Raw genomic sequence first — 142,003 nt, 5'->3', positions numbered from 1 at the left:
CAATTTCACCTTCCTGTCCCCACTATTGGTTGGCCGCTGTGTTCGACAGGAGGCTGGACTAGAAAGAACCTCACTGGTCTGATCCAGCAGGGCTCTTCTGAGGTTCTTATGAAGGCCTTGGGCTCTCTGCCCTGTTGTTGGCCCTCCATAGGAACTGGTTGGCCCCTGTGTGAGACAGGAGGCTGGACTAGATGGACCCTCCCTGGTCTGATCCAGCAGGGCTCTTCTGATGTTCTTATAAAGGCCTCAGCCTCTCTGCCCCATTGTTGGCCCTCCAGAGGAACTGGTTGAGGCCACTGTGTGAGACAGGAGGCTGGACTAGATAGACCCTCCCTGGTCTGATCCAGCAGGGCTCTTCTGATGTTCTTAGGAAGGCCTCGGCCTCTGCCTTGTTGCTGGCCCTCCAGAGGAACTGGTTAGCCACTGTGTGAGACAGGAGGCTGGACTAGATGGACCCTCACTGGTCTGATCCAGCAGGGCTCTTCTGATGTTCTTATGAAGGCCTCAGCCTCTCTGCCTTGTTGTTGGCCCTCCAGAGGAACTGGTTAGCCACTGTGTGAGACAGGAGGCTGGACTAGATGGACCCTCCCTGGTCTGATCCAGCAGGGCTCCTCTGATGTTCTTATGAAGGCCTCAGCCTCTCTGCCCTGTTGTTGGCCCTCCAGAGAAACTGGTTAGCCACTGTGTGAGACAGGAGGCTGGACTAGATGGACCCTCCCTGGTCTGATCCAGCAGGGCTCTTCTGAGGTCTTGTGAAGGTCTCGGCCTGTCTGCCCTGTTCCAGAGGAACTGGTTGGCTACTGTGTGAGACAGGAGGCTGGACTAGATGGACCCTCACTGGTCTGATCCAGCAGGGCTCTTCTGATGTTCTTATTAAGGCCTCAGCCTCTGCCCTGTTGTTGGCCCTTCAGAGGAACTGGTTAGCCACTGTGTGAGACAGGAGGCTGGACTAGATGGACCCTCCCTGGTCTGATCCAGCAGGGCTCCTCTGATGTTCTTATGAAGGCCTCAGCCTCTCTGCCCTGTTGTTGGCCCTCCAGAGGAACTGGTTAGCCACTGTGTGAGACAGGAGGCTGGACTAGATGGACCCTCACTGGTCTGATCCAGCAGGGCTCTTCTGAGGTTCTTATGAAGGCCTCAGCCTCTCTGCCCTGTTGTTGGCCCTCCAGAGGAACTGGCTGGCCCCTGTGTGAGACAGGAGGCTGGACTAGATGGACCCTCTCTGGTCTGACCCAGCAGGGCTCTTCTGAGGTTCTTATGAAGGCCTCAGCCTCTCTGCCCTGTTGTTGGCCCTCCAGAGGAACTGGCTGGCCTCTGTGTGAGACAGGAGGCTGGACTAGATGGACCCTCCCTGGTCTGATCCAGCAGGGCTCTTCTGATGTTCTTAGGAAGGCCTCAGCCTCTCTGCCCTGTTGTTGGCCCTCCAGAGGAACTGGTTGGCCACTGTGTGAGGCAGGAAGCTGGACTAGATGGACCCTCACTGGTCTGATCCAGCAGGGCTCCTCTGATGTTCTTATGAAGGCCTCAGCCTCTCTGCCCTGTTGTTGGCCCTCCAGAGAAACTGGTTAGCCACTGTGTGAGACAGGAGGCTGGACTAGATGGACCCTCCCTGGTCTGATCCAGCAGGGCTCTTCTGAGGTCTTGTGAAGGTCTCGGCCTCTGTGCCCTGTTCCAGAGGAACTGGTTGGCTACTGTGTGAGACAGGAGGCTGGACTAGATGGACCCTCCCTGGTCTGATCCAGCAGGGCTCTTCTGATGTTCTTATTAAGGCCTCAGCCTCTCTGCCCTGTTGTTGGCCCTCCAGAGGAACTGGTTAGCCACTGTGTGAGACAGGAGGCTGGACTAGATGGACCCTCCCTGGTCTGATCCAGCAGGGCTCTTCTGATGTTCTTATTAAGGCCTCAGCCTCTCTGCCCTGTTGTTGGCCCTCCAGAGGAACTGGCTGGCCACTGTGTGAGGCAGGAGGCTGGACTAGATGGACCCTCCCTGGTCTGACCCAGCAGGGCTCTTCTGATGTTCTTACAAAGGCCTCAGCCTCTCTGCCCTGTTGTTGGCCCTCCAGAGGAACTGGCTGGCCACTGTGTGAGGCAGGAGGCTGGACTAGATGGACCCTCCCTGGTCTGACCCAGCAGGGCTCTTCTGAGGTTTTTATGAAGGCCTCAGTTTCTCTGTCATGCCTTTGCTCTTTTTCTTACCTTTTTTCCCCCCCAAAACAATTTTTATTTTAAATGTAATGTTTGTATACAGAGAATAACACTGATACAGTAATGCCTTAATTTTCATTACACATACATACTGTTATATAAAATAGAGTTGTACAGCTATAGAGCGATCACGAGAAAAGAATACTCTTGTGGATATCCCGTTGGTTAAGTGAAGAAGAAAGTGTGGTGTCAACCTCTATCTTATCAAGAATTGGATACCACTTTGCATAGAAATCATTAGCTGCCTTTATCGGGTCTATGGTGTCAATATCGGCTGTGATTTTCTCCATCGTGATGAAGTTCCAAATTTTGAGGATCCAATTATCTATGGACAAATTGTGCTTAGATTTCCAATTCAGGGCTATTATATTCTTGGCTGCTGTTATAAGCGAGATAATAAGGGATAGTTTAGATCTTGTAGCCTTTGCAGAATGCCAATCATTTAGAATAATGATCTCTACTTGTCTTGGGATAGTAGTTCCGGATATGTTTTCTACATGGGTTATAATCTTTTGCCAAAAGAGTTGACGATCGGGCAGTCCCACCAACAGTGTAGTGATGAAGCCTTCATGCCACAATTTCGCCAACAAAGTGGGGAATAGCTAGTATCGATGTTGGCGAAGTGAGAGGGAGTGCGGTACCATCTTGACATAATTTTGTAGTTCTGTTGAAAAATTGCTATTGGTTTGGTCTTGCAGACTTCTGATTCCCATATGGCTTCCCATTGTGTGTTAGCAAGTGTGAGTTTGCATTAGAAAAGAACCCTTTTTTGTTGTCTTTAGCATCTTTGGCCAGCCTAAGCTCATACTGAGCTTTAGCTTTCCTAACTCTTTCTCTGCAAGCATTGGTGATTTGTGTGTATTCCTCCCTGGTTACAAGGTCCTCTTTCCATTTCCTACAGGAGTCTTTTTTATTTCTCAAGTCTTTAGAGAGCTGTCCATGGAGCCGCCTCGGCTTCTTTCGGCTCCTCTCCTTTGTGTCCCCACGGGGGTACAAATGACTTAGATCAATTCAATTTTAAAAGGTACTTCTCTTTTTTTGTTTGCAGAAGCGGCCATGGCTTGCCTCGCTGTCGACCCGGCCATCCTGCTCATCGTGGTGGGCGTTCTGATATTCTTCATCACCTTCTGTGGCTGCATCGGCTCTCTGCGCGAGAACATTTGCCTGCTACAGACGGTAAGGGGTCCTGGGGTCTCCTAGAGGGACAGCAGGTGGGAGGCATGGAGGGCCCTTCCAGAGAAGAAGGAGAAGAAGACTGTAGATTTATACCCCGCCCTTCTCTCTGAATCTCAGAGCGGCGCACAATCTCCTTTTATCTTCTTCTCCCCCCACAACAGACACCCTGTGAGGTGGGTGGGCTGAGAGAGCTCTGACAGAAGCTGCCCTTTCAAGGACAACTCTGTGAGAGCTATGGCTGACCCGAGGAGGAGTAAGGAGAAGAAGAAGAAATTGAATTTATACCCCACCTTTCACTGAATTTCAGAGTTTCTGAGCGGCTCACTATCTCCTATATCTTCTCCCCCCCACAACAGACATCTTGTGAGGTCCGTGGGACTGAGAGAGCTCTGATAGAAGCTGTCCTTTCAAGGGCAGCTCTGCAAGAGCTGTGGCTGACCCAAGGAGGAGGAGAAAGAAGAAGAAATTGGATTTATATCCCACCCTTCACTGAATTTCAAAGTGGCTCACAATCTCCTTTATATTCTCCCCCCACAACAGATACCCAGTGAGGTGGGTGAGGCTGAGAGAGCTCTCACAATCTCCTTTCCCTTCCTCCCCCACAACAGACACCCTCTGTGAGGTGGGTGGGTCTGACAGAGCTCTGACAGAAGCTGCCCTTTCAAGGACAGCTCTGCAAGAGCTATGGCTGACCCAAGGCCCTTCCAGCAGGTGCAAGTGGAGGAGTGGGGAATCAAACGTGGGTCTCCCAGATAAGAGTCCCCACACTTAACCGCTACACCAAACTGACTCTGAAAGACATTTTTGTCTTAGCTCAGGAAGGAGGGCCCCAGAGCACACTAATTTATGCAGTAGCTCACAAAGCAGAATTTTAGAACAGATAAAAGGAAGTCCTTCTTCACCCAAAGGGTGATTAACAAGTGGAATTCACTACCACAGGAGGTGGTGACGGCTGCAAGCATAGACAGCTTCCAGAGGGGACGGAATCAACATCTGGAGCAGAGGTCCATCAGTGGCTATTAGCCACAGCCTATTGTTGGAACTCTCTGTCTGGGGCAGTGATGCTCTGTATTCTTGGTGTTTGGGGGGGGGGGGAACAGTGGAAGGGCTTCTAACCCCACTGGTGGACTTCCTGATGGCACTTGGATTTTTTTGGCGTCTGTGTGACACAGAGTGTTGGACTAGATGGGCCATTGGCCTGATCCAACATGGCTTCTCTTCTATTCTTATGTGACACAGAGTGTTGGACTGGATGGGCCATTGGCCTGATCCAACATGGCTTCTCTTCTTTTCTTATGTGACACAGAGTGTTGGACTGGATGAGCCATTGGCCTGATCCAGCATGGCTTCTCTTATGTTCTTTTGCTCGCCAGGCTCTGCAGCTTAGAAGGAACATTGGTCGCGTCATTTGAAGGGATGGGTTCTTCCCTTTGTACCATGCGGCTCTTTGGGTTCTGCCCAGAAGTGCGATAGACCAAAAAGGAACCCCCTCGCTCTTGTGTTGTCTTGACCACACTGTTTGCAGAGAAGACTTTTTCCTCTTTGCTGCCTGGCTGCTCGCCTTTCTGCCAACTGAACGAATGCAGTCAAAGCGTGCACTGTGGCAAATACCTTAATCTTTTCCAAATATGTTTTTTATTTTAACCAGCATTATAATTATTGCTATAACATTAACAGTAGCCCTTCAAGAGTAAAAAGGTCATAAGAACATAAGAGAAGCCATGTTGGATCAGGCCAATGGCCCATCCAGTCCAACACTCTGTGTCACACAGTGGCAAAAAATTTTATACACACACTGGCTAATAGCCACTGATGGACCTCTGCTCCATATTTTTATCTAAACCCCTCTTGAAGGTGGCCATGCTTGTGGCCCCCACCACCTCCTGTGGCAGTGAATTCCACATGTTAATCACCCTTTGGGTGAAGAAGGACTTCCTTTTATCCGTTTTAACCTGTCTGCTCAGCAATTTCATCAAATGCCCACGAGTTCTTGTATTGTGAGAAAGGGAGAAAAGAACCTCTTTCTCTACTTTCTCAATCCCATGCATTATCTTGTAAACCTCTATCATGTCACCCCGCAGTCGACGTTTCTACAAGCTAAAGAGTCCCAAGCGTTTCAATCTTTCTTCATAGGAAAAGTGTTCCAGCCCTTTAATCATTCTATTTGCCCTTTTCTGGACTTCTCCAATGCTATAATATCCTTTTTGAGGTGCGGCGACCAGAACTGCACAGAGTACTTCAAATGAGACCACACCATCGATTTATACAGGTCAAGGTAGTGCCCTGTGCAAGCACCAGTCGTTTCCGACTCTGAGGTGACGTTGCTTTCACAACGTTTTCATGGCAGACTTTTTAACGGGATGGTTTGCCCTTGCCTTCCCCAGTCATCTACACTTTCCCCCCAGCAAGCTGGGTACTCATTTTACCGACCTCGGAAGGATGGAAGGCTGAGTCGACCTGGAGCCAACGACCTGAACCAGCTTCTGCTGGGATCGAACTAAGGTCGTGAGCGGAGGGCTCCGACTGCAGGACTGCAGCTTTACCACTCTGCCCCACGGGGCTCTCTATACCTTCAAGAGTACAGAAATACAAAAATCCAATAAAGTGAACTAAACAGGGGAAAAAAACAATTGAGAGTACTTGCAGAATTTGCAATTGCTGAGGCTTTTCCGAACAAAAACAAGCTCCTATAAGTGTCAGTAAGCAACATCAGTGAATATAGCAATTGATATGCTAAAGAGAATATCAATCCAAGGTAATATAATAACATATACTTACAGCTTTGTTGAGGTACTATAATGCTTTCCTTTTTAGGGGAGGAACGGTGGCTCAGTGGTAGAGCATCTGCTTGGGAAGCAGAAGGTCCCAGGTTCAATCCCTGGCATCTCCAACTGAAAAGGGTACAGGCAAATTGGTGTGAAAAATCTCAGCTTGAGACCCTGGAGAGCCACTGCCGGTCAGGGGAGGGACGATGGCTCAGTGGTAGAGCATCTGCTTGGTAAACAGAAGGTCCCAGGTTCAATCCCTGGCATCTCCAAAAAAGCGTCCAAGCAAATAGGCGGGAAAAGCCTCAGCTTGAGACCCTGGAGAGCCGCTGCCAGTCTGAGAAGACAATACTGACTTCGATGGACCAAGGGTCTGATTCAGTATAAGGCAGCTTCATATGTCCATATGTCCTTATCCAACATAATAGCCAGCATTTCTTGGTCTAGCTACAAAATACATACTTAGAAAGTTTGGTTAGTATTTGAGCATAACAAAAACGACAATATTAACGGTTACCAATTCAGATAACTTACGATCCGTATTTACCAGAGTTGCATATCTGTTACCGTTTTAGGAATCTAAACATGTTAATCTTTAAGGTGTGACCAGCTGTTGTCTGTCGACCCACAATCCCCACCTGGCTGGCACTGTGCCAAAACAAACGAGGCCAAGAGCCATGGAACAGTTCGGAGGTACCTTTTGCAGGCGTTGTCTGTTTCGGTGCTGGGAATCAACCTTCGGCCCTCGTTGCCGCCTCTCTCTGCTCTGTGGCTAATTCTCTCTCTCTCTCTGTCACCATCTCCCCTGCAGTTCTCGGTCTGCCTGACGGTCATCTTCCTGCTCCAGTTGGTGGCCGGAGTCCTGGGCTTCATCTTCTCGGACAAGGTGTGTGGCACGAAAGCTGCCTTGGAGGGAGGGAGTGTAAAGTGAAGCACACAGGGACCACAAACCCCAACTTCAGGTATAAGCTAATGGAGTCGGAGACTGAGAGGGGAAAAGACCTTGAGGTCATAGTGGGAAACTCAGTGTCATGGCAGCTGTGAAAAAAAGGCAAACCCTTCGTTAGGGGTTCTTGGGAAAGGGACTGAGAATAAAACGGCGAATGCTGGAATGCCCCCGTGTAGATCTTTAGCAGGGGTGGCCAAATTTGCTTTACATAAGAGCCACATAAAATAAATGTCAGATGTTTGAGAGCAACAAGACATGGATGTCAGATGTTTGAGGGAGGGAGGGAGGAAGGAAGAAAGGAAGGAAGGAAGGAAGGAAGGAAGGAAGGAAGGAAGGAAGGAAGGAAGGAAGGAAGGAAGGAAGGAAGGAAGGAAGGAAATGATGCTGATATTGGATTCATACCCCACCCTCAACTCCAAATCTCAGAGCGGCTCAAAATCTCCTTTATCTTTTTCCCGCACAAGAGACACCCTGTAAGGTGGGTGGGGCTGAGAGGCTCTCACAGCAGCTGTCCTTTCAATGACAACCTCTGCCAGAGCTATGGCTGACCCAAGGCCATCCCAACAGCTGTAAGTGGAGGAGTGGGGAATCAAACCCAGTTCTCCCAGATAAGAGAACTCTGGCTGACCCAAGGCCATTCCAGCAGGTGCAAGTGGAGGAGTGGGGAATCAAACCCGGTTCTCCCAGATAAGAGAGCTCTGGCTGACCCAAGGCCATTCCTGCAGCTGCAAGTGGAGGAGTGGGGAAACACACCCGGTTCTCCCAGATAAGAGAGCTCTGGCTGACCCAAGGCCATTCCAGCAGCTGCAAGTGGAGGAGTGGGGAATCAAACCCGGTTCTCCCAGATAAGAGAGCTCTGGCTGACCCAAGGCCATTCCTACAGCTGCAAGTGGAGGAGTAGGGAATCACACCCGGTTATCCCAGATAAGAGAGCTCTGGCTGACCCAAGGCCATCCTAGCAGCTGCAAGTGGAGGAGTGGGGAATCAAACCTGGTTCTCCCAGATAAGAGAGCTATGGGTGACCCAAGGCCATCCCAGCAGCTGCAAGTGGAGGAGTGGGGAATCAAACCCGGTTCTCCCAGATAAGAGAGCTCTGGCTGACCCAAGGCCATTCCAGCAGCTGCAATTGGAGGAGTGGGGAATCAAACCCGGTTCTCCCAGATAAGAGAGCTCTGGCTGACCCAAGGCTATTCTAGCAGGTGCTAGTGGAGGAGTGGGGAATCAAACCCGGTTCTCCCAGATAAGAGAACCATGGCTGACACAAGGCCATTCCAGCAGTTGTAAGTGGAGGAGTGGGGAATCAAACCCGGTTTTCCCAGATAAGAGAGCTATGGCTGACCCAAGGCCATGCCAGCAGCTGCAAGTGTAGGAGGGGGGAATCAAACCTGGTTGTCCTAGATAAGAGAGCTCTGGCTGACCCAAGGCCATTCCAGCCGGTGCAAGTGGAGGAGTGGGGAATCAAGCCCGGTTCTCCCAGATAAGAGCGCTCTGGCTGACCCAAGGCCGTTCCAGCAGGTGCAAGTGGAGGAGTGGGGAATCAAACCCGGTGCTCCCAGATAAGAGAGCCATGGCTGACCAAAGGCCATTCCAGCAGCTGTAAGTGGAGGAGTGGGGAATCAAACCCGGTTGTCCCAGATAAGAGAACTCTGGCTTACCCAAAGCCATTCCAGCAGGTGCAAGTGGAGGAGTGGGGAATCAAACCCAGTTCTCCCAGATAAGAGAGCTCTGGCTGACCCAAGGCCATTCCAGCAGCTGCAAGGGGAGGAGTGGGGAATCCAAACCGGTTCTCCCAGATAAGAGAGCTCTGGCTGACCCAAGGCCATTCCAGCAGGTGCAAGTGGAGGAGTGGGGAATCAAACCCGGTTCTCCCAGATAAGAGCTCTGGCTGACCCAAGGCCATTCCAGCAGGTGCAAGGGGAGGAGTGGGGAATCAAACCCAGTTCTCCCAGATAAGAGAGCTCTGGCTGACCCAAGGCCATTCCAGCAGCTGCAAGGGGAGGAGTGGGGAATCCAAACCGGTTCTCCCAGATAAGAGAGCTCTGGCTGACCCAAGGCCATTCCAGCAGGTGCAAGTGGAGGAGTGGGGAATCAAACCCGGTTCTCCCAGATAAGAGCTCTGGCTGACCCAAGGCCATTCCAGCAGGTGCAAGTGGAGGAGTGGGAAATCAACCCCAGTTCTCCGAGATAAGAGCTCTGGCTGACCCAAGGCCATTCCAGCAGGTGCAAGTGGAGGAGTGGGGAATGAAACCCGGTTCTCCCAGATAAGAGCTCTGGCTGACCCAAGGCCATTCCAGCAGGTGCAAGGGGAGGAGTGGGGAATCAAACCCAGTTCTCCCAGATAAGAGAGCTCTGGCTGACCCAAGGCCATTCCAGCAGCTGCAAGGGGAGGAGTGGGGAATCCAAACCGGTTCTCCCAGATAAGAGAGCTCTGGCTGACCCAAGGCCATTCCAGCAGGTGCAAGTGGAGGAGTGGGGAATCAAACCCGGTTCTCCCAGATAAGAGCTCTGGCTGACCCAAGGCCATTCCAGCAGGTGCAAGTGGAGGAGTGGGAAATCAACCCCAGTTCTCCGAGATAAGAGCTATGGCTGACCCAAGGCCATTCCAGCAGCGGCCTGTGGAGAAGTGGGGAATCAAACCCGGTTCTCCCAGATAAGAGAGCTCTGGCTGACCCAAGGCCATTCCAGCAGCGGCCTGTGGAGAAGTGGGGAATCAAACCCGGTTCTCCCAGATAAGAGAGCTCTGGCTGACCCAAGGCCATTCCAGCAGGGGCAAGTGGAGGAGTGGGGAATCAAACCCGGTTCTCCCAGATAAGAGTCCGCGCACTTAACCACTACTCCAAACTGGCTCTCCCAGGAAGGAAGGAAAATAAGTATATGGTGAGGGAGAAGTGGAAAGAAAGCAACTTTAAATGCATTCTCCAGGCTAGCTCTCAAACATCTGATATTTATTCTGTGTGGCTCTCATGTTAAATAATTTTGGCCACTCCTGACTCAGAAAGTGATCGAGTCAAGGAGAAAGGAAGTTTTTTTTCCCAGCTCAACCATTCTCCAGTTCTGCTAGCTCTCTAGAGCTGGGAAGTTGGGGGCTGCTTCTCACCTTTCTCACACGCTCTTCTCCACAAGACCTGCACAAGGAGAATTTTCGGCAAAACTTCCTCCCAACCCCGGCCCGTTTTTATCCTGCAGGCCCGCGGGAAAGTGAGCGAGATTGTCAGCAACGCCATCGTGCATTACCGGGATGACCTGGACCTCCAGAACCTGATCGACTTCGGCCAGAAGGAGGTTTGTTGTGTGCTCGGTTCGTCCAGGCATTCGCCTTCTCCCTGCTTCTCCCAGCATCCCATAATTGGGACATTGATGCTGTGTTCTTGGTGCTTGAGGGGGACACAGTGAGAGGGCTTCGGGAGCTCTGGCTCTGCTGGTGGACCTCCTGATGGCTCCTGCATTTTGGCCACTGTGTGACACAGAGAGTTGGACTGGAGGGGCCACTGGCCTGATCCAACATGGCTCTTCTTATGTGACACAGAGAGTTGGACTGGATGGGCCACTGGCCTGATCCAACATGGCTTCTCTTGTGTTCTTATGTGACACAGAGTGTTGGACTGGAGGGGCCACTGGCCTGATCCAACATGGCTTCTCTTCTGTTCTTATGTGACCCAGAGTGTTGGACTGGATGGGCCACTGGCCTGATCCAACATGGCTTCTCTTGTGTTCTTATGTGACACAGAGTGTTGGACTGGAGGGGCCACTGGCCTGATCCAACATGGCTTCTCTTGTGTTCTTATGTGACACAGAGTGTTGGACTGGATGGGCCACTGGCCTGATCCAACATGGCTTCTCTTGTGTTCTTATGTGACACAGAGTGTTGGACTGGATGGGCCATTGGCCTGATCCAACATGGCTTCTCTATTGTTCTTATGTGACACAGAATGTTGGACTGGGTGGGCCTTAGGCCTGATCCAACATGGCTTCTCTATTGTTCTTATGTGACACAGAGTGTTGGACTGGGTGGGCCTTAGGCCTGATCCAACATGGCTTCTCTTATGTTTTTATGTGACACAGAGTGTTGGACTGGAGGGGCCATTGGCCTGATCCAACATGGCTCTTCTTATGTGACACAGAGAGTTGGACTGGATGGGCCACTGGCCTGATCCAACATGGCTTCTCTTGTGTTCTTATGTGACGCAGAGTGTTGGACTGGATGGGCCACTGGCCTGATCCAACATGGCTCCTCTTATGTGACACAGAGTGTTGGACTGGATGGGCCACTGGCCCGATCCAACATGGCTTCTCTTGTGTTCTTATGTGACACAGAGTGTTGGACTGGAGGGGCCACTGGCCTGATCCAACATGGCTTCTCTTATGTTCTTCTGTGACACAGAGTGTTGGACTGGATGGGCCACGGGCCTGATCCAACATGGCTTCTCTTATGTTCTTATGTGACACAGAGTGTTGGACTGGATGGGCCACTGGCCTGATCCAACATGGCTTCTCTTGTGTTCTTATGTGACACAGAGTGTTGGACTGGAGGGGCCATTGGCCTGATCCAACATGGCTTCTCTTATGTGACACAGAGTGTTGGACTGGATGGGCCACGGGCCTGATCCAACAAGCCTTCTCTTATGTTCTTATGTGACACAGAGTGTTGGACTGGATGGGCCATTGGCCTGATCCAACATGGCTTCTCTTGTGTTCTTATGTGACACAGAGTGTTGGACTGGATGGGCCATTGGCCTGATCCAACATGACTTCTCTTATGTTCTTATGTGACACAGAGTGATGGACTGGATGGGCCACTGGCCTGATCCAACATGGCTTCTCTTCTGTTCTTATGTGACACAGAGTGTTGGACTGGATGGACCACTGGCCTGATCCAACATGGCTTCTCTTATGTTCTTATGTGACACAGAGTGTTGGACTGGATGGGCCATTGGCCTGATCCAACATGGCTTCTCTTGTGTTCTTATGTGACACAGAGTGTTGGACTGGATGGGCCATTGGCCTGATCCAACATGGTTCCTCTTGTGTTCTTATGTGTCACAGAGTGTTGGACTGGATAGGCCATTGGCCTGATCCAACAAGGCTTCTCTTCTGTGACACAGAGTGTTGGACTGGATGGGCCATTGGCCTGATCCAACATGGCTCCTCTTATTTATTTTATTTTATCCTTGTAGGCTTATATTCCACCTTTTCCCATAGTTCTTTCCTATGGGGTCATCATAAAACCAGTTTGCTATCTTGTTGAGAGACATGGCTGTTTTAGCAACACTCTCACAAAAATTTCAAAGGGAGATTCCAGTGTGAGGTGGCTAAACTTCGGTTGGTGACTATGTGAGACAAGATGCTGGACTATTGGACTGATCCAGCAGGACTCTTCTGATGTTATTTTTTTTAATTAGAACTTAAAATTACATTCCAAAAACCAGATACATAGTTAAATTTGGAGCAGGCAAATTAAGATCTATCACTATTTCTAATATAAAAATTTTCCATAATTTCATGGTGTAGTGTTGAAGTCTGTGGACTCTTATCTGGGAGAACCGGGTTTGATTCCGCACTCCCGCACTTGCAGCTGCTGGAATGGCCTTGGGTCAAGCATAGCTCTTGCAAAGCTGTCCTTGAAAGGGCAGCTGTTGTGAGAGCTCTCTCAGCCCTATCTACCTCACAGGGTGTCTGTTGTGGGGGAGAAATATAAAGGAGATTGTGAGCCACTCTGAGATTCAGAGTGGAGGGTGGGGTATAAATCCAATATCTTCTTATCAGGGTAAGGCCTGGAGCTCGGTGTCCGTTGTTCTTATGAAGGCCTCGGCCTCTCTGCCCTGTTGTTGGCCCTTCAGAGGAACTGGTTGGCCACCGTGTGAGACAGGAGGCTGGACTAGATGGACCCTCCCTGGCCTGATCCAGCAGGGCTCTTCTGATGTTCTTATGTTACTTTCTTAGTTGTCTTAAGGAGAGAGAGAGAGAGAGAGACAAACAGGTTTTCACCTTGAAGATCTTGGGGTGAAATTGATCATGATCTAAAAGTGCTCACGGCTCGTCCCTCCAGTACAGAGAGAGTGCAAATTTCTCCCAGCTTTGTGTCTGAAATTCCAACTTTAATACCAATAACTTGGAAGGGCGATTCTACCCTTTGCTGTATAGGAAGCCCATCTGACTTGTTCAGAAAATAATTTTTAAAGTCAATATGTCTGTCAATTTTTGGATGAATAAGGAAATACTTTAAAAGTGCAAGATTGCTCTGGGAATTGAGAAGGGAAACGTTTCGTGGTGACAGCGTGGGCGCTCGCCAATCAGTGCTGTGCACAAGGGGCTGCTGTAGCATACAAGCTGTGTGCTTCCTCTAAGCCTGATCCTGAGCATGAAGAAATACTTCTGGATAGAGCCTGAAACTTCAGAATCAACTCTGCTGCTCTAAGTTGCCCTTTGCCATGTTCCCTTGTCTCCCTGGGGTGTGAAACTCATTTGTTATGAGGGCTATGCAGAGCCATGTATGTACCTATTTAAGATTAGGTAGCAGAGAAATAAACTTTATAAAGGACACAGACAAACACAAATATATATATTTTTAAAAACTTAAAATATGCTTAAAATGTTAGCACTCATTGGTCTTAAAGGTGCTTTCTTTGTATCTCTCCCATGGAATCCAGGGAACTGGACAAAGGAAGCTGTGGCTCTTTCCTTCCTTCCCCAGCGGACTGGGGGGGGGGAGAGCCTCAGCCAATACAAGTAAGAGAGGCTTGGTTCAGCAGCTCTGCTGTGTGATTGAGAGAGCCTGGCAAAGCAAGCCATCCCTCCCACCTTTCCTCCCCAAGGGAGGAGCCTCAGCCAGTGGAGAAAATAGAGGCTTTGCTCTGTAGCTCCTGTGCAATTGAGCAAGCAGGAAGCAAGAGAGAGGGATAAGGAAGCAGATGACAGCCAGTTGCTTGGGAGCCTGATAGGAGCCCTCGGAGGGTGGGGGCTGATACAGCCCCCAGGCCGCATGTTTGACACATGACCCTTTCTCTTCCCTCTCAGTTCAGCTGCTGTGGAGGCGTCTCTTACAAAGACTGGTCCCAAAACATGTACTTCAACTGCACGGCCCACAATCCCAGCCGGGAACGCTGCTCTGTGCCTTACTCCTGCTGCCTGCAAGCCGAAGACCAGGTAGGAAAAGCAAGAGGGGATCGGGGGGGGGGGGGTGTCAAAGCCCCTTGTGTAAGGAGTTCTCAGTGGTTCTCGGTCCTTTCTGGGTGCCAGATCCTCAGCATAGTAAGAACTGTCTCTCTCTGTCAAGAACACTCTCTCTGAGGCAGTGATGCTCTGTCTTCTTGGTGCTTTGGGGGCAACAATGGGAGAGCTACTGGAGTTTTGCCCCTGCAGGCGGACCTCCTGATGGCACCAGAGGTTTGGCCACTGTGTGACACAGAATGTTGGACTGGATGGGCCATTGGCCTGATCCAACATGGCTTCTCTTATGTTCTTTTGTGACACAGAGTGTTGGACTGGATGGGCCATTGGCCTGATCCAACATGGCTTCTCTTATGTTCTTTTGTGACACAGAGTGTTGGACTGGATGGGCCACTGGCCTGATCCAACATGGCTTCTCTTATGTTCTTATGAGGCAGAGAGTGTTGGACTGCATGGGCCACTGGCCTGATCCAACATGGCTTCTCTTATGTTCTTATGTGACACAGAGTGTTGGACTGGAGGGGCCACTGGCCTGATCCAACATGGCTTCTCTTATGTTCTTATGTGACACAGAGTGTTGGACTGCATGGGCCACTGGCCTGACCCAACATGGCTTCTTTTATGTTCTTATGTGACACAGAGTGTTGGACTGGAGGGGCCACTGGCCTGATCCAACATGGCTTCTCTTATGTTCTTATGAGGCACAGAGTGTTGGACTGGATGGGCCACTGGCCTGATCCAACATGGCTTCTCTTATGTTCTTATGTGACACAGAGTGTTGGACTGCATGGGCCACTGGCCTGATCCAACATGGCTTCTCTTATGTTCTTATGAGGCACAGAGTGTTGGACTGGATGGGCCACTGGCCTGATCCAACATGGCTTCTCTTATGTTCTTATGAGGCACAGAGTGTTGGACTGGATGGGCCACTGGCCTGATCCAACATGGCTTCTCTTATGTTCTTATGTGACACAGAGTGTTGGACTGCATGGGCCACTGGCCTGATCCAACATGGCTTCTCTTATGTGACACAGAGTGTTGGACTGGAGGGGCCACTGGGTTGTTCACTTGGCATGTTCTCTGTTTTTCTCTTGCCTTTCCTGCAGTCGGTCATCAACACCCTGTGTGGCCAGGGCATGCAGGCCCTCGACTACCTGGAGGCGGGTGAGTTCATCTACACCAACGGTTGCATCGACAAGCTGGTGAACTGGATCCACAGCAACCTCTTCCTGCTGGGCGGGGTGGCCCTGGGCATGGCCATTCCGCAGGTAAATCTCTCCCCCGCCCCAAGCCACCGCATGCTCTGCCGCTTGGCTTTCTGGGAATTGGGGTTGCCTGCATGAATCACAAGGAGAAGCCTGCGTGGCTGTCCCATAAATCAAAGAAGCTCGGTTGTTGGGGGCAGAAAGGAGGGCCTTTTCGGTGGCGGCCCCACCTTTATGGAACAGCTTTCCCAGGGAGCAAGTACTTCTTCACCCCTAGAGTAATTACCGAGGCAACAAGCACCTTTATTGGCATAACAGCATGGATGTGTACAATCGGCAAGGGAGAAAACATATATTCCCCCAACATTTGAAACATTCCTCTCCTCTTAGAAGATGAAGAAGATATTGGATTTATATCCCGCCCTCCACTCTAAAGAGTCTCAGAGCGGCTCACAATCTCCTTTCCCTTCCTCCCCTACAACAGACACCCTGTGAGGTAGATGAAGATATTGGATTTATATCCCGCCCTCCACTCCGAAGAGTCTCAGAGCGGCTCACAATCTCCTTTCCCTTCCTCCCCCACAACAGACACCCTGTGAGGTAGATGAAGATATTGGATTTATATCCCACCCTCCACTCCGAAGAGTCTCAGAGCGGCTCACAATCTCCTTTCCCTTCCTCCCCCACAACAGACACCCTGTGAGGTAGATGAAGATATTGGATTTATATCCCACCCTCCACTCCGAAGAGTCTCAGAGCGGCTCACAATCTCCTTTCCCTTCCTCCCCCACAACAGACACCCTGTGAGGTAGATGAAGATATTGGATTTATATCCCACCCTCCACTCTGAAGAGTCTCAGAGCGGCTCACAATCTCCTTTCCCTTCCTCCCCCACAACAGACACCCTGTGAGGTGGGTGGGGCTGAGAGGGCTCTCACAGCAGCTGCCCTTTCAAGGACAACCTCTGCCAGAGATCTGGCTGACCCAAGGCCATGCTAGCAGCTGCAAGGGGAGGAGTGGGGAATCAAACCCGGTTCTCCCAGATAAGAGTCCGCACACTTAACCACTACACCAAACTGGCTCAGCACAGGTATTTCGCCACAGTCTCAACAATCTCAGAGCTATGAGAGGACAATAGGAAGAGAGTCTTCCCACCGTCAGATTGTCCCCTCATGATTTCGAAAGAGAGGATCTAAATAAATGGCACGGATATCACAGTAAAATATATCATGCAGGTGAACATGTTCAGTACTTTCGATATCCCTAGACTCGCAACCACCAAACCTGTTGGAATATGGGATTTTCTTGAACCTCCCACACAGCACAGCAGAAGGGAGGACATTAAAGCGAGCGAACATGGAAGCTCTACGAAGGTTACGGGAAGGCAAGCCAAGGTTCCGCTAGAAGAGATTCCCCCCACCTCAAAGGGGGACATCTGTTAGAGTCAATTATCAAGGCTTATTTTGTCAGAAAAGCCCAGCAGGGACTCATTTGCATATTAGGCCACGCCCCCTGATGCCAAGCCAGCTGGAACAGCATTCCTCTGTGGAAAAAAAAGCCCTGGTAATTATCGATTGGTATTCCCTGCCACAGGAAGTGCTAGTGGCTACCGGCATAGAGAGCTGCAAGAGGGGATATTGGATGCACATATAGAGCAGAGGTCCATCAGCGGCTGTTAGCCACAAGGTATAGAAGGCATAGCAGCCCCGTGGCGCAGAGTGTTAAAGCTGCAGTACTGCAGTCCTAAGCTCTGCTCACGACCTGAGTTTGATCCTGATGGAAGCTGGGTTTTCAGGTAGCCGGCTCGAGGTTGACTCAGCCTTCCCTCCTTCCGAGGTCGGTGAAACGAGTCCCCAGCTTGCTGGGGGGAAAGCGTAGATGACTGGGGAAGGCAAGGGCAAAACCACCCCGTAAAAAGTCTGCCGTGAAAATGTCATGATGCGACGTCACCCCAGAGTCGGAAACGACTGTTACTTGCACAGGGGTCTACCTTACCTTACCTATATAGATGGAACACTCTGTCTGGGGCAGTAATGCCTGCTATTCTTGGTGCTTGGGGGGAACAGTGGGAGGGCTTCTGGAGTTCTGGCCCTGCTGGTAGACCTCCTGATGGCACTTGGGTTTTTTGGCCACTGTATGACACAGAGTGTTGGACTGGATGGGCCATTGGTCTAATCCAACATGGCTCCTCTTATGTTCTTATGTGACACAGAGTGTTGGACTAGAGGGGCCATTGGCCTGATCCAAAAGGGCTTCTCTTATGTTCTTATGTGACACAGAGTGTTGGACTGGATGGACCATTGGCCTGATCCAACAGGACTTCTCTTATGTTCTTATGTGACACAGAGTGTTGGACTGCAAGGGCCATTGGCCTGATCCAACAGGGCTTCTCTTATGTTCTTATGTGACCCAGAGTGTTGGACTGGATGGGCCACTGGCCTGATCCAACAGGGCTTCTCTTATGTTCTTATGTGACACAGAGTGATGGACTGGAGGGGCCACTGGCCTGATCCAACATGGCTTCTCTTATGTTCTTATGTGACACAGAGTGATGGACTGGATGGGCCATTGGCCTGATCCAACATGGCTTCTCTTATGTTCTTATGTGACACAGAGTGATGGACTGGAGGGGCCACTGGCCTGATCCAACAGGGCTTCTCTTATGTTCTTATGTGACACAGAGTGTTGGACTGGATGGGCCACTGGCCTGATCCAACATGGCTTCTCTTCTGTTCTTATGTGACACAGAGTGTTGGACTGGATGGGCCACTGGCCTGATCCAACAGGGCTTCTCTTATGTTCTTATGTGACACAGAGTGTTGGACTGGATGGGCCACTGGCCTGATCCAACCTGGCTTCTCTTATGTTCTTATGTGACACAGAATGTTGGACTGGATGGGCCACTGGCCTGATCCAACCTGGCTTCTCTTATGTTCTTATGTGACACAGAGTGTTGGACTGGATGGGCCATTGGCCTGATCCAGCAGGGCTTCTCTTATGTTCTTATGTGACACAGAGTGTTGGACTGGATGGGCCATTGGCCTGATCCAACATGGCTCCTCTTATGCAGTGTGCCTGGAGAAATCATAACTGCACACTTCTTTCCCACCAGAGCAAGGAGCTAGTGTTAGTGAAACAAAAATATCAGGGTGGTGTGGGGTAGTGCTTAGAGCAGGGATGTCAAACATGTGGCCCAGGGGCCAAATCAGGCCCCCAGAGGGCTCCTATCAGGCCCCCAAACAACTGGCTGTCATCTGCTTCCTTCTCCCTCTCTCTCGCTTCCTTCTCCATCACAGCTTGCTTTGCCAGGCTTTCTCAATCGCACATGAGCTACAGAGCAAAGTCTCTATTTTCTCCATTGGCTGAGGCTCCTCCCTTGGTTAGGGAGAAGGGAAGGAGAGCTTGCTTTGCCAGGCTCTCTCAATCTCTCTCCGCAGAGCTACTGAGCCAAGCCTGTCTTCCTTCTGTTCGCTGAGGCTTCACTGCCCCAAATTGCCTGGGGAAGGAAGGAAAGCGCCAGAGCTTCCTTTGCCCAGTTCCCTGGATCCCAGGGGAGAGATACAAAGAGAGCACCTTTAACACCGAGTGCTAACGTTTTAAGCATGTTTTAAGTTTTTAATATATATATATATTTGTCTGTGTTCTTTATAAAATTTGTATGTCTGCTACCTAATCTTAAATAGGTACTCACCTGGCCCAGCCGAACATGGCCCGGCCCGACAAGGTCTCATTTATGTCAGATCCGGCCCTCAGAACAAATGAGTTCGATACCCCTGGCTTAGAGCTGAGTTCAAATCCCTGCCCCTTCGCCAAGCTCACACTAAGCCCCCAAAGCTTTAAAAACAGCCGGCCACGAAGCCAAGGGCTTGAGGGTGGGCTTTCTCGCTTTGCTTGTGTCTTGACTGGGGTTTCTTCTTCTCCTCCATGCTCTGCCTTTCCCCTCCCCCCCCCCGCAGCTGATAGGAATCCTGCTCTCCCAGGTCCTCGTCAACCAGATCCGAGACCAGATCAAGCTCCAGTTGTACAATCAGCAGCACCGCGCAGATCCCTGGTACTGACCGGACTTCTTCGCTCAGAGGCTGTCTGGAGGACGCAGGCGTTCCGGAATGCTCCGTTCCGTTCGCGGGAGGCTGTTCTCGATCTCACTGAAGCAGCAGAGAAAACAGACATGCACCCTGTCTTCCTCCGGAACTTATACCTGGGGGGGACAACAGTGGGGAGCTCACCTGCTGGTCTAATGACATACTACTTGTGTTTGCCATCTGTGGGTGAAAAAATGCCGGGATTCGAATGCAGGGCTGCCTGGGTTACCCACACTGCGGAGGACTCGCTGCTTCCTGGTTACTTTCTGATGTTGGAAGGGACAGCTTCCTGTTTGCTCCCTCCCTGGATGCAGCCCGTCCCACCAGACTGGTGCCACTCTGACTGTGGTTTTGGGGACTGTGTTTTGCTTTCCCTTGATCTTAAAGGAGCCAAAATGGCTGGAGAGATGAACGATTGGGGAGCAGAGGCTCAGCCCCAACCCGGCTTCAAGGCGCAAGCCGTCTTCTTGCCTGGAACCTCTTCTTGTAATTCTGGGACTTGGGGGTCCCCCTAAAACGGGTAGGCAGTCAAGGCGGACAAAACCCAGTCTTGTATCACCCAACAGGTGGCAGACCTGTGGAACTCCCTGCCACCGGATGTCAGGACAGCCAGTGGCTTACATGGATTGTAAAGAAGACTGCAGATTTATACCCCGCCCTTCTCTCTAAATCAGAGACTCAAAGCAGCTGACAATCTCCTATATCTTCTCCCCCCACAACAGACACCTGGTGAGGTGGGTGGGACTGAGAGGGCTCTCACAGCAGCTACTCTTTCGAGGACAGCTCTGCAAGAGCTATGGCTGACCCAAGGCCATTCCAGCAGCTGCAAGTGGAGGAGTGGGGAATCCAACCCACTTCTCCCAGATAAGAGAGCTCTGGCTGACTCAAGGCCATTCCTGCAGCTGCAAGTGCAGGAGTGGGGAATCAAACCCGGTTCTCCCAGATAAGAGAGCTCTGGCTGACCCAAGGCCATTCCGGCAGCTGCAAGTGGAGGAGTGGGGAATCAAACCCGGTTCTCCTAGATAACAGAGCTATGGCTGACCCAAGGCCATTCCGGTAGCTGCAAGTGGAGGAGTGGGGAATCAAACCTGGTTCTCCCAGATAACAGAGCTCTGGCTGACCCAAGGCCATTCCGGCAGCTGCAAGTGGAGGAGTGGGGAATCAAACCCGGTTCTCCCAGATAACAGAGCTCTGGCTGACCCAAGGCCATTCTGGCAGCTGCAAGTGGAGGAGTGGGGAATCAAGCCCGGTTCTCCCAGATAAGAGAGCTATGGCTGACCCAAGGCCATTCCAGCAGCTGCAAGTGGAGGAGGGGGGAATCAAACCCAGTTCTCCCAGATAAGAGAGCTATGGCTGAACCAAGGCCATTCCGGCAGCTGCAAGTGGAGGAGTGGGGAATCAAACCCGGTTCTCCCAGATAAGAGCTCTGGCTGACCCAAGGCCATTCCAGCAGGTGCCAGTGGAGGAGTGGGGAATCAAACCCAGTTCTCCCAGATGAGAGAGCTCTTGCTGACCCAAAGCCATTCCAGCAGGTGCAAGTGGAGAAGTGGGGAATCAAACCCGGTTCTCCCAGATAACAGAGCTCTGGCTGACCCAAGGCCATTCTGGCAGCTGCAAGTGGAGGAGTGGGGAATCAAACCCGGTTCTCCCAGATAAGAGAGCTCTGGCTGACCCAAGGCCATTCCGGCAGCTGCAAGTGGAGGAGTGGGGAATCAAACCCGGTTCTCCTAGATAACAGAGCTATGGCTGACCCAAGGCCATTCTGGCAGCTGCAAGTGGAGGAGTGGGGAATCAAACCTGGTTCTCCCAGATAACAGAGCTCTGGCTGACCCAAGGCCATTCCGGCAGCTGCAAGTGGAGGAGTGGGGAATCAAACCCGGTTCTCCCAGATAACAGAGCTCTGGCTGACCCAAGGCCATTCCGGCAGCTGCAAGTGGAGGAGTGGGGAATCAAACCCGGTTCTCCCAGATAAGAGAGCTATGGCTGACCCAAGGCCATTCCAGCAGCTGCAAGTGGAGGAGGGGGGAATCAAACCCAGTTCTCCCAGATGAGAGAGCTCTTGCTGACCCAAAGCCATTCCAGCAGGTGCAAATGGAGAAGTGGGGAATCAAACCCGGTTCTCCCAGATAAGAGAGCTCTGGCTGACCCAAGGCCATTCCGGCAGCTGCAAGTGAAGGAGTGGGGAATCAAACCCGGTTCTCCCAGATAAGAGAGCTCTGGCTGACCCAAGGCCATTCCAGCAGGTGCAAGTGGAGGAGTGGGGAATCAAACCCGGTTCTCCCACATAAGAGAGCTCTGGCTGACCCAAGGCCATTCCAGCAGGTGCAAGTGGAGGAGTGGGGAATCAAACCCGGTTCTCCCAGATAAGAGAGCTCTGGCTGACTCAAAGCCATTCCTGCAGCTGCAAGTGGAGGAGTGGGGAATCAAACCCGGTTCTCCCAGATAAGAGAGCTCTGGCTGACCCAAGGCCATTCCGGCAGCTGCAAGTGGAGGAGTGGGGAATCAAACCCGGGTCTCCCAGATAAGAGAGCTATGGCTGACCCAAGGCCATGCTAGTAGGTGCAAGTGGAGGAGTGGGGAATGAAACCTGGGTCTCCCAGATAAGAATCGGCGCACTTCACCACCACACCAAACTGGCTCTCTCAAGCCTGTCTTGTTTCACCCGATGGGTGGTGGACCTGTGGAACTCCCTGCCACTGGATGTCAGGACAACCGGCGGCTTACATGGATCGTACAGGGGTCTGGGTGCAGTTAAATGAGGAGAGGGCTGCTGGTTACGAGCCATGAGATTTCTGGGTTCGCAGGAAGAATGCCTGGGAGTATAAACTGCTGGGGGCTGGGGGTTGTGTTGTTGCTCACAGGTCCTGCCTGCCATCTGACTGGTAAAAGCAGCACAGCAGGCCGAACCAACAGGGGTATTCCAAGCCCAGCGTCTGGTGCCAAAACCTCACACCTGATTTCATTTGACTTTCACTAGTGCGTATCTAAGTAGGGAAAGGGGGGAAGGCCCCGGGGGTTTCCGTAGCGACTTGCCAGTAAGCCACGGGAAGAAGTTCTGCCATCTTTTTCGCCAAGTGGAGGATCTGCCACTGAGCCACAACCTCTCCCTGTCTGTCTCCCGGTGGGGACTCTGCCTGAGGTGGGGAACCCGCCTTCCGCTCCCTTTCTCTTCAGCTTGGAGGGGGAGGGGCGTGTCTCTGTCTGAGTCCATGTTCCAGGCCACTGAGTGGAGCCAGCCTAACCTAAGGAAGGAGTCCAGGTGCACGGTGATCCAGAGGACAGCCCTCAGGCAGAAATGGCGCATGGCATTCCCACAGCCGCAAAACTGGGGCCCGGGCAATGGCTGACCACATCACAGAGAACTTTCTGGACTTCATAGGCTGGCTGGGTCAGGGTAATGAGTTCCCACGCCCAGTGGGCAGGAAAGACTATGTAACATATTGGCTGCTATTAAAATATGTTTTCATTTCAATACCAGAGAATCTATCTTGTTTCGAGGGTTGGGGGTGAATAGTATTTGTATGGAGGCTTAGTAAGGGCAGTTCACCAGGCAGGGAAGCACAGTTTCAGGTACTGATTGGCCATGTGTCTGCAGCTGGACATGGTGGATCCTATTCTGCTGTCCAACGCTGCAGGTGGGTTAGAGAAATCCGGAGACTGGATGGCAACTGCTACTCTGTTGCTCCACTAAAAGCAAGGGTGTCAAACTCATTTGTTATGAGGGCCGAATCTGACATAAATGAGGCTGGGCTGGGCCATGTGCGTACCTATCTAAGATTAGGTAGCAGAGATATAAACTCTATAAAAGACACAGATAAACAAATATTTTTTTAAAAAAACACCAAAACATGCTTAAGACATTAGCACTCAGTCTTAAAGGTGCTTTCTTTGTATCTCTCCCCTGGGATCCAGGGAACTGGGCAAAGGAAGCTCTGGCTCTTTCCTTCCTTTCCCAGGGGACCAAGATGGGGAGGAACCTCAGCCAATAGAAGGATGAGAGGCTTGGCTCAGTAGCTCTGTTGTGCGATTGAGAGAGCTGACAAAGCAAGCTCCCCCTCCCCCCTTCCTCCCCAAGGGAGGAGCCTCAGCCAATGGAGAAAATAGAGGCTTTGCTCTGTAGCTCCTGTGTGATTGAGCAAGCCTGGCAAAGCAAGCTGAGATGCAGAAGGAAGCAAGAGAGGGGAAAGGAAGCAGATGACAGCCAGTTGCTCGGGGGCCTGATAGGAGCCTTCCGGGGGGCTGATTCAGCCCCCGGGCCACAAGTTTGACACCCCTGCCCTAAAGCATCTGAGTGGGAGGAGTCAACCTGAGCAAGGCGAATTTGCAAATCTGCAACTGCACCTGGAAAAAAACACAAGTTGTTCTGGAACTGGTTTCTTTGCAGTCACGGGAGGAAGGCTGAGAAGTGATAGGATCACCATCATCAAGTCCTTGAAGGGCTGTCGTATAGAGGAGGCTGTGGAATTGTTTTCTGTGGCCCCAGAAGGCAGGACCAGAACCAGTGCATTGAAATTAAAATCAAAAGAATTTCCAGCTCAACATTAGCAAGAATTTCCTGACCGTTAGAGCGATTCCTCAGTGGAACAGGCTTCTTCGGGAAGTGTCGGGCTCTCCTTCCTTGGCGGCTTTTAAACAGAGGCTAGGTGGCCATCTGACAGCAATGAGGATCCTGTGAATTTAGGGGGAGGTGTTTGTGAGTTTAGAGTGGTTCCTCCGTGGAACAGGCTTCCTTGGGAGGTGGTGGGCTCTCCTTCCTTGGAGGTTTTTCAACAGAGGCTAGATGGCCATCTGACAGCAATGCAGATCCTGTGAATTTAGGGGGAGGCGTTTGTGAGCTTCCTGCATTGTGCAGGGGGTTGGACTAGATGACCCTGGAGGTCCCTTCCAACTCTATGGTTCTATGCTTCACTGAAGGGAAACAGAATCCCAAGAGGGTCCTGGGTATAGAGATGCCATTCCTCTGGGAAATCTTGCCATTTTCAGAAGGTACACGAACGCATGTGAAGCTGACTTATATGAAATCCGACCTGTGGTCCATCAGCATTCCATCTTGTCCACACAGGCTAGCAGCCTATGCGCCCCCTCAGCTGTGGAGTCTTGTTAGCAAAAGTTCTGCTCGGTGAGCTACTGGCTTTAAAGTTGTGAGCTACTGAATACATTAGTTTGCCCTGGAGCCATTTTTCCTGAGCTCAGATGAAAATGTGAGCGGGGGGCTGAAAAACCGTGAGCTAGCTCATGCTAACTCGGAGGGAACACCAGCACCGGGACATGTGTGGTTCTTCCCTCCATTGCATACTCGTGGTGATGGCCTCAAGAAGAATCAGCTTTAAAAAAGGATTTGAGGATAAGGCTATCCATGGAGACAAGGCATGGTGGCTGAGGGGAGCCTCGATCTTCAGTCAGCCTCTGAATCCCAGAGCCAGGGGGCAACAGCAGGGGAAGGCTTTGCCTTGTAAGCCCCATTCTTGGACCTCCAGAGGAACTGGCTGGCCGCTGTGTGAGACAGAAGGCTGGACTAGATGGACCCTCCCTGGTCTGATCCAGCAGGGCTCTTCTGATGTTCTTAAGAAGGCCTCGGCCTCTCTGCCCTGTTGTTGGCCCTCCAGAGGAACTGGTTGGCCACTTTGTGAGACAGAAGGCTGGACTAGATGGACCCTCCCTGGTCTGACCCAGCAGGGCTCTTCTGAGGTTCTTCTCAAGGGAAGGCCCTGGCCTCTATGCACTGTTGTTGGCCCTCCAGAGGAACTGGTTGGCTACTGTGTGAGACAGAAGGCTGGACTAGATGGACCCTCCCTGGTCTGACCCAGCAGGGCTCTTCTGAGGTTCTTCTCAAGGGAAGGCCTCGGCCTCTTTGCCCTGTTGTTGGCCCTCCAGAGGAACTGGTTGCCTACTGTGTGAGACAGGAGGCTGGACAAGATGGACCCTCCCTGGTCTGATCCAGCAGGGCTCTTCTGAGGTCTTGTGAAGGTCTTGGCCTCTCTGCCCTGTTCCAGAGGAACTGGTTGGCTACTGTGTGAGACAGGAGGCTGGACTAGATGGACCCTCCCTGGTCTGATCCAGCAGGGCTCTTCTGATGTTCTCATGAAGGCCTTGGCCTCTCTGCCCTGTTGTTGGCCCTCCAGAAGAACTGGCTGCCCACCGTGTGAGGCAGGAGGCTGGACTAGATGGACCCTCACTGGTCTGATCCAGCAGGGCTCTTCTGATGTTCTTATGAAGGCCTCGGCCTCGGCCTCTCTGCTCTGTTGTTGGCCCTCCAGAGGAATTGGTTGGCCACTGTGAGACAGGAGGCTGGACTAGATGGACCCTCACTGGTCTGATCCAGCAGGGCTCTTCTGATGTTCTTATGAAGGCCTCGGACTCTCTGCCCTGTTGTTGGCCTTCCAGAGGAACTGGCTGGCCACTGTGTGAGACAGGAGGCTGGACTGGATGGACCCTCCCTGGTCTGATCCAGCAGGGCTCTTCTGGTGTTCTTATGAAGGCCTCGGCCTCTCTGCCCTGTTGTTGGCCCTCCAGAGGAACTGGTTGGCCACTGTGTGAGACAGGATGCTGGACTGGATGGACCCTCCCTGGTCTGATCCAGCAGGGCTCTTCTGATGTTCTTATGAAGGCCTCGGCCTCTCTGCCCTGTTGTTGGCCCTCCAGAGGAACTGGGTGGCCTCTGTGTGAGACATGAGGCTGAACTAGATAGCCCCTCCCTGGTCTTATCCAGCAGAGCTCTTTTTAATTTCTTATCAGAGGAAGGCCTCGGCCTCTCTGCCCTGTTGTTGGCCCTCCAGAGGAACTGGTTGGCCACTGTGTGAGGCAGGATGCTGGACTAGATGGACCCTCACTGGTCTGATCCAGCAGGGCTCTTTTTAATTTCTTATCAGAGGAAGGCCTCGGCCTCTCTGCCCTGTTGTTGGCCCTCCAGAGGAACTGGTTGGCCACTGTGTGAGGCAGGATGCTGGACTAGATGGACCCTCACTGGTCTGATCCAGCAGGGCTCTTCTGATGTTCTTAAGAAGGCCTTGGCCTCTTTGCCCTGTTGCTGGCCCTCCAGAGGAATTGGTTGGCCACTGTGTGAGGCAGGAGACTGGACTGGATGCACCCTCCCTGGTCTGATCCAGCAAGGCTCTGCCGATGTTCTTACATTCTTATCCTGTGAGGTAGACTAGTTTTAGTGGGTGTGACTGGCCCATGGACCTTTGGTGAATGTTATGGCTGATTTGAGACTGCGTTCGCAATGCTCTTAATAGCTGTACGATACCAGCTGGGCCAGTGAGGGAAAGAGGTCCTCGGGCTAGATTTAAGAGTGAGCTGTTCTCTCAACTAGGGAATTATTCCTGTGGATGTCTAGCCTGTCCTAAATAAAAATACTAGCACAACAGAAAACCTCTCTCCGTGCAGAAATGCAAAGTAACTATTTGTATAAATAGGGAGTTGTCCAAAAAGACCGCCACAACCACGTTTAACTTTAAAAGGGGTAAATACACTGAGATGAGGAGGCATGTGAGGAGGAAACTGAAAGGAAAGGTACATACGGTCAAAACCCTTGGGGAAGCTTGGACACTATTTAAAACTATAATCCTAGAAGCTTAGATAAAATACATACCACAAGTTAGGAAAGGCACAAACAGGCATAAGAAAAGGCCTGCGTGGTTAACAAACAAAGTAATGGAAGCTTTAAAAGGTAAGAAGGACTCCTTTAAGCGGTGGAAAACCAGTCCAAGTGAGATTAGTAAAAGGGAACACAGGCTGTGGCACATCAAATGCAAGACTGCGATCAGGCAGGCAAAAAGGGACTATGAGGAGCATATTGCAAAAAACATAAAGACCAACAATAAAATTTTCTTCAAATATATTAGAAGTAGGAAACCAGCCAGGGAGGCAGTGGGGCCCTTGGATGAGCATGGGGTAAAAGGATTAATGAAGGAGGATAGGGAAATGGCTGAGAAGCTGAATGCATTTTTTGCCTCCGTCTTCACTGTGGAAGATGAGAACTTTTGCCCGCCTCAGAACCACTAATTTCGGAAGGGGTGTTGAAAGACCTGAGTCAGATTGAGGTGACAAAAGAGGAGGTCCTACAACTGATAGACAAATTAAAAACTAATAAGTCACCGGGTCCGGATGGCATACATCTGAGAGTTCTGAAAGAACTCAAAGTTGAACTTGCGGATCTTCTAACAAAAATCTGTAATCTTTCATTGAAATCTGCCTCCGTTCCTGAGGACTGGAAGGTAGCAAATGTCACCCCCATATTTAAAAAGGGTTCCAGAGGAGATCCGGGAAATTACAGGCCAGTCAGTCTGACTTCAATACCGGGAAAGTTGGTAGAAACCATTATCAAGGACAGAATGAGTAGGCACATTGATGAACACGGGTTATTGAGGAAGACTCAGCATGGGTTCTGCAAGGGAAGATCTTGCCTCACTAACCTGTTACATTTCTTTGAGGGGGTGAACAAACATGTGGACAAAGGAGACCCGATAGATGTTGTTTACCTTGACTTCCAGAAAGCTTTTGATAAAGTTCCTCATCAAAGGCTCCTTAGAAAGCTTGAGAGTCATGGAGTAAAAGGACAGGTCCTCTTGTGGATCAAAAACTGGCTGAGTAATAGGAAGCAGAGAGTGAGTATAAATGGGCAGTCTTCGCAGTGGAGGACGGTAAGCAGTGGGGTGCCGCAGGGCTCGGCACTGGGTCCCATGCTCTTTAACTTGTTCATAAATGATTTAGAGTTGGGGGTGAGCAGTGAAGTGGCCAAGTTTGCGGATGACAATAAATTGTTTAGGGTGGTGAGAACCAGAGAGGATTGTGAGGAACTCCAAAGGGATCTGTTGAGGCTGGGTGAGTGGGCGTCAACGTGGCAGATGTGGTTCAATGTGGCCGAGTGCAAAGTAATGCACATTGGGGCCAAGAATCCCAGCTACAAATACAAGTTGATGGGGTGTGAACTGGCAGAGACTGACCAAGAGAGAGATCTTGGGGTCGTGGTAGATAACTCACTGAAAATGTCAAGACAGTGTGCGTTTGCAATAAAAAAGGCCAACACCATGCTGGGAATTATTAGGAAGGGAATTGAAAACAAATCAGCCAGTATCATAATGCCCCTGTATAAATCGATGGTGCGGTCTCATTTGGAGTACTGTGTGCAGTTCTGGTCGCCGCACCTCAAAAAGGATATTATAGCATTGGAGAAAGTCCAGAGAAGGGCAACTACAATGATTAAAGGGCTGGAGCACTTTCCCTATGAAGAAAGGTTGAAATGCTTGGGACTCTTTAGCTTGGAGAAACGTCGACTGCGGGGTGACATGATAGAGGTTTACAAGATAATGCATGGGATGGAGAAAGTAGAGAAAGAAGTACTTTTCTCCCTTTCTCACAATACAAGAACTCGTGGGCATTCGATGAAATTGCTGAGCAGACAGGTTAAAACGGATAAAAGGAAGTACTTCTTCACCCAAAGGGTGATTAACATGTGGAATTCACTGCCACAGGAGGTGGTGGCGGCCACAAGTATAGCCACCTTCAAGAGGGGTTTAGATAAAATTATGGAGCACAGGTCCATCAGTGGCTATTAGCCACAGTGTGTGTGTATATATATAAAAATTTTTGCCACTGTGTGACGCAGAGTGTTGGACTGGATGGGCCACTGGCCTGATTCAACAGGGCTTCTCTTGTGTTCTTATCTGACACAGAGTGTTGGACTGGATGGGCCATTGGCCTGATCCAACATGGCTTCTCTTCTGTTCTTATCTGACACAGAGTGTTGGACTGGATGGGCCATTGGCCTGATCCAACATGGCCTCTCTTATTTTCTTATGTGACACAGAGTGTTGGACTGGATGGGCCATTGGCCTGATCCAACATGGTTTCTCTTATGTTCTTATGTGACTCAGAGTGTTGGACTGGATGGGCCATTGGCCTGATGCAACATGGCTTCTCTTCTGTTCTTATGTGACACAGAGTGTTGGACTGGATGGGCCATTGGCCTGATGCAACATGGCTTCTCTTATTTTCTTATGTGACACAGAGTGTTGGAATGGATGGGCCATTGGCCTGATCCAACATGGTTTCTCTTATGTTCTTATGTGACTCAGAGTGTTGGACTGGATGGGCCATTGGCCTGATGCAACATGGCCTTTCTTATTTTCTTATGTGACACAGAGTGTTGGACTGGATGGGCCACTGGCCTGATCCAACATGGCTTCTCTTATGTTCTTATGTGACACAGAGTGTTGGACTGGATGGGCCACAGGCCTGATCCAACATGGCTTCTCTTATGTTCTTATGTGACACAGAGTGTTGGACTGGATAGGCCACTCTCCTGATCCAACACGGCTTCTCTTATGTTCTTCTGTGACACAGAGTGTTGGACTGGAGGGGCCATTGGCCTGATCCAACATGGCTTCTCTGATGTTCTTCTGTGACACAGAGTGTTGGACTGGATGGGCCACTGGCCTGATCCAACATGGCTTCTCTTATGTTCTTCTGTGACACAGAGTGTTGGACTGGATGGCCCATTGGCCTGATCCAACATGGCTTCTCTGATGTTCTTCTGTGACACAGAGTGTTGGACTGGATGGGCCACTGGCCTGATCCAACATGGCTTCTCTTATGTTCTTCTGTGACACAGAGTGTTGGACTGGATGGGCCATTGGCCTGATCCAACATGGCTTCTCTGATGTTCTTCTGTGACACAGAGTGTTGGACTGGATGGCCCATTGGCCTGATCCAACATGGCTTCTCTGATGTTCTTCTGTGACACAGAGTGTTGGACTGGATGGGCCATTGGCCTGATCCAACATGGCTTCTCTTATGTTCTTATGTGACACAGAGTGTTGGACTGGAGGGGCCACTGGCCTGATCCAACATGGCTTCTCTGATGTTCTTATGTGACACAGAGTGTTGGACTGGATGGGCCACTGGCCTGATCCAACATGGCTTCTCTGATGTTCTTCTGTGACACAGAGTGTTGGACTGGATGGCCCATTGGCCTGATCCAACATGGCTTCTCTGATGTTCTTATGTGACACAGAGTGTTGGACTGGAGGGGCCATTGGCCTGATCCAACATGGCTTCTCTGATGTTCTTCTGTGACACAGAGTGTTGGACTGGATGGGCCACTGGCCTGATCCAACATGGCTTCTCTGATGTTCTTCTGTGACACAGAGTGTTGGACTGGATGGCCCATTGGCCTGATCCAACATGGCTTCTCTGATGTTCTTATGTGACACAGAGTGTTGGACTGGAGGGGCCATTGGCCTGATCCAACATGGCTTCTCTGATGTTCTTCTGTGACACAGAGTGTTGGACTGGATGGGCCACTGGCCTGATCCAACATGGCTTCTCTGATGTTCTTCTGTGACACAGAGTGTTGGACTGGATGGCCCATTGGCCTGATCCAACATGGCTTCTCTGATGTTCTTCTGTGACACAGAGTGTTGGACTGGATGGGCCATTGGCCTGATCCAACATGGCTTCTCTTATGTTCTTATGTGACACAGAGTGTTGGACTGGAGGGGCCATTGGCCTGATCCAACATGGCTTCTCTTATGTTCTTATGTGACACAGAGTGTTGGACTGGATAGGCCACTGGCCTGATCCAACACGGCTTCTCTTATGTTCTTCTGTGACACAGAGTGTTGGACTGGAGGGGCCATTGGCCTGATCCAACATGGCTTCTCTGATGTTCTTCTGTGACACAGAGTGTTGGACTGGATGGGCCACTGGCCTGATCCAACATGGCTTCTCTTATGTTCTTCTGTGACACAGAGTGTTGGACTGGATGGCCCATTGGCCTGATCCAACATGGCTTCTCTGATGTTCTTCTGTGACACAGAGTGTTGGACTGGATGGGCCACTGGCCTGATCCAACATGGCTTCTCTTATGTTCTTCTGTGACACAGAGTGTTGGACTGGATGGGCCATTGGCCTGATCCAACATGGCTTCTCTGATGTTCTTCTGTGACACAGAGTGTTGGACTGGATGGCCCATTGGCCTGATCCAACATGGCTTCTCTGATGTTCTTCTGTGACACAGAGTGTTGGACTGAATGGGCCACTGGCCTGATCCAACATGGCTTCTCTTATGTTCTTATGTGACACAGAGTGTTGGACTGGATGGGCCACTGGCCTGATCCAACATGGCTTCTCTGATGTTCTTCTGTGACACAGAGTGTTGGACTGGATGGCCCATTGGCCTGATCCAACATGGCTTCTCTGATGTTCTTATGTGACACAGAGTGTTGGACTGGAGGGGCCATTGGCCTGATCCAACATGGCTTCTCTGATGTTCTTCTGTGACACAGAGTGTTGGACTGGATGGCCCATTGGCCTGATCCAACATGGCTTCTCTGATGTTCTTATGTGACACAGAGTGTTGGACTGGAGGGGCCATTGGCCTGATCCAACATGGCTTCTCTGATGTTCTTCTGTGACACAGAGTGTTGGACTGGATGGGCCATTGGCCTGATCCAACATGGCTTCTCTGATGTTCTTCTGTGACACAGAGTGTTGGACTGGAGGGGCCACTGGCCTGATCCAACATGGCTTCTCTGATGTTCTTCTGTGACACAGAGTGTTGGACTGGATGGGCCATTGGCCTGATCCAACATGGCTTCTCTGATGTTCTTATGTGACACAGAGTGTTGGACTGGATGGGCCATTGGCCTGATCCAACATGGCTTCTCTTATGTTCTTATGTGACACAGAGTGTTGGACTGGAGGGGCCACTGGCCTGATCCAACATGGCTTCTCTTCTGTTCTTATGTGACACAGAGTGTTGGACTGGAGGGGCCACTGGCCTGATCCAACATGGCTTCTCTTCTGTTCTTATGTGACACAGAGTGTTGGACTGGAGGGGCCATTGGCCTGATCCAACATGGCTTCTCTGATGTTCTTCTGTGACACAGAGTGTTGGACTGGATGGGCCATTGGCCTGATCCAACATGGCTTCTCTGATGTTCTTCTGTGACACAGAGTGTTGGACTGGAGGGGCCACTGGCCTGATCCAACATGGCTTCTCTGATGTTCTTCTGTGACACAGAGTGTTGGACTGGATGGGCCATTGGCCTGATCCAACATGGCTTCTCTGATGTTCTTATGTGACACAGAGTGTTGGACTGGAGGGGCCATTGGCCTGATCCAACATGGCTTCTCTTATGTTCTTATGTGACACAGAGTGTTGGACTGGAGGGGCCACTGGCCTGATCCAACATGGCTTCTCTGATGTTCTTCTGTGACACAGAGCAGTGGCTCACAAAATCTCCTCTACTGCCACACATTTTGAACCCAGTGACCCCCCCTTTAAGACCACCAAAGGCCCAGCGACAACTCATTTGCATATCAGGTCATGCCCCACCCGACAGCACCATTGTTTCATACAGGGCTTTTTTGTACAAAATGTCCAGCACGGGCTCATTTGCATATTAGGCCACACCCTCTGACATCACCATTGTTTCTAACAGGCTTTTTTGTAGAAAATGTCCAGCATGGGCTCATTTGCATATTACGCCACACCCACTGACAGCACCATTGTTTCACACAGGGCTTTTTTGTAGATGTTCTGCAGCAGCTCATTTGCATTTTAGGCCACACCCCCTGACTTTACCGTTGTTTCTCACAGGGCTTTTTTGTAGAAAAAGCCCAGCAGGAGCTAATTTGCCTATTCGGCCACACCTCCTGACGCCAAGCCAGCCGGAACTGCGTTCCTGTGTATTCCCGCTCAAAAAATATGCTCTGATTCTGGATATAAGCTTTTGTGTGCACACACACTTTTTCAGATACACAGATAAGGTTGTCAAGTCCGACTCAAGAAATATCTGGGGGCTTTGGGGGTGGAGCCAGGAGCAAGGTTTTGGCAAGCATCATTGAACTCCAAAGGGAGTTCTGGCCATCCCATTTACAGGGGCCGTGCTCCTTATAAATGCCTTCCCTCCAGTTGGAACAATGAAGAATTGATCCAATCTTTTTGAAACTTGGAAGATATCTTTAGGAGAGGCTCTATGCAGCAAATTTGGTGCATCTACCTCCAAAAAGAGCCCCTCCCTGAGCCCCAGATACCAGCGGATCAATTCTCCATTATACCTTATGGGAATGTCTCCATAGGGAATAATGGAGTGCCCAGCAGACATTTCCCTCCCCCCCCGCCGCTTTCTGATGACCCTGAAGTGTGGGAAGGGCCTCCATACCAGGGGGGGATCCCCTGCCCCCACCTGGGGATTGGCAACCCTAGGCTGTTCCAACTAGGGTTGCCAAGTCCAATTGAAGAAATATGTGGGAACTTTGGGGGTGGAGTCAGGAGACATTAGGGGTGGAGCCAAGATCAAGGCTGTGACAAGCATAATTGAACTCCAAAGGGAGTTCTGGCCAACACATTTAAAGGGACCACACACCTTTTAAATACTTTCCCTACAATGGAAATAATGAAGGATAGGGGCACCTTCTTTTGGGGCTCATAGAATTGGATCCCCTGGTCCAATCTTTTTGAAACTTGGGGGATATTTTGGGGAGAGGCACCAGATGTTATACTGAAAATTTGGTGCCTCTACCCCAAAAAACAGCCCCCCCAGAAACCCGCGGATCAATTCTCCATGATTCTCTATGGGAATAAATCTCCATAGGGAATAATAGAGTGCCCAGCAGACATTTCCCTCCCCTCCCCCCGCTTTCTGACGACCCTGAAGCGGGGGGAGGGTCTCCAAACGGGGGGAACCCCTGCCACCACCTGAGGATTGGCAACCCTAGGCTGTTGCGACGCCCCAACCAGCCACCGCCCCAGCATCTGCTTTTTGTGCGGGCTTTGGGTGCTTGCTGGCCGAGGCGCTGGAACAGGCCCCAGCCTCCTCGCTCCACACACAGGCTCCCTTCTGTGCCTGACCAGGCTCTGACGTGGCCGCTCTGAGCCTGGGAGTGGGAACGTGGGTGGGTGGGAGAAGCCGTGCCAGCGGCATGGCCCAGGGTGTGCGTGTGTGTGGTCCCACTCGCTGCATTTCTCTCCCCGCCTCCCGTCCCTAGCAACACCCCGGCTAAGTCCTCTCGTGCACGTCAGCAAGGAGCGGTTTTGCCTCAGGCTCTGTGGGGCTGGTGTCGGCCTAGGCCTTCCAGCAGTGGGGACAGGGAAGGAAGGATGTCTGAGAAGCCAGGGAGGGTTGGGGGGGGGGGTCTGTTCCCCCATGGCAGAGGTAGGAGCAGTGCCCCAGTGGCGGGTGGATCATGTCCTGCTCTTCTTTCCTCTGCTGGTGGAGGTCCAAGTTTTAGTCAGACGGTGTCTAAAGGAGGGAGTGTGGACTCTCCAAAGCGTAATTCCTGAAACTCATCTTGGCCTCCAAGGTGGACTAAAATCTGTTGCCATCAGTTTCCTCAGAGAAGAGGGTTTGGGAGAGGTTGCTTGTTTTTTTTGGGGGGGGGGGGAGGGAAGAAGAAGGAGAAGAAATTGGATTTATATCTCACCTTTCATTCTGAAACTCAGAGTGGTTCACAATCCCTTTCCCTTCCTCCCCCCAACAAGCATCCCGTGAGGTAGGTGGGGCTGAGAGAGCTCTGACAGAAGCTGCTCTTTCAAGGACAGCTCTGTGAAAGCTATGGCAGATCTAAGGCCATGCCAGCAGCTGCAAGTGGAGGAGTGGGGAATCAAACCCGGTTCTCCCATATAAAAGAGCTAAGGCTGACCCAAGGCCATGCCAGCAGCTGCAAGTGGGGGAGTGGAGAATAAAACCCGGTTCTCCCAGATAAGAGAGCTCTGGCTGACCCAAGGCCATTCCAGCAGCTGCAAGTGAAGGAGGGGGGAATCAAACCCGGTTCTCCCAGATAAGAGAGCTCTGGCTGACCCAAGGCCGTTCCAGCAGCTGCAAGTGGAGGAGTGGGGAATCAAACCCGGTTCTCCCAGATAAGAGAGCTCTGGCTGACCCAAGGCCATTCCAGCAGCTGCAAGTGGGGGAGTGGGGAATCAAACCCGGTTCTCCCAGATAAGAGAGCTCTGGCTGACCCAAGGCCATTCCAGCAGCTGCAAGTGGAGGAGTGGGGAATCAAACCCTGTTCTCCCAGATAAGAGAGCTATGGCTGACCAAAGGCCATTCCAGCAACTGTAAGTGGAGGAGTGGGGAATCAAACCCGGTTCTCCCAGATAAGAGAGCTCTGGCTGACCCAAGGCCATTCCAGCAGCTGCAAGTGGAGGAGTGGGGAATCAAACCCGGTTCTCCCAGATAAGAGAGCTCTGGCTGACCCAAGGCCATTCCAGCAGCTGCACGTGGAGGAGTGGGGAATCAAACCCAGTTCTCCCAGATAAGAGTCCGCGCACTTCACCACTACACCAACACTGGCTCTCCGGAACATGAATTTGCCTTCTACTGAGTCAGAGCCCTGGTCCATCAAGCTCAGAATTGTCTACTCCAGGGCTAGCCAAACTTTGTATACTTCATTTGTTTCTCTCCCTATTGGAGACCCAAAAGAGCTCACATCTTTCTCCTCCGTTTAACTTTCACCCCAACCTTGGGAAGTGGGCGAGGCCAAGAGCGTGTGCAAACGGCCCGAAGTCAGCCAGTAAGCTTCCGTGGCAGAGTGGGGGACTCGAACTCAGGACTCTCAGATCCTAGTCCAACCCTTGAACCCCAACATCACGCTGGCTCTATCTGGAAAGTGGGAGATACATTTGGGAGAAATGGCTTTGATTTTGGCCGGCGTGAAAGGTTCAAGCTGAAACAAACCTTTGGGCTACCAGGGCTTTTTTTGGAGCAAGAACTCCTTTGCATATCAGGCCACGCCCCCCTGATGTAGCCAATCCTCCTGGAGCTTACAGTAAACCCCTTATGGAGAGCCCTCTAAGCTCTTGGAGGATTGGCTACATGAGAGGGGCATGGCCTAATATGCAAAGGAGTTCCTGCTACAAAAAAAGCCCCGGGTCTCAGCATGGTGTCATTTTACTTCTAGAGTTGCCAATCCCCAGGTGGGGGCAGGGGATCCCCTGCTTTGGAGGCCCTCCCCTCGCTTCAGAGTCATCAGAAAGCAGGTGGGAGGGAGGGAAATGTCTGCTGGGCACTCCATTATTCCCTATGGAGACTTATTCCCATAAGGTATAATGGAGAATTGATCTGTGGGTATCTGGGGCTCTGGAGGGAGGGCTGTTTCTTGAGGTAGAGGGACCAAATTTTCAGCATAGCATCCAGTGCCTCTCCCCAAAATAATCCCAAATTTCAAAAAGATTGGACCGGGGAGTCCAATCCTATGAGCCCCCAAAGAAGGTGCCCCTATCCTTCAGTATTTCCTGTGGAAGGGAGGCATTTTAAAAAGTGCACTATCCCTTTAAAATGTGATGGCCAGAACTCCCTTTGGAGTTCAATTCTGCTTGTCACACCCTTGCTCCTGGCTCCACCCCCCAATGTCTCCTGGCTCCACCCCCCCAAAATCCCCAGATAGTTCTTGAATTGGACTTGGCAACCCTATTTACTTCCAATGTCTTCAACATCTTTGGCGTTATCCTCAGAGGAGCCAAGGCATAGCTGCTTTTAAGATGTTCTCATTACGCAGAGAACAACGTAGGCGGAAGAATGAGGAAGGCCAGACCACAGTCCAGCCGAGGCACGGCATGGAAAATAACCAGGTGTGGGACAACTAAGTAGGAGGGCAGGCTGAAAGCATGGGCTTGGGGTGTGGGGCTGAAAGAAGGGAAGCACGAAACGCATGAAGCTGCTTTGGATGAACCCAGCCTATCAAAGCAAAGCTAGAGGTTTGTTGTACTTCTAGGAGAACTCCAAACCTTCCCGAATGTCGGCAACTTTAGATTAGTGACACAATTCCTCTGGACAGAGAGCTCTGGGACTCTTTAGCTTGGAGAAATGTCGACTGCGGGGTGACATGAGAGAGGTTTACAAGATAATGCATGGGATGGAGAAAGTAGAGAAAGAAGCAGCTGAGAAGGGATAGGATCACCATGTTCAAGTACTTGAAGGGCTGTCATCTAGAAGATGATGTGGAATTGTTTTTTGTGGCCCCAGAAGGCAGGACCAGAACCAACGGGTTGAAATCAAATCAGAAGAGTTTCCGGCTCAACATTGGGAAGAACTTCCTGATGGTTAGAGCGGTTCCTCAGTGGAACAGGCTTCCTCCTGGGGAGGTGGTGGGCTCTCCTTCCTTGGAGGTTTTTCAACAGAGGCTAGGTGGCCATCTGACAGCAATGAGGATCCTGTTAATTTAGGGGGAGGCCTTTGTGAGTTTCCTGCATTGTGCAGGGGGTTGGACTAGATGACCTTAGAGGTCCCTTCCAACTCTATGATTCTATGAGGAGAGGGAGCACCTGGTGGCAACCCCTAGGCCAGGTGGCGTCCTAGGTGGCTGTCTACTTGGCCTACTCCCATTCACTGGTCATGAGCACCGGGTCGTTACTGACCCATGTGGTGACCCACACTTTTTACAGGGTGGTTTGCCCTTGCCTTTCCCAGCCATCTACACTTAACCCCCAGTAAGCTGGGTACTATTTGACAGACCGTGGAAGGATAGAAGGCTGAGTCAACCTGGAGCCGGCTACCTGAACCAGCTTCCGTTGGGATCGAACTCAGGTCATGAGCAGAGAGCTCAGACTGCACCTTTATCACTGTGCGCCACGGGCCTCCATACCCTGCCCTTTACTTGGAGTCTCAGAGCAGCTGACAATCTGCTTCCCCTCCCCGCAACAGACACCCAGGGAGGCAGGTGAGGCTGAGAGAGCTCTGACAGAAACTGCTCTTGAACAGGACAGCTCTGAGAGAACTGCGACTGACGCAAGATCACTCCAGCAGCTGCATGTGGAGGCGTGGGGAACCAAACCCGGTTCTCCCAGGTAAGAGTCTGTGCACTTAACTACTACACCAAACTGTCTCTCAGAGAGAGAAACTGACTGACTTGCTTCAAACGTGCAGAAGTCTGGTGGCTCAACGGTATTTATATCCAGTTCTTCTCAGTTGGGATTCGAAGCAGCTGAGGACATTGCGCTTCCCTCCTTTTATTATCTGACAACAACCATCCTGTGAGGTAGGCCAGGCTGAATGTCTGAGAGGAGAATGCCGTCAGTCACTTTGGGTTTCTGTTGAGATGAAAGGCAGTCTATAGATAATGTCTGAGCAGCTGGGAACCGTCCCCTTCCGCTCAGGAAAAGGTTATGGGAGAAGTTTGCTAAGGGAGCGGGGCTGATCTTATGGAATGGCGGAGATACACTGCTTCCATTGGCACCCCCTCCTCAGTCCTCTTCAGTGTCCAGATTTCTACACAAAGGCTCCTTTGGTGTGGCGTAGTGGCTTAGTGCGTGGAATCTTATCTAGGAGAACCGGATTTGATTCCCCACTCCACCGCTTGCAGCTGCTGAAATGGCCTTGGGTCAGCCATAGCTCTCTTATCTAGGAGAACCGGATTTGATTCCCGCCTCCTCCACTTGCAGCTGCTGGAATGGCCTTGGGTCAGCCAGAGCTCTCTTATCTGGAAGAACCGGGTTTGATTCCCCACTCCTCCACTTGCAGCTGCTGGAATGGCCTTGGGTCAGCCAGAGCTCTCTTATCTGGAAGAACCGGGTTTGATTCCCCACTCCTCCACTTGCAGCTGCTGGAATGGCCTTGGGTCAGCCAGAGCTCTCTTATCTGGGAGAACCGGGTTTGATTCCCCACTCCTCCACTTGCACCTGCTGGAATGGCCTTGGGTCAGCCACAGCTCTCTTATCTGGGAGAACCGGGTTTGATTCCCGCCTCCTCCACTTGCAGCTGCTGGAATGGCCTTGGGTCAGCCAGAGCTCTCTTATCTGAGAGAACCGGGTTTGATTCCCGCCTCCTCCACTTGCAGCTGCTGGAATGGCCTTGGGTCAGCCAGAGCTCTCTTATCTGGGAGAACCGGGTTTGATTCCCCACTCCTGCACTTGCAGCTGCTGGAATGGCCTTGGGTCAGCCAGAACTCTCCTATGTGGGAGAACCGGGTTTGATTCCCCACTCCTCCGCTTACACCTGCTGGAATGGCCTTGGGTCAGCCAGAGCTCTCTTATCTGGGAAAACCGGGCTTGATTCCCCACTCCTCCACTTGCAGCTGCTGGAATGGCTTTTGGTCAGCCAGAGCTCTCTTCTCTGGGAGAACCGGGTTTGATTCCCCACTCCTCCGCTTGCAGCTGCTGGAATGGCCTTGGGTCAGCCATAGCTCTCTTATCTGGCAGAACCGGGTTTGATTCCCCACTCCTCCACTTGCAGCTGCTGGAATGGCCTTGGGTCAGCCATAGCTCTCTTATCTGGGAGAACCGGGTTTGATTTCCCACTCCTCCACTTGCAGCTGCTGGAATGGCCTTGGGTCAGCCATAGCTCTCTTATCTGGCAGAACCGGGTTTGATTCCCCACTCCTCCACTTGCAGCTGCTGGAATGGCCTTGGGTCAGCCATAACTCTCTTACCTGGTTGAACGAGGTTTGATTCCCCACTCCTCCACTTGCAGCTGCTGGAATGGCCTTGGGTCAGCCAGAGCTCTCTTATCTGGGAGAACCGGGTTTGATTCCCCCCTCCTCCACTTACCCCTGCTGGAATGGCCTTGGGTCAGCCAGAGCTCTCTTATCTGGGAGAACCAGGTTTGATTCCCCACTCCTTCACTCGCAGCTGCTGGAATGGCCTTGGGTCAGCCAGAGCTCTCTTATCTGGGAGAACTGGGTTTGATTCCCCACTCCTCCACTTGCAGCTGCTGGAATGGCCTTGGATCAGCCAGAGCTCTCTTATCTGGGAGAACCGGGTGTGTTTCCCCATTCCTCCACTTGCAGCTGTAGGAATGGCCTTGGGTCAGCCAGAGCTCTCTTATCTGGGGGAACCGGGTTTGATTCCCCACTCCTCCACTTGCAGCTGCTGGAATGGCCTTGGGTCAGCCAGAGCTCTCTTATCTGGGAGAACTGGGTTTGATTCCCCACTCCTCCACTTGCAGCTGCTGGAATGGCCTTGGGTCAGCCAGAGCTCTCTTATCTGGGGGAACCGGGTTTGATTCCCCACTCTTCCACTTGCAGCTGCTGGAATGGCCTTGGGTCAGCCAGAGCTCTCTTATCTGGGAGAACCGGGTTTGATTCCCCACTCCTCCACTTGCAGCTGCTGGAATGGCCTTGGGTCAGCCAGAGCTCTCTTATCTGGGGGAACCGGGTTTGATTCCCCACTCCTCCACTTGCAGCTGCTGGAATGGCCTTGGGTCAGCCAGAGCTCTCTTATCTGGGAGAACCGGGTGTGCTTCCCCATTCCTCCACTTGCAGCTGTAGGAATGGCCTTGGGTCAGCCAGAGCTCTCTTATCTGGGGGAACCGGGTTTGATTCCCCACTCCTCCACTTGCAGCTGCTGGAATGGCCTTGGGTCAGCCAGAGCTCTCTTATCTGGGAGAACTGGGTTTGATTCCCCACTCCTCCACTTGCAGCTGCTGGAATGGCCTTGGGTCAGCCAGAGCTCATATATAATATAAATATAAATATAAATAAATAATAATAATTAAAAAAAAAACCTCTTGCAGAGCTGTCCTTGAAATGGCAGCTTCTGGGAGAGCTCTCTCAGCCTCACCCACCTCACAGTTGCGGGGGAGGAAGACAAAGGAGATTAGAATCATAGAATCATTGAATCCTAGAGTTGGAAGGGATCTCTAGGGTCATCAACCCCCTGCACAATGCAGGAAACTCACAAACCCCTCCCCCTAAATTCACAGTTCATTGCTGTCAGATGGCCATCTAGCCTCTGTTTAAAAACCTCCAAGGAAGCCCACCACCTCCCAAGGCGGAGGACTGTTCCACTCAGGAACCGCTCTAACGGTCAGGAAGTTCTTCTTGATGTTGAGCCGGAAACTCTTCTCGTTTAATTTCAACCCACTGGTTCTGGTCCCACCTTCTGGGGCCACAGAAAAGAATTCCACATCATCCTCTATAAGACAGCCCTTCAAGTACTTGAAGATGGTGATCCTATCACCTCTCAGCCGCCTCCTCTCCAGGCTAAACATCTCCAGCTCCTTCAACCTTTCCTCATAGGACTTGGTCTTCAGACCCCTCACCATCTTTGTCGCCCTCCTCTGGACCCCTTCCAGCTTGCCTATATCCTTTTTAAAATTTGGTGCCCAAAACTAAACACAAGACTCTAGGTGAGGTCTTAGAAGAAGATATTGGATTTATATCCTGCCCTCCACTCCGTAGAGTCTCAGAGCAGCTCACAATCTCCTTTCCCTTCCTCCCCCACAACACACACCCTGTGAGGTAGATGAAGATATTGGATTTATATCCCGCCCTCCACTCCGAAGAGTCTCAGAGCGGCTCACCTTCCTCCCCCACAACAGACACCCTGTGACGTGGGTGGGGCTGGAGAGGGCTCTCACAGCAGCTGCCCTTTCAGGGACAACCCCTGCCAGAGCTATGGATGACACAAGGCCATGCCAGCAGGTGCAAGTGGAGGAGTGGGGAATCAAACCCGGTTCTCCCAGATAAGAGATGGCACACTTAACCACTACACCAAACTGGCTCTCCCAGAGCAGAGTAAAGCGATACCATCACATCACGTGATCTGGACACTAGACTTCTGTTGATACAGCCCAAAATTGCATTTGCCTTTTTAGCCACCGCATCACACTGTGGACTCATGTTCAGCGTATGGTCCACTAAAACCCCTAGATCCTTTTTGCACATACAACTGCTAAGACAAATCTCCTCCATCCTATAGCCATGGACGGGATTTTTCCTACCTAAATGCAGAACTTTACATAAGAGAAGCCATGTTAGATCAGGCCAATGGCCCATCCAGTCCAACACTCTGTGTCACACAGTGGCAAAATTGTTTTTTATATATACGCACACACTGTGGCTAATAGCCACTGATGGACTTCTGCTCCATATTTTTATCTAAACCCCTCTTGAAGGTGGCTATGCTTGTGGCCGCCACCACCTCCTGTGGCAGTGAATTCCACATGTTAATCACCCTTTGGGTGAAGAAGTACTTCCTTTTATCCGTTTTAACCTGTCTGCTCAGCAATTTCATCGAATGCCCACGAGTTCTTGTATTGTGAGAAAGGGAGAAAAGGACTTCTTTCTCTACTTTCTCCATCCCATGCATTATCTTGTAAACCTCCATCATGCCATTTCTCCCTGTTAAGACGGTGAGCCACTCTGAGACTCGAGAGTATAGGGCGGGATGTAAATCCATTATCATCATCTTCTTCAACGGCGGAGCCTCTGCTTGGCATGCAGAAGTCACCCGGGGTTCAATCCCCGGCCTCTCCATTGCAGAAGGACCAGGCAGAGGGGCTCCGTCTGATGCGGGGCGGAAGGCAGCTTCGTGCAAACTCGCGTAGGGCTCGGCCGCTTTGGTTTGCAGACACGCAGCTTCCAAAGGGATTTTTTGCCAAGTTGGAATGCCTTCAGGATTCTTGCGCGGGGAGGAGGGGGGGGGGGGCTCCACTCCAGCTGCAACCCCGGATCGGGTCCTCTCCCTCTCCCCCCGGCGAGAAAGCATTCCTGGGCAGGAGAGAGAAAGAGAAAGAGGGTAGGATCTCTTGCACGCCTCGGGGGGAGGTGGGGGGCTGAGCCCTTCCCCCGTGCTGGCCCCTCTCTCCTTTCTCCTTCCCTCCTTTCCTTAAGCCGTTGGGGCTGAGCGAGGCGCGCGCTTCTCCCCCTCCCCGGGCGCGCTCCCGCCCCTGGGCCCGTGGCTTGGGGAAGGGGGGGTGTTTTTTGGAGAGGGCGGTTCCCGGGCGGGCTCCTCCTTCGGCCCGAGCAACTTTCCGGGGCTCCGGGCCAAGGCGCGCTCCTTCCCTCCCCTCCTTCCTTCGCCCCCTGCCTGCCGGGCTCGGCAACAAAGGAGGCGCGGGCGAGGGAGAGGCGAGGCGCGCCCCTGCCCAACTTTACGCAAAACTTTTACGCACAACTTTTCCCCGCTGGCGATGGCGAGGCCTGGGGGGGCCGGGCCGGACGCGGCGTCGGAGGCCCCCTAGGCGGGATGGGGGGCTGGTGGCGGCTGCTGCTGCTGCTGGGGGGGCTCGGGCGGGGCGCGGCGGGGGCGGCCAACGGGAGCCACGCGGCGGAGCTGCGCTGCAAGCGCGCCGCGCCCTGCGAAGCCCTCCGCCAGAGCGCCTGCCTGGGCTCGCCGCTGCCCTACGCCGCCACCTCCACCCTTCTGGCCGACGACTCCCACTCGCAGGCCGAGGCGCACGACAAGCTCCTCCTCTGGTCCGGTAAGGCCCCCTCCGGGAAACTCCGGGAGATTTGGAGAGGGGAGGGGAGGACGGGATCTCGGCGGGGGGGGCGCTCTCCCCAGAAGCCTTTCTCGCTCTCCGGGCGCCCTGCTCCCCGCAGGCTGGAGCCCCAAGGGTCGCCAGGCTCCCCCCGCCGGGAGGGTGGCATCCGACACTCCCTCGGAGCCGCGGAGGCTTGCGAGCAAAAATCGTGCTCTTGTGAGCGGCTGGCATCGAAGTCGGGAGCCGCCGCGTTAATTAGCGGCGCCGTGGCGTAGAGTGGCGAAGCAGCGCTACTGCAGCGCCGCGGTCTGAACGCTCTGCTCACGACCTGGAGTTCGATTCCGGCGGAAGCTGGATTCAGGTAGCTGGCCCTAGGTTGACTCAGCCTTCCATCCTTCCGTGGTCGGTGTAAGGCGTTCCCGGCTTGCTGGGGGAAAAGTGTAAAGAGCCGTGGAGGCTTGCGAGCAAAAATCGTGCTCTTGTGAGCGGCTGGCATCGAAGTCGGGAGCCGCCGCATTAATTAGCGGCGCCGTGGCGCAGAGTGGCGAAGCAGCGGTACTGCAGTGCCGTGGTCTGAACGCTCTGCTCACGACCTGGAGTTCGATTCCGGCGGAAGCTGGATTCAGGTAGCCGGCCCTAGGTTGACTCAGCCTTCCATCCTTCCGAGGTTGGTGTAAGGAGTTCCCGGCTTGCTGGGGGAAAAGTGTAAAGAGCCGTGGAGGCTTGCGAGCAAAAATCGTGCTCTTGTGAGCGGCTGGCATCGAAGTCGGGAGCTGCCGCGTTAATTAGCGGCGCCGTGGCGCAGCGTGGCGAAGCAGCGGTACTGCAGTGCCGCGGTCTGAACGCTCTGCTCACGACCTGGGGTTCGATTCCGGCGGAAGCTGGATTCAGGTAGCCGGCCCTAGGTTGACTCAGCCTTCCATCCTTCCGAGGTCGGTGTAAGGAGTTCGCGGCTTGCTGGGGGGAAAGTGTAAAGAGCCGCGGAGGCTTGCGAGCAAAAATCGTGCTCTTGTGAGCGGCTGGCATCGAAGTTGAGAGCTGCCGCGTTAATTAGTGGCGCAGCGTGGCAAAGCAGCGGTACTGCAGTGCCATGGTCTGAACTCTCTGCTCACGACCTGGAGTTCGATTCCGGCGGAAGCTGGATCCAGGTAGCCGGCCCTAGGTTGACTCAGCCTTCCATCCTTCCGAGGTCGGTATAAGGTGCTCCCGGCTTGCTGGGGGGGGAGTGTAAAAGACTGGGGAAGGCAAGGGCAAATCACCCCGTCAAAAGTCTGCCGCGAAAACGTTGTGAAAGAAACGTCACCCCAGAGTCGGAAACGACTGGTGCTTGCACAGGCGACCGTTTCTTTGAAGAGCCCCGTGGTGCACAGTGTTAAAGCGGCAGTACTGCAGTCCTAAGCTCTGCTCACAACCTGAGTTTGATCCCTGGTGGAAGCTGGGTTCTGGTAGCTGGTTCAAGATTGACTCAGCTTTCCATCCTTCTGAGGTCGGTAAAATGAGTCCCCAGCTTGCTGGGAGGAAAGTGTAGATGACTGGGGAAAGCAATAGCAAACCACCCTGTAAAAAGTCTGCCATGAAAACGCTGTGAAAGCAGTGTCGCCTCAGAGTCGGAAATGATTGGTGCTTGCTCAGGGGACCTTTCCTTTTTCCTTTCCTTCCTGAGCTGAGACAAAAATGTGTGAGCCGGGGGCTAAAAATCTGTGAGCTAACTCACACTCACTCAGCTTAGAGAGAACACGGGTGGCATCCGGTTCTCCCTCTAAGCTGTGGAGTTTTGTGAGCAAAGATTCTACTCTGTGAGGTGCTGGCAGTAACCTTGGGAGCCTCTGCATAGATCGGTTTGCTCTGGGGCCGTTTTTCCTGAGCGAAGACAGAAAAAAGAACGGGTGAGCTGGAAGCGAAAGAAATGCCCTGTGAGCTAGCTCACACTAACTCAGCTAAGAGGGAACACTGGCAGCTGTAACTGGGTGGCATGGCTTTCTTGCCCTGCGATCCCCAGAATAATCCTGATGCCCTCTGAACGCGTGCAGAGTGCAGCGTCCACGTTCCTAAGGGAGCACTGGGCAGGGGAGGACTTCCAGGGAATGATGCCAGCACCCCTCTTACTGCCTGGATCTTCTGAAAAAGGGGAACCCGCCCCCTCCCCAGTCCTACAAAGTTCTTGCTTGCTTGGACAAAGTTTGAGTCCAGGCGCACTTTTAAGACCCACAACATTTAACTCAGGGCATCAGCTATTGTGTGCATCCACAAAAGCGTACATGCAAAGGCTTATCCCTAGAATTAAACTTTATTGGTCTTAAAAGCGTACGTCAAAACAGATACCTGGAATAAAATTCTGTTGGTCTTAAAGGTGCCACTGGACTCAAATTTTGTTCTTCTGCTTCAGATCAACATGGCTGCCCACTTGGATCTATCCCTCCCTTCCTTCCTTCCTTCCTTCCTTCCTTCCTTCCTTCCTTCCTTCCTTCCTTCCTTCCTTCCTTCCTTCCTTCCTTCCTCCTTTCCTTCCTTCCTTCCTCCTTTCCTTCCTTCCTTCCTCCTTTCCTTCCTTTCTCCCTTCCTTCCTTCCTTCCTCCTTTCCTTCCTCCTTTCCTTCCTTCCTTCCTCCCTTCCTCCTTTCCTTCCTCCTTTCCTTCCTTCCTTCCTTCCTTCTTTCCTCCCTCCTTTCCTTCCTTCCTTCCTTCTTTCCTTCCTCCCTCCTTTCCTTCCTCCCTCCCTCCCTCCCTCCCTCCCTCCCTCCCTTCCTTCCTTCCTTCCTTCCTTCCTTCCTTCCTTCCTTCCTTCCTTCCTTCCTTCCTTCCTTCCTTCCCTGGCATTCTGTCCAGTGGGGACCCTCTCCTCTGTTTTAGCCTCACAACCACCCTGCAAGGTAGGCTCGGCTGAGCGTGTATGACCAGCCCGTGGTCACCCATCAGTCTCCCATGATGGAGCAGGGATTTCATCCAACCCTCATAACCTCTACGCCACACTTCTTCCAAAGAAGGGGACCCACCACCTGCAGTTCCATAAAGTTCTCCATCTGCAACATGCCCTGAGGAATAATTGGCATGAAACGGGGTGGTAGGCTCTGGGAAGTCCGGGTTCAAATCCTCACTCTGCTGCACTCTACCGACTTCATAGCAGGAAGAGTGTCTATTGTGAGTGTCCTGTTTCTTTAAGATGAATTGGAACTGCCAAAGGAGTGTGTCATCCTTGAGTACAGGTGCTAAAGTTTCGTCAGGTGTAAGCCTTTAACCAATTTGGACAGGGATTGGCTAAGGCGACTTGAAATGCAGTAGCCTGCTACCTGTCCAGTGTGGGATAGGAAAGGACGGATATAGCGTAGCATACTGTTGGATGGATATTGGAATTGATGAATGTGGACTGTGTATTGACTATTCTATTGGACTGTGTATCTGTACCTCTGCCTGGCTTTATTGATTGTAACTGTATGACTCTTGGACTGCTTCTTGACGTTGATATCTGCCTGACCCTAATACAGTTTGTTGAACCGGCTGTCTTTGTGAGTGTCTTCATAACATAAGAACATAAGCCATGTTGGATCAGGCCAATGGCCCATCCAGTCCAACACTCTGTGTCACACAAGAACATAAGAGAAGCCATGTTGGATCAGGCCAATGGCCCATCCAGTCCAACACTCTGTGTCACACAAGAACATAAGAGAAGCCATGTTGGATCAGGCCAGTGGCCCACCCAGTCCAACACTCTGTGTCACATAAGAACATAAGAGAAGCCATGTTGAATCAGGCCAGTGGCCCATCCAGTCCAACACTCTGTGTCACACAGTGGCAAAAAATTTATATATATACACACACACATACACACACACACGTGCACACACACACACACACACACACACACATATATATATATATATACATACACACACACTGTGGCTAATAGCCACTGATGGACCTCTGCTCCATATTTTCATCCAATCCCCTCTTGAAGCTGGCTATGCTTGTAGCCGCCACCACCTCCTGTGGCAGTGAATTCCACATGTTAATCACCCTTTGGGTGAAGGACTTCCTTTTATCCGTTTTAACCTGTCTGCTCAGCAATTTCATTGAATGCCCACGAGTTCTTGTATTGCGAGAAAGGGAGAAAAGTACCTCTTTCTCCATCCCATGCATTATCTTGTAAACCTCTATCATGTCACCCCGCAGTAGACGTTTCTCCAAGCTAAAGAGTCCCAAGCGTTTCAACCTTTCTTCATAGGGAAAGTGTTCCAGCCCTTTAATCATTCTAGTTGCCCTTTTCTGGACTTTCTCCAATGCTATAATATCCTTTTTGAGTTCATTAGAACTGCAACTGAGACCGGAGTGGCCCAGTGGGACGCTTCTACTTCTACTCCGTCAGAGCCATCTATGTCCTCCCTCCAGTGTTCCCTCTAAGCTGCAGAGTCTTGTGAGCAAAAATTCTGCTTTGTGCATTAAAGTTGTGAGCTTCTGCATAAATAATTGTGCTCTGGGGTCAGTTTTCCTGAGCTAAGACAGGAATGTGTGAGCTGGAGGCTAAAAATCTGTGAGCTGGCTCACACTAACTCAGCTTAGAGGGAACGCTGCCCCCCTTGCTAGAGAGGAAAGGGGGGGGGGTACGCATGTACCAGAGGAACAGAAAGTATGGACAGGTATAAGGGAGCCTGAGTGACAGGCAGAGATTGTTGAGTATCGCAGTCGCACATGTGTTTATGTCTGACCTACATGCCGTGAAATACGTGCAGATGTGGTTTTCACACACAACAATCCACACGGAAGGTTCCCTGTTCCCTGGGTCAGGCCAGTGGTCCATCTAGTCCAGCACCCAGGCCTGCACAGTGGTCACCCTCTGGAGGGCCAACAACAGGGCAGAGAGGCCGAGGCCTTCCTAAGAACATCAGAAGAGCCCTGCTGGATCAGACCAGGGAGGGTCCCTCTAGTCCAGCCTCCTGTCTCACACAGTGGCCAACCTGGATGTCCATCAAGAGGGCAGGGAGTCTGAGGCCTTCCTAAGAACATCAGAAGAGCCCTGCTGGATCAGACCAGGGAGGGTCCCTCTAGTCCAACCTCCTGCCTCACACAGTGGCCAACCAGTTCCTCTGGAGGGCCAACAACAGGGCAGAGAGGCCGAGGCCTTCCTAAGAACATCAGAAGAGCCCTGCTGGATCAGACCACGGAAGGTCCATCTAGTCCAGCCTCCTGTCCCACACAGGGGCCAACCAGTTCCTCTGGAGGGCCAGCAACAGGGCAGAGAGGCCAAGGCCTTCCTAAGAACATCAGAAGAGCCCTGCTGGATCAGACCACGGATGGTCCATCTAGTCCAGCCTCCTGTCTCACACAGGGGCCAACCAGTTCCTCTGGAGGGCCAACAACAGGGCAGAGAGGCCGAGGCCTTCCTAAGAACATCAGAAGAGCCCTGCTGGATCAGACCAAGGAGGGTCCATCTAGTCCAGCCTCCTGTCTCACACAGGGGCCAACCAGTTCCTCTGGAGGGCCAACAACAGGGCAGAGAGGCCGAGGCCTTCATAAGAACATCAGAAGAGCCCTGCTGGATCAGACCAGTGAGGGTCCATCTAGTCCAGCCTTCTGTCTCACACAGAGGCCAACCAGTTCCTCTGGAGGGCCAACAACAGGGCAGAGAGGCTGAGGCCTTCATAAGAACATCAGAAGAGCACTGCTGGATCAGACCAGTGAGGGTCCATCTAGTCCAGCCTTCTGTCTCACACAGTGGCCAATCAGTTCCTCTGGAGGGCCAACAACAGGGCAGAAGCCGAGGTCTTCATAAGAACATCAGAAGAGCCCTGCTGGATCAGACCAGGGAGGGTCCATCTAGTCCAGCCTCCTGTCTCACACAGTGGCCAGCCAGTTCCTCTGGAGGGCCAACAAGAGGGCAGAGAGGCCAAGGCCTTCTAAGAACATCAGAAGAGCCCTGCTGGATCAGACCATGGATGGTCCATCTAGTCCAGCCTCCTGTCTCACACAGGGGCCAACCAGTTCCTCTGGAGGGCCAACAACAGGGCAGAGAGGCCGAGGCCTTCCTAAGAACATCAGAAGAGCCCTGCTGGATCAGACCAAGGAGGGTCCATCTAGTCCAGCCTCCTGTCTCACACCGGGGCCAACCAGTTCCTCTGGAGGGCCAACAACAGGGCAGAGAGGCCGAGCCCTTCATAAGAACATCAGAAGAGCCCTGCTGGATCAGACCAGTGAGGGTCCATCTAGTCCAGCCTTCTGTCTCACACAGAGGCCAACCAGTTCCTCCGGAGGGCCAACAACAGGGCAGAGAGGCCGAGGCCTTCATAAGAACATCAGAAGAGCCCTGCTGGATCAGACCAGTGAGGGTCCATCTAGTCCAGCCTCCTGTCTTCCACAGTGGTCAATTAGTTCCTCTGGAGGGCCAGCAACAGGGCAGAGAGGACAAGGCCTTTATAAGAACCTCAGAAGAGCCCTGCTGGGTCAGATCAGTGAGGATCAGACCCCAATGTTGCTTTTTGGCTCTGGAATTCAAAAGCTTAGTGCCACTGAATGTGCTTTCCCTCAGCCACCGTGGTTAGTAGGCATTGACAGACTTCTCCTCTATGATTCTGTCCAGTCCCCTTTTAAAACTGTGTATTCCTGTGACCATCCATTGGCAGCTAATTCTACATTTTAATCACTCTCTGTGTAAAATAGTATTTCCTCTTGCCTAACCTGAACTGATGGCCCGTCAGTTTCATTGGATGCCTTCAAATTCTAGGATTTTGGGAGAGGGAGAATGTTCTCTTGATCAACTCTCTCCACCCCATTTAAAATTGTATAAACCTCTATCGCAGAGGTGGCCAAACTGTGGCTTGGGAGCTGTGGCTCTCTCACACGTATTATGTGGCTCTTGAAGCCCCCGACACCCCATTGACCAGCTTGGAGAAGTCTCCTTAAATCACTTTCAAAAGTCAAGCCACTTAGTGGCTTGGAGACTGCATTTAAAGTTGCTTTCCTTCCACCTGCCCCTCCCTCTCCCCCATTTATTTTCCTTCCTTCCTGTTTTGCAGCTCTCAGACATTTAACATTCATGTCTTGCGGCTCTCAAACATCTGATGTTTCTTCTATGTGGCTCTTATATTAAGCAAGTTTGGGCACCCCTGCTTTATCGTGTCACACCTTAGTTGTCTGTTTTCTGAAATGAGAAGCTCCCGACTCCTCACAGGAGCCCAGCTCCCGAACCTTTCTAAGAGTTCCCCCTCCTCCCCACCTACCTTGTCCATTGAGCAGCAGGTGCAGTTGCATAACAGTTCCTGGATTTGGAGTGTGGGCAGCCAACCAGGCACCAGGGGCTTTGCCACACCCCCAGCAGCCCTCATTAACCCCTGGAGAAGCCCACGACATCCTTTCTCCACTTCTTATGTGATTTTGGGTGGCGGGTGGCTTGCTGGCCTTTTGACTGGGGGGGCGGCAAGGAGAGCCCCAGGTGAGCGAGGCCTGTTTGGGCTGGCTGGATCTCTAGCCAGTCCAAGCAGGCCTCGCTTGTCAGGGGCTCTCCTTTCTTGCATCAAGTTGCTTTTGGCTGCGGGGGGGGGGCAGCATATGTTAATGAGTTATGCTGATGAGCTCCGCCACCTGTTTTTCTACAAAACGTAACATAAGAACATAAGAGAAGCCATGCTGGATCAGGCCAATGGCCCATCCAGTCCAACACTCTGTGTCACAGAAGAACAAAAGAGAAGCCATTTTGGATCAAGCCAATGCCCCATCCAGTCCAACACTTTGTGTCACAGAAGAACAAAAGAGAAGCCATTTTGGATCAGGCCAATGGCCCCTCCAGTCCAACACTTTGTGTCACAGAAGAACATAAGGGAGGCCATTTTGGATCAGGCCAATGGCTCCTCCAGTCCAACACTCTGTGTCACAGAAGAACATAAGAGAAGCCATGCTGGATCAGGCCAATGGCCCATCAGTCCAACACTCTTTGTCTTAAAGAACATAAGAGAAGCCATTTTGGATCAGGCCAATGGCCCATCCAATCCAACACTCTGTGTCACACAGTGGCCAAAAAAATTATATACACACACACACATATACACACTGTGGCTAATAGCCACTGATGGACCTCTGCTCCATATTTTTATCTAACCCCCTCTTTTTTAAAAAAAAAATTAAATCATCAGTATTTTCACCAAATTACAACAATTAATTGACATAAAAAAGAAAAGGATCTTTCTGGTACAAACATATCATTCATCCTTGAAGAGGTAGTTTGGGGTATAAATCAAGTTATGACAGAAACGAAAAAAAAGAATCGACAACAAATATTCACATTAATTTATCATACATATGATTAATACAAATACTTCCTAATATATTATTTATTTCTCCCTATCCAATTATAAAAATTTTTCCCATTTTCTACTAGCTTCACTTTCGGGCGTCCCTTTTAACAAATTTGACAGAATATCCATTTCTGCGGCCTGAAGAATTTTTTCAACAACTTCACTCAGATCTAACCCCCTCTTGAAGCTGGCTATGCCTGTAGCCGCCACCACCTCCTGTGGCAGTGAATTCCACCTGTTAATCACCTTTTGGGTGAAGAAGTACTTACTTTTATCCGTTTTAACCCGACTGCTCAGCAGTTTTATCGAATGCCCACGAGTTCTTGTATTGTGAGAAAGGGAGAAAAGGACTTCTTTTTCTACTTTCTCCATCCCATTCATAATCTTGTAAACCTCTATCATGTCACCCCGCAGTTGACGTTTCTCCAAGCTAAAGAGCCCCAAGTGTTTTAACCTTTCTTCATAGGGAAAGTGTTCCAACCCTTTAATCATTCTAGTTGCCCTTGACCCTTGACTCAGCCTTCTGTCCTTCTGAGGTTAGTAAAATGAGTACTCAGCTTGCTGGAGGGGAAGCATAGATGACTGTAGAAGGCAAGGGCAAACCACCCCGTAAAAAGTCTGCCATGAAAACATTACAATGCGACGTCTCCCCAGAGTCAGAAGTGACTGGTGCTTGCACAGGGGACTACCTTTATCTTTTTTTAAAAAACCCAAAACTCTGTAGAACAAAACTTCCAGAGAAACTGAAATGATAACCAGTGTAGAGCTCAGGAGAATCAAAAAAATTCTCATCGGGAATGAAGGATAATTAACTCTCAAATAATATAAAAAGCCTTAAAAATATAAGAAGTCACGATAAAAGGAGGTATTGGGGACAGCTTCCTGTTGAATTAAATAGTCCACAACTGGAAACTATACAGCTTGGAATTTTTTTGCTGACGTTATTCCAACTTAAGTGACTAGTGATTTTGCTGTGAGGAAAATATTCCCAAACCTTGTTTTGCCACATTAACAGCGTTGGATGGGGATTTTATCCCTCCATTTTGTACACCACTCTCCCAATGTTTATCAGGGTTGAGATCAAAATTTGCTCGGTTTTGTTGCCAGTAACAGATGACAGCAAAGATAAAAGAACTCGTAGAGTTTGTTCGACCCAATTCTTTGGCATTTCACCACCTTGGTCCTTGCCGTCTGCTACAAGATATTTAATGGTTCCTCATTACGCTAGGCCGTTTGCTCTGACTCATCTTAATGTTGACCCTTCTGAAATATTGTGTGGAAGATTTTGTAATAGTCCATATTCAGATCGTCTTTGTCCTTGTGGCTGAGGAAAAATCTCTCATAAAATTTGGGAACGTTTCTTTTATACTGTTTTTCGGAATCGATGGGTTTTACCTCTTCCGTCTCCTTTATCGTTCAGTAATTCTCAAAAGGGTGTTATTCCCTTTCTGATGTTAGAGAGTGATTCAGACGTAACTTTATTGGTTGCGAAATTCCTGTCTATCGTATTTTCATTTAGAAACTGAGAACTCTTTCAGTCATCGCTCAAGATCTGTTGATCAGAAGAGCTCTGCAAAGGAAAGGAAAGTTGGAAACAATATAGGGTAGAGGATGATAATAATTTCAACATTAAATTTTGACAGAAGTACCCAATGGTCTCTTGTCAGAGGGTCCGTGCTGGAAAGAAGGAACAAACAATTCGCTTACGGAACTTCCACATGTGCTGAAAAATGCATTTAAATGATAAAGAAGAATTGTGATTATTGAATTAATAGAATATAGCTACATGGTAATTATGTATATATGAGTTAAGATAAAATCAAGACAGTTGGAATTCCGGAGTTGGTTGTATAACTTTGGGTTTTGTGTTTAATAAGCACTAAGGGAATTATAGAGAAAGGGTTAGGGAAAGATAACTCTTTGTGTAAAAATTTTATAATGGCGAAAAGATATTTAGTAGTGCATGACAACATTAAGTGAACTTTTAATGATAAAGAGGTACTGTGCTATTGTGATAAAAGTATTAGTAGAACATAGCTACTTAGTAAATATATATATATGAGAGTTAAGATAAGACTAAGATAGAGGAAGCCCTGGAATTGAATTAATAATTATGTGCGATGTGTTTAATAAGTGCTAAGTGATTATTAGTGAAAAGGTTAGTGAATGACATATATATATATATATATATATATATATATATATATATATATATATATATATATATATATATATTTTTTTTTTTCTTTCTTCTTTCTTATTTCTTCATCAAGATTCTATAATTGTGAATTTACCTCTAATATGCTTTTAATCTGTTTTAAGTACCGGCGGAGGTCATGAATAAGAGTGGGGGGGGGGGAGGAAATATGTAATGTGTTGGAGAAGTATATTTGAATATGAATAGGTGAATGTACTTCAATATATTGCAAAATAAAAGTTTGGTCACAGTAAAAATGCATTTTCAGTGCACAGCATGACTGGCCTGTAGCTATGGGGTGGGGCCCGCTCCACCCAAACCCCCCTTCCACTTGTATGGCCCCTCCTTTGCCCACCGCTCTCGCTGCCGCCATCTTCCCCACCCTCTTGCTTCCCCCGTTTTTGCCTCCCCTGTTCTCTCCACCAGCTGTTTTTGCCTCCCCCACTCTCCCCGCTGCTCTTGCTGCCCCGGTTTTGCCACACACACCCCCCCACACACACTCTCCCCGTTGCTCTCACCGCCCCATGCTGCTGCCACCACTCTCCTTTCAAATTTATTTTGAAAGTGTGTGACATCATTTTGGGCCCCAGGGCCTCTCCACCTAAAATTTTATTCCCTGGTTCCTCCCCCCCCCCCTTAAAATTTTCTGGCTACGGGCCTGCAGCATGGTGTAATGGTTAAGAGTGGCGAATTCTAATTTGGAGAAAGGGGTTCAGTTCTCCACTCCTCTTCCGCATGGAGCCCACACATATATTGGCCACTGTGTGACACAGAGTGTTTGACTGGATGGGCCATTGGCCTGATCCAACATGGCTTCAGTTATGTTCTTCTGTGACACAGAGTGTTGGACTGGATGGGCCATTGGCCTGATCCAACATGGCTTCAGTTATGTTCTTCTGTGACACAGAGTGTTTGACTGGATGGGCCATTGGCCTGATCCAACATGGCTTCAGTTATGTTCTTCTGTGACACAGAGTGTTTGACTGGATGGGCCATTGGCCTGATCCAACATGGCTTCAGTTATGTTCTTCTGTGACACAGAGTGTTGGACTGGATGGGCCATTGGCCTGATCCAACATGGCTTCAGTTATGTTCTTCTGTGACACAGATTGTTGGACTGGATGGGCCACTGGCCTGATCCAACAGGGCTTCACTTATGTTCTTCTGTGACACAGAGTGTTGGACTAGATGGGCCATTGGCCTGATCCAACATGGCCCATCATGACAGTAATCGGCTTTTTTTGTAGCAGGAACTCTACAAAAAAGCCAGTTTGGGAGAGCCAGTTTGGTGTCGTGGTTAAGTGTGCGGACTCTTGTCTGAGAGAACTGGGTTTGATTCTCCACTCCTCCACTTGAGCCTGCTGGAATGGCCTTGGGTCAGCCATAGCTCTTGCAGAGCTGTCCTTGAAAGGGCAGTTTTTGTCAGAGCTCTCTCAGCCCCATCCACCTCACAGGGTGTCTGTTATGGGGGAGGAAGATAAAGGAGATTGTAAGTTGCTCTGAGACTCTGAAATTGAACATATGAACCTATATGAACATATGAAGCTGCCTTATACTGAATCAGACCCTGGGTCCATCGAAGTCAGTATTGTCTTCTCAGACTGGCAGCAGCTCTCCAGGGTCTCAAGCTGAGGCTTTTCACACCTTTTTGCCTGGACCCTTTTTAGTTGGAGATGCCGGGGATTGAACCTGGGACCTTCTGCTTCCCAAGCAGATGCTCTACCACTGAGCCACCGTCCCTCCCCAATTCGGTGTGGAGAGCGGGATATAAATCCAATATCATCATCATCAACTCCTTTGCATATTAGGCCACGCACCCCGGATGTAGCCAATCCTCCTGGAGCTTACAGGGCTCTTATTACAGGGCCTACTGTAAGCTCTTGGAGGATTGGCTGCATAAGAGGGGTGTGGCCTCATATGCAAAGGATTTGCTGCTACCAAAAAAAAGCCCTGCCAGTAATGAAGATTCTTGCCTGCCCTGGGGAATCTTACAGGACAAAGTATAAATTTCAAAGTGTTGGTCCTTACCTTTAATGCCCTTTATAGCCTGGGACCTGCTTATCTTTGGGACCACTTCTCCCCATATGAGCCTTCCCCCCCCCCCCCGGGCCGGGTTCTGAGGTCAGCCGCACAACATCTTCTCATGATCCCCTAAGGACGCCCCACTGGCTTCAACAACGGCCAGGGCCTTTTTGGTCTGGGCCCCTACCTGGTGGAATGAGTTCCCGCTGGAGATCCGGGCCCTGTGGGACTTATCTAAGTTTCACAGGGCCTGTAAAATGGAGCTCTTCCGCCCGGCTTTGAATTGATCCATCGGGTGTCCCCTGAAATCATCGCTCCCCCCAGCACCTTATGCTTACGTTATGCTGAACATTGCCAGCCTATATGTAGTCTGTGACTTGTTGCCAACGATGCGGATCATGGTTTTTGTTAATTCTGGAATTATGAGATTATCTAGTTGCCAATGATGTGGATCATGGTTTTCGTTAATTCTGGGATTACGAGATTATCTAGTTTGGATGTAGTTTGTTTGATGTTTTGCAAGGTTTCTTAATGTTGTAAGCTGCCCAGAGCCTGATTGCGGGATAAAGGTAAAGGTAGTCTCCTATGCAAGCACCAGTCGTTTTCGACTCTGGGGTGACGTTGCTTTTACGTTTTCACGGCAGACTTTTTACGGGGTGGTTTGCCATTGCCTTCCCCAGTCGTCTACGCTTTCCCCCCAGCAAGCTGGGGACTCCTTTGACCCACCTCGGAAGGATGGAAGGTTGAGTCAACCTGGAGCCGGCTTTCTGAACCCAGCTTCCGCCGGGATCGAACTCCAGGTCGTGAGCAGAGCTTAGGACTGCAGTACTGCAGCTTTACCACTCTGCACCATGGGGCTCTTAGCAAAAGGTAAAGGTAGTCCCCTTTGTATGTGCCATTCATTTCCGACTCTGGGGTGACGTTGCTTTCACAACGTTTTCACGGCAGACTTTTTATGGGGTGGTTTGCCCTTGCCTTCCCCAGTCCTCTAAAATTTCCCCCCAGCAAGCTGGGGATTCATTTGACCGACCTCGGAAGGATGGAAGGCTGAGTCAACCTGGAGCCAGCTACCTGAACCAGCTTCCACTGGGATCGAACTCGAGTCGTGAACAGAGGGCTGCGACTGCAGTACTGCAGCTTTACCGCTCTGTGCCACGGGGCTCTCAGTTGTGGGATAGGTCAGGGTATAAATTCAAGAATTAAATGTTTTATACATAAAAATGAATTACTGTTCGGTAAGAGAAATTTATTTATTTATTTATTTAGTTTAAATTTCTATCCCGCCCTCTCCGCAAGCGGACTCAGGGCGGCTAACAACATTCATATTTACAATTTAAAACTAATAAAACATAGTTACAATTTAAAACCATTTTGTGGTGCTGTAGCACTGCAATATAAGCTTCTTTTCTGATGGTGATCACATAGTAACTCTATATGGAGTTACTATGAGTAATATGGAGCAGAGGTCCATCAGTGGCTATTAGCCACAGTATATATATGTGTGCGTGTGTATACACGCACACATATATTGGTCACTATGTGACACAGGGTGTTGGACTGGATGGGCCACTGGCCTGACCCAACATGGCTTCCCTTATGTTCTTCTGTGACACAGAGTGTTGGACTGGATGGGCCATTGGCCTGATCCAACATGGCTTCTCTTCTGTTCTTCTGTGACACAGAGTGTTGGACTGGATGGGCCATTGGCCTGATCCAACATGGCTTCTCTTATGTTCTTCTGTGACACAGAGTGTTGGACTGGATGGGCCATTGGCCTGATCCAACATGGCTTCCCTTATGTTCTTCTGTGACACAGAGTGTTGGACTGGATGGGCCATTGGCCTGATCCAACATGGCTTCCCTTATGTTCTTCTGTGACACAGAGTGTTGGACTGGATGGGCCATTGGCCTGATCCAACATGGCTTCTCTTATGTTCTTCTGTGACACAGAGTGTTGGACTGGATGGGCCACTGGCCTGACCCAACATGGCTTCCCTTATGTTCTTCTGTGACACAGAGTGTTGGACTGGATGGGCCATTGGCCTGATCCAACATGGCTTCTCTTATGTTCTTCTGTGACACAGAGTGTTGGACTGGATGGGCCACTGACCTGATCCAACATGGCTTCCCTTATGTTCTTCTGTGACACAGAGTGTTGGACTGGATGGGCCATTGGCCTGATCCAACATGGCTTCCCTTATGTTCTTCTGTGACACAGAGTGTTGGACTGGATGGGCCACTGACCTGATCCAACATGGCTTCTCTTCTGTTCTTATGTGACACAGAGTGTTGGACTGGATGGGCCATTGGCCTGATCCAACATGGCTTCCCTTATGTTCTTCTGTGACACAGAGTGTTGGACTGGATGGGCCACTGACCTGATCCAACATGGCTTCTCTTCTGTTCTTATGTGACACAGAGTGTTGGACTGGATGGGCCACTGACCTGATCCAACATGGCTTCCCTTATGTTCTTATGTGACACAGAGTGTTGGACTGGATGGGCCACTGACCTGATCCAACATGGCTTCCCTTATGTTCTTCTGTGACACAGAGTGTTGGACTGGATGGGCCATTGGCCTGATCCAACATGGCTTCCCTTATGTTCTTCTGTGACACAGAGTGTTGGACTGGATGGGCCACTGACCTGATCCAACATGGCTTCTCTTCTGTTCTTATGTGACACAGAGTGTTGGACTGGATGGGCCACTGGCCTGATCCAACATGGCTTCCCTTATGTTCTTCTGTGACACAGAGTGTTGGACTGGATGGGCCACTGACCTGATCCAACATGGCTTCTCTTATGTTCTTATGTGACACAGAGTGTTGGACTGGATGGGCCACTGGCCTGATCCAACATGGCTTCCCTTATGTTCTTCTGTGACACAGAGTGTTGGACTGGATGGGCAACTGACCTGATCCAACATGGCTTCCCTTATGTTCTTCTGTGACACAGAGTGTTGGACTGGATGGGCCACTGACCTGATCCAACATGGCTTCTCTTATGTTCTTATGTGACACAGAGTGTTGGACTGGATGGGCCATTGGCCTGATCCAACATAGCTTCTCTTCTGTTCTTATGTGACACAGAGTGTTGGACTGGATGGGCCACTGGCCTGATCCAACATGGCTCCTCTTCTGTTCTTATGTGACACTGAGTGCTGGACTGGATGGGCCACTGACCTGATCCACCATGGCTTCTCTTCTGTTCTTATGTGACACAGAGTGTTGGACTGGATGGGCCACTGGCCTGATCCAACATGGCTTCTCTGATGTTCTTATGTGACACTGAGTGCTGGACTGGATGAGCCACTGACCTGATCCACCATGGCTTCTCTTCTGTTCTTATGTGACACAGAGTGTTGGCCTGGATGGGCCACTGACCTGATCCAACATGGCTTCTCTTATGTTCCTATGTGACACAGAGTGTTGGACTGGATGGGCCACTGGCCTGATCCAACATGGCTCCTCTTCTGTTCTTATGTGACACTGAGTGTTGGACTGGATGGGCCACTGGCCTGATCCAACATGGCTTCTCTTCTGTTCTTATGTGACACTGAGTGTTGGACTGGATGGGCCACTGGTCTGATCCAACATGGCTCCTCTTCTGTTCTTATGTGACACTGAGTGCTGGACTGGATGGACCATTGGCCTGATCCAACATGGCTTCTCTTATATTCTTCTGTGACACAGAGTGTTGGACTGGATGGGCCATTCGCCTGATCCAACATGGCTTCTCTTATGTTCTTATGTGACACAGAGTGTTGGACTGGATGGGTCATTGGCCCGATCCAACATAGCTTCTCTTATGTTCTTATGTGACACAGAGTGTTGGACTGGATGGACCATTGGCCTGATCCAACATGGCTTCTCTTATGTTCTTATGTGACACAGAGTGTTGGACTGGATGGGCCATTCGCCTGATCCAACATGGCTTCTCTTATGTTCTTATGTGACACAGAGTGTTGGACTGGATGGGTCATTGGCCCGATCCAACATAGCTTCTCTTATGTTCTTATGTGACACAGAGTGTTGGACTGGATGGACCATTGGCCTGATCCAACATGGCTTCTCTTCTATTCTTATGTTCTATAATGATGTGGGGTGGAAGTTCTCTTCCAGCTAGATATCAAAGGCCTGTTGGAACAATTCGGTCTTGCAGGCCCTGTGGAAAGTAGAAAGATCCCACAGGGCCCTTATGGCCTCCGGGAGTGCATTCCACAGTTCTGGTGCTGCCACTGAGAAGCCCTTAGCTCATGTCAAACGCAATCTAGCCTCCCTTGGTCCAGGGATGGACAGTAGATTTTGTGTCCCTGAACGCAGTGCTCTCTGGGGAACATGGAGAAAGGCGGTCCCGCAGATAGGCAGGCCCCTGACTATAGAGAGCTTTAAAGGTCAATGCCAACACCTTGAAATGGACTCGGAACACAATAGGTAGCCAGTGCAGCTCTTTCAGCACTGGCCGAATGTGCTTCCATTGAGGGAGCCCCATTAACAGCCGCGCCGTAGCGTTCTGCACTAGCTGTAGTTTCCGCATCAGCGTCAAGGGTAGCCCCATGTAGAGAGCATTACAGCGATCTATTCTTGATGTGACCGTAGCATGGAAGGTCCATCTAGTCCAACCTCCTGTCTCATACAGTGGCCAACCAGTTACTCTGGATGGGCAGAAATGGACGGCGTTCTCCCCGTCAGCGTGAGAGGCCCTTTGGAGTGCTTTTCTGCCCCCCTAACTGTTTGTCTCTTCCTTCCGGAAGGTTTGCGAAATGCCCCCCGCTGCTGGGATGTCATCCAGTCCCTCCTGTGTGCCGTGTACATGCCCAAGTGTGAGGATGGCATGGTGGAGTTGCCCAGTCAGACCCTGTGCCAGGCAACGCGGGGGCCCTGCACCATTGTGGAAAGAGAACGCGGCTGGCCCGATTTCCTGAAATGCACCATAGACCGCTTCCCGGAAGGATGCCCGGTAAGGAAGTGTTTGGAGCGGCAGCTCGGGGAAGAATGAAGGATGCCGGTCTTGGCGCATCCTGGGTGCGAATTCTGCTTAGGGTTGAGAGCGTGAATGTATTATTATAGCCATCCTATACATACTCTGAATTGTAGCACCTTAATTGATAAATCATTATGGTTTACTGTTGTATCTAATTTTTAGCTTAATCTATGAATGTAACTTAATCTATTTTAACTGTTTTATAGTAATTGTATTTTATTGTAACCATGGTACTTACCATGCCTTGTTAGCCGCCCTGAGCCTGCCCTTGGCGGGGGAGGGCAGGATACAAAAATAAATTTATTATTATTATTATTTATTTTCTTTAAATCTGTATCCCGCCCTCTCCGCAAGCTGACTCAGGATGGCTAAGAACAACTAAAAAGTTACATTAAATAACCGAAAAGTTGCATTAAATAACTAAAAATTACATTAAAATTGCTAACAGTATGAAATCGGCGATGGCAGAAAGTATTTGAACCATATGCATGGGGTGGAGAGAGCGGACGAAGATAAATTTTTCTCCGCCTCCTAAAAGACCAAAAATCGGGGGCATCCGATGAAGCTGTTGGGCAGTAGGTTCAGGACGGACAAAAGGAAATACTACTTTACCCAGGGAGTGATTAAAATTTGGGATTTACTGTCAGTGGATGTCACGATGGCCACAGGACTAAACAGCTTTAAAAAGGGATTAGGCAGATTCATGGAGGACAACTTATTTAAAAGGGACAGGCAAACGAGAAAGGGCAGAGGCGTAGCAGTATATGCGAAGGAGGTATATACTTGTGAGGAAATATGTGAATCTGAGCATGGCAGCTCAGTTGAGAGTCTCTGGGTAAAAATAAAAGGAGTAAGACATAACAGTGATATTATTGTGGGGGTCTGCTATAGACCACCAAGTCAGGCAGAGGACTTGGATGAGATACTTCTACAACAGGTTGCAAAGTTCTCCAGGAGAAGGGATACAGTGATCATGGGAGATTTCAATTACCCGGACATCTGTTGGGAGTCCAACTCTGCTAAAAATGAAAAGTCAAATAGATTCCTGACTTGTCTTGCTGACAACTTCCTTTTCCAGAAAGTGAAGAAGGAAACAAGGGGATCTGCTATCTTGGATTTGATTCTCACCGACAAGGAAGAATTGATTGAAGAAGTGGAAATAGTGGGCCCCTTGGGCAATAGTGACCATGTGATTTTGGAATTTACAGTCTTAGGGAAGAGAAAAGCTGTACGTAGTCAGACTTTTAGGTTGGACTTCAGAAAGGCAAACTTTGGTAAACTTAGAACTATACTGCGTAAAACCCCATGGTCAGAAATACTTAGGAGGAAGGGGGTTCAGGAGGGGTGGGAGTTTCTTAAAAGCGAAATACTGAAAGCGCAATCACAGACGATTCCTATGAGAAGAAAAAATGGAAAAAGCCTAAAGAAGCCAAAGTGGCTCCATAAACAGCTCTCTAAAGACTTGAGAAATAAAAAAGACTCCTTTAGGAATTGGAAGGAGGGCCTTATAACCAAGGATGAATATAAACAAATCACCAGTGCTTGTAGAGAAAAAGTTAGGAAAGCTAAAGCTCAGTATGAGCTTAGGCTGGCCAAAGATGCTAAAAACAACAAAAAAGGGTTCTTTTCTGATGTTCAGAGTAAGAAAAAGAGCAAGGACATGGTAGGCCCACTGTGAGGGCAAGAAAGTGAAATTGTAACGGGTAATGAAGAGAGGGTGGAACTGCTCAATTCCTACTTTTCCTCAGTCTTCTCTTCTGTGGGAAACGGTGCTCAACATGGCAAAAAAAAGAACATATAAGGAGGGTATGAAGTTCCAACCTAGGATCAGCATAGGGGAAGTACATAAATACCTAGTTTCTTTAAATGAAAAAAAGTCCTCTGGGCCAGATGAATTGCATCCAAGGGTTCTAAAAGAGCTTGCGGATGTAATTTCTGAGCCTCTGGCTATTATTTTTAAGAATTCTTGAAGAACAGGAGAGGTGCCGGAAGATTGGAGGCGGGCAAATGTTGTCCCCATCTTCAAGAAGAGGAAAAAAGGACGATCTGGGTAACTACCAACCTGTCAGCTTGACCACTATACCTGGAAAAGTTTTAGAACAAATCATCAAACAGTTGGTCCCGGAACATTTAGAAAGAATGGATGTGATTGCTAAGAGCCAGCACGGGTTTCTTAGGAACAAGTCATGTCAGACTAACCTGATCTCTCTTTTTTTTGAGAAAGTGACTACCTTGCTGGATCGGGGGAATGCTGTAAACATTGCTTATCTTGATTTCAGTAAGGCTTTTGATAAGGTTTCACATACTATCCTTGTTGACAAGTTGGTAAAATGCGGTTTGGATCCTGTTACCATTAGGTGGATCTGTAACTGGTTGACAGATCGCACCCAAAGTGTGCTTGTGAATGGTTCCTCATCCTCTTGGAGAGGAGTGACAAGTGGAGTGCCTCAAGGACCTGTTTTGTAAAGGACCTTATAAATGATTTGCATGAAGGAATAGAGGGAATACTTATTAAATTTGCAGATGATACTAAATTGGGAGGGGTTGCAAACACAGAAGACAGAAACAGGATACAGGATGACCTTGACAAGCTGGAAAACTAGGCTAAAATAAATAAAATGAATTTTAACAGGGATAAATGTAAAGTTCTGCATTTAGGTAGGAAAAATCCAATGCATGGTTATAGGATGGGGGAGACTTGTCTTAACAGTACTATGTGTGAAAAGGATCTAGGGGTCTTAGTGGATCATACGCTGAACATGAGTCAACAGCGTGATGCAGTGGCTAAAAAGGCAAATGCAATTTTGGGCCACACACACACACACACACACATATATATACATACACACTGTGGCTAATAGCCACTAATGGACCTCTGCTCCATATTTTTATCTAACCTGCCTTGAAGCTGTCTATGCTTGTAGCCGCCACCACCTCCTGTGGCAGTGAATTCCACATTAATCACCCTTTGGGTGAAGAAGTACTTCCTTTTATCTGTTTTAACCTGACTCCTCAGCAATTTCATTGAATGCCCACGAGTTCTTGTATTGTGATAAAGATAGAAAAGGACTTCTTTCTCTACTTTCTCCATCCCATGCATCTTGTCAACCTCTCTCATGTCACCCCGCAGTCAACGTTTCTCCAAACTAAAGAGCCCCAAGCGTTTTAACCTTTCTTCATAGGGAAAGTGTTCCAGCCCTTTAATCATTCTAGTTGCCCTTTTCTGTTTTTTTTCCAATGCTATAATATCCTTTTTGAGGTGCGGTGACCAGAATTGCACACAGTATTCCAAATGAGACCACACCATCGATCTATACAAGGGCATTATGATACTGGCTGATTTGTTTTCAATTCCCTTCCTAATAATTCCCAGCATGGCGTTGGCCTTTTTTATTGCAAACGCACACTGTCTTGACATTTTCAGTGAGTTCTCTACCACGACCCCAAGATCTCTCTCTTGGTCAGTCAGGGATGTGAACATTGTGCTTTCCAGGGAGATGTGATGGAGCTCTCTGAACTCTCCCCAGCTGTGACTGAGTGGGTTGAAAACTTAGATATTTGTATTTAGGGAGATAGCCCAATTGGTCTACATACCCATTAAAACAACTTGAGTACATATTTTATATTACTATATATGTCCTGTGTGTAACTCTGCCCTATGATGTGTAAATAAGCTGCCTGCGTATGTGTTTGCACGCGCGTGCGTGTGTATATATTGTATTGTAATCAGGGCTTTTCTTGTAGCAAGAACTTCTTTGCATATTAGGACACACCCTCCTGATGTAGCCAATCTTCCAAGAGCTTACAGTAGGCCCTGTAAGAAGTGCCCTGTAAGCTCTTGGAGGATTGGCTACATCAGGGGGCGTGGCCTAATATGCAAAGGAGCTCTGGCTACAAAAAACGCCCCGATTGTAATAATTAATAATTGTAAGATCATTTACTGTGCTGCTCCTGTTTTTGTAATGTTTGCTTTTATGATAATTGCTTTGGTGTAGTGGTGAAGTGTGCGGACTCTTATCTGGGAGAACCGGGTTTGATTCCCCCACTCCTCCACTTGCAGCTGCTGGAATGGCCTTCGGTCAGCCAGAGCTCTCTTATCTAGGAGATCCGGGTTTGATTCCCCACTCCTCCACTTGCAGCTGCTGGAAGGGCCTTGGGTCAGCCAGAGCTCTCTTATCTGGGAGAACCAGTTTGATTCCCCACGCTTCCCCTTGCAGCTGCTGGAATGGCCTTGGGTCAGCCAGAGCTCTCTTATCTGGGAGAACCGGGTTTGATTCCCCCACTCCTCCACTTGCAGCTGCTGGGATGGCCTTGGGTCAGCCAGAGCTCTCTTATCTGGGAGAACCGGGTTTGATTCCCCCTCCTCCACTTGCAGCTGCTGGAATGGCCTTGGGTCAGCCAGAGCTCGCTTATCTGGGAGAACGGGGTTTGATTCCCCACTCCTCCACTTGCAGCTGCTGGAATGGCCTTGGGTCAGGCAGAGCTCTCTTATCTGGGAGAACCGGGTTTAATTCCCCACTCCTCCCCTTGCAGCTTCTGGAATGGTCTTGGGTCAGCCAGAGTTCTCTTATCTGGGAGAACCGGGTTTGATTCCCCACTCCTCCACTTGCAGCTGCTGGAATGGCCTTGGGTCAGCCAGAGCTCTCTTATCTGGGAGAACCAGGTTTGATTCCCCACTCCTCCACTTGCAGCTGCTGGAATGGCCTTGGGTCAGCCAGAGCTCTCTTATCTGGGAGAACCGGGTTTGATTCCCCCACTCCTCCACTTGCAGCTGCTGGAATGGCCTTCGGTCAGCCAGAGCTCTCTTATCTAGGAGATCCGGGTTTGATTCCCCACTCCTCCACTTGCAGCTGCTGGAAGGGCCTTGGGTCAGCCAGAGCTCTCTTATCTGGGAGAACCAGTTTGATTCCCCACGCTTCCCCTTGCAGCTGCTGGAATGGCCTTGGGTCAGCCAGAGCTCTCTTATCTGGGAGAACCGGGTTTGATTCCCCCACTCCTCCACTTGCAGCTGCTGGGATGGCCTTGGGTCAGCCAGAGCTCTCTTATCTGGGAGAACCGGGTTTGATTCCCCCTCCTCCACTTGCAGCTGCTGGAATGGCCTTGGGTCAGCCAGAGCTCGCTTATCTGGGAGAACGGGGTTTGATTCCCCACTCCTCCACTTGCAGCTGCTGGAATGGCCTTGGGTCAGGCAGAGCTCTCTTATCTGGGAGAACCGGGTTTAATTCCCCACTCCTCTCCTTGCAGCTTCTGGAATGGTCTTGGGTCAGCCAGAGTTTTCTTATCTGGGAGAACCGGGTTTGATTCCCCACTCCTCCACTTGCAGCTGCTGGAATGGCCTTGGGTCAGCCATAGCTCTCTTATCTGGGAGAACCAGGTTTGATTCCCCACTCCTCCACTTGCAGCTGCTGGAATGGCCTTGGGTCAGCCAGAGCTCTCTTATCTGGGAGAACCGGGTTTGATTCCCCACTCCTCCACTTGCAACTGCTGGAATGGCCTTGGGTCAGCCATAGCTCTCTTATCTGGGAGAACCGGGTTTGATTTCCCACTCCTCCACTTGCACCTGCTAGCATGGCCTTTGGTCAGCCTTAGCTCTGGTAAAGGTTGTCCTTGAAAGGGCAGCTGCTGTGAGAGCACTCTCAGCCCCATCCACCTCACAGGGCATCTGTTGTGGGGGAGGGCGGAGAAGATATAGGAGATTGTAAGCTACTCTGAATCGCTGATTCAGAGAGAATCAGAGAGATTCAGAGAGAAGGGTGGGGTATAAATCTGCAGTCGTCTTCTTATAATATTATTTTAACTCTGTTGTTTTACTGTTGTAAGCCGCCCTGAGCCTTCTTACGGGATTGGGCGGGATATAAATCCAAAAATTAAATTTAAATTAAATTAAGACAGCAATTGATAATGCATTCAGGAAAACAGCCAGGGAGGTACATGCCTGGGTGTGCTGATGGCTGCCCCCAAAGGATGCTGGGAACAAACTCTTTCCTGCGTTTCCCATCCATGCAGAATGAGGTCCAAAATATCAAGTTCAACAGCTCGGGCCAGTGTGAGGCCCCCCTGGTGCGGACCGACAACCCCAAGAGCTGGTACGAGGACGTCGAGGGTTGCGGAATCCAGTGCCAGAACCCCCTCTTCACGGAGAAGGAGCATCACGAAATGCATGTCTACATTGCTGCCTTCAGCTTGGTGACCATCTTCTGCACCTTCTTTACCTTGGTGAGCAGAATGGGTGTGTGTGTGTGTGTGTGTGTGTGTGTGTGTGCAAAAACACAGGGCCAGCTCAACCCACCAGGCAGCACAGTCTGCACCCACTGGGGGAGTGCAGGATAGGGTTGGAGAGAGGATGGGCTGACTGGAAGAGCCTGTGGAGAAACGCCATCTGGGAGTGTTGGTGCTTCATCCAAAAAGGCAGGGATCAGTAAATCCATTCAGCCGGCTTTGTAGCCTTCCCCTCACTCCCCCCCCCTCCCTTCCAGAGCCAAACCAACAACGCTAGGGGGAAAGTCTCCTAGAGAGGCAGGAAGGGCTGTTGTTCTTGCCATGTGCTAGGCAGGAAGAGTTTCTCAGTTTGCAGCAGGCGCTCGGGAAGGGAGGCTGCTGGCCTGTGGGCTCCGGCCTGTGGGGGAGGCCTGCTCAGGAAAATGAGGCCTCCAGGCAGTAAGACAAAGTAAGTCATTCTCGTAGGCAGATCAAGTATAGACCAGGGACAATACGATGCGTTTAAAAACCACCTTTATTTTGTTATGCTGTTTGCTGTGCTTTGCTGTGCGGTGCTACTTTTTTAAAGGCAACTGTTTTTGGTTTGTTTTTCTTTTCCTATCTTTTTCTCTTTTTAAATAAATATATTTTTTCTGTTTTAAATGCTGGCAGTTCATCTCTGTACCACCTAGATCCCCAGACCGCTTTAGACCACGCTGGTTTCCAGAAGGGGGCCCCGGGGAAGGAGGAAGGCATGCAGTTGGATAAGGTGCCAATCCTCCAGGGGTGCCCCAAAGAAGCGCTGAGGTCTCTGTGAAACCCAAGTGCAGGGTGGCAGAGGACCTGGAGGCCTAGCCTCACAGCTGGAGAGGGGGATTGGGAGTCCTGTTCCTCTCAATCTGAACCCCGGGACTGAGCAGGTGGTGGCAGCGAGCCCAAGGGGCAGGAGGAGAGATAGCTCCCTCCAGGAGTTGGCGACTCCATAGGGAGCTGACGGGACCGGGTCTGAAGGCAGAATCGGGCCGGTTCCGCCACACTTGGCGGCAGCGGTGGGATGAGAACAAACAGAGAACTTGATTGGCCAGGCATTTTTGCTTTTTGATACGTGCAAGCACCCAGAGGAAGCAACAGCGGTTTTTGTTTTCTTTTCGGGTCAACTGGAGTAGGGAAAGTTTAGCTAGTTAGGATGGAGCGTGCTAAGAAACTGGAAATCCTGAAGATGACAAAGCCACAGCTCCAGGAAGAGTGCGCAAAGCAAGAGCTGGAGTGTGACAACCTGACTGTAGTAGATATGCAAGTCCTCCTGTTGGAGCATCTTGAGCATGCAGGGGCACCTGCAAAAGTGGCCCCCACCCAGTCAGAAGCAACCTTGCGGCTACAGTTGGAACTGGCAAGAATGCATATCGAGGCGGAACGAGAGAGAGAGGAACGACAAGCAGAGAGGGATGCAGTCCGCAGACGGGAGGAAAGAGAGAGAGAGGAACGACAAGCAGAGAGGGATGCAGTCCGCAGACGGGAGGAAAGAGAGAGAGAGGAACGACAAGCAGAGATCCACCGACGGGAACAGGAAGAGCAGCGTCGCCATGAGCTTGAGGTGCTACGTCTGGAAGCTGAACTAAGCAAAGAGATCCAAGTCACGCCCAAAGACTTTGCAGTGTACAAGGAGGGAGAAGACCCCTCCACATACCTCTCCAACTTTGAGAGGGCAGCCAAACAGTGGGGGATTGCAGAGGAGGACTATATGTCTTACCTCTGTAGCAACCTGACTGGAGAGCTTTCAGCCATCTATTACAGCATGCCTATGGAAGATGGGGGGATAACTTTTGCGGCCTATAAGGCCACTGTATTTAAAAGGCTTAAACTGGGGCCAGACCACTCCCGAAAGCAGTTCAGGGGTTTAGCTCCACAAGAATGTGAAGCCTATTCTGAATTTGGGGTAATGAAGGAGCAAACAGTTCCAGTGTTATTGGGCCGGGATTTGGTGGTTGGCCAGTACTCTATCAAGGCTGTACCCCGCAGCCAAACCCCCAGGGGAAAGTGGGAGGAGGAAGGCAACTTTAAGGAAGCCACCTCACCACCAACCAGGGAGGGGGAAACAGCCCAGGTTACTGAGGACGAAGAGAGGGCAGGCACCCAGGAGGGGGAGGGCCAGCCTATCTCAAGCCCTGGAGTAGGGTGTTCCCAAGGGGAAGAGGGGTGTAGCTTTCCCCAAGTGCAGCAAGAGGCTGTGGATGGTCCTAGCGAGGAAAGGAACTTGTCTAGCATAAAGGATGTGCATGCTGAAGAGACCAAGGTGGAGAGTGGAGATTTCACAGGAGGTTCTGAGAGCAGCAAGGCTAATGTGGGCTCAGAGGAGCACATAGCTGAAGGCTTGGGGGGACGGGAGCGGTTCCAGAAGGGGGTCCGGAGCGGCCTTAGGTGGGAACCGGTTCACCAAGTAGCTGTGGATCAGGAAGTGGGATCGTCCGAGACGCTCTCAAAACAGGTCGTCTTGAAGCAGGGCAGACAGGAATCCTGGGAAGCTGCGGGACCTTCCAGGCAGGAAGGGGGCCAGTTGGGTAGTGCTGAAAAACCAACCGAGGGGACTGAGAACCCAAGCCAAACCCTCAGGGGAAGGTGGGGGGAGGAAGGCAACTTTAAGGAAGCCACCTCACCACCAACCAGGGAGGGGGAGGACCAGTCTGTCTCAAACCCTGCAGGAGGGTGTGCCCAATGGGAAGAGGGGTGCCAATTTCCACAAGGGCAGCAGGATGCTGTGGAGCGTTCCAGGCAGGAAGGAGCTCAGTTGGCTGACACTGAAAAACCAACTGAGGGGGCGGAGAACCCAGATCAAACTTTGGCTGAGTGTTCTGGAAACAGTGGGACTAGGGGTGGCTTGAAGGAACAGATGATAGGAAGTCTGGGGGAGCCAGAAATGTTCCCGTCTGAGGTTCAAAGTGACCCGAGGCTGGAACCACTGTGTGAGTTGGCAAGGGACCAGAAGGTGGGGTTCTCAGAAGTTGAGACAGGGGATAGGGTGATGGATTTCCTGCCCCTTCATACTGGTGAATGGAAAGTGGAATGGGAGGGACCCCATGTGATTGTGGATGACCTAGACGAGGCTACTTATGTGGTGGCTATGGAGAAAATGGGAAAGGCAGTTCAAGTGGTGCAGGTGAATATACCACAGCCATTCTCTGCGAGGTCCATGGTGGTGCATATAGGTAGGAAGGAAGGAGACAAAAAGAAGCTGGGACAGCAATTGTTTGGAGCTCCAGAGGTGGTTTTCTGGGAGGTCAGAGTGTACAGAGGGAACATTCCACCAATGAGGGATAAAGAAGCAACTTTGTGGGAACTGGGCAGTTTCCAACCTCAGATGTGGGGCCAGGAATTTGCTCCTTTGATGGGCCACTCACCCCAGCCACAGCAGCAACGGAGGGAGAGCACCAAACTCCAGAGGTGGTCCTGGGAGACGGAGGAGTACATCTTAAAGACTGGACATTCCTTCTGAATGCAGCATGCAACGTTTTGTCCAGAAAGGACATGAGCACCTAGGGTGCTGGACTTTGTGTATTATTGGAGAAATACCTGAATGTTTGTGTAATGTTTGTGTAATATTTTGGTTAATGGGTTTCTCCTTGTTTGTTTGGATTCTGCTACGGGGTCACCTCTGTAGGAGGCAACCCCTCCGGCTCAGAATTTAAGGAGGGGGACGTGTGGAGAAACGCCATCTGGGAGTGTTGGTGCTTCATCCAAAAAGGCAGGGATCAGTAAATCCATTCAGCCGGCTTTGTAGCCTTCCCCTCACTCCCCCCCCCTCCCTTCCAGAGCCAAACCAACAACGCTAGGGGGAAAGTCTCCTAGAGAGGCAGGAAGGGCTGTTGTTCTTGCCATGTGCTAGGCAGGAAGAGTTTCTCAGTTTGCAGCAGGCGCTCGGGAAGGGAGGCTGCTGGCCTGTGGGCTCCGGCCTGTGGGGGAGGCCTGCTCAGGAAAATGAGGCCTCCAGGCAGTAAGACAAAGTAAGTCATTCTCGTAGGCAGATCAAGTATAGACCAGGGACAATACGATGCGTTTAAAAACCACCTTTATTTTGTTATGCTGTTTGCTGTGCTTTGCTGTGCGGTGCTACTTTTTTAAAGGCAACTGTTTTTGGTTTGTTTTTCTTTTCCTATCTTTTTCTCTTTTTAAATAAATATATTTTTTCTGTTTTAAATGCTGGCAGTTCATCTCTGTACCACCTAGATCCCCAGACCGCTTTAGACCACGCTGGTTTCCAGAAGGGGGCCCCGGGGAAGGAGGAAGGCATGCAGTTGGATAAGGTGCCAATCCTCCAGGGGTGCCCCAAAGAAGCGCTGAGGTCTCTGTGAAACCCAAGTGCAGGGTGGCAGAAGACCTGGAGGCCTAGCCTCACAGCTGGAGAGGGGGATTGGGAGTCCTGTTCCTCTCAATCTGAACCCCGGGACTGAGCAGGTGGTGGCAGCGAGCCCAAGGGGCAGGAGGAGAGATAGCTCCCTCCAGGAGTTGGCGACTCCATAGGGAGCTGACGGGACCGGGTCTGAAGGCAGAATCGGGCCGGTTCCGCCACAGAGCCCTTAGAGAGAACACATTTCCAGTCCCTACTCTGCCTTTTGGCAGTTTGGTGTAGTGGTTAGGCGCGTGGATTCTTATCTGGAACAACCGGGTTTGATTCCCCCATCCCAACTAAACTAGCACTGTCTCCGCGCATCTGCTCTCGCAGGCCACCTTCGTAGCCGACTGGAAGAACTCGAACCGCTACCCGGCCGTCATCCTCTTCTACGTCAACGCCTGCTTCTTCATGGGCAGCATCGGGTGGCTGGCGCAGTTCATGGACGGGGCCCGCAGCGAGATCGTGTGCCGGGCGGACGGGACCATGCGCTTGGGAGAACCGACGTAGGTTGCTGAAGGGGAGGCTGTTGGTTGCAGCAGGCTCGGGTGGGTGAGCGCCCTCCTGGGCTGTGCCCATGTCTACGGGAAGAAGCTGTTCTAAGTCTCTTCTCTGTGATCCTGGAGGACCAGAAGCAGGACACGGATAACTGGGAAGTTCAGCTATGGCTTCTGGCCTCAATGTGTGTTGACTTTATTTCATTCAGAGCCTTTTTTTTTTAGCCGGAACTCCTTTGCATATTAGGCCACACATCCCTGATGTAGCCAGTCCTCCAAGAGCTTGCAAGGATCTTTTTTGTCAGCTCTTGGAGGATTGGCTACATCAGAGGGGCTTGGTCTGATATGCAAAGGAGCTGCTCGAATTCCACCCCTGGGCGCAGCAGCAAAATGGCTGCTGCAGGAGGCAGGGCCAGCCACAAAAGGGTTGCCACCGTTGACCACAAAATGGCTGCCATCATTGACCACAAAATGGCTGCCACCACTGGACAGGTCCTTGAGTTGTGGCGGCAGTTGAGGCGGCAGCTGTCGCCAAAGCAAAAAAAATTTTTAAAAAAAAATCTGCACGGCCAATCAGAAGCTTCCCTGGTTAAAAGCCTCACTTGGCCCCGCCCACTTAAAGCACTTGACACCAGGAAAGTGGTTGGTGGGAGCCACCACACTGGAGACCCCGTTCTGCATGGTCTTTGACTAGGAAGTCTTTCTGCTCTGCAGTATGGGTGTACTTTGGGTTGTCGTCGGGGAAGCGTCGGGCCAGCGGTCAGGCAGTGGAGGGTTCCAGCGAGGCCGTGTTCCCCTTCCTGGAGGGGGCCCATTGAAGAGAAGCCGGAGAATGATCCTTCTGCCCTCTCCGCAGCTCCAACGAGACCCTCTCCTGCGTGATCATCTTCATCATCGTCTACTACTCCTTGATGTCAGGGGTGATCTGGTTTGTCATGTTGACCTACGCCTGGCACACGTCCTTCAAGGCCCTGGGCACCACCTACCAGCCGCTGGTGGGCAAGACCTCCTACTTCCACCTCGTGACCTGGTCGATCCCTTTTGTCCTCACGGTCGCCATTTTAGCGGTCGCTCAGGTAACGGGGCGGGCGGGGTGCCGTTGTTCTTGGGGGAAGGGGCCGCCTGTCTCCCCTCGTGGGCAGAACAGGACGGCAGACGGTCCTCTCTCGGCTACGTTCTGACCGCCTTCCTCGCGTGAAGCCCTCTCTACGCGTGAAGGATTGGATTGGATTCGATTTATTAGATTTATATCCCGCCTTCCCCGCCAAAGCGGGCTCAGGGCGGCTCACAGAGAATAAAAACACAATAAACATTAGTTACGCATTTTAAAAGAATACAATATTCAGTAATATAGCAGTTAAAAACAGTTTTGGTGCTAAGATGATTAATTTCCGATGGCGTTCAGTGCTCTGAGGTGTTCTTTGTATTACAATGACAGAAATTCAGTCGAAGGCTAGCCGAAATAATACCGTCTTGCAAGCCTTGCGGAACTGGGCGAGGTCCTGGAAGGCTCTAACTTCCTCCGGTAGTTGAACATATATGAACATATGAAGCTGCCTTCTACTGAATCAGACCCTCGGTCCATCAGAGTCAGTCTTGCCTACTCAGACTGGCAGTGGCTCTCCAGGGTCTCCAGCTGAGGTTTTTCACGCCTACTTGCCTGGACCCTTTTTAGTTGGAGATGCCGGGGGTTGAACCTGGGACCTTCTGCTTACCAAGCAGATGCTCTACCACTGAGCCACCATCCCTCCCCTGCTCTCCAGGGTCTCAAGCTGAGGTTTTTCACACCTATTTGCCTGGACCCTTTTAGTTGGAGATGCCGGGGATTGAACCTGGGACCTTCTGCTTACCAAGCAGATGCTCTGCCACTGAGCCACCATCCATCAACATATAGGAACCTGTGAAGCTGCCTTCTACTGAATCAGACTTGCCTGGGTCCATCCAAGTCAGCCTTGTCTGCTCAGACTGGCAGCGGCTCTCCAGGGTTTCAAGCTGAGATTTTTTATGCCTATTTGCCTGGACCCTTTTTAGTGGGAGATGCTGGGGATTGAACCTGGGACCTTCTGCTTACCAAGCAGATGCTCTACTACTGAGCCACAGTCCCTCCCCTGACCGGCAGTGGCTCTCCAGGGTCTCAAGCTGAGGTTTTTCACGCCTACTTGCCTGGACCTTTTTTAGTGGGAGATGCCGGGGATTGAACCTGGGCCCTTCTGCTTACCAAGCAGATGCTCTGCCACTGAGCCACCATCCATCAACATATAGGAACCTGTGAAGCTGCCTTCTACTGAATCAGACTTGCCTGGGTCCATCCAAGTCAGCCTTGTCTGCTCAGACTGGCAGCGGCTCTCCAGGGTTTCAAGCTGAGATTTTTTATGCCTATTTGCCTGGACCCTTTTTAGTGGGAGATGCTGGGGATTGAACCTGGGACCTTCTGCTTACCAAGCAGATGCTCTACTACTGAGCCACAGTCCCTCCCCTGACCGGCAGTGGCTCTCCAGGGTCTCAAGCTGAGGTTTTTCACGCCTACTTGCCTGGACCTTTTTTAGTGGGAGATGCCGGGGATTGAACCTGGGCCCTTCTGCTTACCAAGCAGATGCTCTACCCCTGAGCCACCGTCCCTCCCCTTGATTCCACTGTCTATCTAAGGGACTGTCTTTCCCCATATATACCCCAGAGAGCACTGCGATCAGGAAGTCAACATCTGTTAGCCATCCCCGGACCAAGAGAGGCCAGACTTAGCTCTACACGGGCCAGGGCCTTCTCTGTGGCAGCACCGATGTTATGGAATGCTCTCCCAGAGGCCACGAGAGCCCTGCGGGGGGCCTGCAGTAACTAATGCGGGAGGAGCTGCCGCTGTTACACCGCTGAATACTACCATCCATCTATAAGACACCTAATAGAGCAATTACAGAGAACGAAGAACTAAAATGAAGCTGGACCGCCCATGTAGGAAATTTTATAGCACCATTTTTAAGTTTAAATTATCAGTTGTTTATATGTGCTTTGATTTTATAATTGTAAGGCATTGTTGTTATTATTGTATTATGACTGAGCCGCCCAGAATCCTCATGGAGTGGGCAGCATATAAATTTAAAGTAAATAAAATGAATAAACGGGGGGCCGCGATCAAGAAGGCGCTCTCCCTGGTGATTTTTAGTCTTGCCTCCCTCAGCCCGGTTTTGTGTTCCAGATCTGAATACTCTCTGGGGAACATGTGGGGAGAGACGGTCCCTAAGGTAGGCAGGTCCTCGGCCATATAGGGCTTTATAGGTAATAACCAGTACCTTGTAGCGAATCCGGTACGCTATCGGTAGCCAGTGCGGTTCCCACAGCCCCGGCTGTACGTGTTCCAGCATACATCCCGGCTGCCGCGTTCTGCGCCAGCTGTAGTCTCCAGATTCGTGACAAGGGCAGCCCCATGTTGAGGGCATTAGAGTAGTCCAGCCTCGAGGTGACCGTCGCGTGGATCACCATTGCCAGCTCGCCGCGCTCGAGGAAGGGAACCAACTGTCTTATCCGCCTAAGATGAAAAACGGTGGATCTGGCAGTGGCTGCTATCTGGGTCCCTAAAAACAGCCCTTTCCCCTCAGTTTCTCCCATGGTAGGAGCTTCGCCACGGCCCCTCGTCTTCATTACCCCTCAGGCAACCAAGTTGATGAGGAGGAAGGGCTGAAGAGTTGGGGACTTCTCCATTTAGAAGAGAGACGACTAAGGGGAGACACGAGGGGGGTTCATAAAATGATGCACAGAGTTGACAGAAAGAGAGGTTTCTCTTTCTCCCAGATTACTGGAACTCAAGGGCATCCAATTCAGGTTTGGAATGGTTGCTCTGCTGTGTGATTGAGAGAGCCTGGCAAAGCAAGCTATTCCTCCCTCCCCCTGCACCAAGGGAGGAGCCTCAGCCAATGGAGAAAATAGAGGTTTTGCTCTGTGGCTCCTGTGCGATTGAGCAAGCCTGGCAAAAGCAAGCTGTGACGCAGAAGCTCTCCCTTTAGCTGGGAGAACCGGGTTGGATCCCCCACTCCTCCACCTACAGCCACTGGAATGGCCTGGGGTCAGCCGTAGCTCTCGCAGAGGTGTCCTTGAAAGGGCAATTTCTGTCAGAGCTCTCTCTGCCCCACCTACCTCACAGGTTGTTTGTTGTGGGGGAGGAAGGTAAAGGAGATTGTAAACCACTCTGAGATTCAGAGTGAAGGGCAGGGTACAAATCCAGTATCATCATCCTGGAAGCAGGAGAGAGGGAGAAGGAAGCAGATGACAGCCAGTTGCTTGAGGAACTGATAGGAGCCTTCCGGGGGCCTCATTTGGCCCCTGGGCTGCATGTTTGACACCCTTGATTTGAACCCTGAACATAAGAACCCCTTCCATGTTTATTTTAAACATTGTTTTCCCTCTTGCAAATACAGCCTTGCAGATTACTTTGTTAAGGAGAAAAGGAAGGCCAAGGGAGAGGGAGGGAAATTTAAACTCTTTTTTTGCCACTGCCATTTGCTCTTGGGGGGAAATATATGAGTACCTTTTCCCCCCAAGTGAATGAAAGGTAGCATGGCATAGCCCTGTCTTTTCAGGTCTTGTGAGGTCAGCAGTTGGATGGGACACCACCAAGGAAGGCTCTGCAGAGGAAGGCAAAGGCAAACCGCCTCTGCTTCTCGCTTGCCTTGACAGCCCTTTGCTGGAGTCACCATGAAGTCTGTACTTGGGTGGGAGACCACCAAGGAAGACTCTGCAGAGGCAGGCAATGGCAGGTCGCCAAGGAAGGCTCTGCAGAGGAAGGCAATGGCAAACCATTTCTGTTTCTTAGTTGCCTTGGAAGCCCCCTGCTGGAGTCACCATAAGTTGATAGGTGGATGGGAGACCACCAAGGAAGACTCTGCAGAGGCAGGCAATGGCAGGCCACCAAGGAAGGCTCTGCAGAGGAAAGCAGTGGCCAACCACCTGTTTCTCACTTGCCTTGGAAGCCCCTTGCTGGGGTTGCCAGAAGTCGATTGCCACTTGATGGCATATATGAATGTACATTTCCCCCGCAGGGCAAATGTGGCTTTTCCCACGGAGAGGATTAAAGTTTCTGTCCCATTCGCGTTCTTCTCCTTACTAAAGCAGACTTGGCAGCTAAGTTTGCAAAAGGGAACAAGAACATTGCAAAAAGCAGGGCATTTTTTTGAGCAGGAATGCAGTTCCAGGTGGCTTGGCGGCAGGGGGCGTGGCCTCTTATGCAAAAGAGTTCCTGTTGGGCTTTCTCTACAGAAAGCCTTTGTGTGACGCAAGGGTGGTGTCAGGAGGTGTGGCCTAATGTGCAGATGAGTTCCTGCTGGGCTTTTTCTACCAAACAAGCCCTGGCAAAACGGAACCAAAAACGTTTAAAAATAAATGCTGGAAAGATGTAACGTGACCTTTTGCCCTCCGGGACCAGAACAGGAATCGTTAGAGCGGTCCCTCAGTGGAAGAGGCTTCCTCGGGAGGTGGTGGGCTCTCCTTCCTTGGAGGGTTTTCAACAGAGGCTAGAGGGCCATCTGACAGCAATGAGGATCCTGTGCATTTAGGGGGAGGGGTTTGTGAGTTTCCTGCATTGTGCAGGGGGTTGGACTAGATGACCCTGGAGGTCCCTTCCAACTCTAGGATTCTGTGATTCCTCGGGAGGTGGTGGGCTCTCCTTCCTTGGAGGTTTTTCAACAGAGGCTAGGTGGCCATCTGACAGCAACGAAGATCCTGTGAATTTAGGGGGAGGCGTTTGTGCGTTTCCTGCATTGTGCAGGGGGTTCGACTAGATGATCCTGGAGGTCCCTTCCAACTCTAGGATTCTGTGATTCCTCAGGAGGTGGTGGGCTCTCCTTCCTTGGAGGTTTTTCAACAGAGGCTAGACGGCCATCTGACAGCAATGGAGATCCTGTGAATTTAGGGGGGAGGTGTTTGTGAGTTTCCTGCATTGTGCAGGGGGTTGGATTAGATGACCTTGAAGGTCCCTTCCAACTCTAGGATTCTAGGATTCTTTGGGAGGTGGTGGGCTCTCCTTCCTTGGAGGTTTTTCAACAGAGGCTAGATGGCCATCTGATAGCAATGAGGATCCTGTGCATTTAGGGGGAGGTGTTTGTGCATTTCCTCCATTGTGCAGGGGGCTGGACTAGATGCCTGGGGGTGCTACTGGAGTCTTCCCTGACAATGGAGGCCCAGATAGCAGCCACTGCTAAGTCCGCGTTCTTCTACCTTAGACGGGCGAGGCAGTTGTCTCCCTTCCTGGAGCGCGGTGACCTGGCAATAGTGATCTATGTAACAGTCACCTCGAGACTAGACTACTGTAATGCCCTCTACATGGGGCTGCCCTTGTACCGAACTCGGAAACTCCAGCTAGTGCAGAACGCGGCAGCCAGGCTGCTAGTGGGACTACCTAGGTGGGAACATGTGCGGCCTAGGCTGCGCGAGCTGCACTGGCTGCCAATTGTATACCGAGTCCGTTACAAGGTGCTGGTTATTACCTTTAAAGCCCTATGTGGCCGAGGACCTGCCTACCTTAGGGACCGTCTCTCTCCATGAGTTCCCCAGAGGGCAGTGAGATCTAGTTCACAAAACCTACTGAAAATCCCCAGGCCAAAGGAGGCCAAACTGAAAGTAACAAGGGAGCAGGGCCTTCTCGGTAACAGCACCCCAACGGTGGAACCAGCTGCCAGAGGAGGTGCGGGCCCCGCGGGACCTTAATCAGTTCCGTAGGGCTTGCAAAACCGTCCTTTTCCAGCTGGCCTATTAAGATGGAACCATCGCATCAGTAAGCTATGTTTACATGTATCTTAAGAATGTAGCACCATTAATTTATACTGTACATATGAACATATGAAGCTGCCTCATACTGAATCAGACCTTTGGTCCATCAAAGTCAGTATTGTCTTCTCAGACTGGCAGCGGCTCTCCAGGGTTTCAAGCTGAGGTTTTTCACACCTATTTGCCTGGGATGGATTCTGTGGTTAAGCTTTCTTTAGCCTCTTTTTAAGTGGAAGGGCTCTGGAATATGCAGTGGAGTGCCTCTGAACATGCACAGAGTGTCTCTTCTTTAATATTGGGAAATGGCAATTCAGCCTCTGCAGAATTCGGGCTTCCTTCGGTGAACATATGAGGCTGCCTTATACTAAATCCAGACCCTCTTTGGTCCATCAGAGTCAGTATTGTCTACTCAGACCGGCAGTGGCTCTCCAGGGTCTCAAGCTGAGGTTTTTCACACCTATTTGCCTGGACCCTTTTTTGGAGATGCTGGGGATTGAACCTGGGACCTTCTGCTTCCCAAGCAGATGCTCTATCACTGAGCCACCGTCCCTTCCCTATAATTTAAATTTGTAATTTTAAATTTGTAATTTAATTTTTAAATTTTAATCTAATCGCTGTTTTTAGGAAATGCATTTTAATGGTTACGTTGTATTTATCGTTATATCACGGTGTGACCCACCATGTCCTGTAAGCCACCCTGAGCCTGCTTCGGTGGGGAGGGCGGGGTGTAAATAAAAATTTATTATTATTATTATTATTAGATGACCCTAGAGGTCCCTTCCAACTCTATGATTCTGTGATTCTGGGAAGAAGAGAAGGAAGGGAGGGGTATCCAAGGGAAGAGGGTGGGCAGGATTGGGTCTTTAGGAGATGGTTTTGGTGCAGCGTGGGGCGGCTTTCTGATCCTCTCTCTCTCCATGCCCTTCCCAGGTGGACGGAGACTCCGTCAGCGGCATCTGCTTCGTGGGGTACAAGAACTACCACTACCGGGCAGGTTTCGTGCTGGCCCCCATCGGACTGGTGTTGATTGTGGGAGGCTATTTCTTGATCAGAGGTGGGGTCTTTTCCCCTTGGATATTCTTCCCCCGTTTCCCTTTTGCCAGGGTTCGGTTTCCCTGTGCTGAATAAAACGCAGCTGAAGTTCTACGGCAGGGGTCCCCAAACGGTGGCTGTTTGTGAATTTCCTGCATTGTGTAGGGCAAACTCATTTGTTACGAAGGCCAGATCTGACCGAAATGAGACATTGCTGGGCCGGGCCACGCGTGTGCCTCTTTATGATTTGGTAGCAGAGATATAAACGTTTTAAGGGACGCGGACAAACGGGACTAAATGTTTTTTTTTTTTAAAAGAACCTTAAAGCATGTTTAATAAATTAGCACTTGTTGGTCTTAAAGGTGCTTTCTTTGTATTTCTCCCATGGCATCCAGGGGACTGGGCAAAGGAAGCAGGGTAGCCAATAGACAGCTGCGTGGTGGTCCTAGTTAGCACCCGGGGGCAGATGGAGGGAGAAGTTCTGACTTCCAGTTAGCGAAAACTTTTGCATGGTTATTCTCCTATGAGTCCTAGAATAACGATGACATTTTTAGTTTTAGGGGACAAAAACGGCAAGTAGTCTTTCCTTTTCTCCGTCACAAACCGACTGCCACAGGAGGTGGCGGCGGCTACAAACATAGCCAGCTTTAAGAGGGGATTGGATAAAAATATGGAGCAGAGGTCCATCAGTGGCTATTAGCCACAGTGTGTGTGTGTGTGTGTGTGTGTATACAGACACACATATATTGGCCGCTGTGTGAAACAGAGTGTTGGACTGGAAGGGCCATTGGCCTGATCCAACATAGCTTCTCTTATGTTCTTATGTGACACTAGGGTTGCCAAGTCCAATTTAAGAAATATCTGGGGACTTTGGGGGTGGAGCCAGGAGACTTTGGGGGTGGAGCCAGGAGCAAGGAAGTGACATCACTTCCAAGTCAAAGGTCAAGTGATGTCACTTCCTGAGCTTCACTCCTCTATATCACTTCCAGCACACTGCATCAAACCCCACCTCTAAAACCCTTCACGGGGGTTTAGGAATCCTAATTTCTACATCACTTAAATTGAATGTGTCCATCTAAAAAATTCAAACCCATGGGCAATGGCTATCCTCCTACACTTCAAAATGGGGTCTCTTCTAATACTAAATGTATATATCCCTCCCCAGCAAAAATGATCAGATATAGCAAGGTGCTGTAATTAATCTGAATTGTTTATTGAAGAACTTTTATTAGATACTCCAGCACACCTGATTCTAAAGGGGGGGGGGGAGAGAGACTTTAGTGCTAGACTCAATTCAAATGATAAGATTCTAATTGACAAATTTGGATGAAAGCTTGCTAAATAATGTCACTTAATTCAAAACAGATATGGGCTTCCCCCTTAAACAGTGGAAGCCATTCCCAACCTAGTAAGACTTAGTTACTGCTGTCTTCTCAGGTCAAACACAATTACAAGGCTAAGTAGCTCTATCATACCTCTGGTAATTCTGTGGTCAGGTATTTCTCAGTTGCATTCCCTTTGCCACAAAAAAGAATTTGTTGCTCTTTATGCTTCAGGAACTTGGCAATTTGGAAGCTTAAGATAATTCACACCAGAGAAAATTCTTATATGCACACTAGAGCATATTATGTCCTCCTCTATGTCTAGCAATTGGGAGTGGAGGTTTGCATATATCACCCCTACCAAAAATCCTAATAAGCAGCTCTGGTTACCATCATGTAATAGAATAGCTCTAGGGTTGCCAGGACCTGTCACTGACCAGAGGCAGGAGTAGGGTTGCCAGCTCCAGGTTGGGGTATTCCTGGAGACTTGGAGGTGGAGCCTGGGGAGGACACAGAACTCAGGGGGTTACAATGCTCCCAAAGGCCACCCTCCAAAGCATCCATTTTCTCCAGTAGAAATTGACTTTGTAATCTGGAGATATGCCATAATTCCAGGAAATACTTTCAAGTATCAGTTATTCGTCTTTCCATTTAGTGGGATTAGAAAAGAACACAATATCAAAGCAATATCTGCAGTACTGCATTTAGAACACCTGAGACTCAGAAGCAATGTTCCCTCTAAGCTGTGGGGTCATGTGAGCAAAAAATCTACTTTGTGAGCTACTGGCATTGAAGTCATGAGCTCCTGCATAAATTAGTTTCATGTGGGGCCATTTTTCCTGAGCTAAGACAAAAATGTGTGAGCTGGAGACTAAAAACTGAACTAGCTCACACTAACTCAGCTTAGAGGAAACATTGCTCAAAAATATGTTTAAATGTCATCTAGAACCAACATATTCATAATGCAATAAACTATATTGCTTCTTTTTCACAAAAAATACAATTCCTGTCAAACTATCTGATCTTTACCTGGAAAATCCCTCCCCCCAGTTGTTATAGGATTGGTTTGTTTGGTGTGTTTGTTGTGATAAAAAAAAAACCTGCTATATCTTAAGGGGGGGGGGAAGGAGAGCAAGATAATTAACTCAGCTAAACAATGCTAGCAAATAAAAATAGGTTAGTTTAACACCCATTTTCTCAAGTGAAAATGACTTCTGTAATCTGGAAATGAGTTGAATAAGTATGCTTGCACATGAAAAAATATACCTTGAATTAAACGTTGTTGGTCTTAAAGGTGCCACTGGGTTCAAAGTTTTAGCAAGGTTTTAAAAATTAAGACAAATTTCTTCAGAATGTTCCAGACACCCGGGCCAGCATATACTAAAGTTAAGCTGAACATGGGGTAGCCAAAGGCAATAAAAGCAGAGGAGGCAATAAATCAGATAAGACAATGAAAAAATAAACAGTCTCCACAAGAACACAAGGCTGGGACTGCGCTTAGCCCAGCCCGGCTGAAAAGCACATAAAACGAAAACTTAAGCACTCTAAACCAATACCTTAAATCATTGTAGAAAGCACCTTAGTAGCAGAGCAAAACAGCGTCAGAAGATTACTCCTTGCCTGTACACCCACCCACTGCAATTCCTGTTCTGGAAGAGAGGCTTTTCGTCTTAAAAGCAAAGCAACCCCAAAAGTTCTCAATAAGTATTCTACTGCAAAGTTCTGCAGAAGTTGCTGCTGACAGGTTGAGGGCAAGGCAGTTTATCAGTTCATGCATCATTCAAAATCTCATCAAGAACACCTCATGCCTTTCTGTTCTGTAGTGAAGGCACAGGGCAGGTTTGTGTGAGGAGAAAATGTTTGCTAGATCTCCCCTCTCTCGGTGCCTGGAAGGAATGTTTATTTACACACCAACCACCGTTTGAGCAATGAGATCTACAAATCGCGCAGGCTCTACAAATCTTCCTTACTAACAGGACAGGACAGACACCCCCCCCCTTCCCTTCTTTTTAGGCTCTTTCTTAGCATGCCTGGGTGATGACTGGACTCCAGTGCCGAGCCTTCGGTGGGTGCAGGGAATCAGGCAGGCTCTCTCCAGGAGAGTGGCATGAAATTGGAGCCGTTCCCCTCCCCCCCTCCCGCTTCTGGACTTTTGAAGAGTGGGGGAGGAGGCTATAAATTCTGGAGTCCCCCGCCAGGGCGGGGGGGTTGGGAAGCCTATGTGACACAGAGTGTTGGACTGGAAGGGCCATTGGCCTGATTCAACATGGCTTTTCTTATGTTCTTCTGTGACACAGAGTGTTGGACTGGATGGGCCATTGGCCTGATCCAACATGGCTTCTCTTATGTTCTTATGTGACACAGAGGGTTAGACCAGATGGGCCATTGGCCTGATCCAACATGGCTTCTCTTATGTTCTTCTGTGACACAGAGTGTTGGACTGGATGGGCCATTGGCCTGATCCAACATGGCTTCTCTTATGTTCTTCTGTGACACAGAGTGTTGGACTGGATGGGCCATTGGCCTGATCCAACATGGCTTCTCTTATGTTCTTCTGTGACACAGAGTGTTGGACAGGATGGGCCATTGGCCTGATCCAACATGGCTTCTCTTATGTTCTTCTGTGACACAGAGTGTTGGACTGGATGGGCCATTGGACTGATCCAACTTGGCTTCTCTTATGTTCTTATGTGACACAGAGTGTTGGACTGGATGGGCCATTGGACTGATCCAACATGGCTTCTCTTATGTTCTTATGTGACACAGAGTGTTGGACTGGATGGGCCATTGGACTGATCCAACTTGGCTTCTGTTATGTTCTTTTGTGACACAGAGTGTTGGACTGGATGGGCCATTGGCCTGATCCAACATGGCTTCTCTTATGTTCTTATACCCATCCGCTTCTGTGGAGAAATGCCGTTTTAGGCCTGTATTTAACTGGAGGCAGGCTTTGGGCCTAGTCTCGTCCTTCTCCCTTTTCCCCTTCTGTCTGGAAACAAAGTATTATAACAGGGAGAGAAGGGAGTGTTTTTCCCCCCTGCTTTAATTTGCTTCTTCTCATCACTTTTTTTTTAAAATGTATGTACATAGTTGTAGATTTTAAATAAATGTTATATTTGCGTAAAGTGGAGTCCCTCCTTACCACCTAGTTCCCCCAACTGCTTGGAACGCTATCAGTGGGTTGAGGAATCCCTAGGGTGGAGAGAAGTGGTGAAAGGGCAGGTTGCCAACTCTCCAGGGGACCCCCAAAGATCCCTGGGAAGCCCTGAGAAGGGTTCCTAGTGAGTCCAGCAGGGGTGGGGAACAATGGCTCTCCAAAAAAAATTTTTTTTGCTTACAATTCCCATCAGCCCCAGCCAGCATGGCGAATGGCTGGGGCTGATGGGAGTTGTAGGCAAAAAAAAAAAATCTGGAGAGCCACTGTTCCCCACCCCCGGCCCAGAAGGAGGTTAGGAGCCCCCGGATGGGGACAGGAAGACCCTGAGGTTGCAGAGTGGAATAGCCCCATCAGGTCAGTATACCAGGAAGGGCTGGGGAGTTAGCGTTTGTAGATTGTGGGTCGTTGAAATAGCCTTGTGCAAAAGTTAACAGCAGATGCACAGACTGCCTTTTGCACGCACTGAACCGTGCATTTTCAGTCCGCTTTTTAATCCAGGGGTGGCCAAACTGCGGCTCGGGAGCCACATGTGGCTCTTTCACACGTATTGTGTGGCTCTTGAAGCCCCCACTGGAGAAGGCATATGAACATATGAAGCTGCCTTCTACTGAATCAGACCCTTGGTCCATCAAAGTCAGTATTGTCTTCTCAGACTGGCAGCGGCTCTCCAGGGTCTCAAGCTGAGGTTTTTCACGCTTATTTGCCTGGACCCTTTTGAGTTGGAGATGCCGGGGATTGAACTGGGGACCTTCAGCTTACCAAGCAGAGGCTCTACCACTGAGCCACCGTCCCTCCCCGAGGCATTTCTCTCTTTAAATCATTTCGCCAGCTAGCAGACGCAGGACTGGTCCCCCACAGCTTCATTGGGTGCCCTGCGGTTTTAGTCCCTCGGGAGAGGGAGAAAAAAACCCCAGGTTAACCTGTCTTGCCTCCTTCCAGGCGTGATGACCCTCTTCTCTATCAAGAGCAACCACCCCGGTCTTCTGAGTGAGAAGGCAGCCAGCAAGATCAACGAAACGATGCTGCGACTGGGTAAGCGGGAGTGCTGAGGGCCTGCCTTCCTTCCTTCCTTCCTTCCTTCCTTCCTTCCTTCCTTCCTTCCTTCCTTCCTTCCTTCCTTCCTTCCTTCCTTCCTTCCTTCCTTCCTTCCTTCCTTCCTTCCTTCCTTCCTTCCTTCCTCCCTCCCTCCCTCCCTCCCTCCCTCCCTCCCTCCCTCTCAAACATCTGACATTTATTCTATGTGGCTCTTATGTTAAGCAAGTTTGGTCACGCCTGTTCTAGAGTATGGGCTTTTCCACCCTCTTGGTTTTTGTATGCGTAACTGCGTCTTTTCTGAGTGTGTTTCCTTCCCTCTAGGGGTTGATTAACATGTGGAATTCACTGCCACAGGAGGTGGTGGCGGCCACAAGTATAGCCACCTTCAAGAGGGGTTTAGATAAAAATATGGAGCACAGGTCCATCAGTGGCTATTAGCCACAGTGTATGGAGCACAGGTCCACCAGTGGCTATTAGCCACAGTGTATGTGTGTATATAACATTTTTTGCCACTGTGTGACACAGAGTGTTGGACTTGATGGGCCGTTGGCCTGATCCAACATGGCTTCTCTTATGTTCTTATGTTCTTATGTTGCTATATCCCCTGGTTGATTTGCTTGCTCTTTCAATTGAACTGAGCCAGAGATACAGCGATGATCTCTCGAAGCAGCTCCTCGAGTGAGCAAAAGTCTTGCTGGAAAGGAAAGACGCAGTGATGGACACACAAGCCACAAAAATAAGACTGCGCAAAAGCCCTTTAGTGGATTTTGCCATTTCACGCAGGGAAGCCCAGTTGCAAAGTGGACTGGAAAGTGCATTGGGCAGCATGTGAGAAAAGCACATTCGGGATGTTGTGGACTTGCCTTTCCTTAACACATGCGTTGAGCAGTTCTTATGTTCCATTTGACGCATGTACGACTGAGCGTGTGATACAAACCCCACATTTCTCCACGGCCTGCTCCCCGGTTTCAGTTGCAAAGTGAATGCGTGCTAGCTGGTTCTTTAGAGTTGCACTAACCAGTTAGGGTTGTCAGTCCCCAGGTGGGGGGAGGTTATAGTGACAATTAGTTAACCATAAACACAAAGAAACATGAGTCCCTAATGAAGTCTTTAGAGTGGATCCATATGGGAAAAGTCCAGCATGAGAACATCATCTTCACGTAGTGATTCCTTCAGTGAAATTTCTTTCAGTGAAATATGAATTTCTAAATGTTTCTTGAAATTCCCTAGACAGGTGTGTTGACTTCTGCCCCACCTATTTCCAATTCTTTTTCAACGGGATATGAAGAAAGGGGCTCTTTAGCTTGGAGAAACGTCGACTGCAGGGTGACATGATAAGAGGCTTACAAGATTATGCATGGGGTGGAGAAAGAAGTCCTTTTCTCCCTTTCTCACAATACAAGAACTCGTGGGCATTCGATGAAATTGCTGAGCAGTCGGGTTAGAACGGATAGGAGGAAGTACTTCTTCACCCAAAGGGTGATTAACATGTGGAATTCACTGCCACAGGAGGTGGTGGCAGCTATAAGCATAGCCAGCTTCAAGAGGGGTTTGGATAAAAATATGGAGCAGAGGTCCATCAGTGGCTATTAGCAACAGCATATTATTGGAACTGTCTGGGGCAGTGATGCTCTGTATTCTTGGTGCTTGGGGGCTGGGGCGGGGCAAAGTAGAAGGGCTTCTAGCCCCACTTGTGAACCTCCTGATGGCACTTGGGGGTTTTTTTGGCCACTGTGTGATTCAGAGTGTTGGGCTGGATGGGCCATTGGCCTGATCCAACAGGGCTTCTCTTATGTTCTTATGTGACACAGAATGTTGAATTGGATGGGCCATTGGCCTGATCCAACAGGGCTTCTCTTCTGTTCTTATGAAACACAGAGTGTTGAACTGGAGGGGCCATTGGCCTGATCCAACATGGCTTCTCTTATGTTCTTATGTGACACAGAGTGCTGGACTGGAAGGGCCATTGGCCTGATCCAACATGGCTTCTCTTATGTTCTTATGTGACACAGAGTGCTGGACTGGAAGGGCCATTGGCCTGATCCAACATGGCTTCTCTTATGTGACACAGAGTGTTGGATTGGATGGGCCGTTGGCCTGATCCAACATGGCTTCTCTTATGTTCTTAGGATATTCCACACATTTTAATAACAAATATAAGATTTTTGCATACTAATAGGGACCATAGTCTCCACAGAAACCTTCACTTGTGGCAATTGCTCAAAAGGCTCTAAGAGACGCCTCGTGGGGGCAGCGGATCCCCCGGTTTGGAGGCCCTCCCCCCGCTTCAGGGTCATCAGAAAGTGTGTGTGGGCAGGGTGGGGGGGAGAAATATCTGCTGGGCACTCCATTATACCCATAGGTTATCATGGGAATTGATCCATGGGTATCTGGGGCTCTACGGGAGCTGCTTTTTGAGGTAGAGGCACCAAATTTGCCGCACAGCGTCTGATGCTTCTCAAAAGACGCTCCAGTTTAAAAAAAAAATGGACCAGGGAGTCCAATTTTATGAGGTCCAAAGGAAGGTGGGTGCTCCTATCGTTCGTTCTTTTCTGTGGAAGGAAGGCATGGAAAAGGTGTGTGGTCCCTTTCAATGTGACGGCCAGAACTCTTTTTGGAGTTCAGTGATGCTTGTCCCAACCTCATTCCTGGCTCCGCCCCCAAAGTCTCCTGGTTTCACCCCCAAAGTTCCCAGCTATTTCTTGAGTTGGCCCTGGCAACCCTAGTGCCAAAGCTGACCGACTTCCTTTCCCATTCGCTGCAGGGATCTTTGGCTTCTTGGCCTTTGGCTTTGTGTTCATCACCTTCGGCTGCCACTTCTATGACTTCTTCAACCAGGCAGAGTGGGAGCGCAGCTTCCGGGAGTACGTCCTGTAAGTACGAGCTGGGGGGAGGGGGTCCCCTGCCTTTTCCACTTGGATCAGCCACAGCTCTCGCAGAGTTGTCCTTGAAAGGGCAGCTGCTGTAAGAGCACCCTCAGCCCCACCCACTTCACAGGGTGTCTGCTGTGGGGGAAGAAAATAAAGGGGATTGTAAGCTGCTCTGAGATTCTAATTCAGAGAGAAGGGTGGAGTATAAATCCAATATCTTCTTCTTAGAGAGCCTGTTTGGTGTAGTGGTTAAGTGCACGGACTCTTATTTGGGAGAACCGGGTTTGATTCCCCACTCCTCCACTTGCAGCTGCTGAAATGGCCTTGGGTCAGCCTTAGGTCTCGTAGAAGTTGTCTTTGAAAGGGCAGCTGCTGTAAGAGCTCTCTCAGCCCCACCCACCTCGTAGGGTGTCTGTTGTGGGGGAAGAAGATAAAGGAGATTGTAAGCTGCTCTGAGACTCAAAGTGAAGGGCGGGGTATAAATCCAATATCTTCTTGGAGAGCCAGTTTGGTGTTGTGGTTAAGTGCGCAGACTGTTATCTAGGAGAACCGGGTTTGATTCCCCACTCCTCCACTTGCAGCTGCTGGAATGGCCTTGGGTCAGCCATAGCTCTGGTAGGAGTTGTCCTTGAAAGGGCAACTTCTGTGAAAGCTTTCTCAGCCCCACCCACCTCACAGGGTGTCTGTTGTGAGGGAAGAAGATAAAGGAGATTGTAAGCTGCTTTGAGAGTCAGAGTGAAGGGCGGGGTATAAATCCAATATCTTCTTCTTAGAGAGCCAGTTTGGTATAGTGGTTAGGTGCGCAGTCTCTTATCTGGGAGAACCGGGTTTGATTTCCCCAGTCCTCTACTTAGAATCATAGAGTTGGAAGGGACCTCCAGGGTCATCTAGTTCAATCCCTTGCATAATGCAGGAAACTCACAAATATCTCCCCCTACATTATAGAAAAACTACATTATAGACATGCAGCTGCTGGAATGGCCTTGGGTCAGCCATAGCTCTCGCAGGAGTTGTCCTTGAAAGTGCAGCTGCTAGGAGAGCTCTCTCAGCCCCACCTGCCTCACAGGGTGTCTGTTGGGGTGGGGGGAGGAAAAGGAGATTGTGAGCTGCTCTGAGACTCTGAGATTCCGAGTATAGGGTGGGATATAAATCTGTGACGGAACCGGCCCGATTCTGCCTTCAGACCCGGTCCCGTCAGCTCCCTATGGAGTCGCCAACTCCTGGAGGGAGCTATTTTTCCTCCTGCCCCTTGGGCTCGCTGCCACCACCTGCTCAGTCCCGGGGTTCAGATTGAGAGGAACAGGACTCCCAATCCCCCTCTCCAGCTATGAGGCCAGGCCTCAAGGTCCTCTGCCACCCTGCACTTGGGTTTCACAGAGACCTCAGCACTTCTTTGGGGCACCCCTGGAGGATTGGCACCGTATCCAACTGCATGCCTTCCCCCTTGCCCGGGGCCCCCGTTATAAAACAGCGTGGTCTAAGGCGGTTGGGGATCTATGTGGTACAGAGATTGACTACCAGCATTTAAACAGTAAAAATATATTTATTTAAAAGAGAAAAAGAAAAGAAAAGAAGAACAAAACAAAAGCAGTTGCATTTAAAAAGTTAGCACAGCACAGCACAGCACAGCAAACAGCATGATAAACAAAATGTGGTTTTAAACGCGTTCTCCTGTCCCTGATCTAAACACACCCTGCCTTTTGGGATGACTTACTTGGTCTTACTGCCTAGAGGCCTCATTTTCCTGACTAGGCCGCATGCCCAGGCAGGAGCCCCACACTGGCAACCTCTTCCTTCGAGCTGCAGCTGAGAACTGAAAACTCTCCCTGCTTAACTCACATGCAAAGAACAAAAGCACTTCCTGCCTCTCTAGGAGACTTTCCCCCTAGAGTTGTTGGTTTGGCTCTGGAAGGGAGGGGGGGAGTGGGGGGCAGGCTAGGCCGAAGCCTGCTTGGCAGTTTAGCGATCCCTCCCAATGAAGCACCAACATGGATTAAAATGGCGTTTCTCCACAAAATCCAATATCGTCATCATCAAGAGTGGCCCAATGTGTGGATACTTAAACCTGCAAATCGGGGCCACAGTGACAAAAGGGAAATTCCCTCTGCCCGCTAAATTAAGGTAATAATAATAAAAGTAATAATAATAATCATAAATTTGGTTGTTTTGCCACCTTGGCAGGAAAATGGGGCACCTTAAAACCTTCTCTTAAAACCGCCGCTCTCTGCTTTCCCGTTGCTGTAGCTGCGAGGCCAACGTCACCATTGCGACTCAGACCAACAAGCCGATCCCCGACTGCGAGATCAAGAACCGGCCCAGCCTCCTGGTGGAGAAGATCAACCTCTTTGCCATGTTTGGGACTGGCATCTCCATGAGCACCTGGGTGTGGACCAAAGCCACCCTCCTCATCTGGAAGCGCACCTGGTGCAGGTAGGCAGGGGCTGGGGTGGGTGGGTTTCCTGCTTGGGACAAGTGGGATTTCGGACCATCATGACTGTGGCTACTGAACCTCTGTGGCCTGGCTGGCCCCCTCCTGCTGTGTGCTGGCTCGGGCAAGGTGGGGCGAGAAACACCCTTCCAGCCTCTCCCAAACCCTCCCCCCCCCCCCGTGTGTTTTGGTGCACCAGTTTGGTGCAGTGGTGACGTGCACGAACTCCTATCTGGGAGAACCGGGTTTCATTCCCCACTTCTTCACCTGGGTCAGCCACAGCTCTGGCAGAGGTTGTCCTTGAAAGGGCAGCGGCTGTGAGAGCCCTCTCAGCCCTCTCAGCCCCACATTCCTCACAGGGTGTATGCTGTGGGGGAAGGAGATAATGGAGATTTGTGACCTGCTCTGAGACTCTGAGATTCAGAATGGAGGATGGGATTTAAATTCAGTTGCTTCTTCTCCTCCTCCTTCTCCTCCTCCTTCTCCTTCCCCATCTTCTTACCTTGAAAGAGCAGCTTCTGTCAGAGCTCTCTCGGCCCCACCCACCTCACAGGTTGTCTGTTGTGGGGGAGGAAGGTAAAGGAGATTGTGAGCCTCTCTAAGGCTCTGAGATTCAGAGTGGAGGCCAGAGTATAAATCCAATTTCTTCTTCTCCTTCTCCTTTCCTTGAAAGGGCAGCAACTTCTTGGAGAGAGAGCCCTCTCAGCCCCACCCACCTGACAGGGTGTCTGTTGTGGGGGAGGAAGGGAAAGGAGATTGTGAGCCGCTCTGAGACTCTTCGGAGTGGAGGGCGGGATATAAATCCAATATCTTCATCTACCTCACAGGGTGTGTGTTGTGGGGGGGGGGGGAGGGAAGGTAAAGGAGATTGTGAGCCGCTCTGAGACTCTTCAGAGTGGAGGGCGGGATATAAATCCAATATCTTCATCTACCTCACAGGGTGTCTGTTGTGGGGGAGGAAGGGAAAGGAGATTGTGAGCCACTCTGAGACTCTTCGGAGTGGAGGGCGGGATATAAATCCAATATCTTCATCTACCTCACAGGGTGTCTGTGGGGGAGGAAGGGAAAGGAGATTGTGAGCCACTCTGAGACCCTTTGGAGTGGAGGGCGGGATATAAATCCAATATCTTCATCTACCTCACCGGGTGTCTGTTTGGGGGGGAGAAGGTAAAGGAGATTGTGAGCCGCTCTGAGACCCTTCGGAGTGGAGGGCGGGATATAAATCCAATATCTTCATCTACCTCACAGGGTGTCTGTTGTGGGGGAGGAAGGGAAAAGAGATTGTGAGCCGCTGAGACTCTTTGGAGTGGAGGGCGGGATATAAATCCAATATCTTCATCTACCTCACAGGCTGTCTGTTGCGGGGGAGGAAGGGAAAGGAGATTGTGAGCCGCTCTGAGACTCTTCAGAGTGGAGAGCGGGATATAAATCCAATATCTTCATCTACCTCACAGGCTGTCTGTTGTGAGGGTGGGGGGAAGGTAACAGAGACTGTGAGCCGCTCTGAGGCTCTTGAGATTCAGAATAGAGGGCGGGGCATAAATCCAATATCATCATCTTCTTCTGAGGCTGATGGGCCGGAGCAGCAACGAGCCCAAGAGGATCAAGAAGAGCAAGATGATCGCGAAGGCCTTCTCCAAGCGGAAGGAGCTGCAACACAACCCCCAGCAGGAGCTCTCCTTCAGCCTGCGCACCGTCTCGCACGAGGGCCCCGTGGGTATGTGTGGGAGAGGGGGTGGATGAGGTGAGCGGCAAGACACTGTGAGTCAAGGGTGGGGGTTCTGGGTTCCCGGAAAAGACCTGGCTGCTGTGAAGTTTTCTTATGCTGAATCAGGTCATTGGTCCATCAAGGTCAGTCTTGTCGACTCAGACTGGCGGTAGCTCTCCAGAGTCTCAGGCGGAGATCTTTCCCATCACCTCCAGCCTGGTGGTTTCAACTGGAGATGCCGGGGATTGAACCTGGGACCTTCTGCATGCCAAGCAGAGACTCTACCACTGAGTTAGTCTATCATGGCTCTCCAGGGTCTCAGGCTGAGGTCTTTCCCATCACCTCCTGCCTGGTCCTTTTAACTGGAGTTGCCGGGGATTGAACCTGGGACCTTCTGCCTGCCAAGCAGAGACTCTTCCATTGAGCCACAGCCTCACTTCATGGCTCTCCAGGGTCTCAGGTGAAGGTCTTCCCATGCTGGGGATTGAACCTGGGACCTTCTGCCTGCCAAGCAGAGGCTCTACCACTGAGCCACAGCCCCACTTCATGGCTCCCCAGGGTCTCAGGCCGAAGTCTTTCCCATCACCTCCTGCCTGGTCTTTTTAACTGGAGATACCCCAGGGATTGAGCCTGGGACAAACATGCATGCTGCTACCTGATGCTGAATCAGACCCTTGGGCCATCAGACTGCATTGCCTACTCTCTGGCAGCTGCCCTCCAGGGTCTCAGGCTGAGGTCTTTCCCATCCCCTCCTGCCTGGTTCGTTTTTAACTGGTGATGCTGGGGATTGAACCTGGGACCTTCTGCCTGCCAAGCAGAGTCACTTCCACTGAGCCACCACCTCTCCCCTAAATGAAACTCTCCCAAGAAGCTGCCTTCTACTGAATCAGACCCTTAGTCTATCATGGTCTGCTTGAAGGATACTCATCACCCTGAGTCTTTCTTTCTCCCTTTTCCAGCTGGCCTGGCGTTTGACATCAACGAGCCGTCGGCCGACGTTTCCTCCGCCTGGGCGCAGCACGTCACCAAAATGGTGGCCCGGAGGGGAGCCATCTTGCCTCAGGACGTCTCCGTCACTCCCGTGGCCACTCCTGGTAAAGTTTTGGGAGACCCAGGGTCAGAGAGGGCTCAGTTTGGGTGGGAAGAGGGAAAAGCTGTACAGCTTTTTGCATATGGTCATGTCCAGGGTGGGGTGTTTAAACCTCAGGTCGCTGAGAAGTGTCCTGGATATTGACGTTATCCAGGCCTTTTTTATAGCAGGAGCTCCTTTGCGTATTAGGCCACACAACCCTGAGGTAGCCAATCCTCCAAGAGCTTACAGGGTTTGTCATGATCCTGGGCCTAATGAGGCCTACAGGCCCCAGGGAAGCCTGCTTAGGAGTTAGTGGGAAGAGCCTACATTTCCCATGATCCCCTCTATCCCTCTGATTGGGTGGCAACGGTTTTGGAGGGAAACGGGCCCAGAGAGGGGTGGGGCCTGGGGGGAGAGATAAAAGGACCAAGCCCAGGAAGGGGGGGGGGGTTCTTTTCCTAGGAGGTAGAGCTGAGGAGGTGCTGCTGCCAGGAAGAGACCCCTGCCCTGTGAGGTAGGGTGAGTAGGCCCAGGTCTGACTGACAGTAGGGGACAGTAAGTTCAGACTAGGGTTGCCAAGCCCAATTCAAGAAATATCTGGGGACTTTGTGGGTGGAGCCAGGAGACTTTGTGGGTGGAGCCGGGAGACATTAGGGGTGGAGCCAAGATCAAGGCTGTGACAAGCATCATTGAACTCCAGAGGGAGTTCTGGCCATCACATTTAAAGGGACGTCACACCTTTTCAATGCTTTCCTTCCATAGGAAATAATGAAGGATAGGGGCACCACCTTCTTTTGGGGCTCATAGAGTTGGACTCCGTGGTCCAATCTTTTTGAAACTTGGGGGGGTATTTTGGGGAGAGGCACTAGATGCTATACTGAAAATTTGGTGCCTGTACCTCAAAAAACAGCCCCCCCAGAGCCCCAGATACCTGTAGATCAATTCTCCATGATTTTCTGTGGGAATAAATCTCCCTAGGGAATAACAGAGTTCCCAGCAGACATTTCCCTCCCCTCCCCTCCCCCCACTTTCTGACGACCCTGAAGCGGGGGGAGGGTCTCCAAACTGGGGGATCCCCTGCCCCCACCTGGGGATTGGCAACCCTAGTTCAGACGCGTTAAGGCATTTGGTTATTTTTCCCTTCGCCCCTTTTAGTGTTTTATGCACCTTTTTTGTTATATTGCACTGACCTTTAAATAAACCTTCCCCCCCACCCTTGTTCCCTCTGCCTGGTCCTCATGGCCATTATTTGGCCTAAGCTAAGGGAGGCCTGAAGGGCTTGGGAGGGGACTCTGGGCCTTCTCAAGGGAGACCCTTAACCCAGAGTGGTGGCAGCAGTTGGTAAGACCCCCCTTCCCCCGAGTCGTTATACTCTTCTTACAAGGCCTAACATAAGAACATAAGAGAAGCCATGTTAGATCAGGCCAATGGCCCATCCAGTCCAACACTCTGTGTCACGCAGTGGCAAAATTTTTATACACACACACACACTATGGCTAATAGCCACTGATGGACCTCTGCTCCATATTTTTATCTAACCCCCTCTTGAAGGTGGGCATGCTTGTGGCCGCCACCACCTCCTGTGCAGTGAATTCCACATGTTAATCACCCTTTGGGTGATTTTATCCTTCCTTTTATCCGTTTTAACCTTTCTGCTCAGCAATTTCATCAAATGCCCACGAGTTCTTGTATTGTGAGAAAGGGAGAAAAGTACTTCTTTCTCTACTTTCTCCATCCCATGCATTATCTTGTAAACCTCTATGATGTCAACCCGCAGTCGACGTTTCTCCAAGCTAAAGTGCCCCAAGCGTTTCAACCTTTCTTCATAGGGAAAGTGTTCCAGCCCTTTAATCATTCTAGTTGCCCTTCTCTGGACTTTCTCCAATGCTATAATATCCTTTTTGAGGTGCGGTGACCAGAACTGCACACAGTACTCCAAATGTGACCGCACCATCGATTTCTACAGGGGCATTATGATACTGGCTGATTTGTTTTCAATTCCCTTCCTAATAATTCGCAGCATGGCGTTGGCCTTTTTTATTGCAAACGCACACTATCTTGACATTTTCAGTGTAAGCTCCAGGAGGATTGGCTGCATCAGGGGTGTGTGGCCTAGTATGCAAAGGAGATCCTGCTAGAATTCCTTATAGGGCTTCTTGTACAGGGCCTGCTGGAAGCTCCAGGAGGATTGGCTGCATCAGGAGGGTGTGGCCTAATATGCAAAGGAGCTCCTGCTAGAATTCCTTACAGAGCTCTTCGTACAGGGCCTACTGGAAGCTCCAGGAGGACTGGCTGCATCAGGGGTGTGTGGCCTAATGGGCAAAGGAGGTCCTGCTAGAATTCCTTACAGGGCTCTTCGTACAGGGCCTGCTGGAAGCTCCAGGAGGATTGGCTGCATCAGGGGGGCGTGGCCTAGTATGCAAAGGAGGTCCTGCTAGAATTCCTTACAGGGCTCTTTGTACAGGGCCTGCTGGAAGCTCCAGGAGGATTGGCTGCATCAGGGGGTGTGGCCTAATATGCAAAGGAGGTCCTGCTAGAATTCCTTACAGGGCTCTTCATACAGGGCCTGCTGGAAGCTCCAGGAGGATTGGCTGCATCAGGGGGGCGTGGCCTAGTATGCAAAGGAGGTCCTGCTAGAATTCCTTACAGGGCTCTTCGTACAGGGCCTGCTGTAAGCTCCAGGAGGATTGGCTACATCAGGGGTGCGTGGCCTAATATGCCAGTGAGCTCCTGCTACAAAGAAAGCCCTGTTATCAGGGGTGGGATTCTAGCAGGAGCTCTTTTGCATATTAGGCCACACCCCTCTGATGTAGCCCATCCTCCAAGAGCTTACAAAAAAGTGCCTTGCAAGCTCTCGGAGGACTGGCTACATTGGGGGGAGGGGGGTGGCCTAATATGCAGATGAGTTCCTGCTGGAAAAAAAAAAAGCCCTGTTACCCCTTTCCGATCTCAGTCTTCACCTCTCTCTGTCTCCTCTTGGCAGTGCCCCCCGAGGAAAGGGCCAAATTGTGGCTGGTGGAGGCCGAGATCTCACCCCGGCTGGAGAGGAAGCTGCGCCACAAGAAGAAGAAACGCCGGAAGAAGAAGGAGGTGTGTCCCGAGAGGCCGGCTGACGAACACTACGACGTCCCGGACGTGGATTACTTCGCCCCGAGAGGCCTCAGCTCCGTCCCGCGCCTTCCCCAGCTCCCTAGGAACAAGTGTTTGGTGTCCGGCCTCAGAGAACCGCTGAGCGAATTTATGACATCGGGAGCTTACCCTGAACTGAGACCCGGCACTCTGCAGCGGGAAGACCTCTTTTCCAGGGGCACGCGAGAACCCACGGCTCCTTACAGGCAAACCAGCGCCCTGAATCGCGTCAGCCATCCTTTTTGCCCCGATAACAGACTGCCGGACGAGGCGGGACCCATGAACGGAGCTCAGCCGTTCCCCGTACCTCAGCAGCAGCTCCAGCGCAGCGGCTTTTTCCAACAGCCCCGTGCGGCCCCAGCCCCTGCCTCCTTGTTTTTCGGGAACGGCCCGTACTGGTCCCAGACTCAGGGGAAGGGCTTGCCCCCGATCCACTCCCGGACCAACCTCATGGACGCTGAGCTTCTGGACGCCGATTCTGATTTCTAGGATTCGGGAAGGGAATTTTGGGGTTGTAGGTCAGCCGTGATTTTTATTGGGGGGGGGTCAAAAGGCAATTGACCTTGACCCGCACTCCCCCCTCCCCCCCCAAAACCTCCTTCTGTTCTCTGCTCCACCCAGAGGCTGGGTTTGATGCTGAACTTCCAAGAAAGGATTTTTTTGGGGGGGAAAGAGGGGATGCCGGTTCTTTTGCCGCGCATCGAGTCTCAGTGTCTGTCTCCTAACTAGCTCCGTTACGGCTTTGCAGGCAGAACCCGAGACCTTTTGAACTCCTGCTGCGCTTCGCCCCTTCGGGCAACCGGATCCTGCTAAACGGGGCCAGCCCCGATGAGCCCACGAGAAAATTGTGGAATGGCCTTCCGTCGGCTTGCGCCCGGTTCCGAACCTTAGCGCAGGCCTGAACCGTGCCAACATAATTGACCTCTTTGAAATACGAAAGGCGAGGGACGACAAAATTGCCATGGAACAGAGCCAAAAGGGCAGAGCACAGCTCAACCGCTTGGGCCAGAGAAGTTCACCTTGGGTCTGCCGGCATCCCGGTCACAGAAATGCCCCCGACGGAAACCGAAATGCAACCTTTGCTCCAAAAGGGATCTGGAATCTGCCCCGTAGTGGCAGGGGCTATTAACTGGGCCTTCCTACTTTTGCAGAATGTGTTAAGGATCCCATCTGGTGGTAACCCTACAAGAGGTGATGTCTCGGCAGGGCCCCCAAGCCTTTCTCCCCAACCCCCACGATGAAAAAGAATCAGTGTCTTAAATGAGAACATCAGAGAAGCCATGTTGGATCAGGCCAGTGGCCCATCCAGTCTAACATTCTGTGTCATATAAGAACATAAGAGAAGCCATGTTGGATCAGGTCAGTGGCTCATCCAGTCCAACACTCTGTGTCACATAAGAACAGAAGAGAAGCCATGCTGGATCAGGCCAGTGGCCCATCCAGTCCAACACGCTGTGTCACATAAGAACAGAAGAGAAGCCATGTTGGATCAGGCCAGTGGCCCCTCCAGTCCAACACTCTGTGTCACATAAGAACATAAGAGAAGCCATGTTGGATCAGGCCAGTGGCCCCTCCAGTCCAACACTCTGTGTCACATAAGAACATAAGAGAAGCCCTGCTGGATCAGGCCAATGGCCCCTCCAGTCCAACACTCTGTGTTACATAAGAACATAAGAGAAGCCCTGCTGGATCAGGCCAGTGGCCCCTCCAGTCCAACACTCTGTGTCACATAAGGACATAAGAGAAGCCATGTTGGATCAGGCCAGTGGCCCCTCCAGTCCAACACTCTGTGTCACAGAAGAACATAAGAGAAGCCATGTTGGATCAGGCCAGTGGCCCCTCCAGTCCAACACTCTGTGTCACAGAAGAACATAAGAGAAGCCCTGCTGGATCAGGCCAGTGGCCCCTCCAGTCCAACACTCTGTGTCACAGAAGAACATAAGAGAAGCCATGTTGGATCAGGCCAATGGCTCCTCCAGTCCAACACTCTGTGTCACATAAGAGAAGCCATGTTGGATCAGGCCAATGGCCCATCCAGTCCAACACTCTGTGTCACAGAAGAACACAAGGGAAGCCATCTTGGATCAGGCCAATGGCCCAGTCCAACACTCTGTATCACATAAGAACATAAGAGAAGCCCTGTTGGATCAGGCCAGTGACCCCTTCAGTCCAACACTCTGTGTCACATAAGAACATAAGGGAAGCCATGTTGGATCAGGCCAATGGCCCACCCAGACAGGTTAAGACGGATAAAAGGAAGTACTTCTTCACCCAAAGGGTGATTAACATGTGGAATTCACTGCCACAGGAGGTGGTGGCGGCCACAAGTATAGCCACCTTCAAGAGGGGTTTAGATAAAAATATGGAGCAGAGGTCCATCAGTGGCTATTAGCCACAGTGTATGTGTGTATATAACATTTTTTGCCACTGTGTGACACAGAGTGTTGGACTTGATGGGCCGTTGGCCTGATCCAACATGGCTTCTCTTATGTTCTTATGTTCAGTCCAACACTCTGTATCACATAAGAGAACTCACGTTGAATCAGGCCCATGGCCTATGCAATCCAACACTCTGTGTCACACAGTGGCCAAAAATCCAGGTGCCATCAGGAGATCCACCAGTGGGGCCAGGACACTAGAAGCTCTCCCACTGTTGCTTCCCCAAGCACCAAGAATACAGAGCATCGCCCCAGATAGATCCATCCATAACCTGTGGCTAATAGCCTCTGATGGACCCATAGCCATAGCTGTCGTTGAAAATATCCCTTCTGGCCTCTGTCTGGCCCCTTGCAAATTAGATACTTTGCAGCAGGGCATGTTAAGGCAGAAGGGTTCCTTTTTAGAATCTCGTTTCGGTTGGAAGGAGAAGAATATTTCTTGGACAAGATGCAGGCGAATTAGGGGGGACATTTCAGCCGTTTGGCTACTAGGTACGGGCGCCAACATCCTGCAGTATCGTGCGAACCGTTTTCTTGATGGGGAGGGACAAGGATTTAATGGCTGCTTTTGCAGGCAGGAGATCCTGCATTCGTTGCCCGGCGGGAGGGGGGGAAGACCAAGAGAATCTCGCCCCAGAATTCCTGGAGGCGGGCTTGCCAAACTCTGGGTGGGATGGATCAGGAAATTTGCTGTAAACTGGTCAGCCAGTTTGGTGTAGTGGTTAAGTGTGCGGACTCTTATCTGGGAGAACCGGGTTTGATTCCCCACTCCTGCACTTGCGGCTGCTGGCATGGCCTTGGGTCAGCCATAGCTCTGGCAGAGGTTGTCCTAGAAAGGGCAGCTGCTGTGAGAGCCCTCTCCAGCCCCACCCACGTCACAGGGTGTCTGTTGTGGGGGAGGAAAATAAAGGAGATTGTGAGCCGCTCTGAGACTCTTCGGAGTGGAGGGCGGGATATAAATCCAATATCATCTTCTAAATAGTTTAATGAAATTTTGAACGTAAACACCAATGTGTATGTGTTCAGTTCTTATATCTGCAGTTCATCACATTATTATTCAAAAGGAACCATCCAAGAAAAATCTTCCGTAGAACAAAGCACTTCGTGCTTTATTCTATGGAGCCAGTTTGGTGTAATGGTGAAGTGCACGGACTCTTATCTGGGAGAACCGGGTTTGATTCCCCCCTCCTCCACTTGCGGCTGCTGGAATGGCCTTGGGTCAGCCAGAACTCTCTTATCTGGGAGAAACGGCATGGATTCCCCCCTCCTCCACTTGCAGCTGCTGGAATGGCCTTGGGTCAGCCAGAACTCTCTTATCTGGGAGAAACGGCATGGATTCCCCCCTCCTCCACTTGCAGCTGCTGGAATGGCCTTGGGTCAGCCAGAGCTCTCACAGAGCTGTTCTTGAAAGGGTAGCTTCCGGGAGAGGTCTCTCAGCCCCACCCACCTCACAGGGTGTTTGTTGCGGGGGGAGGAAGGTAAAGGAGATTGTGAGTTGCTCTGAGATTCAAAGTATAGGGTGGGATATAAATCCAATATCTTCTTTATTCTATGCCAGTTTGGTGTAATGGTTAAGTGTGCGGATTCTTATCTGGGAGAACCGGGTTTGATTCCCCACTTCTCCACTTGCGGCTGCTGGAATGGCCTTGGGTCAGCCATAGCTCTGGCAGAGGTTGTCCTTGAAAGGGCAGCTGCTGTGAGAGCCCTCACAGTCCCACCCACCTCACAGGTTGTCTGTTGTGGGGGAGGAAGAGAAAGGAGATTGTAGGCCACTCTGAGACTCTGTCCTTGAATGGGCAGCTTCTGGGAGAGCTCTCTCAGCCCCACCCGCCTCACAGGGTGTCTGTTGTGGGGGGTGGAGAAGATATAGGAGACTGTAAGCTGCTCTGAGTCTCTGATTCCGTGAGAAGGGCGGGGTATAAATCTGCAATTCTTCTATGGAGAATTTTTTTTAGATGGTGCCTTGTATAATAATAATATGGAATAATGGAGGTGTACTTCAAATGTCGTGGACATTTACTGAGGAAGGCTATTCGGAACGGGTTAAAATCTAGAATTCCCGTGTGGACTTTGGACTTGATTTTGTTGGAAATAGTATATTATATGCTGAAAACTATTGTTATACAGCAGTGGTGGCCAAACTGCAGCTCGGGAGCCACGTGTGGCTTTTCCACAGATATTGTGTAGCTATCAAAGCCCCCATTGGCTGGCTTGGAGAAGGCATTTGTTTCTTTAAATCATTTCTCCAAGCCAAGCCAGCCTGCTGGCTTGGAGAATGCATTTAAAGCTGCTTTCTTTCCACCTCTCCCTCACCCCCATCTATTTTCCTCCCTTCCAGAGGCTCTCAAACATCTGACATTTATTCCCTGTGGCTGTTACGTTAAGTCTGGTCACCCCTGTTCTATGTCTAGATGCTTTACACAACTCTGTATTTTGAGCAGATGCAACGTGAGTAATAACAGGACAAATAGCAGATATAAGAACTGAACTTCTACACATTGGAGTTTACATGAGAAATTTTTATTAACTTTATTCAGTGCGATTACTGCAGATTTCCTAATCCATGCCACACCTTATGAGCTATAAGCCTTTTGATACTTACGAACGCCAGGTGGGACCTGGAGATCTCTCGGGTTTCCGGCTCCTCTCCAGACGATGGAGATCAGATCCCCTGGTGAAAACGGCCACTTCGGGCAGTGGACTCTGGCATCCCGTCTCTGCTGAGCTCCTTCGCCCCCACCCCTGAGATTTCCAGGAATTTCCGAGCCTGGAGTTGGCAACCCTAGAGTCAGAGAGCCACCCCCCCTTCCTTTGCTAAACTGGCCCCTATTTGAGCTGGGCAAAAAGCTGATTTGTGCATTCTTTTAAGCAAGGGGGATTCAACAGCCAGTTTCCTTATCACTACCCTTCCAGGAAGCCCCACCAAACAATGGGCACATCCACAAACCAATTGCCCTTTCATCACACCCTCTCCAGCCTAGAAATAGCAGCTCTCCAGCAGCCCTGGCCCCACTCAACGCACAGCAGCCAAGAAGGTCAGAGCGCCTGCTCCGGCTGCAACGCCACTGAGGATGTTCTCCGCAGCTGAGAACGAAACGTCTGGAAGGAAAACTTTCTCCAGTAGAACACGGCACTTGAGCCCGAAAGATTCTACAAACCCTAATGATGTTATCAGCCGTGAAAACCTGAAATCTGTGCAGCTCATCTATGAACGTTTCCCTTGCAGAGAGCCTCAGTCAAAGACCAGAAGACTTAGAGCAGGGGTGTCGAACCTATGAAGCTGCCTTCTACTGAATCGGACCCCCCTCAGTCCATCAAAGTCAGTCTTGTCTACTCAGACTGGCAGCAGCTCTCCAGGGTCTCAAGCTGAGGTTTTTCACGCCTGCTTGCCTGGACCCTTTTAAGTTGGAGATGCCGGGGATTGAACCTGGGACCTCCTGCTTACCAAGCAGAGGCTCTACCACTGAGCTGTAGCCCGCTTCATGGCTCTCCAGGGTCTCAAGCTGAGGTTTTTCAGGCCTCTTTGCCTGGACCCTTTTTAGTTGAAGATGCCGGGGATTGAACCTGGGACCTTCTGCTTACCAAGCAGAGGCTCTACCACTCAGCCACCGTCCCTCCATAACTCATTTGCTATGAACTCGTTTGTTATTAGGGCTGGATCTAACATAAATGACATCTGGTCGGGTCGGGCCATGTGCGTACCTATTTAAGATCAGTTAGCAAAAATATATACTTTATAATGGACCCAGACAAACAAAGGTTTTTAAAAAAACAAACAAACGTAAACATGCTCAAAACGTTAGCATTCATTGGGCTTAAAGGTGCTTTATTTGTATCTCATGGGATCCAGGAAACTGGGCAAAGGAAGCTCTGGTTCTTTCCTTCCTTCCCCAGGGTACCAGGAGAGCGAGGATCCTCAGCCACTAGAAGGAAGTGAGGCTTGGCTCAGTAGTTCTGCTGTGGCTGAGAGAGCCTGTCAAAGCAAGCTATTCCTCATTTGTTACGATGGCCGAATCTGACATGAGACCTTGTCAGCCTGGCCATGTTGAGTCAGGCCAGGCCATGTGCGTACCTATTTAAGATCAGGTAGCAGAAATATAAACTTTATAATGGACACAGACAAACACAATGTTTTTTTGGTTTTTTTTAACAAACTTAAAACATTTAGCACTCATTGGTCTTAAAGGTGCTTTCTTTGTATCTCTCCCATGGGATCCAGGAGCCTCAGCCAATAGAAGAAAGACAGGTTTGGGTCAGTACCTCTGCTGTGACAGAGTCTGACAAAGCAAGCTCTTCCTCCATCCTTCCTCCCCAAGGGAGGAGCCTCAGCCAATGGAGAAAATAGAGGCTTTGCTCCGTAGCTTGTGTGCGATTGAGCATGCCTGACAAAGCAAGCTGTTGGGCAGAAGCAAAAGAGAGAGGGAGAAGGAAGCAGATGGCAGCCAGTTGCTCGAGGGTCTGATAGGAGCCTTTTGGGGGCCTTATACGGCCCCCAGGCCGCACGTTTGACACCCCTGGCTTAGAGCCGCTCTCAGTTTTGCCCAGAGCCTAGGGAAGACCATCTAGCCCAGCGTGCTTTGCTCTGCCTCGCTCGATGCTTATTGGCACAGCTGCCTTCTTTGCATGGGGTCAGATGCCGGCCTGTTTCGCCCTCCCATGGTGACTCCGAGAATAGAAAAAAGCAGCTTTTGTAGGTAAATATGAAAGCCCCACGATCAGAAAGGTGCTTCGGGGCATGTCGTAATAGCACTGTTTTTGTTTTGTATTTCCCCCCCCCCCCCCCCTTTTGTATTTTCTGTAGCCTGTTGATGTATAACACGCACAAAAGATTTAAAAAAAAAAAAGTTGAAGCAGAGACTTTTGTCGTCTTTTGGGAAATGGCCTTTAGCAGAGAGGACCCCGTTTGTGGATGGAAAACTCTCCTGTTTCATAAAACGATTCCCTCGGCTTCCTTTCCTTTCCCAGCTCGCGATAGAACATAAGACGAGCTATGCTGGATCAGACCAGCGAGGGTCCATCCAGTCCAGCCTCCTGTCCCACACAGTGGCCAGTCAAAAACAGGGCCAAAAACAGCAGAAAGGCCAAGGCCTTCAGAAGAACATCAGAAGAGCCCTGCTGGATCAGACCAGGGAGGGTCCATCTAGTCCAGCCTCCTGTCTCACCCGGGCCAACTTGGAGGGCCAGCGACAGGGTAGGGAGGCTTTTCCCTGAGGCACTGGTATTCAGAAGTTTAGTGCCTCTGAACATGGAGTTTCCCATTAATAGACTTCTCCATGAATCTGTCTAACCCCACAGTGAATTTGTGGCTCAGGTGAGATTTCAGCCAGGTATTTCTCAGCGCCAGCTCTGCGAACAGGGAAGCAACACAACAGCCATTAGATCAGACCAAAGGTCCATCTAGTCTAGCATCCTGCTTTCCAGCCATCTTGTCTCCAGGAAACCCACAAATTTGGCAGGGGAGTGACAGAAATGTACTAGTTGTACTCGTGGAGGTCTGATCTAAGTGTCCTGGCGGTTGACTTTCTTCCCTGAATCTGCCAAGTCCCCTTTTACAGTGAGTTCCGTAAGGTAATAATGCCTTGTGGGGAGGGAAACCACCCCCCCCCTCCGGTTCTGTGGTCATCTTTAGAAGAAGATATTGGATTTATATCCGCCTTTCTCCGAGCGGCTCAGTCTCCTCTATCTTCTTCCCCCACCCTGTGAGGTGGGTGGGGCTGAGAGAGCTCTGACAAAAATTGCCCTTTCAAGGACAGCTCCGTGAGAGCTACGGCTGACCCAAGGCCGTTCCAGCAGCTGCAAGTGGAAGAGTGGGGAATCAAACCCGGTTCTCCCAGATAAGAGTCCATGCACATCACTACGACACCAAACTGTCAAGCAGCAGGGGTTCCTTGCACCTGTGTTTTCTTAAACTAGTTGAGAGTCCCGTCGTCGGAGAAATGCTTCGCCTGCACAAACTGAGGGTGGATTCCAAACCCCTCCCAGAAAGTTGAAATAATTTCCCCATCATTGGTAGAGACCATCCTTACGTTACAGTATTAACCACTATCCTGCATGTGTTTCTTGATTAGTAGATGAGCCCAGGGCAATGACTCACACAGAGATGCAACAGGCAGCATCCTCCGCGAGTTGGTGATTATGTGCTTCTGCATGGCGATGGTGTGAATGATCTAGTATCCCTGATGGAAAGCTGTAGCACCCTCTCTCCTGCAGGAGCTGATTGCAAACGGAGAACAGTGCATCATACAGAGACACGGTGAGCAACTTCTAAATAGGGTCTGCGGTTGCCCAGAAGGCTTCGGTGGTTTAATCTGTCACAGCATAAGAGCCGTTCCCTTTATTCAGGATGGCTTACAGTAATAGTGAAAAGACTTGCAGGCCTTTCTTTGCATAGCCGTGCCACAGAATTTGCAAACATCCGGATGCGTGGCAGGCTTAAAGAAGCCAGGAGTTTTCAGAACAGACCCAACAGTGAACTACATATTCCGGTTCACGATTCTGTGAAGGGCTCTTTTCATTCTTCAGTCCCAGAAACGTAAAGCTGAATGGAGAAAGCACCAGGAAGCAGTAATCCTGATATTTACACCCTGTCGATTTTCAGCTGAAAACCATTAACGTTTTTTGTTTTTGCTTTTAAAGTTGCTTTCAGGGCTCTTTTTGTGGCAGGCGCTCCTTTGCACATTAGTCCACACACAGCCCTGATGTAGCCAATCCTCCTGGAGCTTCTAGCAGGCCCTGTACAAAGAGCCCTGTAAGGAATTCTAGCAGGAGCTCCTTTGCATATTAGGCCACACACCCCTCATGCAGCCAATCCTCCTGGAGCTTCCAGCAGGCCCTGTACAAAGAGCCCTGTAAGGAATTCTAGCAGGACCTCTTTGCCTATTAGGCCACACCCCCCTGATGCAGCCAATCCTCCTGGAGCTTACAGGAGGCCCTGTAAGAAAAGCCCTCTAAGCTCTTGGAGGATTAGCTACATCAGGGGTGTGTGTGGCCTAATATGCAAAGGAGTTCCTACTACCAAAGAACATAAGAGAAGCCATGTTGGATCAGGCCAGTGGCCCATCCAGTCCAACACTCTGTCACACAGTGGCCAAAAAACCCAAATGCTATCAGGAGGTCCACCAGTGGGACTAGAAGCCCTCCCACTGTGCCTCCCCACCAGCACAAGGAATACAGAGCATTTTTAGCCTCCAGCTCAGACGTTTTTGTCTTAGCTGAGGAAGGATGACCCCAGAGCACACTGATTTATTCAGCAGCTCACAACTTTAATGCCCGTAGCTCACAAAGTAGAATTTTTGCTCACAAGACACTGCAGCTTAGAGGGAACATTGGTTGTCTTGAAAACACTATGGGTTGCCACAAATCGGCTGTGACAACACTTTTTCCCATCACCGATAAGTAAATAAAAATCAGAATACTGTTGGAGTTAAGTGGCACCTTTAAGACCAACCAAGCTGTGATCAAAATGTAAGCTTTTCGTGTGCTAAATGGACACTTCATCCTACTATTGTCTAATGAAGTGTGCTTTAAACAGAAGAACAGAAGAGAAGCCATGTTGGATCAGGCCAATGGCCCATCCAGTCCAACACTCTGTGTCACATAAGAACATAAGAGAAGCCCTGTTGGATCAGGCCAATAGCCCATCCAGTCCAACACTCTGTGTCACAGAAGAACATAAGAGAAGCCATGTTGGATCAGGCCAATAGCCCATCCAGTCCAACACTCTGTGTCACATAAGAACATAAGAGAAGCCCTGTTGGATCAGGCCAATAGCCCATCCAGTCCAACACTCTGTGTCACAGAAGAACATAAGAGAAGCCATGTTGGATCAGGCCAATAGCCCATCCAGTCCAACACTCTGTGTCACATAAGAACATAAGAAGAGTCATGTTGGATCAGGCCAGTGGCCCCTCCAGTCCAACACTCTGTGTCACATAAGAACATAAGAGAAGCCATGTTGGATCAGGCCAGTGGCTCATCCAGTCCAACACTCTGGGTCACATAAGAAAAGCCATGTTGGATCAGGCCAATGGCCCATCCAGTCCAACACTCTGTGTCACATAAGAACATAAGAGAAGCCCTGTTGGATCAGGCCAATGGCCCCTCCAGTCCAACACTCTGTGTCACATAAGAACATAAGAGAAGCCCTGTTGGATCAGGCCAATGGCCCATCCAGTCCAACATTCTGTGTCACAGAAGAACATAAGAGAAGGTTATGTTGGATCAGGCCAGTGGCCCCTCCAGTCCAACACTCTGTGTCACAGAAGAACATAAGAGAAGCCATGTTGGATCAGGCCAATGGCCCATCCAGTCCAACACTGTGTCACACAGTGGCTAGAAAACCAGGTGCCATCAGGACATCCCAGGGCACTAGAAGTCCTCACACTTTTGTCCCTCCCAAGCACCTAGAATACAGAGCATCACTGCCCAAGACATAAGAACATAAGAGAAGCCATGTTGGTTCAGGCCAATGGACCCTCCAGTCCAACACTCTGTGTCACACAGTGGCCAAAAAACCCAGGTGCCATCAGGAGGTCCACCAGCAGGGCCATAAGAGCATAAGAGAAGCCATGTTGGATCAGGCCAATCCAATCCAACACTCTGTACACACAGTGGCCAAAACAACCAGGCGCCATCAGGAGGTCCACCAGTGGGGCCAGGACACTAGAAGCTCTCCCACTGTGCCCCCCGCCAAGCACCCAGAATACAGAGCATCTCTGCGCCAGACAGAGAGTTCCAACAATATGCTGTGGCTAACAGCCACTGGTGGACCTCTGCTCTGTATGCTTATCCAATCCGCTCTTGAAGCTGGCTATGGTTGCAGCTGCCACCGGCTGCAAGCACACGAAAGCTTACATTTTGAATAAAACCAGGTTGGTCTTCAAGGTGCCGCTGGACTCCAACTTGGTTCTGTCAGTTCCGACCAACACGGCTGCCCACCTGGATCTAAATGAAAATTAATGCGAGCAAAAGCAGCCTCTTGGGTGGACAGCTCTGTCCAGCAGGTGGCGCCACAGATTCAGATTTGGAGGCAACCTTTCTTGCCGTCACTTTGACAGGAGGCCTGCCAGCGAGACGCTCCTCTCCCGTAGACCCAGCCTGGCCCCTGTCACCTGATCGCCATCTAGGGTTGCCAATCCCCAGGTGGAGGCAGGGGAGCCCCTGCTTCGGGGTCCTCAGAGTGGAGGGAAATGTCTGCTGGGCACTCCATTATTCCCTATGGTGATAGATTCCCATAGGATATAATGGATAATTGATCTGTGGGTATCTGGGGCTCTGTGGAGGCTGCTTTCGGAGGTAGAGGCATCAGATTTGCCACATAGAATCCAAAGCCTCTCCTCAAAGCACCAAGTTTCAAAAGAATTAGAGCAGGGGGTCCGGTTCTGTGAGCCTCAAAAAAAGGTGCCCCTGTCCTTCATTATTTCCAAATGGAAAGAAGGCATTGAAAAGGTGTGCAGTCCCTTTAAATGTGCTGGCTAGAACTCCCCTTGGAATTCAATTATGCTTGCCACACCCTTGATCCTAGCTCCACCCCCAAAGTCTCCTGGATCCACCTCCAAAGTCCCTCTATCTATCTATCTGTCTATCCATATCTATCTCTATCGATTTCTTTCTTTCTTTCTTTCTTTCTTTCTTTCTTTCTTTCTTTCTTTCTTTCTTTCTTTCTTTCTTTCTTTCTTCTCTTTCTCTCTCTCTCTCTTTCTTTCTTTTCTCACTCATTATCTCCTTCCTTCCTTCCTTCCTCTCTCTCTCTTTCTTTCTCTCACTCATTATCTCCTTCCTTCCTTTCTCTCTCTTTCTTTCTTTTCTTTCTTCTCTCTCTCTCTTTCTTTCTTTTCTTCTTTGTCTCTCTCTCTTTTCTTTCTTTCTTTCTTTCTTTCTTTCTTTCTTTCTTTCTTTCTTTCTTTCTTTCTTTCTTTCTTTCTTTCTTTCTTTTCCTTCCTTCTCGTCCTAAAATATCTGACATTTATTCTATGTGGCTCTTACGTTGAGTTTGGCCTCCCCCGGTCTATATAACGAGATTACAGTATTTATTCCTTTGTTCTTTATTTACTTGTTTATTTTGAGAGTCCTCCTTTCTCACTAAGACCCACAGTGTCAGTTTGAAACGTTCCATTCAAAGGGATGTCTGGTGAGAACAAGAACATGTTCGAGACCAATGAGATTTTCAGACGTTTTGACTCGTGAAAGCTTATAACTTGTTGGTCTGGTCTCGAAGATGCTACTGGACTCGAACCCAGATCTTTCTCGAAGGTGCTGCTGGACTCGAACCCAGATCTTTCTCGAAGGTGCCGCTGGACTCGAACCCAGATCTTTCTCGAAGGTGCTGCTGGACTCGAACCCAGATCTTTCTCAAAGGTGCCACTGGACTCGAACCCGGATCTTCTACTGCAGACGAACACAGTTACCCTCTGATACTATCTGCTAAAGACAATGTAGGTCAATACAACTAATACTAGGGCACATCTAATGAACATTGCATTAGGAGCAGGATTATGGAAATCGGACTCAGCTGTTATATTTTCAATTTCCTAATAATCCCCAGCGTGAGGAATTTTCCCTCACAGAATAGACGGAGGGAAGTAATCTTTGCCAACAAACACAATTGTGACGGCATGACATTTTAGGAGTCAGAACTGACCTCCGTTGGGGCCAAACTTGCTTAACGTAAGAGCCACGTGGAATAAATGTCCGACGTCTGAGAGAGGGAGGGAGAGAAGGAAGGAAGGAAAATAGGTGGGGAGGGCTAACATGGCCCAGCCCGACAAGGTCTCATTCATGTCGGATCTGGCCCTCATAACAAATGAGTTTGACACCCCTGCTCTAAGCTGCAGAGTGTCATGAGCAAAAATTCCACTTTGTGAGCTCCTGGCATCAAAGATGTGAGCTCCTGCGTAAAGTAGTGTGCTCTGAGGTCATTTTTCCTGAGCCAAGACAAAAATGTGTGAGCTGGAGGCTAAAAAAAATAATAATAATGTGGTCTAGCTCACGCGAGCTCAGAGGGAACATGGCTCCTGGTACGGACTCAACTGGAACTCCGGAGCTAACTTGGCTTGGAGGGATGAAACACCTTGAACTGCTGACGCTCTTTTTAAAGAAAGCCCACGGTCTCCTCTCCAGATGCTGAATCACCTTGGCTTTTTCCCCGGCAAAGTGGCTCACGGGGCTTTTGTGGGCGCAAAGAGCTTGGCGCTTTGGCAGCGGAACTTCAGTTTTCTGAAGTCACAGAGGCTCTTCTGCCAAAACGTCCACCCCTCCACAGCCACAGATGGCGCATGGAACGCTGCGCCAAACGTGGATGTGGGAAGGGAAGTCCAAATGCCTGTGAAGAAAAACACAAGCAGATGGGGCCGGGAGAGACACGATTCTAGCCTGTATCCTGGGAAAGGCCACGAAAAGGCAAAGAAAACCCTTTGCCTGCAATGAGGCAGGGCTACGAAGCTGGGGAGGGGTCTGGAGACCAAGTCCTGTGAGGAAAGGCTGAAGGAGCTGGGCATGTTGAGCCTGGAGAGGAGGCGGCTGAGAGGTGAGAGGATTCCGAAGGGCTCTTCTGACGTTCTTATGAAGATGTTCTCATGAAGGCCTCGGCCTCTCTGCTCTGTTGTTGGTCCTCCAGAGGAACTGGTTGGCCACTGTGGGAGACAGGAGGCTGGACTAGATAGACCCTAACTGGTCTGATCCAGAAGGGCTTTACTGAAGTTCTTATGAAGGCCTCGGCCTCTCTGCCCTGTTGTTGGCCCTCCAGAGAAACCGGTTGGCCTCTGTGTGAGACAGGAGGCTGGACTAGATGGACCCTCACTGGTCTGATCCAGCAGGCATCTTCTGATGTTCTTATGAAGGCCTTGGCCTCTCTGCCCTGTTGTTGGCCCTCCAGAGGAACTGGCTGGTCACGGTGTGAGACAGGAGGCTGGACTAGATGGACCCTCCCTGGTCTGATCCAGCAGGGTTCTTCTGATGTTCTTATAAACGCCTTGGCCTCTCTGCCCTGTTGGCCCTCCAGAGGAATAGGTTGGCCACTGTGTGAGACAGGAGGCTGGACTAGATGGACCATCACTGGTGTGATCCAGCAGGGCTCCTCTGATGTTCTTCTTAAGGCCTTGGCCTCTCTGCCCTGTTGTCCCTCCAGAGGAACTGGCTGGCCACTGTGAGACAGGAGGCTGGACTAGATGGACCCTCCCAGGTCTGATCCAGCAGGGCTCTTCTGATGTTCTAATTAAGGCCTCGGGCTCTCTGCCCTGTTGGCCCTCCAGAGGAATAGGTTGGCCACTGTGTGAGACAAGAGGCTGGACTAGATGGACCCTCCTTGGTCTGATACAGCAGGGCTCTTCTGATGTTCTTATGAGGGCCTCAGCCTCTCTGCCCTGTTGTTGGCCCTCCAGAGGAACTGGCTGGCCCCTGTGTGAGACAGGAGGCTGGACTAGATGAACCCTCCTTGGTCTGATACAGCAGGGCTCTTCTGAGGTTCTTATGAAGGCCTCAGCCTCTCCGCCCTGTTGTTGGCCCTCCAGTGGGACTGGTTGGCCCCTGTGTGAGACAAGAGGCTGGACTAGATGGACCGCTGGTTTGTTTGAATAAATCTCTTCTGATATTCTTAGGTTTTCTCAACGCACTTCGCATTCCACCCCTCTGCAGAGCACCCTGCCTCTACCCAGCCCTTGCCTAAGGCTTGCCTTGCCTTGCTCTTAAGTGCTTTGCAGGTAAAAGGGGGAAGAAATATCTCTGATATGAGCTGGCTGCATATGCCCCTCATGGCCCTTATCTAGCTGGCCAGACCAGTTTCTCCTGAGTAAATGGAGGAGAGAATGTTGATTCATCGGCAGGAACAGGAAAGGAAAGGTCCCCTGTGCAAGCACCAGTCGTTTCCGACTCTGGGGTGACGTTGCTTTCACAACGTTTTCACGGCAGACTTTTTATGGGGTGGTCTGCCCTTGCCTACCCCAGTCATCTACACCTTCCCCCCAGCAAGCTGGAGACTCCTTTGACCGACCTCGGAAGGATGGAAGGCTGAGTCAGCCTCGAGCCGGCTACCTGAACCAGCTTCCGCCGGGATCGAACTCAGGTCGTGAGCAGAGAGTTCAGACCACAGTACTGCAGTACTGCTGTTTTGCCACTCTGCACCACGGGGCAGGAACAATGAAGCTACAAAACTCGGTTTCAGGCTTCTGGGCTCTGCCTTTTCCTGAGGGACCTTTTCTTCCCCAAAGACTTTGAAGATGTATTAACAGTTCAAAGGGGATCAATACAAGAATTTGCTCTTGCATCCTCCAGATGACAGCCTCCATATGACAGCCCTTCAAGTACTTGAAGATGGTGATCCTATCACCTCTCAGCCGCCTCCTCTCCAGGCTAAACATCCCCAGCTCCTTCAACCTTTCCTCATAGGACTTGGTCTCCAGACCCCTCACCATCTTCGTCGCCCTCCTCTGGACCCATTCCAGCTTGTCTATATCCTTCTTAAAATGTGGTGCCCAAAACTGAAGACAATATTCCAGGTGAGGTCTTACCAGAGCAGAGTAAAGCGATACCATCACTTCGCATGATCCGGACGCTAGACTTCTGTTGACGCAGGCCGAAGTTGTATTTGCCTGTAAACCGAAACTTTGTGGTGTGCAAAAATTGTGGAATCTTGTCATGCTTGCCAATAGTATTCCGGATTCGCTACAAGGTGTTGGGTATTACCTTCTGTGGCGGAACCGGCCCGATTCTGCCTTCAGACCCGGTCCCGTCTGCTCCCTATGGAGTCGCCAACTCCTGGAGGGAGCTATTTCTCCTCCTGCCCCTTGGGCTCGCTGCCACCACCTGCTCAGTCTAGGGGTTCAGATTGAGAGGAACAGGACTCCCAATCCCCCTCTCCAGCTATGAGGCCAGGCCTCAAGGTCCTCTGCCACCCTGTACTTGGGTTTCACAGAGACCTCAGCACTTCTTTGGGGCACCCCTGGAGGATTGGCACCTTATCCAACTGCATGCCTTCTCACTTCCCCGGGGCCCCCTTTTCAACACAGCGTGGTCTAGAGCGGTTGGGGATCTAGGTGGTACAGAGATTGACTGCCAGCATTTAAACAGTAAAAATATATTTATTTAAAAGAGAAAAAGAAAGGGAAAGAAAAAGAAAAACAAAACAAAAACAGTTGCATTTAAAAAGTTAGCACAGCACCCGCACAGCACACAGCATAACAAAGAAAAGTTGATTATAAACGCATCCTGCTGGCCCTGATCTAAACATGCCCTGCCCTTTTGGATGACTTACTTTGTCTTACTGCCTGGAGGCCTCATTTTCCTGAGCAGGCCTCCCCCACAGGCAGGAGCTCACAGGCAAGCAACCTCTCTTCCAGAGCGCCAGCTGCAAACTGAAAAACTCTTCCTCCTAACTCACATGCAGAGAACAAAAGAACTTCCTGCCTCTCTAGGAGGCTTTCCCCCTAGAGTTGTTGGTTTGGCTCTGGAAGGGAGGGGGGGGGTTGGAGGGAGGCTACAAAGCCTGCTGGGGAATTTACTGATCCCTGCCAATGAAGCACCAACACTCTAAGATGGTGCTTCTCCACACCTTCTAAAGCCCTATATGGCCGAGGACCTGTCTACCTTAGGGACCGTCTCTCCCCACGTGTTCCCCAGGGGGTACTCAGATCTGGATTGCTGAATTTAATGTCAATCCCCGGGCCGAGGGAGGCAAGACTGAAGGCTACCAGAGAAAGAGCCTTCTCAGTTGTGGCCCCCCACTGGTGGAACCAACTCCCGGAAGATGTAAGGGCCTTGCGGGACCTTTCCCAGTTCTGCAAGGCCTGTAAAACAGCTCTGTTTCGACTTGCCTTTAGTTAAATTACAGTATAAGTAGATGCCCAACATCGCTGGATTCAATAGTACCAACACTAGCACCAAAATTGTTTTAGATAATTTTAAATTGTTTTAACTTGTTTTAAATGGTTTGATCGGCAATGATTATTGTTAATTCTAATTGTTTACTATTGTTTTATTGTCTGTGTTTGACCGTTGTTAGCCGCCCCGATCCTGCTTTGGCAGGGTGGGATGGTGGCTCAGTGGTAGAGCATCTGCTTGGTAAGCAGAAGGTCCCAGGTTCAATCCCCGGCATCTCCAACTAAAAAGGGTCCAGGCAAGTAGGTGTGAAAAACCTCAGCTTGAAACCCTGGAGAGCCTCTGCCAGTCTGAGTAGACAATACTGAATTTGATGGACCGACGGTCTGATTCAGTAGAAGGCAGCTTCATATGTTCATATGTTCCAACTCTATGATTCTAAATACGAGGAAATACATGGATAAATAATAAATGCTCTGATATCTGTTGGAAAGCTGGTCAAAGCTTCTATTGAAACGAGGGAAGATAAAAGTATTAAGAACATAAGAACATAAGAGAAGCCATGTTACATCAGGCCAATGGCCCATCCAGTCCAACACTCTTTGTCACACAGTGGCAAAAAAAAAAATATATATATATATATATACACACACACACACACACTGTGGCTAATAGCCACTGATGGACCTCTGCTCCATATTTTTATCTAAACCCCTCTTGAAGGTGGCTATGCTTGTGGCCGCCACCACCTCCTGTGGCAGTGAATTCCACGTGTTAATCACCCTTTGGGTGAAGAAGGACTTCCTTTTATCTGTTCTAACCCGACTACTCCGCAATTTCATTGAATATCCACAAGTTCTTCTTTGTCTACCTTCTCTATCCCAGGCATCATCTTGTAAACTTCTCTCATGTCACCCCTCAGTCGACGTTTCTCCAAGCTAAAGACCCCCAAGCGCTTTAACCTTTCTTCATAGGGAAAGTGTTCCAACCCTTTAACTGGCAAGCTAATTAATTAATAGTTGTTGTTCAATTGCATAATGGAATTCAATTCTTTGCGACCCCCTGGACAAAGTCACGCCAGGCCCTCCTGTCTTCCACCGTCTTCCAAAGTCTGCTCAAATTAATGTTAGCTACATCAGGAACGCTGTCCAGACATCTCATCTTTTGCCATCCGCTTCTTCTTTTGCCTACTCTCTTTCCCATTATCCGGGTCTTCTCCAGGGAGTGCTCCCTTCTCCTTTGGTGGCCAAAGTATTTGAGCTTCAGCTTCAGCATCTGACCTTCCAGGGAACAGTCAGGGTTGGTTTCCCTGAGGACTGATTGATTGGATCTTCTTGCAGTCCAAGAGACTCTCAAGAGTTACTCAGGAGGTAATTATCACTATCTTCAAGTCCTTGAAGAGGATGGTGTGGAATTGTTTTCTGTTGCCCCAGAAGGTATGACCAGAACCAGTGGGCCGAAATTAAATCAAAAGAGTTTCCGGCTCAACATTAGGAAGAACTTCCTGACCGTTAGAGCGATTCCTCAGTGGAACAGGCTTCCTCCTTGGGAGGTGGTGGGCTCTCCTTCCTTGGAGGTTTTTCAACAGAGGCTAGATGGCCATTTGACAGCAATGCAGATCCTGCAATTTTAGGGGTGTTTGTGAATTTCCTGCATTGTGCAGGGGGTTGGACTAGATGACCCTGGAGGTCCCTTCCCACCCTATGATTCTATGTACTCGTCTAGGGTGAATTTCAGTCACTGCAGCTATGGTTATGTCACAGAGTTTTGTCTGCCGGAGGTACTAGCTGAACGAACAGCATGTCTGACATTTTGTTTTGGCTTTCAGATTTGCAAAGCATGTACCAGTTTGATTTTCTCAGCTATGTTCTCAGCTCCATCCTTGGAAGACAGAGAACTTTGAACAGATGGATCAATGCCCAGAAAAATCTCTGAACAAGTTGATTCACTGTTTTGATCCGTATATTTCTATGGGAAAGTTCTTCTAAGCTCAGAGCAGCCCTCAGCTAATACAGTCAAAAGTGACAAACTGGAAGATTTTGGTATGGTCAGGTGTGTTTTTACATAATTGAGCCTATATAACAGGGGTGGCCAAACGTGCTTAATGTAAGAGCCACATAGAATAAATGGCAGATGTTTGAGAGCCCCAAGACACGAGCATCTGATGTTTGAGAGCCGGAAGGAAGGAAAGGGTGGAAGGGAGGGAGAGATGGAAAGAAAGCAACTTTAACTTTAAATGCATTCTCCAAGAGCCAGTGTCACATAAGAACATAAGAGAAGCCAGGTTGGATCAGGCCAGTGGCCCATCCAGCCCAACACTCTGTGTCACATAAGAACATAAGAGAAGCCATGTTGGATCAGGCCAACGGCCCATCCAGTCCAACATTCTGTGTCACATAAGAGAAGCCATGTTGGATCAGGCCAATGGCCCATCCAGCCCAACACTCTGTGTCACATAAGAACATAAGAGAAGCCAGGTTGGATCAGGCCAGTGGCCCATCCAGCCCAACACTCTGTGTCACATAAGAACATAAGAGAAGCCATGTTGGATCAGGCCAGTGGCCCATCCAGTCCAACACTCTGTGTCACAGAAGAACATAGGAGAAGCCATGTTGGATCAGGCCAGTGGCCCATCCAGCCCAACACTCTGTGTCACAGAAGAACATAGGAGAAGCCATGTTGGATCAGGCCAGTGGCCCATCCAGTCCAACGCTCTGTGTCACAGAAGAACATAAGAGAAGCCATGTTGGATCAGGCCAGTGGCCCATCCAGCCCAATACTCTGTGTCACAGAAGAACATAAGAGAAGCCATGTTGGATCAGGCCAGTGGCCCATCCAGCCCAACACTCTGTGTCACATAAGAGAAGCCATGTTGGAGCAGGCTAGTGGCCCATTCAGTCCAACACTCTGTGTCACATAAGAGAAGCCATGTTGGAGCAGGCTAGTGGCCCATTCAGTCCAACACTCTGTGTCACATAAGAGAAGCCATGTTGGAGCAGGCTAGTGGCCCATTCAGTCCAACACTCTGTGTCACACAGTGGCCAAAAAAACCCAGGTACCATCAGGAGGCCCATCAGTGGGGCCAGGACACTAGAAGTGCTCCCACTGTGCCCCCCCACAAGCACCAAGAATACAGAGCATCGCTGCCCCTGTGGTTAAGAGCCACTGAAGGACCTCTGCTTCATATGTTGATCCAATCCCGTCTTCAAGCTGTCTATGCTTGTAGCCGCCACCACCTCCTGTGGCAGCGAATTCCACGTGTTCATCACCCTTTGGGTGAAGAAGGACCTCTTTTTATCCGTCCTGACCTCACAGCTCAGCAACTTAAGGCATAACAGAAGAGGTACAGATTTCAATCAGGCGCACATGCCAGGAGGGGAAAGATGATGAAAACTGGTCTTCTCTAGAGTAATCAGAGGGCCTGTCCCGTGGGAAAGCTTGAAGCTGCTCTGCTCCTGAAGGGTTTTTTTTGCATTTTACAGTTAAGCTCCAGGCAAAGTGAAGGAATGCTAAAATCTGTATCTTCAGATATGTATATCTCCTCCTCCCCACCCACTCGTTGGTCACCCACCCTGAAGAAGAATTTTGTGTAACCCCCAAACCCCTACGTTGTGCTGAGATGACCTTTCCCACCGTGTGTATTTTCTTCTGTCCAGACTTGCTGGAGTATGAATCTGGAAGACACAGGGGTGAAGGACTGTTATGAGGGCCGGATCTGAGATAAATGAGATTTTGTTGGGCCAGGCTGTGTCAGGTTGGGCCGGTCCATATTAGGCCAGGCCATGTGTGTATCTATTTAAGATTAGGTAGCAGAGATAGAAACTTCATAAAGAACAGAGAAGAACAGAAATATATATATTTTAAAAACTTAAAACATTAGCACTCAGTCTTAAAGTTGCTTTCTTTGTATTTCTCCCTTGGGATCCAGGGAACTGGGCAAAGGAAGCTCTGACTCTTTCTTTCCTTCCCCAGGGGACTGCAGGGGTGGGGGCGGGAGGAGCCTCAGCCAATAGAAGGAAGAGAGGCTTGGCTCAGTAGCTCTGCTGTGTGATTGAAAGAGCCTGGAAAGCTCTGCCTCCTCCCCAAGGGAGGAGCCTCAGCCAATGGAGAAAATAGAGGTTTTTGCTCTATAGCTCTTGTGCGATTAAGCAAGCCTTGCCTAGCAAGCTGTGATGCAGAAGGAAGCAAGATATAGGGAGAAGGAAGCAGAGGACAGCCAATTGCTCGGGGGCCTGATCGGAGCCCTCCAGGGGTCTCATTCGACCCCCAACCCGCATGTTTGATACCCCCGCTCTACTTTCTGTCAAGGTGCCAGTTCCTTATGCAGTCTTCAACAAGCAACTCTTTCTGAACTTTCCGTTTTCGATCTGTGAAACGGGTGTACAAGTTCCCTGGCACGTGATATTTAAGTTCCTAAAGCAGGGGTGGACAAACTGGCTTAATGTAAGAGCCACATAGAATAAACATCAGATGTCTGAGAGCCGCAAGACATGAATGTCAGATGTTTGAGAGCCAGAAGATAGGAAGAATGGATGGAAGGCAGGCAGGCAAATAGATGGGGGAGGGAGAGAAAGGGGGAAAAAAGCAACTTTAACCTTGAATGTGTTCTCCAAGCTGCTCGCTGGTTTGACCTGGAGAAGTGATTTAAACACACAAATGCATTCTCCAAGCGGGCCAATGGGGGCTTTGTACGTCAGATGTTTGAGAGAAGGAAGGAAAGATGGCAGGCAGGCAAGTAGATGGGGAGTGAGTGAAAGGTGGAAAGAAAGCACCTTTAACCTCAAATGCATTCTCCAAGCTGCTGGCTGGCTTGACCTGGAGAAGTGATTTTAAACAGGCAAACGCCTTCTGCAAGCTGGCCAATGGGGTGATGGGGGCTTTGAGAGCCACATAACATGCATGTTGGATGTTTGAGAGAAGGCAGGCAGGCAAATAGATCGGGAGGGAGGGAGAGGTGGAAAGAAAGCAGCTTTAACCTCACATGCATTCTCCAAGCCGCTGGCTGGCTTGATTTAGAGAAGTGATTTAAACAGACAAATGCCTTCTCCAAGCTGGCTGATGGAGCACTGGGGGCCAGGGCCGGATTGGGGGGGGGGCAAAGGGGGGGGGTGCTTGCCCTGGGCACCAACAGGGGGGGGCCAAATTGGGTATGGAGTCCATTGCATTCTATGGAACCATAAGATAGAATGGCCCATCAGGGGGAGCCATATTTTAATTAAGAACAGAAGAACATAACATATAAGGACATTATATGCGCAGTTGTGAAAGCAAGAAAAAATACCAGAGAAATGGGATTGGATTATAAAAGTTATGATATGGAGTGAAATGGACAAATTAACAAGAATATTAAGAGACTATGATTTAAAAGTTTTTAAGACGGAGTGGAAAAAGTTTAGAAGATATGTAGAAAAAGAGTGGAAAATAAAAGGACATTGGACAATTTTTAAATTTTAGAAAGAAGAAGAAGAATATAAATTTTTGTTTCATTAGTTAAGGGGACCTTTAAATATTAGTATTTTAAGTAAATAACACCGGCAGGGGTCAAGTAACAGGGGGAGGGGTGGATAGAAAGTAATATATGGGATAGATAAATAAACGTTATTAAAGATGTAAGATATAGATTTGAGCCTGCAGCAAACGTGGACTATTGCACCCTTCTTAAATCTTCGTTCGCGAAGCCAAGCCGAGAGAGACCATATGTTACCAATAAAACTGTTTTAACCAAAAGAACATAAGATAAGCCAAGTTGGGTCAGGTCAATGGCCCCTCCAGTCCAACACTCTGTGTCACATAAGAACATAATAGAAGCCATGTTGGATCAGGCCAGTGGCCCATCCAGTCTAACACTCTGTGTCACATAAGAGAAGCCATGTTGGATCAGGCCAGTGGCCCATCCAGTCCAACACTCTGTGTCACATAAGAACATAATAGAAGCCATGTTGGATCAGGCCAGTGGCCCATCCAGTCCAACACTCTGTGTCACATAAGAACATAAGAGAAGCCATGTTGGATCAGGCCAACGGCCCCTCCAGTCCAACACTGTGTCACATAAGAACATAAGAGAAGCCATGTTGGATCAGGCCAATGGCCCCTCCAGTCCAACACTCTGTGTCACATAAGAACATAAGAGAAACCATGTTGGATCAGGCCAATGGCCCCTCCAGTCCAACACTCTGTGTCACATAAGAACATAATAGAAGCCATGTTGGATCAGGCCAGTGGCCCATCCAGTCTAACACTCTGTGTCACATAAGAGAAGCCATGTTGGATCAGGCCAGTGGCCCATCCAGTCCAACACTCTGTGTCACATAAGAACATAATAGAAGCCATGTTGGATCAGGCCAGTGGCCCATCCAGTCCAACACTCTGTGTCACATAAGAACATAAGAGAAGCCATGTTGGATCAGGCCAATGTCCCCTCCAGTCCAACACTCTGTGTCACATAAGAACATAAGAGAAGCCATGTTGGATCAGGCCAATGGCCCATCTAGTCCAACACTGTGTCACAGAAGAACATAAGAGAAACCATGTTGGATCAGGCCAACGGCCCCTCCAGTCCAACACTGTGTCACATAAGAACATAAGAGAAGCCATGTTGGATCAGGCCAATGGCCCCTCCAGTCCAACACTCTGTGTCACATAAGAACATAAGAGAAACCATGTTGGATCAGGCCAATGGCCCCTCCAGTCCAACACTCTGTGTCACATAAGAACATAAGAGAAGCCATGTTGGATCAGGCCAATGGCCCATCCAGTCCAACATTCTGTGTCACATGAGAACATAAGAGAAGTCATGTTGGATCAGGCCAATGGCCCATCCAGTCCAAACACTCTGTGTCACATGAGAACATAAGAGAAGTCATGTTGGATCAGGCCAATGGCCCATCCAGTCCAACACTCTGTGTCACATGAGAACATAAGAGAAGCCATGTTGGATCAGGCCAGTGGCCCATCCAGTCCAACACTCTGTGTCACATAAGAACATAAGAGAAGCCATGTTAGATCAGGCCAGTGGCCTATCCAGTCCAACACTCTGTGTCACATAAGAACATAAGAGAAGCCATGTTGGATCAGGCCAGTGGCCCATCCAGTCCAACACTCTGTGTCACATAAGAACATAAGAGGAGCCATCTTGGATCAGGCCAATGGCCCATCCAGTCCAACACTCTGTGTCACAGAAGAACATAAGAGAAGCCATGTTAGATCAGGCCAATGGCCCATCTAGTCCAACACTGTATGTCACAGTGGCCAAAAAAATTATACACACACACACATATATACTGTTGCTAATAGCCACTGATGGACCTGTGCTCCATATTTTTATCTAACCCCTTCTTGAAGGTGGCCATGCTTGTGGACGCCACCACCTCCTGTGGCAGTGAATTCCACGTTAATCACCCTTTGGGTGAAGAAGTACTTCCTTTTATCCATTCTAACCTGTCTGCTCAGCAATTTCATCGAACGCCCACGAGTTCTTGTATTGTGAGAAAGGGAGAAAAGTACTTCTTTCTCCACTTTCTCCATCCCACGCATAATCTCGTCAACCTCTCTCATGTGACCCCGCACACAACACTGCGCCTCCCGAACTTCAAAAAACGGGAGGGAGGGAAGCCCGGGAACTACATCTCCCAGCTCTCCCCGGGGGCGGCCTCTTCTCCAGCCGCGGTGCCTCTCGGGAGCGGTAGTTCCACCTGGCCTCCAACCCGCCCACCGGGGCGAGGGCGTGGACTGCGTGTCCCGTGATGCCGCGCGGGGAGGGGGCGGGGCCGCGCGTGCGCGCCTGCGTCTGAGGGGAGAGCCGGCGAGGAGCGCTGCGTGTGCCTGTGCTGCTGCCGCTGCCGCTGCCGAGGCGATGATGTCGGTGCGGGTGGCGGCGCCGCCGCCGGCCGTGGAGCTGAAGGAGCTGGGCGGGCCCCTGGACAAGGCCTCCGCCGGCGGAGGAGGAGCGGGGAGCAGCGGCGGCCCCTCGGGGTCTCTGCCCAGCCCGGCGGCGGCTCCTTCCCCCTCTCCGCCCAGCGAGCCGGGCCTGGCCGCGAAGGCCCCGCAGGCCTCGGCCATGAAGCGCAGCGACCCCTCGCCGCCCTCCGCGCAGGCCTCCAGGATGGCCCGGGACGGCGGCGACGGGGGCCGAGGCGGAGCAGCAGGAGGCGCCGGGGCCGCGCTCGGGGAGGCCCTGGTCAGCCCCGACGGCACCGTCACCGAGGCGCCGCGCACCGTCAAGAAGGTAGGCGGGAGGGAGGCCGCGGGGGTTCTGGGAGGGCTCCAGGCCCCGCCGGGGGGTTGGCAAGGAGAAATTAGGCTAGAGTGCAGGTGTGATGATGGGAGGGCTCCAGGCCTTGTCTGGGGGTTGGCAAGTAGAAACTACACTAGAGTGCAGGTGTGATTGTGGGAGGTCTCCAGGCCCTACCTGGAAGTTGGCAAGTAGAAACTAGACTAGAGTGCAGGTGTGATTGTGGGAGGTCTCCAGGTCATACCTGGAAGTTGGCAAGTAGAAACTAGACTAGAATGCAAGTTTGATTGTGGGAGGTCTCCAGGCCCTATCTGGAAGTTGGCAAGTAGAAACTGGACTAGAATGCAGGTGTGATTGTGGGGGATCTCCAGGTCCTGCCTGGAAGCTGGCAAGTAAAAACTAGAATGCAGGTGTGATTGTGGGAGGTCTCCAGGTACTACCTGGAAGTTGACAACTAGAAAATAGACTAGAATGCAGGTTTGATTGTGGGAGGTCTCCAGGCCTTACCTGGAAGTTGGCAAGTAGAAACTAGACTAGAGTATAGGTGTGATTGTGTGAGATCTCCAGACCCCACCTAGAGGTTGGCAACTAGAATCTAGGGTGCATGTGTGTGTGATTGTGGGAGATCTCCAGGCCGTACCTGGGGGTTGGCAACTTGAATATAGTCTAGAGTGGATGTGTGGGAGGTCTCCAAGCCTTCCCAGGAAATTGGCAACTAGAATCTAGCCTAGAGACCAGTTGTGATTCTGGAAGGTCTCCAGGTTGTACCTGGGGATTGTTAACTAGAATCTAGTCTAGAGTGGAGGTGTGATTGTGGGAGGTCTCCAGGCCCTATCTAGAGTGCTGGTGTTATTCTTTGTGGTCTCCAGGCTCTTCCTGGGGGTTGGCGACTAGAATCTAGTCAAGAGTGCAGGTGTGATTGTGGGAGGTCTCCAGGCCCTATCTTGAGTGCTGGTGTTATTCTATCTGGTCTCCAGGCCCTATCTGGGGGTTGGCAACTAGAATCTAGTCAAGAGTGCAGGTGTGATTGTGGGAGGTCTCCAGGACCTGCCTGGGGGTTGGCAACTAAAATCTAGTCTACAGAGGAGGTGTGATTGTGGGAGATCTCCAGGCCTGGTCTGGTGACTAGAATCTAGTCAAGAGTGCTGGTGTGATTGTGGGAGGTCTCTAGGCCCCACCTGGAGGTTGGCAACTAGAATCTAGTCTAGAATGCTGGTTGATTCTGGGAGGTCTTCAGGCCCTACCTGGAAGTTGGCAACTAGAATCTAGAGTGGAGGTGTGATTGTGGGAGATCTCCAGGCCCTACCTGGAGGCTGGCAACTTGAATCTAGCCTAGAGTACAGGTGTTATACTGGGAGGTCTCCAGGCTGTACTTGGAGGTTGATCTCTGTAATCTAGAGACCAGTTGTGATTCCAGGAGATCTCCAGGCCCTAACTGGGGATTGGCAACTAGAACTTAATCCGCAAGTGTGATTCCGGGAGTTCTCCAGGCCTACCTGGGGGTTGGCAACTAAAATGGCATCTAGAGTGCAGTTGTGATTCTGAGAGATCTCCATGCCCTACCTGGAGGCTGGCAACCCTAAATCTGGGGAACTGATCTGTAGTCTAGGTACCAGTTGCACCTCTGTGAGATCTCCAGGCCCCACCTGGAGGTTGGCAGCCATGGAAATTGGGGTCTCCCTAAAGGCTCTGCCCCTGTTCTCCTCTCCCCCCCCTTTAAAAAAATCTCTTTATACCACTCCATCATCAGTTGGTGCCGAAAACAGGGAAGGGGAGCCCCATCTAAGAATCCTTTATTAAAAAACCAATATTCCCCCTTCGCCCATGTATGTTGAGCTCCGAACAGCCCCTTTCTGTTTAATAGCTGAAGGTGGCCTTTGGTAGAGTTTTATAATTCTCCTTATTGGTACCTTTCTCATTGATAAATGTTTTAAATAAATAAATACCCCTCCACCCCAGGAAAGGGGAGCTCTCTCCCCATGTGAACCCCTGGAAAAATGCTTGTTTTAATGAGAAGTATTGCGCTTTTCCTTTCCCACCCCCATGTATACTGAGGCACAAACAGCCTCTTCTCTGGGTGGGTGTGGAAGGTCAGGGTCTGACAGCTAAAAATATTCACTCTTTTTTTTTTTTTGAACCAGATTTTTATTCACTCATTGATTGATTCTGAGAGAGTTGCCTTTCCCCCATTATTTAGATGGAGCCTCCTAGCAGGCCGAGCTGAATTTTCAGGGAGGGGTTTGTGTAAAGGGTGGTTCTCCCCCACCAGGCGGGTGGGTTCTTCTGTCCCCCAGTCAAACACCAGACTCATTTGAAATGATGGAGAGGGGGTTTGTCTTCAGGCCAGGAATTGAGGCGTTTGTAAATAGCAGCATGCCCACCCCCTTATAACTTGGAGGGGCAGTTCTCTGTTCCTTGCAGTGGTGTTGTGAGTCAGGATGGGTGCTGTTCAGTTGGCATACTTTGAAAATGAACGCCCTCACTGCTGGCACCGAGGGTTCAACTCCTCTTTCCTCAGGCTTCGAAGGGGCAGGATTCTCTAGGGCTGACCTGGCTTTCCCCCCTAAGCACATCTTGCTAGTTCATGGGGAAGGGCTGTCCCCCTCCCCGGTTGTGCGGCAATCACATTCTTCCGTTCTGATTTCCAGGGGTGCAGTTAGTATTAGTTTTTATGTAGGAAATCTCCGCATCCCCCCCCCCTGCCATTTTCAGATGTGCGTCAGTGAAAGTCTCTCTTGCTAGCAGCAGCACGATTGGAGGTTGCTGCACACCGGAAAGACAAGGCTCTGCCTTCAATATATGCTTGGAGAACCCAACTGTGGGATGATGTCCTATTAAGTAAAATCTTGATTTATCGTGCTGATGCTCTGATAGAATGTACTCAAGAAAAATTCTGGTTCTGTATTCTGGTTCCAAATTGTGGAATATCTTGCCAAACACAATATTCTCCCCAAAAAAACGTTTTTATCATGATATGCTCTATTTCTAACATGTTCTGGGCTCACTTTCTCTCCTCTGATCTAAAACTGTGAGTTCTAAGTAGTTGAGTTTGATGAACTGGATTTCTTAATACAATATTGGGACAGTTCTTTGTACATCCGACAGTAGAATCAACCAATAGAATGTATTTTCTCTGGCTTTTCTTCCGTATAATTGTATGACCGCTCCGTGGTTCTCTATTTTATGAATTACTTTTTCTTTTCCTTGATTTTTTTTGAAATTTGTTAATTATATCCTCACTTAGGCTGCATTATTTGAGGTGACAGATTACAGTGTTCTTTATTGTAGACTGAAATCTGTTAATTTCATCTGTTAATGGAGAGCCAGTTTGGTGTAGTGGTTATGTGTGTGGACTCTTTATCTGGGAGAACCAGGTTTGATTCCCCATTCCTCCACTTGCACCTGCTGGAATGGCCTTGGGTCAGCCAGAGCTCTCTTATCTGGGAGAACTGGGTCTGATTCCCCATTCCTCCACTTGCTGCTGCTGGAATGGCCTTGGGTCAGCCAGAGCTCTCTTATCTGGGAGAACCGGGTTTGATTCCCCCCTCCTCCCCTTGCAGCTGCTGGAATGGCCTTGGGTCAGCCAGAGCTCTCTTATCTGGGAGAACCGGGTTTGATTCCCCACTCCTCCACTTGCACCTGCTGAGATGGCCTTGGGTCAGCCAGAGCTCTCTTATCTGGAAGAACCGGGTTTGATTCCCCCCTCCTCCCCTTGCAGCTGCTGGAATGGCCTTGGGTCAGCCATAGCTCTCTTATCTGGGAGAACCGGGTGTGATTGCCCACTCTTCCACTTGCAGCTGCTGGAATGGCCTTGGGTCAGCCAGAGCTCTGGCAGAGGTTGTCCTTGAAAGGACAGCTGCTGTGAGAGTCCTCTTGGCCCCACCCACCTCACAGGGTGTCTGTTGTGGGAGAGGAAGGTAAAGGAGATTGTAAGCTGCTCTGAGTCTCTGATTCAGAGAGAAGGGTGGGATATAAATCTGCAGTTCTTCTTCTTAATAAAAATCTTAAAAAAGGGGGGGGGGAAGAGTGAAAGTCACTTGCCCTGATCTACCTTGCTTCCTTTCCCAACCTATGTGCTGTGGAAACCCCTGGCTGGTCAGGTGTAAATGGTGTTTTTGCTGGTTGAAGAAAGCACCTGGGGTGTGTGTGTCTGCATTTCAGTCCAGATGCGCACTGCCTTTCCTCACTCTTCCTTTTGCAAAGATCCCAAGGTGTGCAGCTTTGCTAAGTTGCCTTATGACAGGGCTGTTCATTGTTTTTCTTCTCTTGCATCTCTGTTTCTTAGGCTGTGATCGAGGGGCGGCCAAAGTCGCTTGATGTAATGTAGAATAAATGTCAGATGTTTGAGAGGCACGAGACGCAAGCATCATGTTTGAGAGCAGGGAAGGAAGGAAAGCAAATAGATTGGAGAAGTGGGCATAAAACGACTTTTAACTTTAAATACATTCTCTGAGCTTCTGATTGGCTTGGAAAATTGATTTAAAGAGACAAAATGCCTTTTCCAAACTGGCCGGTGGGGACTCTGAGCCACAGTTTGGCATCCCTTGCTGTAATGTTAGGCATGCTTAGTCACGAGTAAACTGTATGTAGTGGGGACCGGTTTCTGAGTAGACATGCAAGAGTGTGCTAACAGTACAATTTTAGGTGTTTCTATTCAGAAGTATTATTATTATTTATTGTATTATTCAGAAGTAAATCCTGCTGTTTGGTGGAGCTGCTGGTAAAGCGGACAAAAAAATGCAGGCAAGTTGTGCTGCTGTCTTAGAGAACATCCCAAAGGCGAGAGCAGGGAAGGACTTGAGCTCATCCTAACTCAGTAGTGAATTAGCTTCTGAGTTGCAAAGAATTCTTCCTCGTGCTCTAGATGTTCAGCAGCAATAAAATGCCATGGGCTGTCCTGTGATCTTGACGCACGTCATATTTTTCTTCCCTTCCCCTTTTTTTGTTTGTTTATTTGGATGCTTCCCCCCCCCCCCCTGTGTTCCTCCATTGAGTGTGGACTCAAAGCAGTTTACAGCGGAAGAAAACAATTGGTCATAAGTATATATCAGGAGTGGCAAAACTGTGGCTCTTTCACACACGTTGTGTGTCTCCCAAAGCCTCCACCACCCCGTCAGCCAGCTTGGAAAAGACATTTATCTCTTTTAAGTTTAAATCGCTTCTCCAAGCCAGCCAGTGGCTTGTAAGATGCATTTAATGTTAAAGTTGTTTTTTTTCTACTTCTCCCTCCCTGCCCTGAGGCTCTCAAACATCTGACATTTATTCTGTGTGGCTCTTACGTTAAGCAAGTTTGGCATATATATGTACAACAAAAATTCTACTATGCAGTAACAAACTAATCTACAGGAGAAGGAAAGGGAACAGAGCTTTACCCCATCCCACCCCTCCATGGTAACAGTCTCTGGACATGTCTTTCCTTCCAGGAGAAGGCAATTCCTGGAAGCTAGAGGAAGAATTCTGTGGAACTGAAAAGCTGACTCACTACTTAAGTGTTTTTTCCTCCTTATTTGCTCCTAATAACGACACCCCTCTGGATTTCAGTTGTGCATACTTTGGAGTAAGGGAAGTAAGGGAATAGTGATCTTCAGTGTTTGGGTGCGGTCTGTTCCCTGCCATTAAGGTGCAGCAAGTAAAACCTCCAAGGGGGATATTGTTTCTGCGCTTCCCGCCAGTTCCTTGTCCTTCGATGCAGCGCAACTGTTTGTCTTCATTTAATTTTTGATTTGCGATTTATACCCCGCCCTATCCTGCAAAGCGGGCTCAGGGCGGCTTACCACACTAAAACATGGCAGTAGCAATAAAGAAAACGTGTCAAATCAAACACAACGAATTTAAAATCTCCTAAACATAATGCATGCAGGTTACAATAGAGGACCATAACTCCAACAGTAGTACAGCTAGAGGCCATAGTTCAGCAGTTGGTACAACTTCAACTAATTAGCACCACTTCCATCCATACCTTCCGTTTCTTGGGGGGTGGGGGTGGGAAGGGGGACATCTCGTACTTCTTGGGACTCCGTGTCCTTCACAAATAAGTTGTATGCGATGCAGAGATAATTCCCAAATTCAGGACCCTGGAGGGCTGAATGGGGACATAGGGTTCTTATCTACAGATGCTAATTTTCTGCACCCTCAGCATTTTCCCTTGGCTGTAATCAGACTGATTGCAATCTGCTTTGTACCTTTGAATCCTTTACAAGCTTTCTTTACAACACCCCGCCCACCTGGGATAAAAGAACTCACATCTCCATTTCTACTCTACTCAGATCTGAAGGGCAACTAGAATGATTAAAGGGCTGGAGCACTTTCCCTATGAAGAAAGGTTGAAACGCTTGGGACTCTTTAGCTTGGAGAAACGTCGACTGCAGGGTGACATGATAGAGGTTTACAAGATAATGCATGGGATGGAGAAAGTAGAGAAAGAAGTACTTTTCTCCCTTTCTCAGAATACAAGAACTCGTGGGCATTCGATGAAATTGCTGGGCAGACAGGTTAAAACGGATAAAAGGAAGTACTTCTTCACCCAAAGGGTGATTAACATGTGGAATTCACTGCCACAGGAGGTGGTGGCGGCCACAAGTATAGCCACCTTCAAGAAGGGTTTAGATAAAAATATGGAGCACAGGTCCATCAGTGGCTATTAGCCACAGTGTATGTGTGTATATAAAAATTTTTGCCACTGTGTGACACAGAGTGTTGGACTTGATGGGCCATTGGCCTGATCCAACATGGCTTCACTTATGTTCTTCTGTGACACAGAGTGCTGGACTGGATGGGCCACTGGCCTGATCCAACATGGCTTCTCTTATGTCTTCTGTGACACAGAGTGTTGGACTGGATGGGCCACTGGCCTGATCCAACATGGCTTCTCTTATGTTCTTCTGTGATACAGAGTGTTGGACTGGATGGGCCATTGGCCTGATCCAACATGGCTTCTCTTATGTTCTTCTGTGACACAGAGTGCTGGACTGGATGGGCCACTGGCCTGATCCAACATGGCTTCTCTTATGTTCTTCTGTGACACAGTGTTGGACTGGATGGGCCACTGGCCTAATCCAACATGGCTTCTCTTCTGTTCTTATGTTCTTATGATGAAGGGAGCTTTGACTCTTGGAAGCTTTTATGCTGGTATCTAAGGTGCTATTGGAAAACATGCAGCCTGGGGGCTGAACCAGGCCCTCGGAGGGCTCCTATCAGGTCCCTGAGCAACTGTCTGTCATCTGTTTCCTTCTCCTTCTCTCTTGCTTCCTTCTGTATAATAACTTGCTTTGCCAAGCTTGCTCAACCGCACAGGAGCTACAGAGGAAAACCTCTATTTTCTCCGTTGACTGAGGCTCCTCCCTTTGGGAGGAAGGGGAGCTTTGCAAGGCTCTCTCAATCGCACAGCAGAGCTACTGAGCCAAGCCTCTCAACCTTCCATTGGCTGAAGCTTCTCCCCCTTCTGGTCCCCTGGGGAAGGAAGGAAAGAGCCAGGGCTTCCTTTGCCCAGTTCCTTGGATCCCATGGGAGAGATACAAAGAAAATGCCTTTAAGACCGAGTGCTAATGTTTTAAGCATGTTTTATTTTAAGTTTTTTTTTTTAAGAAGTCTCTGTTTGCCTTTATAAAGTCTATATCTCTGCAACCTGGCATTGTATTTTGTGACACACATGGCCCGGCCCAACAAGATCCGGCCTTCATAAGAAATGAGTTCAACACCCCTGCTCTAACAGATCTGTTGATGGGGTTTCTCTCTCTCTGTCATTCTTTCCCCCTCTCTCTCCTTTTTTTCTGTCTTTCTGGCTGTCTTTCTCTCTCTCTCTGTCATTCTTTCCCACATCTCTCTCCTTTTTTCCTGTCTTTCTGACTGTCTTTCTCTCTCTCTCTGTCATTCTTTCCCCCAGAGCTCTCTTATCTGGGAGAACCGGGTTTGATTCCCCACTCCTCCAGTGCAGCTGCTGGAATGGCCTTGGGTCAGCCATAGTTCTTGCAGAGGTTGTCCTTGAGAGAGCAGCTGCTGTAAGAGCTCTCTCAGTTTCACCCACCTCACAGGGTGTCTGTTGTAGGGGAGGAAGGTAGAGGAGATTTGTAAGCCGCTCTGAGATTCAGAGTAAAGGGCGGGGTATAAATCCAATTTCTTATTTTCTTCCTCACCTCTTGAGGCCAGCTGTACTGTCAAGTGGGGGCACAACAGAGAAGGCATGTGTATGGGCTATCATTTATCTTGCTCATATATGCCGTGGCATCTACTGAAAGCTGTATTCAAGTAAGCCGTGCCGCTGTGGTGGAGCATTGGGCCAAAGGCCTGCAGATATGAGGGACAAAAGCCCTGTGTGACCGTACTTTGGAAGCTTGTTTGTTGGTTAATGAGGTCTAGCTAGAGGTCAGAGGTTCTTCCGTTAATTGGCTCAAGTGTGCTTTCATGTCTGATGGTTCGCCTGGCGACTAAAGCCACTGTCTGTAGGCTCAAGTCAGTTTACACATCCTGGTGGCCATGTCTCTCATTGGATTGAACCCAATAGGAGTCCAGTGGCACCTTTAAGACCAACTTAGTTTTATTCAGAACGTAAGCTTTCGTGTGCTCTAAGCACACTTCATCAGACGAGGAATCCGGTGCAGTGAGCAAAGCCACACACAGCTGGTAGTCAGTGGCTCAGAATGCAAACTGGTACAAATTTAAGATCCAATGACAGTATAGTAGATCCAGTATATAGTAAGTATAGTATAGTAAGCTCCAATGACAGTTTTGGGGAGGGACGGTGGCTCAGTGGTAGAGCATCTGCTTGGTAAGCAGAAGGTCCCAGTTTCAATCCCCGGCATCTCCAACTGAAAAGGGTCCAGGCAAATAGGCGTGAAAAACCTCAGCATGAGACCCTGGAGAGCCTCTGCTGGTTAAGGGAGGGACGGTGGCTCAGTGGTAGAGCATCTGCTTGGTAAGCAGAAGGTCCCAGGTTCAATCCCCGGCATCTCCAACTCAAAAGGGTCCAGGCAAGTAGGCGTGAAAAACCTCAGCATGAGACCCTGGAGAGCCTCTGCTGGTTAAGGGAGGGACGGTGGCTCAGTGGTAGAGCACATGCTTGGTAAGCAGAAGGTCCCAGGTTCAATCCCCGGCATCTCCAACTCAAAAGGGTCCAGGCAAAATAGGTGTGAAAAATCTCAGCTTGAGACTCCTGGAGAGCCACTGCCGGTCAGGGGAGGGACGGTGGCTCAGTGGTAGAGCAGCTGCTTGGTAAGAAGAAGGTCCCAGGTTCAATCCTCGGCATCTCCAACTGAAAAGGGTCCAGGCAAGTAGGCGTGAAAAAGCTCAGCTGGAGACCCTGGAGAGCCATTGCCAGTCTGCGTAGACCAGGCTGACTTCGATGGACCGAGGGTCAAATTCAGTATAAGGCTGTTTCATAAGTTCATGTATAGTAAAATTATCTGGTAGGGAGTGGTTTAGAATGCAAAATGATACAAATTTAAGACTCAATGACAGAATAGCAAAATTAACAAATTGAGCAAACCTTTGATCTGAGTAGCATGAGCATGCAAAAGCAATAAAACTGTAATATGTCAAAATGTGAGAATGTTAATGTTAATGACTATATTGTATTAAGCCTGGGTCAAAAGGAAGGTATTTGTATCCCTGCCGAGGCAGTTTTGTTTCTTTACTGAATCCTGTATGTTCACGGTGGCTCAGTGGTAGAGCATCTGCCTGGTAAGCAGAAGGTCCCAGGCTCAATTCCTGGCATCTCCAACTAAAAAGGGTCCAGGCAAATAGGCGTGAAAGATCTCAGCTTGAGACTCCGGAGAGCCGCTGACTTTGATGGACCGGGGGTCTGATTCAGTGTAAGGCAGCTTCGTATGTTCCTATGGAAAGGAAAGGTCCCCTGTGCAAGCACCAGTCGTTTCCAACTCTGGGGTGACGTTGCTTTCACAAAGTTTTCACGGCAGACTTTTTACAGGGTGGTTTGCCATTGCGTTCCCCTGTCATCTACGCTTCCCCCCCCCCCCCGCAAGCTGGGTCCTCATTTTACCGACCTCGGAAGGATGGAAGGCTGAGTCAACCTCGAGCCGGCTATCTGAAAACCCAGCTTCCACCAGAGATCAAACTCAGGTCGTGAGCAGAACTTAGGACTGCAGTACTGCAGCTTTAACACTCTGCGCCACGGGGCTCTTTTGATGTACATATGACTGCCCATCTAAAGTCTCGGTGAAGATTTCCATCCCCTGGGAATCTGGTTCTGAAAACGTGCGTTTCATTCCGTCCCAAAGCGTCATCTTGGTTGATTGACAGAGATTCGAGTCGAAAAGCACTTTCTAGCGATATCGTGGTTTCAGTGTCGGCAAGGAGCAATATCCCGAGTGCTATCTGCAGCCGCTAGAAAGCCCTATTGCCTTGCTTTTGAAAGCCTTGCAGAGTAATTAAGCTTTTTCAAATAACTCGGGTCTAATTGTCTGCGGTGTGTGTTGCAGATTAGAACAAGTATTTGGCGGCTGGCTTGCCACTCTTGGATTCCTGTCTGCAAAACTGGCATACCAGCTTCCCCCCCTCCTCCCCCCCCCCAGAAATTCTTGAAATTGCACTTAGGCACAGTCTTGTGCTTTGAGAAAATGGGGAATGTTCCCTAAGAAATAAAAATGATAAAGGTTCTTTTGAGGCCAAAACGAACGCACTGTTCATGACGGATTTATACCTCCTTCCAGGGAGCCCTGTGGAGGGCATGTAGTTCTGCTGTATCTCTTGATAATGTGAGTGGTTCAGTCACATTTGGCATACGGGAGGCTGCCTGTCGTGTGTTTGCATGAGTTCCTGGCCCTGGGCTACTTTTAGCAGGAAGCATATCCAGATTGGTGACTCATGGGCTTCTCTAAAGGCGTATGATTCTCCTTTCCTCGCTCTAGAGCCAGTTCGGTGTAGTGGTTAGTAGTGTAGACTCTAATCTGGGAGAACCAGGTTTGGCTTCCCCACTTCTCCACATGCAGCCAGCTGGGTGAGCTTGGGTCAGTCACCGTTCTTGAAAGAGCTTATCTCTCCAGAGCGGTTCTCTCAGAGCTTTCTGAGCCCCGCCTGCCTCACAGGGTGTCTGTTGTGGGGAGAGGAAGGGAAAGGAGAGTGTGAGCTGCTCTGAGACTCCAAGTGAAGGGCAGGGTATAAATCCAATCTCCTCCTCTCCCTCCTCCTCCTAATAGATCTTCTGGAGAGTAAGCGTGCCTTGAGTTTTAATTCAGAGTAAAGTTAGAGGCATCTATCATACATCTAATTCAGGGGTGTCAAACATGCAGCCAGAGGGCCGAATCAGGCCCCCAAGCTACTGCTTCCTTCTCCCTCTTGCTTCCTTCTGCATCACAGCTTGCTTTGCAAGGCATGCTCAATTGCACATGAGCTACAGAGCAAAGCCTCTATTTTCTCCATTGGCTGAGGCTCCTCCCTTGGAGAGGAGGCAGAGCTTGCTTTGCCAGGATCTCTAAATCGCACAGCAGAGCTACTGAGCCAAGCCTCTCTTCCTTCTGTTGGCTGAGGCTCCTCCCCCTCCTCGTCCCCTGGGGAAGGAAGAGGCCAGAGCTTTCTTGCCCAAGTTCCCTGAATCCCACAGGAGAAATACAAAGAAAGCACCTTTAAGACCGAGTGCTAATGTTTTCAGTATGTTATAAAGGTTAAACAATTTTTTTTTTGTTAATTGTGTTTGTATCCTTTATAAAGTTTATATCTCTGCTGCTTAATCTTAAATAGATACACACATGGCCCGGCCCAACATGGTTTCATTTGTGTCAGGTCTGGCCCTCTTAACAAATGAGTTTGACACCCCTGATCTTATTGGTCTACCATGGTCTAAGATGCAAGAGACAGAAAAGCAGAAATATACCCAGAGTGATTCCCACTTACCCGTTGGTACAGCTGATTGCCTGGAAAGTCCAGTTCTGTTTTGCTTTTAATACAATTAAAATACAGCCTGGTCTAGTGCAATACCTAGCTATCGAACAGGCCGCGGTGCTTGGGGTTACCTGTAAAAGTGAGCTTTGCCGTCGAGCTGGTCAAGCCGGAGCTGGGCATGGAGTTCATGCGTTTCATGTACCGCGTGAAGGATCCCATTCGTTTGAGACGGTTGCTCGATACAGCTCCTGAGCTGGCGAATAGCTTGCAGGGGACTGTATATTACTCTTGCGTGCTTTTCTAAATGAGGGGTTTGATATTGAATCCAGTATCTCCCAGACCCAAACCCTTTTGACTGCTTAACCATAGCGTGCATTGCAGCTTTGGCGCCTTCAGTTTAGAATGCGTCTTGGCCACACGCTTAACTGTTTGCTCGGTTTTGCTCTAATCTGCGGTAGTGGGTTTTATGCCGTGTTAATCGGCACTCCCCCTCGGGCTGAATCGCCGAGTGTTTTCTCATTAGGCACACGGGCTGTTTGCAAAAACCGTTACGGGAGGCAAGCTGCCTTGCTCCTTGCAGAACGCCAGTGGCCCATCTCCTTTACCGCGCGCTCTATTTTTAGGAGACTTCTCCGATGTGTCTGCAGCCAGTTGGAGAGGCTGGGTAATGAAGCAGGCTTCCTTGCAGCCTATCAGTAACAAGATCACAGAGCCCTTCGAGATGGGTGGATGGAAAATGGCAAATATTCCCAATCCGTAACGTCAGAATTGCCCTGGCCTAGATGGCTCAGGCTAACCTGATCTCATCAGATCTTTTAACCTAACCAAGGTTGGCCCTGATCAGTATTTAAATGAGAGATTGCCACGGAAGTCCAGGGTTGCTGTACAGAAGCAGGGAATGACAAACCATTGCTGAACTTCTCTTGCCCTTGAAAAACCTACTGGATCACCCTAAATCAGCCGCAACTGAATGGCAAAAGGGAGACGGTTTGGTGCAGTGGTTAAAGTGTGCGGACTCTTATCTGGGAGAACTGGGTTTGATTCCACACTCCTCCACTTGCAGCTGCTGGAATGGCCTTGGGTCAGCCAGAGCTCTCTTATCTGGGAGAACCGGGGTTGATTCCCCACTCCTCCACTTGCAGCTGCTGGAATGGCCTTGGGTCAGCCAGAGCTCTCTTATCTGGGAGAACCAGGTTTGATTCCCCACTCCTCCACTTGCAGCTGCTGGAATGGCCTTGGGTCAGACATAGCTCTCTTATCTGGGAGAACCAGGTTTGATTCCCCACTCCTCCACTTACAGCTGCTGGAATGGCCTTGGGTCAGCCATAGCTCTCTTATCTGGGAGAACCGGGTTTGATTCCCCACTACTCCACTTGCAGCTGCTGGAATGGCCTTGGGTCAGCCAGAGCTCTCTTATCTGGGAGAACCGGGTTTGATTCCCCACTCCTCCACTTGCAGCTGCTGGAATGGCCTTGGGTCAGCCAGAGCTCTCTTATCTGGGAGAACTGGGTTTGATTCCCCACTCCTCCACTTGCAGCTGCTGGAATGGCCTTGGGTTAGCCAGAGCTCTCTTATCTGGGAGAACCAGGTTTGATTCCCCACTCCTCCACTTACAGCTGCTGGAATGGCCTTGGGTCAGCCATAGCTCTCTTATCTGGGAGAACCGGGTTTGATTCCCCACTCCTCCACTTGCAGCTGCTGGAATGGCCTTGGGTCAGCCAGAGCTCTCTTATCTGGGAGAACCGGGTTTGATTCCCCACTCCTCCACTTGCAGCTGCTGGAATGGCCTTGGGTCAGCCAGAGCTCTCTTATCTGGGAGAACCGGGTGTGATTCCCCACTCCTCCACTTGCAGCTGCTGGAATCGCCTTGGGTCAGCCAGAGCTCTCTTATCTGGGAGAACCGGGTTTGATTCCCCACTCCTCCCCTTGCAGCTGCTGGAATGGCCTTGGGCCAGCCAGAGCTCTCTTATCTGGGAGAACCGGGTTTGATTCCCCACTCCTCCCCTTGCAGCTGCTGGAATGGCCTTGGGCCAGCCAGAGCTCTCTTATCTGGGAGAACCGGGTTTGATTCCCCACTCCTCCACTTGCAGCTGCTGGAATGGCCTTGGGTCAGCCAGAGCTCTCTTATCTGGGAGAACCGGGTTTGATTCCCCACTCCTCCACTTGCAGCTGCTGGAATGGCCTTGGGTCAGCCAGAGCTCTTATCTGGGAGAACCGGGTTTGATTCCCCACTCCTCCACTTGCACCTGCTGGAATGGCCTTGGGTCAGCCAGAGCTCTCTTATCTGGGAGAACCGGGTTTGATTCCCCACTCCTCCACTTGCAGCTGCTGGAATCGCCTTGGGTCAGCCAGAGCTCTCTTATCTGGGAGAACCGGGTTTGATTCCCCACTCCTCCACTTGCACATGCTGAAATGGCCTTGGGTCAGCCAGAGCTCTCTTATTTAGGAGAACCAGGTTTGATTCCCCACTGCTCCACTTGCAGCTGCTGGAAGGGCCTTGCGTCAGCCAGAGCTCTCTTATCTGGGAGAACCGGGTTTGATTCCCAACTCCTCCACTTGCAGCTACTGGGATGGCCTTGGGTCAGCCAGAGCTCTCTTATCTGAGAGAACCGGGTTTGATTCCCCACTCCTCCACTTGCAGCTGCTGGAATGGCCTTGGGTCAGCCAGAGCTCTCTTATCTGGGAGAACCGGGTTTGATTCCCCACTCCTCCCCTTGCAGCTGCTGGAATGGCCTTGGGTCAGCCAGAGCTCTCTTATCTGGGAGAACCGGGTTTGATTCCCCACTCCTCCCCTTGCAGCTGCTGGAATGGCCTTGGGTCAGCCAGAGCTCTCTTATCTGGGAGAACCGGGTTTGAATGACTGGCTGTAACTGCTTCCTTCTGCATTACAGTTTGCTTTGCAAGGCTCTTTCAATTGCAGAGCTATTGAGCCAAGCCTCTCTTCCTTCTATTGGCTGAGGCTACTCTCCCTCCTGGTCTCCTGGGGAAGGAAGGAAAGAGCCAGAGCTTCCTTTGCCCATTTTCCTGGATCCCATGGGAGAAATAAAAAGTAAAATACCTTTAAGACCAATGAACGCTAAAGTTTTAAGTTTTAAATCTTTGTTTGTGTCCTTTATATAAAGTTTATGTCTTTGCTACCTGATCTTAAATGGGTACCCACAAGGCCCAGCCCAACATGGCCCACCAAGGTCTCATTTATGTCAGATTTGGCCCTCATAACAAAATGAGTTTTGACACCCCTGGTTTAGGCAGTATTGACCTTGATGGATCAATGCTGTGATGAAGTATCAGGCAGCTTCATATATTCATGGGTGTCTTCCATGACTAATCTTGTGACAGATGTAGCAATGTAGCTGTAGACAGGCAGCAAAGACAGTGGGTCTTTCCTGTAACCCCTGCGAGCTTTTTGTTGACAGTTTGAACACGTAGGAAGGCATTAGCACAAAACTATATATAAGAACTGGGTCGAAACAAATATAGGAGAGAATTAGGCAGAGTCCATAGAGTAGGGGTGGCCAACGGTAGCTCTCCAGATGTTCTTTTGCCTACAACTCCCATCAGCCCCAGCCAGCATGGCCAATGGCTGGGGCTGATGGGAGTTGTAGGCAAAAAAACATCTGGAGAGCTACCATTGGGACACCCCTGCCATAGAACATGTACTTGTGGCGTCATTAAATACCAGTTTTTATAGTAGTTTAAGTGTTTGTGTAGATGACTAGGGAAGGCAGTGGTAAACCATCCTGTATCAAAAAGCCTGCCAAGAAAACATCATGATGTGACGTCACCCCGTGAGTTGGTAGCCACTCAGTGCTTTCCCGCAATGTTTTTGTGGCCTTGCTGGACTCTTTAGGGAAGGTTGAAGGCTGCAGGAAAAGAGAGGACCTTCAGTTTGCAAGACCTCAGCAAGGCTTGTCAATGAGAGGACTTTCTGGAGGTCAGTAATTCACAGGATCAGTGTAAATTGGAAGCAGCTCCACGGCACTTAACGTATTCACTCCTTCGTATGTGTTTGTAACTGGAGAACTGAATTCTTTCCTGGCAGTTGAGATCATGAAGAACAGCCATTCTTGCTTGTCATAGCAAATGAGGATTAAGTTTTGAATTGTGGTGAAGTGTGGGGACTCTTATCTGGGAGAACCGGGTTGGATTCCCCACTTGCAGCTGCTGGAACAGCCTTAGGTCAGCCATAGCTCTCACAGAGGTTGTCCTTGAAAGGGCAGCTTCTGGGAGAGCTCTCTCAGCGCCGACCACCTCACAGGGTGTGTGTTGTGGGGGGAGAAGATAAAGGAGATTGTAAGCTGCTCTGAGACTCTGATTCAAAGAGAAGGGCAAGGTATACATCTATGGTGGTTCTTCTCCTCCTCCTCATCTTGAATTTGTCACGTGCCATTTGAGGAGTAAGGATAGACACAAATACACCAATGCATGCTGTACAACCATGGCTTCCCTGAAATAGAAGAGCATGTGCCAGTTGCAATGAAGATAGCGGAAGAAGTTCCCCTAGGACAGGGGTGGGGAACCTTTTTTTCTGCCAAGGGCCATATGGATATTTATAACATCATTCGTGGACCATAAAAAATTGACTTAAAAAACAGTGCTCCGCCAAGGGAGAATGATTCAGGCCTGCAAAATGAATGCAAATAATTGTTTTTCTATTTGAAGTCATGTGGGGAGAGCCTAATCTGCTACGCACACACACACCCGGCCCGCTGCCCTAGGCAAATGCATAGGTCCTGGGCTTTTTTGTAGAAAAAGCCCAGCAGGAACTCAGTAGCATATTAGACCACATCCCCTAATATTAGCATGTTAGGTCACACACTCATTAGCATATTAGGCCACACCCTCTGGGATAATCAAGTGCAAGCTGAACTCTGACAGTAACTTTTCCAGGCCCTGCAGCAATTCTGGCCAGCCAGCCGGGCCCCAGGGAGGCTGCTGCACAGTACATCTGGGCCATGTGATTCCTGCCTGGCCCTGGGGAGGCTGCTGCACTGCGCGGCTGGGCCCCACGATCCTCGCTGGCCAGCCAGGCCCCAGGGAGGCTGCCATATGGCTCACTTCGGCCCAGCAATCCCCGAGGGCCACACCAAGTGATCTACGGCCCTCAGGGCAGAGGTTCCCCACTCCTGCCCTAGGAGGAAGGTGGAAAGATAAGAGGAGGAGGAAGAACATTTGCATTTGATGTGAAGGGGGGACAAGAGAAGAAAAGACATGGAGCCTCGAGCTTTCTCTTCCTCAGGAGGTTGGCTTTTGACCCAGAGGCCTTTCAGTGAAACTTAAAGGGTGTCAGGAATCGAGCCAGAAGACGTGAGAGAGGATGAGTCACTGCAGCAGCTGTGTGCTGGAGAGAATAGGTGAATGCGGGGAAAGCCACAAGCGAGAACGCTGCGAATAGGAGGTCAAGTTGGGTTGCATTCACTGGACAGGTGCCTGGGGCAGGGAGCCGTCACAAGGCAAGCCCGTGTGGGAGCCACGTCAATCCAGACTGTGCAACTCGCCTGGGGAAGAAGTGTTTGAAAGTTGACATGTTTGGCATTTAAAGTGTTTCTCAGAGGGCAAGGTGGAAACTGGTCAGTGGTTGAGACGGCTTGCTTGCTGGGAGGGATCGTTTTAAAAGTGAGGATAAGCAGGGCGTGACCCTGTGTTCAGAATGTAGCTTTGTGTTGTGTTTTGTTGTAGATTAATTTCGACCCTCCCATACCGCTAATTAGTGAAATGTAGCTCAAATTCCATCTTGGGTAGAGATGGAGAATGTACCTCGAATATCTTTTCAACCCTCAGTCCCAACACTGTTTTGTTACCTGCTATCAAGTGCTATTTCTCTTGAACTGCCACCATAAGAACATAAGAGAAGTCATGTTGGAACAGGCCAGTGGCCCATCCAGTCCAACACTTTGTGTCACAGAAGAACGTAAGAGAAGCCATGTTGGATCAGGCCAATGGCCCATCCAGTCCAACACTCTGTCACATAAGAACATAAGAGAAGCCATGTTGGGTCAGGCCAATGGCCCCTCCAGTCCAACACTCTGTGTCATAAGAACATAAGAGAAGTCATGTTGGAACAGGCCAGTGGCCCATCCAGTCCAACACTTTGTGTCACAGAAGAACGTAAGAGAAGTCATGTTGGAACAGGCCAATGACCCATCCAGTCCAACACTCTGTCACAGAAGAACGTAAGAGAAGCCATTTGGGATCAGGCCAGTGGCCCATCCAGTCCAACACTCTGTGTTACAGAAGAACGTAAGAGAAGTCATGTTGGAACAGGCCAGTGGCCCATCCAGTCCAACACTCTGTGTCACAGAAGAACGTAAGAGAAGCCATTTGGGATCAGGCCAGTGGCCCATCCAGTCCAACACTCTGTGTTACAGAAGAACGTAAGAGAAGTCATGTTGGAACAGGCCAGTGGCCCATCCAGTCCAACACTCTGTGTCACAGAAGAACATAAGAGAAGCCATGTTGGATCAGGCCAGTGGCCCATCCAGTCCAACACTCTGTGTTACAGAAGAACGTAAGAGAAGTCATGTTGGAACAGGCCAGTGGCCCATCCAGTCTAACACTCTGTGTCACAGAAGAACGTAAGAGAAGCCATGTTGGATCAGGCCAGTGGCCCATCCAGTACAATACTCTGTGTCACAGAAGAACATAAGAGAAGTCATGTTGGAACAGGCCAGTGGCCCATCCAGTCCAGCACTCTGTACACACAGTGGTCAAAAGCACCCAGGTGCCATCAGGAAGTCCATCGGTGGGGCCAAGACACTAGAAGTCCTCACACTGTTGCCCCTCCCAAGCACCAAGAATACAGAGCATCACTTGCCTCAGACAGAGAGTTCCAACGATACGCTGTGGCTAGTAGCTACTGATGGACCTCTGCTCCATATGTTTATCCAGTCCCCTCTTGAAGCTAGCAATGCTTGTAGCCGCCACCATCAGACTAACAGGGCTACTTGACTATGCCAAAAATTCAGCTGTGCAAAATGTATCCCTGCTTAGCCCAGAAGATTGGGTCCTGTTCAGTATGGCACTTTCCCAGCACTGTTCAGTATGGCATTTTCCATAAAGCCAAAATGTTGGGATTTTCATGGCCTGTGAAAATTTTAGGCACCCCTCTACTTAGGGAGGGACGGTGGCTCAGTGGTAGAGCATCTGCTTGGTAAGCAGAAGGTCCCAGGTTCAATCCCCGGCATCGCCACTAAAAAAGGGTCCAGGCAAGTAGGCGTGAAAAACCTCAGCTTGAGACCCTGGAGAGCCGCTGCTAGTCTGAGTAGACAAGACTGATTTTGATGGACCAAAGGTCTGATTCAGTATAAGGCAGCTTCATAGGTTCATATATGTACTTCATATTATGAATGTGCTATAAAGGCTTTTTCTCCAATGGTGAATTTCAGTGTATCCTGTCCTTGGTGAAATGCTGGCAATCGTATGCAAGTTTTGTTTCATTGTTTGTATGTATTATGCCAGTCCTTTCTGCATGTAATTTTGTTTTATGAACCATTGCTGCTAGATGGAACCCGTTTTTATACAAGGGATAAATTTTTACCTACGTTAACGCTTGTTTCCTTGTTTTAGCAGTTCTTGTTTGCTGGTGTTTTTTTTTTTCATGGCACTATTTTATTAAACATTTCTGCTGTTTAGATTGACTTTTGTTATCATATACTGTGTACTCTGCTTGCTAATTGGCTGAATAGCCTTTCACCCCTGTAGTCCACCTGTAAAAAGGTAAAGGTAGTCCCCTGTGCAAGCACCAGTCGTTTCTGATTCTGGGACGACGTTGCTTTCACGACATTTTCACGGCAGACTTTCTGTAGGGTGGTTTGCCATTGCCTTCCCCAGTCAGCTACACTTTCACCCCACCAAGCTGGGGACTCATTTTACCGACGTCAGAAGGATGGAAGCCTGAGTCAACCTCGAGCCATCTACCTGAACCCAGCTTCCGCCGGGA

General features: G+C 50.1%; 3 protein-coding genes across 3 annotated transcripts in view; all 3 read left to right on the top strand.

Annotated features, from left to right (window-relative positions):
* The window catches only part of TSPAN33 (tetraspanin 33), a 28,711-nt gene extending 9,164 nt beyond the window's left edge, over window positions 1-19,547 (top strand). The window contains exons 3-8 of the mRNA XM_060244633.1: window positions 3,253-3,380; window positions 6,957-7,031; window positions 10,281-10,376; window positions 14,109-14,237; window positions 15,368-15,529; window positions 19,423-19,547. Of these exons, the coding sequence (XP_060100616.1) occupies window positions 3,253-3,380; window positions 6,957-7,031; window positions 10,281-10,376; window positions 14,109-14,237; window positions 15,368-15,529; window positions 19,423-19,524 (692 nt within the window). The 3' untranslated portion in view covers window positions 19,525-19,547. The remainder of the gene's footprint in view (window positions 1-3,252; window positions 3,381-6,956; window positions 7,032-10,280; window positions 10,377-14,108; window positions 14,238-15,367; window positions 15,530-19,422) is intronic.
* Window positions 19,548-43,456: 23,909 nt separating this feature from the next.
* Window positions 43,457-97,312, top strand: SMO (smoothened, frizzled class receptor). The gene is made up of 12 exons (XM_060244469.1): window positions 43,457-43,691; window positions 60,945-61,150; window positions 67,181-67,390; window positions 72,090-72,262; window positions 73,110-73,329; window positions 79,934-80,057; window positions 85,454-85,546; window positions 88,314-88,422; window positions 90,664-90,849; window positions 92,416-92,564; window positions 93,515-93,649; window positions 96,611-97,312. The coding sequence occupies exons 1-12, from the start codon at window positions 43,457-43,459 to the stop codon at window positions 97,243-97,245; spliced, it is 2,475 nt and encodes an 824-aa protein (XP_060100452.1). The 3' UTR covers window positions 97,246-97,312.
* A 24,531-nt stretch (window positions 97,313-121,843) lies between these two features.
* Window positions 121,844-142,003, top strand: part of AHCYL2 (adenosylhomocysteinase like 2) — a 217,310-nt gene continuing 197,150 nt past the window's right edge. Inside the window, exon 1 of the mRNA XM_060244468.1 lies at window positions 121,844-122,226. Coding sequence (XP_060100451.1) covers window positions 121,855-122,226 — 372 coding nt within the window. The 5' untranslated portion in view covers window positions 121,844-121,854. The remainder of the gene's footprint in view (window positions 122,227-142,003) is intronic.

This window comes from Heteronotia binoei, chromosome 8, assembly GCF_032191835.1.
Source record: "Heteronotia binoei isolate CCM8104 ecotype False Entrance Well chromosome 8, APGP_CSIRO_Hbin_v1, whole genome shotgun sequence".
NCBI lineage: Eukaryota > Metazoa > Chordata > Lepidosauria > Squamata > Gekkonidae > Heteronotia > Heteronotia binoei.
Note: the sequence above shows the minus strand (reverse complement) of the source record. Positions and strands in the feature narration are given on the sequence as shown.

Bases quoted from the DNA above. Each gene is read 5' to 3' on its own strand.
- SMO (XM_060244469.1), top strand. From the start codon at position 43,457: ATGGGGGGCTGGTGGCGGCTGCTGCTGCTGCTGGGGGGGCTCGGGCGG. The intron at 72,263-73,109 runs GTAGGTTGCTGA...CCCTCTCCGCAG, and splicing joins ATGCGCTTGGGAGAACCGAC to CTCCAACGAGACCCTCTCCT. The intron at 90,850-92,415 runs GTAGGCAGGGGC...TCTTCTTCTGAG, and splicing joins TGGAAGCGCACCTGGTGCAG to GCTGATGGGCCGGAGCAGCA.